Source organism: Ostrinia nubilalis, chromosome 1 (genome assembly GCF_963855985.1).
Source record: "Ostrinia nubilalis chromosome 1, ilOstNubi1.1, whole genome shotgun sequence".
Classification (NCBI taxonomy): domain Eukaryota; kingdom Metazoa; phylum Arthropoda; class Insecta; order Lepidoptera; family Crambidae; genus Ostrinia; species Ostrinia nubilalis.
The window spans coordinates 7365917-7509773 of record NC_087088.1 but is presented as its reverse complement, the minus strand read 5'-3'; the positions used below and the strand labels follow the sequence as shown (position 1 = coordinate 7509773).

At 36.4% G+C, this 143857-nt stretch overlaps 13 protein-coding genes and 3 long non-coding RNA genes across 17 annotated transcripts; 10 read left to right on the top strand and 6 right to left on the bottom strand.

Annotated features, from left to right (window-relative positions):
* The first annotated feature begins 872 nt into the window (after positions 1-872).
* LOC135075415 (uncharacterized) lies at positions 873-2200 on the top strand. The gene is made up of 3 exons (XR_010258023.1): positions 873-1392; positions 1500-1729; positions 1911-2200. It is a non-coding gene; the product is annotated as an uncharacterized LOC135075415 (long non-coding RNA).
* Positions 2201-3991: 1791 nt separating this feature from the next.
* On the top strand, positions 3992-8325 carry LOC135075408 (ras-related GTP-binding protein C). Its single transcript, XM_063969854.1, has 8 exons — positions 3992-4166; positions 4252-4394; positions 4480-4708; positions 5155-5250; positions 7082-7300; positions 7385-7527; positions 7613-7761; positions 8016-8325. Exons 1-8 carry the CDS (start codon positions 4164-4166, stop codon positions 8198-8200), a joined length of 1167 nt encoding a protein of 388 aa, XP_063825924.1. The 5' UTR covers positions 3992-4163; the 3' UTR covers positions 8201-8325.
* Positions 8326-8958: 633 nt separating this feature from the next.
* LOC135077263 (uncharacterized) lies at positions 8959-12788 on the top strand. The gene is made up of 2 exons (XM_063971800.1): positions 8959-12345; positions 12549-12788. Exons 1-2 carry the CDS (start codon positions 8959-8961, stop codon positions 12786-12788), a joined length of 3627 nt encoding a protein of 1208 aa, XP_063827870.1.
* Positions 12789-13684: 896 nt separating this feature from the next.
* LOC135077255 (uncharacterized) lies at positions 13685-15613 on the top strand. Its single transcript, XM_063971794.1, has one exon. The coding sequence runs from the start codon at positions 13685-13687 to the stop codon at positions 15611-15613; it is 1929 nt and encodes a 642-aa protein (XP_063827864.1).
* A 21889-nt stretch (positions 15614-37502) lies between these two features.
* Positions 37503-38514, top strand: LOC135075403 (uncharacterized). Its single transcript, XR_010258022.1, has 3 exons — positions 37503-37742; positions 37850-38079; positions 38262-38514. It is a non-coding gene; the product is annotated as an uncharacterized LOC135075403 (long non-coding RNA).
* A 1207-nt stretch (positions 38515-39721) lies between these two features.
* Positions 39722-47704, bottom strand: LOC135077245 (titin-like). The gene is made up of 8 exons (XM_063971786.1): positions 47218-47704; positions 47022-47133; positions 44505-44619; positions 41820-44413; positions 41195-41299; positions 40888-41065; positions 40587-40725; positions 39722-40457 (listed from the first exon to the last, which is right to left on the bottom strand). The coding sequence occupies exons 1-8, from the start codon at positions 47232-47234 to the stop codon at positions 39722-39724; spliced, it is 3996 nt and encodes a 1331-aa protein (XP_063827856.1). The 5' UTR covers positions 47235-47704.
* A 197-nt stretch (positions 47705-47901) lies between these two features.
* On the bottom strand, positions 47902-50320 carry LOC135088302 (GPI transamidase component PIG-T). Its single transcript, XM_063983169.1, has 3 exons — positions 50039-50320; positions 48655-49947; positions 47902-48571 (listed from the first exon to the last, which is right to left on the bottom strand). Exons 1-3 carry the CDS (start codon positions 50193-50195, stop codon positions 48351-48353), a joined length of 1671 nt encoding a protein of 556 aa, XP_063839239.1. The 5' UTR covers positions 50196-50320; the 3' UTR covers positions 47902-48350.
* Positions 50321-64501: 14181 nt separating this feature from the next.
* Positions 64502-70064, top strand: LOC135088290 (major facilitator superfamily domain-containing protein 12-like). Its single transcript, XM_063983161.1, has 8 exons — positions 64502-65045; positions 65128-65335; positions 65413-65497; positions 66792-66983; positions 67073-67370; positions 67528-67678; positions 69165-69292; positions 69818-70064. Exons 1-8 carry the CDS (start codon positions 64766-64768, stop codon positions 69871-69873), a joined length of 1398 nt encoding a protein of 465 aa, XP_063839231.1. The 5' UTR covers positions 64502-64765; the 3' UTR covers positions 69874-70064.
* A 1190-nt stretch (positions 70065-71254) lies between these two features.
* LOC135075393 (ubiquitin carboxyl-terminal hydrolase isozyme L3) lies at positions 71255-72330 on the bottom strand. The gene is made up of 2 exons (XM_063969841.1): positions 72226-72330; positions 71255-72145 (listed from the first exon to the last, which is right to left on the bottom strand). The coding sequence occupies exon 2, from the start codon at positions 72134-72136 to the stop codon at positions 71444-71446; it is 693 nt and encodes a 230-aa protein (XP_063825911.1). The 5' UTR covers positions 72137-72145; positions 72226-72330; the 3' UTR covers positions 71255-71443.
* A 434-nt stretch (positions 72331-72764) lies between these two features.
* On the top strand, positions 72765-77224 carry LOC135088271 (uncharacterized). Of its 2 annotated transcripts, XM_063983151.1 has the most exons (5): positions 72765-72985; positions 73065-73202; positions 74570-74650; positions 74957-75209; positions 75295-77224. In XM_063983151.1, exons 1-5 carry the CDS (start codon positions 72932-72934, stop codon positions 76011-76013), a joined length of 1245 nt encoding a protein of 414 aa, XP_063839221.1. In that variant the 5' UTR covers positions 72765-72931; the 3' UTR covers positions 76014-77224. The 2 variants fall into 2 exon arrangements, with proteins under 2 accessions (XP_063839221.1, XP_063839225.1); XM_063983155.1 differs by lacking the exons at positions 72765-72985; positions 73065-73202 and adding an exon at positions 73917-74448.
* An 83-nt stretch (positions 77225-77307) lies between these two features.
* LOC135088253 (aspartyl/asparaginyl beta-hydroxylase) lies at positions 77308-90751 on the bottom strand. Its single transcript, XM_063983133.1, has 18 exons — positions 90659-90751; positions 90425-90532; positions 90161-90349; positions 89952-90061; positions 86762-87148; positions 86463-86687; positions 85885-86035; positions 85453-85595; positions 84972-85080; positions 82448-82525; positions 82182-82274; positions 81941-82089; positions 81531-81867; positions 80750-80847; positions 79580-79814; positions 79275-79380; positions 78480-79190; positions 77308-78242 (listed from the first exon to the last, which is right to left on the bottom strand). The coding sequence occupies exons 2-18, from the start codon at positions 90474-90476 to the stop codon at positions 78092-78094; spliced, it is 3324 nt and encodes a 1107-aa protein (XP_063839203.1). The 5' UTR covers positions 90477-90532; positions 90659-90751; the 3' UTR covers positions 77308-78091.
* Positions 87367-88881, top strand: LOC135088265 (uncharacterized). The gene is made up of 4 exons (XR_010260985.1): positions 87367-87724; positions 87860-87933; positions 88221-88435; positions 88556-88881. It is a non-coding gene; the product is annotated as an uncharacterized LOC135088265 (long non-coding RNA).
* A 457-nt stretch (positions 90752-91208) lies between the features above and the next one.
* Positions 91209-95689, top strand: LOC135088231 (metallo-beta-lactamase domain-containing protein 1). The gene is made up of 5 exons (XM_063983113.1): positions 91209-91443; positions 91532-91696; positions 91763-91876; positions 91955-92167; positions 95519-95689. The coding sequence occupies exons 1-5, from the start codon at positions 91293-91295 to the stop codon at positions 95521-95523; spliced, it is 648 nt and encodes a 215-aa protein (XP_063839183.1). The 5' UTR covers positions 91209-91292; the 3' UTR covers positions 95524-95689.
* LOC135088241 (sodium/hydrogen exchanger 6) lies at positions 93330-107732 on the bottom strand. Its single transcript, XM_063983125.1, has 17 exons — positions 107290-107732; positions 106735-106893; positions 106489-106649; positions 104620-104835; positions 103792-103865; positions 103399-103540; positions 102825-102930; positions 100361-100563; positions 99632-99743; positions 99049-99208; positions 98342-98393; positions 97386-97415; positions 96650-96718; positions 95963-96037; positions 95010-95201; positions 94634-94717; positions 93330-94215 (listed from the first exon to the last, which is right to left on the bottom strand). Exons 1-17 carry the CDS (start codon positions 107513-107515, stop codon positions 94150-94152), a joined length of 2127 nt encoding a protein of 708 aa, XP_063839195.1. The 5' UTR covers positions 107516-107732; the 3' UTR covers positions 93330-94149.
* Positions 107733-113631: 5899 nt separating this feature from the next.
* LOC135088207 (myrosinase 1-like) lies at positions 113632-126528 on the top strand. The gene is made up of 7 exons (XM_063983096.1): positions 113632-113894; positions 122108-122223; positions 122397-122972; positions 123090-123184; positions 123535-123840; positions 124225-124466; positions 126251-126528. The coding sequence occupies exons 1-7, from the start codon at positions 113845-113847 to the stop codon at positions 126456-126458; spliced, it is 1593 nt and encodes a 530-aa protein (XP_063839166.1). The 5' UTR covers positions 113632-113844; the 3' UTR covers positions 126459-126528.
* Positions 126529-126598: 70 nt separating this feature from the next.
* LOC135088220 (facilitated trehalose transporter Tret1-like) lies at positions 126599-143467 on the bottom strand. Its single transcript, XM_063983105.1, has 4 exons — positions 143010-143467; positions 129850-130247; positions 127133-127945; positions 126599-126796 (listed from the first exon to the last, which is right to left on the bottom strand). Exons 1-4 carry the CDS (start codon positions 143059-143061, stop codon positions 126608-126610), a joined length of 1452 nt encoding a protein of 483 aa, XP_063839175.1. The 5' UTR covers positions 143062-143467; the 3' UTR covers positions 126599-126607.
* Positions 143468-143857: the final 390 nt, after the last annotated feature.

Sequence of the window (143857 nt, the reverse complement as noted above, 5' to 3'; positions counted from 1 at the left end):
TTTGTATTTACAAAAAAAAATATTTAAGTATGTTTATATCCGTTTTCTAGTGAGCGGACCACAGATATGGATTAGAGTAGATACAGCAAGTTGATCGTCAAAGCGTGCCATTCCGATATGTCCAAATGGACATACATGTTCGAGTGATGTTCATGTAATCCGATTACAACAATCGGTTACGATGATTTTACGAGGACAGTAGTACGAACACGGTAGAAAGAAGAAATTATTTACGGATTGAGAATTGTAATTAACAGCACAAGTAACAGATAATTAATTAGAATAAAGTAGCAGTAGAAGAAGTATAAAGTAGCATTGTTTTTAATACATATCCTGCGATGTACTCTTAAGAGTTAAAACCATGGTCCCTGTATGTGATGCACTCATACCGATCCCAAGGAACCGTACTTACTCATAACAATAAGACACACACTGATGCATGTATTCATGCACTTGACAAAGGACAATGTTCATTTCTGGCCTGGCGTGGACAAGCTGCTAATGAAAATATGAATTTGCCAAAATTTTTTAATTAATTTTTAAAGTATTCACTTAATGTAACTTTGTATCAATTTGCCTTTATAAAAATCCAATTTAAATATTACTTTATGTGATAATTACAACTTCCTGTCTTTAACACTCAATTCAGTGTTGGCAAAATGAATCTTATCGGTAAGAATCGATTCATATCGATTGTTTTTCGACTATGACAATTAGTATTTTTTTTAAATACGTATTCATTAAAATGACATTTATAAAACCTTTTTAATATTCCAATAACACTACCAAAAATATTTAAATAACTAAATGAAACCTTATTTCACACACACCTTATTATACACCTTATTTCGAGTCATGAAAAAATACAATCGATTTTTATATCGATTATTTTTATTCATCACCACATTATTAGCATGGCAACACTGAAAATATTGTCACAGCTGTAATCTGTCATTCGCTTTGTTTTGTATTTTTCATCGTGTGTTGTTTAGTTCTCAAAACCAAGTCTTTGCCAAAATAAAAGCAGAAGAGTGTTGTAATAAGTTTCCCTTTTGACGACTTTAGTTTTTTGACCATGGTCCTCGATGCTTCCCTTCCCGATGACCCTGGCATACTCTCGAACTACGAATCTCACTCAACCAATGACCAATGGCTCACTTTCGGACATCGAACCTTGCCTAAACGCCAACCACGGCTTACGTATGGACTCCGACCCGAGCCCCAATGTTAACCCCAGCCCGATTTTGGATAATGCAACCAGCAATTCCTCTATCTCATGAGGAACCTATGTTATGTATCAATTGTATAGCTGACATGATGCAGGGGAGGCGACATAGCCTAGAGCTTATTAAGTTCAGTTGGTTATAATGTCAGTGGATGACTCCTCAGCTGGTAAGTTATTGAATGAGTGTGTGGACTTGTTGAATACCTTTTACAATGTATTTGATCAACTACCTTTACCGTAGATTACCATAATCCTAATAAAACTTTTTTTTTAGATTGATAACAGCAGTGTATGTTGTCACTCATGTTGGACCTTGGCCACGGTGTGGCTCTGCACCAATCAAGGACAAATTATATTTCAAATGAAGAAGCAACCACTAGCACTGGTCACAGTTAACGTGGATTATCTTTGTTACAAATACGTTCCATAGACTGCATATTAACATGGAAAGAGAATCACATATTCGAAAATAATGTAATAATGGAACAGATTTCACCTCGTCAAGTAAGTTTTTTATAATTATTTTCATTATATTTTATTAGAGACATTGGCTTGATATATTTGAACAAAGTGTATATTTTTTTCTATACAAATACTTCTAACTGATAGATAAAAATTGACATCACATCTCAATATCTTAAAGAATGAATTTTGAATGATACCATAATTAATTTCTTTGTTTCAGCTGCGGGGATCTGACCAAATATGTCATCCCTGATGGCAGTGAGCTGATCGAGCTGCTACATATGCTGTGGAGCCCCAACAAACACATGATGGGACGAGGATTCATTTGCCCTTATATTGGCCGAATAACAGTAGGTCGCTGTGCTCATGTTATGACAATTTAGTGGTTTTTGAGCTGGGCAAGGTATCAGGAACATGTATTTCCACCTGCCTAGTTCCTAGACAATATTTTATTGACCCATGAGTCAGATTAAAATAATAATAATAAAAAAAATGGTGTTTTATTTTGCTTCTAACATTTCTAGTCTTAGCCAAAAAAAATTTTTTTAAGGACTTGGATACAAAATGATATTTATATTCTGTTTCTTACTGGTATAGACTATTTAATAAATAACAAATTACATGCTGTAATGTCTGTCCACCTCAGGCCAAAGGTCCCATACTAAGTGGGCATAACCCTTTATGTCTTGAAACGCTGGTAGGGTAAAAAAAATAACGAGATTTGATGATTTGTAAGAATTAATTTATTTTAAAAAGGTAAATAAAGATGTTTATGGTTTTGTATTTAACAAATTATCAGTTTTATCGGAATTAATTAATTTTCGAATCGAGTCGCACGATATCATTCGATGACTTTGCAAATGCAATACGATGATACGATTACTTTTAAGTTGCGGCAATCACTAAAATTCGCTAAAATGACACTAATGACGTTTAAAAAGTGGCACGCTCGGCTTCATATAGATGACCCACGCTGAACCATGAAGCTACAGATAAAAATGGAGGGCAGAGTTTGGAACAAAACTTGAGTCAAATACCTACTTATATCTATCTCGCTCTCTGCGGCCCTACCTCTCTTTTTAGTGTGAACTGTAGTATTGCTATCTTCTGATTTAAATCTCCTTGTAAATTCTTCGAAATAGCCAATACACTAACCAAATCAGAAGTTAAACAAATAAATAATTAATATTTGAAACTAAGATTACCTAGTTAAATAAAAAATCACAAAATTGTCGGCCATTTAGGCTTAATGTGTTGGCGAATCAGGGAATTACAATCCCAATTCCTGGGTAATCGGTACCATGTGGCAACATCGGCCCAATCCAGCCCATCATGGCGGTTGTTTACTATTTGGTTTATTAAGCAGTTAATTTCGTTTGAGATTGTTTACAGGAAATAATCATTGTTTTATCACAAGAATTGGTGCAAAATTTTGTAGTGCGTGGTTGCGGTAGTACGTGCTGTCCTGGAAGTGACATAAGATTCCACGCGTAAGTGTTTATTTCGTGATTTCCGACATTGGATCATTGTAAACATTTTTCACATTTTTTACAGTAATTTCTTCCTAAAACGTTTTACCAGTAACTACACTTATCATTTTTAATGATACCTATGTCAAGAAATAAAGATTTTACATTGGTGTCATTGAATTTGAGCAATTTTATATTTTTTGTTTATTTAGAAAGAGCAAGTCTGCCCACAGAGAGCGAGATACTGATACTTAGTTTGTGCTTCAAGTAGGTATTGGGAGTCTGGCCTCCATTTTTATCTGTAGCTTCATGCGCTGAACTGTCCCACCAAACTCAATGACAGGGGGGCGCTACCATCGTTCAACTATATGGTTTCCAACATGACAAAAATCAGAACCAGCGATCCGGTATTGACGGTGGCGCCCCACTGTCAATGTCATGGATAGGACAGTTCAGTATTTTGGAACTATACAATTTTTGACACATGCTGCATCTATCCATATCTGTGGAGCGGACGCTGTGAATGTACGTCACACGGGGTCACGTGACCGTCGGCGGGACTCAATATTTAAGCGAACTTTGAATGCCTATAAAATCATAACTACTGGGTATTTTAGAATGAAATAAAAACTAATGTATTTGTAAATGTAAAAGCTTAACTGTAACATAGGTTTCAAGTGATTTTGCATACCTAGTAACATTCTCAATTACGTGAGTGCTAGCACTGCTAGCCAAGTTCCTACTCTTACTACTTCTTATAAACTCTCTGAACAAATGACATTTTTATCTGACAGCTAATTTGACATTTTTAAAATGTTTATTAATTTCACTCATTCTTCATTCATTAATTATTTTTCATTGTCCCTTCTCCGTTGTGTTGTCGTGATAAAATAATAAGTTTTAACTTGGAAACAAATGTTCATTTTTATTTTTGTAACTCCCTAGCTCATTATTTTGCTACCTTTGTTTCAGATAATGTGAATTTGTAACTTATAAATTAAAAAATGGTAAGCTACAATATTTAATTTTCATAGTGCTATCTATCAACATGATGTGACCTAATGAATTGGTACTTATTTTAATATGATTCAGAGTTATCAGGACGAGGCTAATTGCTACGTGGGATCATTCCCTAAGGACTTCAGCTATGGACCTTTGGAACAGAATGGTGATGGCGATAACACGTCATTGCAGGAGGATCGTAAACCTCGGATACTTTTGATGGGGCTACGAAGGTAGCAAATTTAGATATTAAATTATTACGTTATTATTAAATATATTTTGTACTTAATATAAATGTATTCTTCGTAAATTTTTCAGGTCGGGAAAATCATCCATACAAAAAGTGGTTTTCCATAAGATGTCACCCAATGAGACCCTATTTTTGGAATCTACTAATAAAATAGTGAAAGATGACATTAACAACAGCAGCTTCGTACAGTTTCAAATTTGGGACTTTCCAGGACAAATAGACTTTTTCGACCCATCATTTGAATCTGAATCTATATTTGGTGGATGTGGAGCATTAGTATTTGTCATTGATGCTCAGGTAATTAATTTTATTGCACAAATTAATTATGCAAGCACATAATTGATAGGCCCCAGTATATAATAGTAGTCTTTGATAGGCCCTGTTTACCACTTCAGATGTAGGTAATGGAAAGTTACTATTTGAAAGTTTTCAACACATATTTACTGATTATGATTATCTGACCAAACAGTCTGGCTCATAATGTCATTCATTAGTGTAGTGTTGATATTATACAGCAAATTATAGTTGTAAATATGTATAGTCTTTAACAATGTTAACTGTTACTAGTCTTATCAAAAGCATTTATACATTATGACATTTACAGCTTCATCCCAGGATGTGTGAAATAGGAAAGAGGATAAATTTACCAGAACTTAATACCTTTTTTGCTTATTAATCAGCACCTAATTAATGTAATGTTAATTTGCACTAATTAAAATTAATTACTCTCATTTCTCTTTTAGGATGATTACCAAGAAGCATTGGATAAATTACAACTTACTGTTACAAAGGCATATCGTGTGAATAATAATATTAAGTTTGAAGTGTTCATTCACAAGGTATGAAACATTATTATTATACAGGGTGTTTCTTGTAAGGTGTCAAGCCAAGGGCAGGTGATAGGTGAGGACTAGACCTATCGATTTCACCCCCATGTATGTTCTACGATTTTTCATAGTTTAGAAGTTATCGTCAATTTTGTGATTTTTTCAAATTGTATGACCCAGTAGGCTTTAAATTTTTTTATCTTTTTTTTGGGTCGACTTTTCTCAGATTTCTTTTTTTTGACAGATTCCCTATTAATTGCAGATTTTTGAAAAAAATAATCAACTTCCTATCTTTGATGCAAGATACAAAATTTTTGCTAGAAACATAAAAAATATGCTATTAGCGGAACATTCTAAAATTTTCAACTTAAAAGTTAAAAAAAAAAGAAGAAATTCCATAGGTCCAAAATAATTTTAAAAACTGCGCAGTTTTCTGAACTTTCATAATAACACAAAAAAACATGTACTTAATAGGCCATTATTTTCTGTAATCGCTCCACTAATGTGGTAAGTCGGAGATTCCGTTACATGTTTTTGACTTTCTTAGGACTAACTAATGATTGCAATTCTCTAAGTTTACGTTACTTAGAACACATTTAAAGACAATAACTGAACAGAACATTTTTTTATCCACAACGAGGAATCTCTTGCCCTTCATCTGACCTGATGAAAACTGATGGATGATCAGCGAGCTTCACTCGGAATCCTAAACCACAGAGGAATTGGCTGTCCTAAATAGGTGGCCTTACCACTAGACCACAGTGGTGGTTGTTACTTTACGATTTAATTCGATATAACTACCTACATATTAGAGTGTGAGAGAAAGGGAAAGAGTTTGTGTGTGTGTGTGTGTGTGTGTGTGTGTGTGTGTGTGTGTGTGTGTGTGTGTGTGTGTGTGTGTGTGTGTGTGAGAGAGAGAGAGAGATAAAGAGAGAGAGAGAGAGAGCAAAAATGGGTGTAATGATTTATTTCAAAGTAAATGTTCATAATGTCCGCCGTTGACCTGAATGCACATTCGACAACGACGCAAAAAAAATCTTCGTAAAACCTTCTTCTTCATTTTAATTTGGTTTTGTGCTTCAGTCAGCTTTGTCCGCAGTTCATCAATATTTTCATATTCCCTATTACAGATGAAGGGCAAGAGCTTCCTCGTTGTGGATAAAACAATGTTCTGTTCAGTTATTGTCTCTAAATGTGTTCTACATAACGTAAACTTAAGGGATTGCAAACATTACTTAGTCCTAAGAAAGTCAAAAACATGTAACGGAATCTCCGACTTACCACTTTAGTGGAGCGATTACAGAAAATAATGGCCTATTAAGTACATGTTTTTTTGTGTTATTATGAAAGTTCAGAAAACTGCGCAGTTTTTAAAATTATTTTGGACCTATGGAATTTTGATTTTTTTTTAAACTTTTAAGTTGAAAATTTTAGAATGTTCCGCTAAAAGCATATTTTTTATGTTTCTAGCAAAAATTTTGTATCTTGCATCAAAGATAGGAAGTTGATTATTTTTTTCAAAAATCTGCAATTAATAGGGAATCTGTCAAAAAAAAGAAATCTGAGAAAAGTCGACCCAAAAAAAAGATAAAAAAATTTAAAGCCTACTAGGTCATACAATTTGAAAAAATCACAAAATTAACGATTACTTCTAAACTATGAAAAATCGTAAAACATACATGGGGGTGAAATCGATAGGTCTAGTCCTCACCTATCACCTGCCTTCGGCTTGACACCTTACAAGAAACACCCTGTATATTTTGATTATGAAAGTGATGAATTTTCTTATTGGAATAAAGTATTATAGTGTTGTAACTAAATAGAAATCTGGACTGTATTACAGGTTGATGGTCTAAATGATGACTACAAGATGGAATCACAAAGGGATATACATCATCGGGCCACTGAGGACCTTGCAGAGGCTGGCTTAGAGCATGTGCATCTGTCGTTCCACTTAACTTCTATATACGATCATTCTATATTTGAAGCATTCAGTAAAGTGGTGCAAAAACTAATACCTCAACTTCCAACACTTGAAAATCTTCTAAATATTCTCATTTCGGTAAGTACAAAAGTATTTTCCTTCTTGTTATGAAAAATATCTTTTTTATGGGTGTTTTATTAATTTGTCTTGTTTTCCTTTCAGAATTCTGGTATAGAAAAAGCATTCCTTTTTGATGTAGTATCAAAAATTTATATAGCAACTGACAGCTCACCAGTGGACATGCAAAGTTATGAGCTCTGCTGTGATATGATTGATGTGGTCATAGATATTTCTTGCATCTATGGGTAAATATTTTAAAGTATAGCCAGTTTGATAAAAATGATTTTTGCTGCTGTAACTATAAATAATTTTGATTTTTTTTATTTACAGTATGGTGGATGAGACTGAGGCAAATACTTTCAACAATCAGAGTTCCAGCCTCATTAAACTTAATAATGGCACTGTTCTTTATTTGCGGGAAGTCAACAAATTCTTGGCCCTAGTCTGTATATTGCGTGAAGAAAACTTTCAGAAACAAGGTAAATATTATTACATTTATTTATGGTATTGGCTTGATCAAAGATAATAAATAACTTTCTTTTTTTAAATTAACTATGATGGGTGACCACTGAATTTATCTGAAATGACAAATTGGTGTGACTACCAGCTAGACATCACTGTATCCCACATCAATCTGTATTGCTTCTTCTTCTTTTCCTCTATGGCTATTGTGTTTCCACGTTCAATCTGTATTGTGTTGATAAATAAATCACAATAATAAATCCTTTTCCAGGTGTAATAGACTACAATTTCCTCTGTTTCCGTGATGCCATCACGCAAGTGTTTGAGCTACGAAACAAATGTCAAAACGCCATCGCTATGTCGAGGGCTACCTCAGGCACTCCCGAGCCTGTCCCCAACGGCGCGGCAGACTCAGTGGAGAGCGCGTCAGACAGATCACAGGTGCAGTTACCATAGCATAAAATATCTTGTAACATACCCATATCTTACGCCTGTAGTTATGTGATTACTTAATAGAAATCATTTATGTACATTTATATTGTTTAAATAATTAATAATAAAGTATATAACTATGTTTTTAATATGTCTATTCTTGTACTTTAACTATATCCTTTAGAGTTGAAACAGCTACAACTACCTCCATTACATAAGGACTAACTTCTATATTTATTATAAAATAAATAAATTTTAATATAACTGTTTATTTGTATTACTTGGAATATTCTCAAACAAAGGTATTTCGTTAGGTATAAGTCCATATTATAACACAACCATTTTTATAACACAAATAAATGCTCGAGTTTGAATACACACAAGGCGACGCATACGCCTCTGTGATCGGAGAGTTTGCGCCGCGCAGCCGCAATACAGTGTGAGTCACGTTAAAGTGTACATATGAAAATAGATGAAACTAGATGTTAGCGACGCGCCTAAAATTTAAACTGATTCGCGCCTAAAATTTAAATTCGTTTGGTTCCGCTACCCGCCGCCCTGCGGCGCCACGCGCGAGGGGGGGCAGGCACGGCGGCGGGGAGGGGAAGGAGCGAACCGATTGTGGAAAATTTTGTTAGTCCTTTTTTGTCTGTCACTCTCAATGTACTTAGTATGTGACTCGTGTGCAATAAAAACAGTGCAGTTTGAAATAAGCAGTTTTCATTTGTCATCGCGTCCCCTGGCCCCTACACAAGCAACAAAGTGGTCCTTCGAGCCGGATCATGCTTCACACGCCGCCAACAACTCGGCGTGCGGCTTTGCAACAGCGAAAAACCGGCACCGCCATGTTGGGACGCGACGGCGAGCACGTGGCCGCCGATTGCGAAAAAGTGCACAGCGTGAAATCTGAACCTGTGCAACAAATTGGCTACGTGAAAAACAAGAAAACTGCTTCCTGTGACACCAAATCGCGCAGCAAGGATTCACACAAGTCGTCGGCCAAGCGAAAACAACTGATTTTAGAGGCCGCCAAGGAAAAGGCAAAGATAAAAATGGAGCTAATAGATAAAGCTCTAGAGGCAAAATTGGCGGCACTCAGCGACGAGGAAGACCTAGAAGTATACAGTCCACACACGTCGCTCATCGATGGAGATGAACTTCCTCGTCACATAGAACAGTGGGTGGAACATCAGAGCACACATATTGAACCTGAAGAGCAGCATGGCGTCACCACGTGCGAGCGGTGCCCCCCTGGCCCGGCGTCGCACGCCACATGTCCGCCGGCGCACGTCGCCGCCGCCGTCGTCGCCGCCGCCGCCACCGCTATCCCGGCGTCGCACGACACGTGCCCGCCGGCGCACGCCGTCGCCGCCGCCGCCGCTGTCCCGGCGCACCCTGCGCTCGACAGCACCCTCGCGACGCTCAATAGTACGGTTCACCTTTTGGCGAGTGCTCTCCAGCAACTTTCCACCACTGCCAGTGCCAATACTGTGCCCAATGCCAGTTTGCTCAGCCGCATCAGTACCCCTAAAGACCTACCTGAATTCTCGGGTGACCTGCTGGAGTGGCTGCAATTCAAGCAGGCCTACGAAGAGTCGTCAGCTGTTTGTAATTTCACTGAAAAAGAAAATCTGTGGAGGCTACGAAAGTGTTTACGGGGCGCCGCCAAGGAAGCTGTCTCCGCCCTGTTCATCAGCGCCACAACACCGGATAAAGTGATGGCCACCTTAGAGCTACGGTTTGGAAACCCAGAGGCCATTATTTCTCGCATCCTACAAGACCTGAATAAGCTGCAGCCGCTACAAATGGATTATCATAAAGACATAGTCGCATTCGCCGTCAAGGTCCAGAGCTTCGTGGAGGCGGTCAGAGCGGTGGGCCGAGAGGAATACCTGCGAGGCTTCAGTATCGTCAACACAATCCTGAACAAGTTACCTACCGTGCTGATCGCCAAATGGGCAGATTATAGTTACAACATCATCACGGACGGACAGGAACCGAGATTGGTAATTCTATCTGAGTTCTTACACAAAGAAGCCGTAAAGATATCCGCAACCTGTCAAACGTCAATACGACCTGATCATCAAAAACCTACACGTTCACACACTGTGTTAGTTCAAGCCGAAGAAAGCGAATCTATGTGTCAGTTCTGCAAAAAGTCTACGCATAAATTGACTGACTGCAAGCAATTCAAAAAGGCCCTACGCAAAACACGATGGCAATACATAAAAAGAAATGGCTTGTGCTTCAAATGTTTACTAAGTAAACACGAACGTGATACGTGCAAGGCGCCTGTGTGCGACAGAGACGGCTGCGGGCAAGCGCACCACTGGTTGTTGCATTACAACAACAACAACAACAACGCATCCAACACCGAGCGCCGGCCTACAACAGCTGAGCAGTCGCCGGCCGCGGCATCGAGTACGCGCGCACCGACTAGTGCGACGACGAACGTTCAAGACCAACGGAGTTCGGCAATTACGTCTGTGCCACCTGAGACTCTAACGTTCATTAACGCGAGTGATCGAGTGCTGTTAAAAGTAGTGTCAGTGCGCGTTTCCGGGCCTAACGGTGCTGTGGACAGTACGGCGTTGTTGGACGATGGCTCGTCGGTGTCGCTCATGAGCGCCTCCCTGGCGGCCCGCGTCGGCCTCCGAGGCCGCAGGTGCGCGATGCGTGTGCGGGGCGCATTCGGCGATAGTGAACTGCAATGTGACTCGACGGTTGTGAATGTGGACCTTACGGGTATGGACAATAAGGTACATAATATAAGGATGCGCTGTGTTGACGAGTTAAATTTACCTTTACAAACCTTGTCTATTTTGAATTGTGTAAATTATTCTCACTTGAAAGATATAAAAGATAAACTGTGTAAGTCTGACTTGAAACCTGAATTATTAATAGGACAGGACAATCATCATTTGTTGTTACCTTCTCAAATTAAGTTAGGTAAATTAAACGAGCCGTCCGCTACTCTTACCCCCCTGGGCTGGTGTGTACATGGTAGAATGTGTTTGACCCGGGCCCCCGGCCACCGTCGTCGTCCCGCCGCCGCCGACGCCGAGACTAACCTATTTATTTCAGAGAGCGATGAGGCGAGCGTCCTGCGGGAGCTGCACGAGGAGGTCCGGCGGTCTTTTATTTTAGATTCTGTAGGAGTGTCGTGCAGGCCGCGCCAGAACGCCGAGGAGGTCCGCGCCGTCGCGCTGCTGGAGGAGTCCGCGTCGCTGCGGGCCGGCCGCTGGCGCGTGCGCCTGCCGTGCCTGCCCGACGCCTACCCCGCCGCGCTCACCAGGATGAAGGGTATCGAGAGGAAGATGTGTAAGGACCCAGGGTTCGCTAAAAGGTATGAGGAACGAGTGAATCATTTATTAGAGAACGACTACGCCAGTGAGCTGATGGACCCCGCGACCACCACTGATAGGACGTGGTACTTACCTCACTTCGGGGTCGACAACCCCAACAAAGGGAAACTCCGCCTGGTCTTCGACGCCGCCTGCAAAGTAAACGGTAACTCGCTTAATGACTACTTACTTACCGGGCCGGACCTGCTATCATCGCTGCTGGGTATTATACTGCGCTTTAGAGAGAACTCCATCGCAGTAACAGGTGATATCAGGGACATGTTTTTGAGGATTAAAATTCACGCCGAGGATCAGGATGCTCTCAGGTTCTTGTGGAGGGACAGTCCCACAGAACCTATGAAAACGTATGTAATGACGTCACTCATTTTTGGCGCCAACTGTTCGCCATTTATAGCTCAGTTTATAAAAAACAAAAACGCGCTGCGGCTCGCTTCGCAGTACCCGGCCGCTGCTATCGATGCAATTTGTAAGTCACACTACATGGATGACTATATTGATAGCATAGACGACGAGGCGTCAGCGGTCGAAATGGTAAAAAATGTATCTGACATCCACAGGGCCGGCGGCTTTGAAATAAGAAACTGGACGAGCAACAGCGTCGCCGTCTTGAATAGCGTGCCAAAAGAGACCCTAGGCTCAGCTGCAGTTAAGTTCAAAGTCGGCCAGCAACACGAGAGTGAACGAACTTTAGGTATGATGTGGTATCCCGCGGACGACACGTTAGGTTTTGATTTGTCACTAAAGCGGATCCCGGAATGTATTATTGAAGGAACCGAACGCCCGACGAAGCGTTTAATGCTAAAGGTAATTATGTCAATATTTGATGTCATAGGCTTTTTAGCTCCTTTCACCATCCAGGGCCGCATAATGCTACAAGATACTTGGCGACTACATACTACGTGGGACGAACATATTCCCGACAGCATTTACGAGAAATGGCGTAAGTGGCTTGATTTATTAAAATCGGTTCATGCAATACGCATACCTAGATGCTATAAACAGTGTAGCAAAACATCGGTGACGGCGGCGAGCGACGGAGAAGCGGCATCGATACCTGCGAGTGCGAGCGAGATGGAGGACGCGCCGATCGACTCCACTGCTACGACACAGGCTACGGTAATACCTGTCCCGGTGACGTCATCGCTCCCCGCGCCCGCGCCACATACTGCTACGAGCGCCAAAGGCTTCGTAGCAGAGACTACGAGCCGCGGCCGCGCTACGACAGCAGCCGCATCCGATTATACTAAAGCGCGCTCTACACTCGCGGCGCGAAAGGCCGCGAAAGCCGCGAAACGCGTGTGTAGATGGTTTCGCGGACTTTCGCGCGTTCACGTTCACGCTTCGCGCCGTTCCCCGTTCGCTGTCGGTTTTTTGTCCCGCGACAAAGGTTCGCGCTTGGTTCACGGCGCGCGATCGCGAACGCAACCACACTCGCAGTTTTTCGCAGTAGCTGAGAAGACGCCGTCGCAAGTGGTTGTGCATTATTGCGTACTTACTAACGTTCTTTTTTTTTAAAAATGAGTACTACATGGAATAATGAACTTGAGTTGAAATTTATCGAGTGTTTTCAATCCGAACCAATACTTTGGCAGTCTAAACACAAGGACCATAAAGATAAAAATAAGACCCACTATGCCTGGACGCGGATAAGTGACATTTTGAATATTCCTGAATTGAAAAAAAAAGGACTCACTTATTTATGTCCAGTTATAGAACCTATAGAAAGTTAAGGATTCCACTCATAGTGGGGCAAGCTCAAATGAAATAATAAACCCATTAAACATTTTTTATTTGTGTCTTATTTTTAATACATAGGTAATTGTAATACAATATAGCACAGAGCGTCACCGCAGCAGCGACAATCACGTCGTCATCCATTGAGGCCGCGAACGAGACTGCGAGGCTTCGCGAGTGTGGAGAGACACATATAAACGCGAAGTGCACGGCGCGAATCGCGGCGTGAATTCACAGCAAGAATCGCGAGCGAGTGTAGAGCGCGCTTAACGTACAGCTACACATGTTTTGCGATGCTAGTACTAAAGCGATGTGTACTGTTGCGTATTGGCGGTGGGAATTGAATGGTGTCATTCACGTTGCATTCATCGCAAGTAAGTGCAAAGTTATGCCTGTAAAACCTTTGACGATGCCCCGGGCCGAACTGCAAGCCGCCTTGTTAGCCGCTAGGTTGTCTAACACTATTGGAAAGGAACATAGAATAGCGCCCGCGCGTAGGTATTTTTGGTGCGACTCGACTACGGTTCTCCATTGGATTCGTAACAACGCGCGCACGTACAAAGCGTTCGAAGCGAACCGCCTAGGTGAGATTGACGAGTTGACGCGTGCGGAGGACTGGAGGTATGTACCTACAAAATTAAACGTTGCCGATTTAGCCACTCGGGAGAACTTCGATATGGCATTGCAGGAGGAATGGTTTGCAGGGCCGAAATTTTTATACTGTGACGAGTCTGGGTGGCCTAATGATGTGATTCGGCCGAGCACAGTTGAACCGACGGTGACGTCAGAGTGCGTTGCAGTCTTGAAACACGTCTCGGTTGACCTGCCCGTACCAGACCCGGAACGATTTTCTTCCTGGCTTCGTTTGGTGCGGACTACGGCTACCGTGTTAAAATTTATAAATATCTGCAGAGGACGGTCCGGGCAGATCGACCGGGACCTAATGGAGTGTGCTGAGCGGTTGTTGATAAAACAATCGCAAAGCGATAGCTTTCCGGATGACTTGGCTGCGATCACGAATGAGAGGTCATTGCACCGCAGCAGTAGGTTACTTTCCCTGTCTCCCTATCTAGACGAACATGGCGTGCTCAGAGTCGGCGGTCGCATCGACGCCGCGGCGAACGTGAGCATGGAGGTGAAGAGACCGGTAATTCTAGATGGTCGACATCCCGTAGCCAGACTTATCGTACGTCACTACCACACGAGGGCGGCTCATGGTAATCAGGAGACTGTTGTGAACGAGTTAAGACAGCGTTACTGGCTGTTGCGGCTGAGACCTACCGTCAAGGCCGTAGTATCCAGGTGTATGCTGTGCAGGATTCGCAAGAGCAGGCCGCAGGCGCCACGGATGGGTGAGTTACCCAAAGCCCGAGTTGCCCATCACCAGCGACCTTTTTCACACTGTGGGCTGGACCTGTTTGGGCCGATGGAGGTTTCCATTGGCCGGCGACGGGAAAGGCGCTATGGTGTCCTATTTACCTGCCTCACGGTACGCGCAGTCCATATTGAACTGGTTTCCTCCCTCACGTCGGACTCGCTGATCATGGCGCTGCGTCGGATGGCGGCCAGGCGTGGCTGGCCTCTTCATCTCTACTCTGATAACGGTACTAACCTGAGGGGCGCTGACACGGAGTTGAAGCGATCGATGCTGCCTTTGGACACTGAAAAGTTAAGTAACGAGGGTATTAACAACGGAATGGAGTGGACTTTTATCCCTCCCGCCAGTCCCCATTGGGGTGGGGCGTGGGAGAGGCTCGTACGTAGCGTGAAGACATCGCTGAAAGTCATATTATCTGAGCGTGCACCACGGGAAGAAGTGTTGAGCACTCTGATGGCTGAGGTGGAAAATATTGTCAACAGCCGCCCCCTGATGCACGTGTCTGTCGAACCAGGGGACGTTGAGTCGCTTACCCCCAACCATTTTCTTCTCGGTACGTCTTCCAACTTACCTGTCATAGGAAAGTACGAGAACTCAGATCTGCACTTGCGCAAGCTTTGGCGTACGGCGCAACGACTGACTGACATGTACTGGCAGAGGTGGGTGAAGGAAATCCTGCCTGATCTCATTCCCCGGAAGAAATGGCGGGATGAAACGACATCAGTAAAGGTCGGGGACCTTGTTTTTCTGGCAGACCCCCAGTCTACGCGCAACACCTGGCCGAAGGGGGTGGTTACACATGTCTTCCCGGGCAAGGACGGGGTCATCAGGCTGGTCGAAGTGCGTACTGCGACCGGGAGGTTACGGCGGTCGGTGGCCAACGTAGCACCTATCATCCTGAGTGATGAGTGCTGTGACAGCACTAGGGTGGGGGATGTTAGCGACGCGCCTAAAATTTAAACTGATTCGCGCCTAAAATTTAAATTCGTTTGGTTCCGCTACCCGCCGCCCTGCGGCGCCACGCGCGAGGGGGGGCAGGCACGGCGGCGGGGAGGGGAAGGAGCGAACCGATTGTGGAAAATTTTGTTAGTCCTTTTTTGTCTGTCACTCTCAATGTACTTAGTATGTGACTCGTGTGCAATAAAAACAGTGCAGTTTGAAATAAGCAGTTTTCATTTGTCATCGCGTCCCCTGGCCCCTACACAAGCAACACTAGACCTATTTTTATCGACAAAAAAGAGGTCAAAACATTTTTGATATTTAAAAAAAAAATAGAATTTTTTTTCTTCCAATTACTTATTGTAAAGAAAACGTAATAACTTTTAAACTAAGCGGTATATCCTGATAAAATAAAAACAGTAAAATGCTAAATAACAGGCGATACTAAAAAAATACATAAAATACACAAAAAAGGCCAACAAATAATAAAAAATGATACTTTTTAAAAAAAATGTGCTTTTAAATTCGTGTCTTTTTGGTTATTTGATAAATTTCTCCAAAAAATGCCCCTATAACCGGTAGTTTTTACTACTTTGTATTATTCTCTATCGTATTACCTTCGTAAAACCAAAAATCACATGTCTCTATCCCTATCACAACATTTGCAATGATCGTTTGAACTAAGCCTCTCGGGGCGCGCTATTCAACGCTTCGTTAACAACGAAACTGAAAATGGCTCTAGATTTGTAATTTTGATAAAGACAAGTTAAATTTCAAATAAAAACAAAAGATTTCGAAGTAAAATAAGCATTTTAGTTAAAATTAAAATTTTCTCTACCTGTAGCGGAGAATAATGTTGTGGCAGGCCTTTGTTCAAACGCTCATAGCAAATGTTGTGATAGGGATAGAGACATGCGATTTTTGGTTTTACAAAGATAATACGATAGAGAATAATACAAAGTAATAAAAACCACCTATTATAGGGGCATTTTTTGGATAAATTTATCAAATAACCAAAAAAACACGAATTTATAAGCAGACTTTTTGCAAAAAGTATCATTTTTTATTATTTGTTGGCCTTTTTTGTGTATTTTTTTAGTATCGCCTATTATTTAGCATTATTACTGTTTTTATTTTATCAGGATATAGCGCTTAGTTTAAAAGTTATTACGTTTTCTTTACAATATTAAGTAATTGGAAGAAAAAAAAATATTTTTTTTTTAAATCTCAAAAAAATTTTGACCTCTTTTTTGTCGATAAAAATAGGTCTAGTTTCATCTATTTTCATATGTACACTTTAACGTGACTCACACTGTATAATCAAATTATTATGGTTGTCGCAATCATGATACCGCTCAATATAGGTCGCGCAGCGAGAGATGAGGCGATCAATTATACAATAATATAAACAAAAATATTTTGTTTATTATTTATTTTCTAGACCCAACAGGTAAAAATTAATCGGCGTTTACCCGTGGTCCCCCCAACATGTCCCCCTGGTGGGTCCACGGGTAATTTTTTTTACCCGTTGTCCCACCGTTCTGAACAGTTTTTGCCAGTGGGTCTACGGGTAATTTATTTTAACCATAGTCCCACCACACAGTGGTAAACGTTGCATGTCACCTAGGTATAATTATAAAAAAATCTATAATTATTAATTAACCATAGATTTATAAGACTTATTCTTAAGTCCATACATATTTATTTCGGGCTTGTAGTGATCAAACTTTAAGGGCATAATCTATGGACAATTTTATCGATGAAAATATACTTTTATACTTCTTTTTATAGCCTGACCAGGAACATAAAAACCCTCGCCATGTTGCGGAAAACTAATGGTACTAATTTCTTTTAATGGCAACAGTAACTGAAAACTTCATTGACATGTCACCTTGCATGTCAGTCTATTGCTGTCAAAGTGTAAACAAACTTTATTTTAAATGTGCGCAATTGGTTTTATGAATTAAATTGCTAAAATATTTTTATAGTCGTGAAAGAAAAGTGGTTCACAATGTGTAAGTATTTGTCGAAGAGAAATACTAAGGGTTCGGACAATATTTTCATTGAATAATGTTTCCGACAAAGGTTGTCAAATTGACTGACATGTTTATCGTATAGTACAGTCCACTATGAAAATTAGCTGTGGTTTGTTTCAACTACCTATTTTAATTTTTTTTGTCACTTTCTAAGTGTTGAATTTTATGGGATTGGGAAAGAAGTACCGAGTTTGAAGCGCATTGCAGATGAGCAGACATTGCAGTTGAATATTCAAGTTCTGAATTTGATTATTGATGAATAATAAAATAAATTCTACTAGCTCGATTGATGGTTTCATTTAATTTATTTAAATCAGGTTACCTATAATAATATTTTTTCGTTAATTTATGAAAATATCAAATTAGCCCGTAATCATATAGTTATACATAAAGTTAGCCTATTAATTTAACACAGGTACGACTGTACTCAGTGTTGCACTATCAAATGCAATTGACGCGCCTCTATGCCAGGGTTTTTATGTTCCTGGTCAGGCTATAAGTTATTTTCCAACACAAGAAAAACCAGGTCGTTAAGGTATGTTTTATTTGGTTACTATGGAAACCGCTGGGAAGGGGTATCTTTGTTCAACAATGGACAACACGCATAAGTTATAATATTAAGTTAAATTATGACTTAATTTAAAGTTTAGATCACACACATTACACTAGTTTTTATTTCACCTCAATCCGTCCAGTATTACCGAAGATAGAGCCTCGAGAAGTTTACGGACCTTTTAAAATTTTCAAAAATTTCCAATATTCGCGCGTGACGTCACAACATGATTTTGCAGCCCCCGCACGTTAACCCATTTACCACTTTTTGTCTTTTTCCAACTAAAATAAAATTTTACCTAACTGACAACTGATGTTAGTTGTCATCGTTCAATCACATTTCAAACTAGGCGCTAAAAAAGTAACCATTATTATGCCATATTTATGCACCTAAAAGAAATATATCTAAATTTTTTGGAAAAATAACCAAGTTTGTGTCTCTGCTCAATAACAAGTAAATAGTCCAGTTATTTGTTAATTTTACTTGGAAAGTCTTCCGGAATTTTCGAAAATTGCTGAATAAATAGATTTCGCTATGTTCTTTCCGAATTTTGTGACCTCGTTAATAGCCGCGCGTACGCCCGCCTTATTGAAAAAAATCCGCCTTAAAAAAGGTTTTTGACAACTACTTTTTTCATTTTATAATTTTTGGGACATAGACAAGCTTAGAAGCTTTGATTGTGATTTTGTTGAAACTGTACAATATTATTGTTTGTAACCCAGATTAACATATAGGCTATAATTTATGCCGATCTGTGACACTAAATCTCACGCGGGTGAAGCCGCAGGCAAAAGCTAGTCGTGAAATAAATAGGAAACTACTACTATGGGCCTCATAAGAAGGCTCAAGGTCACCCAAAGGGTGATGGAGCGGGCTATGCTCGGGGTTTCCCTGCGTGATCGAATCAGAAATGAAGAGATCCGCAGGAGAACCAAAGTGACCGACATAGCACGCAGAATTGCTAAAATCAAGTGGCAGTAGGCGGGACACATAGCTCGTAGAGACGATGGCCATTGGGGCAGAAAATTTCTTGAGTGGCGATCACGGGCTGGAAGACGTAGCGTGGGCAGGCTTCCTACTAGGTGGACCGACGATCTGGTAAAGGTCGCGGGAAGAACCTGAATGCGGGCAGCGCAGGACTATTCATTATGAAAAACCTATGGAAAACCCAAAGGCCTCTTGCCTTTGTCCAGCAGTGAACGTAATTTGGCTGTAACGACGAAATAGGAAAGAATGTAACTATCAAAAATCTTCTCTAAGGCAGTATTTTTCCAATTTCGCAACGAGCGCGGCAATCACACTTTTCTAACAGACTAACAGAGAGCATAGCGAAATCTATTTTAATCACCAATTTTCAAAACTCTCGGAACACTTTCCAGGTAACCACGTTAATTTGTATCAAACGACTGGACTATAATTTAATTGATATAAAAATTTGGGTACATCTTCTCAAAAACAAAAGAACTGGTGCTAAAAGGGTTAAGTGACGTTTTGACATTTGTAGAGGGCCTTGTAGAAGGGGAGGCTATGGTGCTGAATGTGGATTAACTCGAGTGTCATAGTAACTTATTAGACTGCTAAGCTTGATGATAAAAAGAAAAATATTTTATTCAATGTACATAGTCTGGTCATAAGTTCTGTCATATGATAATAACTTTTGAATTTTGAATGAAGGTTTCAAAAACATTTTTTACTGAATTAGAATTAAAAAGAAAAAATGTGCGATAGTTCGAATTTTATTGTATGTGTAGGTGTAGTGGACGCATAAAGAATAGAGGTTTGCACCGGAGCAGTGAGTACCGGAGAATAACCGGTGATTTACCGGTAAAAGTAATCGATTGAAATAATCGGTATTTAACCGATTGATCTCCGGTGATCGTCGCATCTATTTTTTTATATAATAAAGTAACACAAATAAAAGACACATTCAACAATATTTTGTTTTATACAATTATTTAACATGCCACTTATTTACAACCTTGTTTCTTTCTAATTATATTATTTTTTCAGTCATTAATTCAAAACGGTCTTGTCCGTTTATGTGATTCATTTCACTAGCAACTAACTGGCCAAATAATTTGTTGCAATGTTCGTGATTATTTTTGTAATTTTCTGTTTGCATTCCTTTTTCATTGCTCATTACTATGGGTTGCTTTTTTGGTATATTTCTAGCACAATCACCTTCTGGTTCTTCGTCAGAAAATGTCATCCTTTGCGCATATTCTTCAAATAAATCTAAATAGAATAAAAAATAGGTAAATAAAATAAATTAAATAAATAAATAATAAAATAAAATAAGTAAAATAAAAATAAATAAATACTAAACGATAGAAGAAACATGTTACGCTATGATGCTGTTGACATGTTGTGTTTCTTAAATCAAAATCAGCATTTGCTAACAATATAAAACGTTTTCTTTTCTTAATAAATGATTATATAAAGTATATCAATCGCTTATTCTTATTTCATCAATTTGAATGTATAATTAAAAAATAGAAACAAAATTTCTTTATTCTCCGGTGATCTCCGGTTTTTCACCGGAGATTGCCCGATCACCGGTGAATTCAATCGGTTGTTAAAATCTCGCTCCGGTGCAAACCTCTAATAAAGAAGTCCGAACTGCAGTTGTCACGTTGCATTGCTACGCGCCAAAGCTGATTTTCGTTGTGCTGAAAAAATTTAGTTTATCTTTTCATTAAATGATAGGTATATAGGTGTACCAGAATCTCATGGCAAACAAAAATATTGGAAAAGTGTCTTTCATATGGCAAATGTCTATGGATTTATTGTCACCTGTCAAAGTAAATCAAGTGAACTGTCAGTCGCTGCAGAAATTTTGTAATCTCTTCATGCCTATTTGTTATTTTTGTGAAAAAGTCGAAAAAGCTCAAGCAAGTCATATTGTTTTCAATGTGTATTGTAAAATAAGGTATAATTCAAAGTCAATCTTTGATTTTAAAGCGCGTCGTTGAGTTTACAGTAAGTTGGAGTGAAATTGGATACATTTAGTTTATTACCTAACTGCGTCAGAAGGGTTTTTTCAACCGACTTCAAAAAAAGGAGGAGGTTCTCAATTCCACCCGTATATTTTTTTTTAATATTATTCTTATGATAGCTGCTTTATTTTGTTTTTGGGGGTTTCAGGTGTACCTCACAAATTGGTGCAGAGGAATGGTGAAAATGTTATTATGACCATGTAAATAAAATTGAAAAAGATTTCATCAAGTAAGATGTAAGATAGAATAATTGAAATGGTGGAAGAGCAATTTATAATAAATACCTCTTTATCTTGATCATCTATTGAAGAAAAGTGGAATCCTTGGAATCGTTTTCTAGTTCTGAATGAAGTGTTTAGTTATAAGTATGATACATAATAAAATTAGTTACATAAAGTAATATAAGGTGTTATTTTTTGTACTGATCATACTTTACCAACGCATCTAATAAAATCATACAAATACAACCCAAGTGTTTTTAAAAAAAAATTCAGGCTAGTTTTTGTTTTTACTTTTCCTAACAAAAAAAAGATATTATTTTTACAACCATCCTGTCTTCACTCACTGCCTCTCTCTCTTTCTTTACTCATTTCATTCATACGAGTACGAACAATGGCCGCGCGCATTCATTCAACGTTCACACACATAAAGGTTAGATTACACTAAACCTACGTTACCAAAAATTATCACTCGTGAGTATGTACGATGTTACGTCATGTTAATAGGTACTACGCGCTGGGAGAAACAAAATCTAACTACATAAGTAGGTAAATAAGTGTATTTTCATTAGTGTAATAGCGGGGGACTTTTCCAACGAACCGAGGCGAATCATCCGCGTTAAACTAGAAATTTAAAAAAGGATAGAAATTGGAATTCAATATCTACGGTTTCGTAATGCCTACGCAATTTATTTAGAGACGTAATAAAAAATTGATAGGTACATACCTATTACTACTTCGCTTCGCTTCAGTGGAAATGCACCCTAATATTGAATATGAATAGGTGTTGTAAATAAAACTTACTGATCAATTTTCCTGGTTTTAATTCCTAAATTATGATTTGCCATCACACTTTAGATTCATTGATTTTACTTATTCACACATTTACCTATTTTGAATGTTGTTATTTAAAGTTCCTAGGTTATTATTACACTAATCACAATACATTTTGAACGTCAAGCCTTTGTTGAATGTTCACGTAAACACTGTCTTGCACTGTCTAATCTAGCCACGATCGAATTGAGATAATGCTTTCGGGCTGCACACTTGCTTGCTGTTCACTAGACACCACGACGGATGTTGTATTCACAATTCGCGCACTAACTTTTTTACGGAAAAAGTCCCTTTCGCGTAAACAAGCACTCATCTGTCCAAATCACACTGTAGGTATGTACCTAGGTAGACTTCCGCAATAACCATCGATAGAACTAGGTCGCGGTCGTGGCCCTCTGGCAACAACTCCTTGATAAGGCATTCCGTATTTTTACGCAAAAGCCGCCGTCTGCGGCGCTCGCATCTGGGTACCGCCAGCACTGTGCCGGTGATTGAAATTGAAATCCAGAACTTCGTCCTCGAGGCGCACGGAATCTCGTCAAGTCAAGATACGGCTGCGCTCCCTGAAGCGCTGCGCGGCTCCAAACAAGCAAGGTATGAAGGTTTTCGACTCGTCAATGTTTCTCGTCGGCCAGTTAGTGTGCCCGAAACATAATTTCACCTGCGTTTTGTTATTGATCAAGCGCGGCATTGTAATAAACCACACATACACTGCAATACGTTTGGGCGCATTGGACGGACTGGGACGATTATTTATGTTGTTGCGCTCCCGCATGCCGATCGGCGGCTCGGCGCGGGCTGTGGGCGCGGAGCGACTGGCAGCGATATCAATATGGCCGACTCACGCGGCGCGGCACGTGGCAGTGGTCGTTGCCCTCGGCCGGCTACTACGATAGTGCGTACAAACGAATACTCACCGCGCTCAAAGGATGATTTATTTTTTATTTTTTTCGAAACATTCTTTGTCGTTTTACTCGAAAACTAGCCTGATTTTTTTTTTAAAAACACTTGGGTTGTATTTGTATGATTTTATTAGATGCGTTGGTAAAGTATGATCAATACAAAAAATAACACCTTATATACGATTTACATATTTTTCAAGACTATTATTATTACTGACGGGATTGCTACCATGTACCTTAGTTTTGAGTTTCCAATATTTCGGCACTGTTACAAGCGCCATGGTCACGGAGTAACTGAAGAAATTAAAACCAGACATCGTTCAGATGATAAGGTATGGTAAATGATAAGTCTTTATCAATGAAGAAGCAGAAGTTCAATTTCATGTATCCTCCATCTAGGCTAGTTTCCATCGTCACTCAAAGTTTGAATGCGGTCTCAAATTTGGGCTTAATTGAGGTATTTTTTGGGTGAGAGGCATAAGAACTAATGCCGTTTTATATCAAAAATTCATACTTAGAGGTACTCAACCAGGTACAAAGTATTTCCTTGTATGTTGGTCTGCCACTCTTTAGTATCTCCCGATATCCCCGCTTCGGCTCCCCTACTAACCATTCTAACCATTGTACAGATAATATCTTACATGCAGCTTTTCATGTTACTACGTCACATTTTCAAAATCCGCGCGGAAAATCGCTCCTAGCGGAAGAGCGCACTTTGAGCTTGAATATTTCAGTCATTTTTAAAGATATCAAAAAAGTAAAAATACAGTATTCATTCTAATTTTTTGTAGTTTTTTTTGGCATCTTCAACAAAAATTGTGCGCCATGTCCATTACGTCGAAACTAATAAACGTAGACTAATAAAGGACAGTGCCAGTGACATGCAACGTTTACCACTGTGCGGTGGGACTATGGTTAAAATAAATTACCCGTAGACCCACTGGCAAAAACTGTTCAGAACGGTGGGACAACGGGTAAAAAAAATTACCCGTGGACCCACCAGGGGGACATGTTGGGGGGACCACGGGTAAACGCCGAAATTACGGCTAATGATGTAGCCAGGATAACGTTATCCTGGCAGAATCCGTTTTTCTTGAATACCGCTGGAACAGCTGCCTTCTTTTGCTGAGGGCTCAAATTTAAAATTTGGGGCACATTTACACCAGATAGGGCACTAATTATGTGCGTTCCCTTCGAGAGGCCACTGTGGAAAACGAAGGTTTCGTATACATAAAAATTTAGCAGAACCTCTAAAACAAATGTAGCCAGAATGATAAATTTGTAGGTGTTGTAAGTTGGACGCTACAACCCGCCGAATGTGGTCCCTCAGATGAACTATGTCAAATACCAAATTACTGAATCTGACCAAATAAGATGATTTTCATGAATGGTAATATTTAGGAAGTAAATCGTAGGGCTACATACGAAAATAAGAGCTCTGGATAGTTACTGCAAATAAAGAAAATCCAATCAGACGATGGGCCCTCAGTTCACCAGTGCACAAAATTTACTTTAATGCTACAAATTGGAACTTGAGACTAAGTTTCTTTGGTAAGGTTTTAATTTTAGCAGAAGTAGCCACAATGCTACCCTGAGAGTACAGGGTTTATATATTCTACTAGTACAGAATAAAAGCTCTAGTAAAGTGAGCCCTCGGAACACACGCTAAAAACCAATTCCATGATAAATATCTCGCCCAACTCATTGTTTGATAAAAATAGTTTACACCATTTTATGTACAAAATTTGCAGTTTAAAATTGTATTCAAATATTATTGCTGTATAAAGTATTTAAAGAAATATCTTGCTTCTTAAATTCTCCGTAATGATTTTGTGTATGTTAACCACATTGTCGATTTTTTTAGGAAACTCAAAACTAAAGTATAAGTAGGTATTGTGTACTATTGCCTAAGAGGTATTTTGAGATAAATCCGAGTCTATTGATTTTATTTTAATTAAATAGGTAAGTACGACGTAAAAATAATTTTATTTAAAGTACCTACGCATTGTGAGATACGGAATAGATTTAGAGCTGTGATACAACAAAATCGATTAATGCCGCGGTTCATTAATCAATAGCAGTGAATCGTTCGTTCGTTTCAGCCAAAAAGCGGATTTGTGAGTAAACCAGTACTCTTACAATCGAATAAAAAGATGTAGCATGTACCCTTGGTACACCTTTATAACCACAGTAAATATAAATGATGTGGCTTTGCGCAAAAGAGAGATTTCAAGAAATTTTATTTATTTTAACAGTCTTACTTTCGTGGCCGAATACGCAATTCCCTTATAACAAGGGAACATGGCATACAATGGACAAATTAAAATGTTCCTTGAATAAGCTATCCTGTTAATTTCAGCTTTATATTACGGCTTATAAGAAAGTTATCGGACTGCAAAAAAATATCAGGAATTCTTCTATAAGCCGACCAAATTATAAAGGTCACAAAAAAGCGACCGTTCCATACATAAGGCTTGCCATCTTAAATCAACGGTATGATATTGGTATGGATATGGTTTCGTCAGTACAGTTGCGAACAAAGGTGTTGTGTTGAGTTAAGAGGTCAGATTATTGAAATAATAAAACGAACATTTTATTTCTTAAATACATTTTAAAAATAATTTACATTACAGATAACAATGAGAGGATGACATTGCAAGGTGGTGCCAGTCCAGTCTTAAATCCGTTGACATCTGCTGCATCTGCCATCTTTTTGGTTAGAAGACTCTTCCATCTTGCAGCGTAGACCTTTAGCTACAGACCCTAGACAGTATTTTTGTGAAAATTCTTACGCATGGTGGAGGAAGGGACGCTCTAGACACTCAAGTCTACAAAGAGTCACATGAACTCCAGTTTTAAATCCGTTGACATCTGCTGCATCTGCCATCTTTTTGGTTAGAAGATTCTTCCATCTTGCAGCGTAGACCATTAGCTACAGACCCTAGACAGTATTTTTGTGAAAATTCTTACGCATGGTGGAGGAAGGGACGCTCTAGACACTCAAGTCTACAAGGAGTCACATGAACTCCAGTTTTAAATCCGTCGTTGACATCTGCTGCATCTGCCATCTTTTTGGTTAGAAGATTCTTCCATCTTGCAGCGTAGACCTTTAGCTACAGACCCTAGACAGTATTTTTGTGAAAATTCTTACGCATGGTGGAGGAAGGGACGCTCTAGACACTCAAGTCTACAAGGAGTCACATGAACTCCAGTTTTAAATCCGTTGACATCTGCTGCATCTGCCATCTTTTTGGTTAGAAGACTCTTCCATCTTGCAGCGTAGACCTTTAGCTACAGACCCTAGACAGTATTTTTGTGAAAATTCTTACGCATGGTGGAGGAAGGGACGCTCTAGACACTCAAGTCTACAAAGAGTCACATGAACTCCAGTTTTAAATCCGTTGACATCTGCTGCATCTGCCATCTTTTTGGTTAGAAGATTCTTCCATCTTGCAGCGTAGACCTTTAGCTACAGACCCTAGACAGTATTTTTGTGAAAATTCTTACGCATGGTGGAGGAAGGGACGCTCTAGACACTCAAGTCTACAAGAAGTCACATGAACTCCAGTTTTAAATCCGTCGTTGACATCTGCTGCATCTGCCATCTTTTTGGCTAGAAGATTCTTCCATCTTGCAGCGTAGACCTTTAGCTACAGATCTTAGACAGTATTTTTGTGAAAATTCTTACGCATGGTGGAGGAAGGGACGCTCTAGACACTTAAGTCTACAAGGAGTCACATGAACTCCAGTGGGTCTAGACAAAGTGCAAATTATAATCGCAAACCAGTCGAAAAGTGGTCGAAAAGCCCCTTTTTTGTATGGAGTTTTGACGGATTCGATTTTCGATTCGATCAAAAAGTGCGTTTTGTCTAGGGGGGCAGTTTTAAATCCGTTGACATCTGCTATCTTTTTGGTTAGAAGATTCTTCCATCTTGCAGCGTAGACCTTTAGCTACAGACTTTAGACATTATTTTTGAAAAAAAAAAACGCATGGTGGAAGGACGATGGAAACTGATTAGAAATTTAATATTTAAAAATCGTTTGCACGAATTACAATATTCCACATAACTGTACAAAACATTGACAGCTAAGCTACTAATTTGCAAAGTATACCTGTATGTATGGAGTGATCGCTTTTCTGTAACCTTTATAATTTGGTTGGCTTATAGAAGAATTCCTGATATTTTTTGCAGTTCAATAACTTTCTTTTAAGTCGTAATATAAAGCTGAAATTAACAGGTTAGCTTATTCAAGGAACATTTTAATTTGTCCATTGTATGCCATGTTCCCTTGTTATAAGGGAATTGCGTATTCGGCCACGAAAGTAAGACTGTTAAAATAAATTAAATTTCTTGAAATCTCTCTTTTGCGCAAAGCCACATCATTTATATTTACTGTGGTTATAAAGGTGTACCAAAGGTACATGCTACACCTTTTTATTCGATTGTAAGAGTACTGGTTTACTCACAAATCCGTTTTATCTGATTTTCGAAATCATTTAATTACACTGGTGTTTATCATTCAAATCAATGACTAATGCTTGAACTAATTTGGACATATCAAGGTCTATCATTGGTATTTTTTTCAAACTTCTGCGTTGAGCCATTTACGAGATCTGGGACATCACAAAACATTACCCCAGCAAAATTCTGAATAACTTGAAAACCGGAACACGAACAAAGGACATCATCCACGTTTCATATATTTTTGGTCCAAATACAAAAGTGCCGGCCAACAAAAAAAAGTGCTGTATTCTGACAGAATACGTCTGCCTTAGCATTTGTTACTATGGCACCAAAGCCGTAGCTCCACTGTGCGTCGAGTATTTGAGATCTAAAAGTCATCGATTATTCATACATTTTTTGTTCAAAATCAAAAGTGTCGGCCAATAAAAAAAAAAGTGCTGTGTTCTGACAGAATACGTCCGCCTTAGCATTTGTTACTATGGCACCAAAGCTGTAGCACCACTATGCGTCGAGTATTTGAGATCTAAAATTCATCGACAATTCATACATTTTTTGTTCAAAATCAAAAGTGTCGGCCAATAACAAAAAGTGCTGTCTTCTGACAGAATACGTCCGCCTTAGCATTTGTTACTATGGCACCAAAGCTGTAGCACCACTGTGCGTCGAGTATTTGAGATCTAAAATTCATCGACGATTCATACATTTTTTGTTCAAAATCAAAAATGTCGGCCAATAAAATAAAAAGTGCTGTATTCTGACAGAATACGTCCGCCTTAGTATTTGTTACTATGACACCAAAGATGTAGCACCACTGTGCATCGTAGTATTTGAGATCAAAGTCAGTCGTTTCATATATTTTTAGAGCTCAAATACTACGATGCACAGTGGTGCTACAGCTTTGGTGCCATAGTAATAAATGCTAAGGCGGACGTATTCTATCAGAATACAGCACTTTTATTTTTTGGCCGGCACTTTTGATTTTGGACCAAAATGGATGATGTCCTTTTGCTATTCGTGGACAAATTACTACGCAACAAAAGCTATCTATCCATGTATTAGGTTCCGGGATAGAACGACTTTAAAAAAAAAATTTTGCCAGGGTAATGTTTCAAACATTACCCCAGCAAAATCTGTTTTTTCCTAATAACTTTAAAACTATAATTTGAACGAATTTTGCTATTAGTGGACAAATTTCTGCTCACGATGGACTAATTATCTGCTATACTCTCGACTCTCTAAAGCACAACATTTATAAAAATTTTGCTGCGGTAATGCACTCGTTGAATTCGACGATTGAGTAAAAATCGCCCTGTATACATGGTGATTTTGTTATCAGTATACTTTTTTTTATTATGCTCTATCTACAGAAATGTTTAACAGTACAACTTTATCTTGAATTTTTTAAATCATGGTATAGGTTGTGTAGAGACACTTTTTCTAGTTATCCATTAATTTTCTGATGTGTGGTTACCCTAATACGAATATTCTGTTCACACATAAATGAGTCCGTTTTATTTCAAGAAAGGAAATATTTACACACCACACAGATACTCAAGTTTGTACTACGAAATGACTACGTTTTTATATTATTATGTGTAAATTAATACACCTTCCACCTTGTCTCTAAATATGATAACTATTTTCTGAAACGTGTGGCCCGAGGGCTCACTTTACTAGAGCTTTTAATTTATTCTGTACTAGTAGAATATATTAAACCCTGTACTTTCAGGGTAGCATTGTGGCTACTTCTGCTAAAATTAAAACCTTACCAAAGAAACTTAGTCTCAAGTTCCAATTTGTAGCATTAAAGTAAAGGACAATGTTCATTTCTGGCCTGGCGTGGACAAGCTGCTAATGAAAATATGAATTTGCCAAAATTTTTTAATTATTTTTTAAAGTATTGACTTAGTGTAACTTTGTATCAATTTGCCTTTATAAAAATCCAATTTAAATAGTACTTTATGTGATAATTACAACTTCCTGTCTTTAACACTCAATTCAGTGTTGCCAAAATGAATCTTATCGGTAAGAATCGATTCATATCGATTGTTTTTCGACTATGACAATTAGTATTTTTTTAAATACGTATTCATTAAAATGACATTTATAAAACCTTTTTAATATTCTAATAACACTACCAAGAATATTTAAATAACTAAATGAAACCTTATTTCACACACACCTTATTATACACCTTATTTTGAGTCATCAAAAAATACAATTGATTTTTATATCGATTATTTTTATTCATTACCACATTATTAGCATGGCAACACTGAAAATATTGTCACAGCTGTTTATCTGTCAAATAATTCGCTTTGTTTTGTACAGGGTACGGAAACTTCCATACTACGATCAAACTTGCTTCCAAACAGCGACTTCAGTCGATAAATTCCAATACTTTTTTTTTTTTTTTTCTTCTTTATGGCTCTCGCGGATTGCGTTTAGCCACGACGGGGTTCTTGATTTTTGCGTTCAGTTTTGCCATAAGTTTTGCGGACATTGCGTTTAGACAGGGTGGGATTGGGTTAAAGTTAAAAGGTAGGGAAACGAATCAATTACGGAAGGAAACGGAACAAAGGATGGTTTTCATAGGATCAATTTAGGTGTGATATAAGTACAAAATAATAAAAATAAAATAATATTTACATAAGTACAATATACATTACTATTTACAATTTTATATTATTATGGGTAATAAATTCGGCTAGGATATTATAAACATCAATGTTATTGGTATATAATAGGCAAGTGATGGATGTAGGAAAAGGAATTTTAATGGCTAAAAGAGAACTAATAAAAGAGGAACGATCATATAGGCAACAGTAAAAAAATATGTGATTTAAGTCTCCGACTCCAGAACCACAAGTGCACGAATCATAATCAAGTACATGAATTTTAGCCAAGTGTGCTGGAGTGCACACGTGACCAAGTCGCATTCTAGTTAAAATGGTAGTAACTGTTTTGGAAAGATTAATTTTAACAAACCATGGTTTACAAAGGATGGATGGTTGAATGAGCTTGTAATGTTTCCCCTTAGATTGGCTAGTGAACTCCCAATTCTCATCCCAGGCAGATTTGAGATAAGCTTTGGGAAGGGCTGCCGTTAAGTCATGGCAATAATTTGTGTACGAATGTATATCTCCACACTCAACCGCTTCATTGGCCAGCTTATCAGCTTTATCATTTCCTGGAATATTGGTATGACTAGGAATCCACGCAAAATTAATTAAATGACTGTTAAGACTACATTTGTGAAGTAATTTCCTGCATTCTGTAATAATAGGATAATTAGTATTGTTCTTAAATGGAAATTTATGTAATGCCTGCAAAGCACTTTTAGAGTCACAAAATATTACAGTTGTGTTTAATTTCATAAGGAGAGCATACTCTAAAGCCTTAAACAGTCCAAAACATTCTCCTGTAAAGACTGATGATTCTGGACGGAGTTTTATTTTCTGGACAATATGATATTGTTTATGGTATGCGCCAACGCCAACATGACCCGTTGGAGAGTGCTTAGATGCATCGCAATAGATATGATGCCAATCGCCCCAGTGTTCGTCTACGATCTGATTGAACTTAATGTTAGCATTGTAGTCATCCTTATGTATGTCTAGGTTGAAATGAATTGTCGGAGTAAGAATAAGGGATTCAAAATTTACAGAAAATATCGGAAGAAAGGAGGTTCTGTGGACTGGGGCTTGGATTGATATAAATTTACGAAAACTAATAATCACACAAGGAGGAGATTTACGTGACCAATAAGAGGAAGTATCAATTAAATCATTAAGTCTGTTGAGTTTGCTATATATAGGATGGTCAGCAAATTGAAGTACACGGAAAAGATACTTGTCACATAAATATTGGCGGCGTAATTTCAATGGGGGCTCAACACATTCAGCTTGCAAGGCATTGATTGGACTCGATTTCATAGCACCAGCTATAATCCTTAGCGCTTTAGATTGAATCGCATCCAATTTACTTAAACCAACTAAATTACAAGGCTCTAGATAGAAACTGCCATAGTCAAGTACACTTCTTATAATAGCATTGTATAAAAGTCTTAATGACGCTGGGTGAGCACCCCACCAGACTCCAGAAACACATCTTAAAATATTTAAAAGCTTTTCAGATTTTGCAGCAATGCTATAACAATGAGGAAGCAATACTTTTTAACTACCCTAAAACGCTTTAGATGTCGCTGCTCCTGTTTCCTTCATATTTTCATTTTTTTCTTAATTAAAATATATTTCAGAATATTGTTAATTACAATGTGAAAACTTTTTTTAAAATGAAATTAATTTGTTTTAATTTAAAACTGAACGGTGACATTTTTTGTTATAATTTACATAATAGAGTAGTAGAAATTACTATTTAACATATGGCAACTTTGTTTTTCCTCCAAAATGGCCGGTGTTGTTTTTGTTAGGTTGAATGCATTCTTGTTTTCTTAGCCATCGTTTATGAGTTCTGTGGCCCTATTAAAGTATTGAAGAGTCGAGTCAAACTCAAGTTCATTCCTTCGTACCTGCTGCTGTTCTGGTTCATCGGAGTTTTGTTCGTTCCTTCGTGAATCGCGAAGAAACTTTCTGTTATGTTCACAAGTGATCTGAGTTTTCTCAAAGTGCAAATGCTTTTTTAGTGTTGTTGAAAACTTTGCGAAAAGACGCTTTTGGTGTATAATACTTATTATGTGTGTTCATAAATAAAGTAAAATTATTAAATTGAAAAGTTTTTGTTTATTTGCATTTCCATGTGCAATGTAGAATTTTTCCAAATCCATTGTTTTGAAAATAATACAATACGTACACCATAAAGATAAATACTTTCAAAATAATGGATTTGAAAAAATTCTACATTGTACATCAAAAAAACAATAATTCTTTGAAGGTTATGAGGGCCTATGTGTGCGTGAACTGTGTGTATGTGTGCGTGAACTGTGTGTATGTGTGCGTGGACTTTATGTATGTATGTGTGCGTGGACTATGTATGTATGTGAGCGTTACGTACGTAGGTTAAGTACAGGGAATTTAACACCAGGCTGTCAATTAGTAGGTTCAAAAATTTGACAGAGAGGGTTCTCTATTTCCTATGTATTACTTTTCTCTATGGTTTTGTATTTTTCATCGTGAGTGTTGTTTAGTTCTCAAAACTAAGTCTTTGCCAAAATAAAAGCAGAAGAGTGTTGTATAAGTTTCCCTTTTGACGACTTTATTTTTTTGACCATGGTCCTCTATGCTTCCCTTCCCGATGACCCTGGCATACTCTCGAACTACGAATCTCGCTCAACCAATGACCAATGGCTACCTGAATGTCTCCAACTTCCTCATTGGCCCTAGAGCAATTCCAAGTATACCATCAATAAAAGCCTAATTAGAGTCATCAAACCTCTCAGTCATTCAATTAGAGCCATTAGAACTTCATAACTATGAGTTGTTTTCTGTGTGTAAGCTGAGGACACGTGTCCCCAGCTGACACATCTGTATCTTCGTAAATATTTATGCTACGATAATGTATTATACCTCAAAAATTACAGTCGAATCCAAATAGTAGGCTTTCCACTTTTCAAGACTTTAGCTCAAATACTGTTAAAACCACGATCAAAAAACTATGTGCGAGCTGGAGTACCGTGTCTCCAGCTTACACATCTGTATCTTTGTAAATATTTAAGCTACATCAATGTTTTATATCTCATAAATTAAAGTCGAATAAAAAAACCCGACTTCAAATCTTTCAAAGCTTTATCTCGAACCGTTTTCGAACTACGAACCGATATGTATGTGTAAGCTGGTGACACGTAACACACGGTGGATTATTAAAACCGTATAAGTTAGAGTTGCGTTTTAAAGATCAAATAATTCGTTATAATTAAAGTACACACGAGACATAATTTCAAATCTCTAGGCCTCTTAGTTTCAGAATTAAAAGCCAAAAACTATTTTCCCGCCAAATAATTCAAATAATGTGGGTCGACTGCGACGTTGCCGTTCCGTGCGTCCACTAGAGCAGTCGAATTTGAACCTAAAAACTAGTAGCGTTTGAATCATTTTTATTTGTAGTTTAAATCATTTAATTTCGATTATAAGAATTTTAGACTAGGAGCCGGCTGATTTGTGTATTGAGTACCTAATAACCTTAAAGGCACTGGGTCTCTATCAGAAGGAACTCTAGGGGTGGAATCTCCATAGGCGTGGGTTAACGGGCAAGGAGATAATATCTTGGATGGTTGACAATCACTTTTCCTACAATTTAACGTTCCACCAAACTCAACACGCTTTTCAAAGATAACCTCGCAGCCGCCTGCTCACACTTGACATGACACAACTCATTGACAGTTATCTTTTTCTGCGCATCAGTCGGGTGTTACGTTTAGGAATCACAAACCTTCTGCTCTACAGATTTCTACAGATAACATAATATTAAGATTGGTACTATTAATCATCAATAATAATTTGCAGCATCTGTGTCCGGCGCCGACACGGCCAGCCTGACTATCGCACGGCCTCGTGCGCTTAGTCCAGGGTTTGTCCATCTGTAAACATTCAATTTCTTATTATCACAGCTCGTCCATTCCTGACTACAGAGCGTGCGAATATCAGATCGTAGAATCACAATAAATATAGCTGATCAGGGCGTGATGACCCTGGATCAGGAAACCAAACCATTACAGCTGGCCCGGGCGCGAAGCCCGACCAGGAAACCAAAACATTACAGCTGGCCCGGGCGTGAGGCCCCTTCGACCAGGAAACCAAAACATTACAGCTGGCCCGGGCGTGAGGCCCCTTCGACCAGGAAACCAGGGTTTAGGTAACATGGCCCGACGCGCAAGGCTTAAGCCAAGGCTCCTTCAACCATTTACCTCAAACCGCACCACTACTACTGCTGATCCAGGCATGCAGCCATGCGACCAGGAAACCAGGGTTTAGGTAACATGGCCCGACGCGCAAGGCATAAGCCAAGGCTCCTTCAACCATTTACCTCAAACCGCACCACTACTACTGCTGATCCAGGCATGCAGCCGTGCGATCAGGAAACCAACATTACACCAGCGTGGCCCGGGCGTAAACAGCCCCTTCAACCACGGCAACAGGGCGGCCCGGGCGCCCTTGGCCCGGCCCCCTCAACTCACTCACTCACAAAGGCCCTTCCAGTTTACGTCAATCACAATAATTTCCGTCAACCTGCACCAACTCTCAATGTCTGAGCCAGCATCCTCCATGTAAAACTTGATGAGTTGCGTAGCGTAGGTGTGCATGCTGAAAGATTTATCTCCTTTGAATAGTGCCCTTCGAATCCCACTTCTGATAAAGGCACTGGGTCTCTATCAGAAGGAACTCTAGGGGTGGAATCTCCATAGGCGTGGGTTAACGGGCAAGGAGATAATATCTTGGATGGTTGACAATCACTTTTCCTACAATTTAACGTTCCACCAAACTCAACACGCTTTTCAAAGATAACCTCGCAGCCGCCTGCTCACACTTGACATGACACAACTCATTGACAGTTATCTTTTTCTGCGCATCAGTCGGGTGTTACGTTTAGGAATCACAAACCTTCTGCTCTACAGATTTCTACAGATAACATAATATTAAGATTGGTACTATTAATCATCAATAATAATTTGCAGCATCTGTGTCCGGCGCCGACAACCTATATTTTATAAATAAATAATAATAAATAATGGTTGTCCCGGGAAAGGACGTAGGATAGATTTTATCCCGGTTTTTGAAATATGATAAAGATTTTCATCATCATCATAAATCATCTGAAAATTATAAATAACTTGAAAAAATCGAGTATTCGGGTAGCCCTAGTGATACTCTACCTCTGGGCTTCGGCTTGACAGTACTTTTTGGGAAACCTTGTATAGCCCGACCAGGAACATAAAAACCCTCGCCATGTTGCGGAAAACTAATGGTACTAATTTCTTTTAATGGCAACAGTAACTGAAAACTTCATTGATATGTCACCTTGCATGTCAGTCTATTGCTGTCAAAGTGTAAACAAACTTTATTTTAAATTTGCGCAATTGATTTTGTGTATTAAATTGCTAAAATCTTTTTATAGTCGTGAAAGAAAAGTGGTTCACAATGTGTTAAAGTATTGTCGAAGAGAAATACTAAGGTTTCGGCAATATTTTCATTGAATAATGTTTCCGACAAAGGTTGTCAAATTGACTGACATGTTTATCGTATAGTACAGTCCACTATGAAAATTAGCTGTGGTTTGTTTCAACTACCTATTTCAAAGTTTTTTGTCACTTTGTAAGTGTTGAATTTTATGGAATTGGGAAAGAAGTACCGAGTTTGTAGCGTTCATGAGCAGACATTGCAGTTGAATATTTAAGTTCAGAATTTGATTATTGATGAATAATAAAATAAATCCTACTAGTTCGATTGATGGTTTTATTTAATTTATTTAAACCAGGTTACCTATAGTATAATCTTTTTCGTTAACTTATGAAAATATCAAATTAGCCCGTAATCCTGAATCCTGATACATAAAGTTAGCCTATTAATTTAACACAGGTACGACTGTACTCAGTGTTGCACTATCAAATGCAATTGACGCGCCTCTATGCCAGGGTTTTTATGTTCCTGGTCAGGCTATATATGTCGTTATGTTCGCTTATTCTTGTAGTTAATTTTTTTTTATTTGATTCTTCAACAGAAGAAGAAGAATTCAATGAGGGTTTTCGCGATTGGAAAATCCGCCAGATGGCAATACGTAGACGCGAGGTCCAAATGCTGCATGATTGGTTATTTTTGACATGACATTGACAGATATGTCAAAATCCACCAATAACGCAGCATTTGGACCTCGCGTCTACTTATTGCCATCTGGCGGATTTTTCAATCGCGAAAACCCTCATTGTCAACTGTGTTTGTCATAGAGCAAAATCTGTTTGTAACCATAGAGCAAAATATAGTTGTTGCCCATTTTTGCCACTTGACGTAGCAGAATCGTGGGACTTCACGGTATTTAAATAAAAATTAAAGTGGTTGCGTTTAGAAACGCCACAAATATAATTTTGTTTTACCTAGCTTTTTCTTATTAATAAAATATAGGTTTTAGGTACTCAATACACAAATCAGCCGGCTCCTAGTCTAAAATTCTTATAATCGAAATTAAATGATTTAAACTACAAATAAAAATGATTCAAACGCTACTAGTTTTTAGGTTCAAATTCGACTGCTCTAGTGGACGCACGGAACGGCAACGTCGCAGTCGACCCACATTATTTGAATTATTTGGCGGGAAAATAGTTTTTGGCTTTTAATTCTGAAACTAAGAGGCCTAGAGATTTGAAATTATGTCTCGTGTGTACTTTAATTATAACGAATTATTTGATCTTTAAAACGCAACTCTAACTTATACGGTTTTAATAATCCACCGTGTGTTACGTGTCACCAGCTTACACATACATATCGGTTCGTAGTTCGAAAACGGTTCGAGATAAAGCTTTGAAAGATTTGAAGTCGGGTTTTTTTATTCGACTTTAATTTATGAGATATAAAACATTGATGTAGCTTAAATATTTACAAAGATACAGATGTGTAAGCTGGAGACACGGTACTCCAGCTCGCACATAGTTTTTTGATCATGGTTTTAACAGTATTTGAGCTAAAGTCTTGAAAAGTGGAAAGCCTACTATTTGGATTCGACTGTAATTTTTGAGGTATAATACATTATCGTAGCATAAATATTTACGAAGATACAGATGTGTCAGCTGGGGACACGTGTCCTCAGCTTACACACAGAAAACAACTCATAGTTATGAAGTTCTAATGGCTCTAATTGAATGACTGAGAGGTTTGATGACTCTAATTAGGCTTTTATTGATGGTATACTTGGAATTGCTCTAGGGCCAATGAGGAAGTTGGAGACATTCAGGTCAATGGCTCACTTTCGGACATCGAACCTTGCCCAAACGCCGACCACGGCTTACGTATGGACTCCGACCCGAGCCCCAATGTTGACCCCAGCCCGATTTTGGATAATGCAACCAGCAATTCCTCAATCTCATGAGGAACCTATGATATGTATCAATTGTGTAGCTGACATGATGCAGAGGAGGCGACATAGCCTAGAGCTTATTCAAGTTCAGTTGGTTATAATGTCAGTGGATGACTCCTCAGCTGGTAAGTTATTGAATGAGCGTGTGGATTTGTTGAATACCTTTTACAATGTATTTGATCAACTACCGTTACCGTAGATTACCATAATCCTAATAAAACTTTTTTTTTAGATTGATAACAGCAGTGTATGTTGTCACTCATGTTGGACCGTGGCCACGGTGAGGCTCTGCACCAATCAAGGACAAATAATATTTCAAATGAAGAAGCAACCACTAGCACTGGTCACAGTTAACGTGGATTATCTTTGTTACAAATACGTTCCATAGACTGCATATTAACACGGAAAGAGAATCACGTATTCGAAAATAATGTAATAATGGAACAGATTTCACCTCGTCAAGTAAGTTTTTTTATAATTATTTTCATTATATTTTATTAAAGACATTAGCTTGATATATTTTAACAAAGTGTTTATTTTTTTCTATACAAATACTTCTTACTGATAAATAAAAATTGACATCACATCTCAATATCTTAAAGAATGAATTTTGAATGATACCATAATTAATTTCTTTGTTTCAGCTGCGGGGATCTGACCAAATATGTCATCCCTGATGGCAGTGAGCTGATCGAGCTGCTACACATGCTGTGGAGCCCCAACAAACATGATGGGACGAGGATTCATTTGCCCTTATATTGGCCGAATAACAGTAGGTTGCTGTGCTCATGTTATGACAATTTTGTGGTTTTTGAGCTGGGCAAGGTATCAGGAACATGTATTTCCACCTGCCTAGTTCCTAGACAATATTTTATTGACCCATGAGTCAGATAAAAAAAAAAATAAAAAAAAAGGTGTTTTATTTTGCTTCTAACCTTTCTAGTCTTAAGCAAAAAAAAATTTTTTTATGGACTTGGATACAAAATGATATTTATATTCTGTTTCTTACTGGTATAAACTACAGTAGAATCCCGATTATCCGGATCAATTAAAACCAGGGGTGTTCCGGATAATCGAAAATCCGGATAATCGATTTCAAAGTAAAATAAAACAATAATTAACTTTTTACAATAGAAAGGGTTTTCAATACATCATTTTATAGTCTAAAAATCGAAATTTTAGACCACTGGTCATCCATTTCTTTTAACAATGAACTAAAAAGACGTCCGTACCATGTTACGGTGGCGGCGCCTTCGGTTTTTATGGGTCAAGATCCTGAATCGGTAATTAGAAACCGTGAAGAATGAGTCCGGATAATCGGATATCCGGATAATCGAAGTCCGGATAATCGAGATTCTACTGTATTTAATAAATAACAAATTACATGCTGTAATGTCTGTCCACCTCAGGCCAAAGGTCCCATACTAAGTGGGCATAACCCTTTTGTGCACTGGTGAACTGAGGGCCCATCGTCTGATTGGATTTTCTTTATTTGCAGTAACTATCCAGAGCTCTTATTTTCGTATGTAGCCCTACGATTTACCTCCTAAATATTACCATTCATGAAAATCATCTTATTTGGTCAGATTCAGTAATTTGGTATTTGACATAGTTCATCTGAGGGACCACATTCGGCGGGTTGTAGCGTCCAACTTACAACACCTACAAATTTATCATTCTGGCTACATTTGTTTTAGAGGTTCTGCTAAATCTTTATGTATACGAAACCTTCGTTTTCCACAGTGGCCTCTCGAAGGGAACGCACATCACTAATTAACTGCATCATTAGATTTTTGAAAGGAGACAATATTTTGCCAGGATAACGCACACGTGGACGTCGTCGTCATTGCATAGCATAGTCTGGAACGGACCTGGACTGATGTGTTTTCTGTCTCGCTTGCACACATTTAGTAAGAGCGTGTATTATATAGTGTAGGTATTCTTTATTTGAACTAAAATGTGCAATATGATTGTTTACTATCATACGTGTTCCCCTCAACTTTCGCTGCGCGACTCAGTACAATATGATTCGCCATTGGAAAAAAATACATGAATGAATTTATATAATAACTTTAATACGAGTATTAAAATATAAATCTACAAATCATATAAGACGAGTATCGTAATACAAATTACTAGAAGACGGTTTTCTACATTTACAAGCATAATCGCTAGCCATGACCGACGTGGCCGACGCGGAGGGCGCGGTGCGGAAGGGGGGGCGGAGGGGCTTGGAGGCGGCGGCCACGAGGCGGTCCGCGCTGCCGCACGGCTCGGCCGGCCGCAGCCGCCGCGCGCGCTCCACACGCGCCCGCTCCACGCGCTGCGCGTGCGCCACGCTCGCCTGCAGACCCGCGATGCTCTCCGTCCGCGCCGGCAACCGCTCCAAGCTGTTCGACACCTCCCCCACCTCGGCCGTGTCCGTGTCCACGATCTCCTTGTGGTCCAATATCATCCCGATGTTCAACTTCAGATTCGCCGACCCGTCCCTGAATATCAAGTACACGGTCGCTTGGTCCAACACCTTCAGCGAGAAGCTCTCGTTTATCTTGAGAGCCTTCATTTTGATCTGGAACGGCTTGAACTTTTGGGTTAATTTCTTGCTTTTTTCCTTTATGAAATTGTCGAACTCGATCGCCAGCATCTCCTCGTTGTCGGGGCGGGCCTTGTTGTCTCCCGGCCCGCCGAGCTTGACTATGTCGGGGTCCTTGTGCGACATTTGCGTGTCGATCATGACTTGCTGCAGGACCGGTGGATCGTTTAACGTGTGCCATTTCCAGTGCGAAACGGGACCTATCGCTCGATCTAACACCACTCCTTCTGTTTGGTTATATTTCAACCTAGAACAATAAGAAATCTGGTAAAGTCAAAGAACTAAGATTCTTGAGGAATATAAATCCAAGAAGGGTCATAATGATCTTGTGAGAATTTATCGTTTGCTATTTGTTAGTGTAAAATTACATACGTACCTAATTTTCCCACTATGATCGAAGACTACGCCATTGCCGAGGTAGTCGAAGGTGGCAAGGATGGTGATAGGTCGGGAACGGCCGCGCTCGTCGGGCTCTCCACTGCTATACACCACATATCTTTGCTGTGCGTTTGTTTCTGTAAAAAAGGTCTTGCTATTAGTCAACTTTCTATTAATTTTAATTGTTATTTTATGCGTGCAATAAATAAATCAGCTTTGGGTATTTTCCGCGCCTGCCTTTTCGTGGTAGATTTATGTCACTAAAACGTATCTTTGTAATGTGGCACATAAAAAAATACCTTCAGCGTCATAATAGTCCAGTGCCAGTCTACCGTTTTTGTAATACCAGCGCCCGCGTCCGTTATCATCAAACTCTGCTAGTTTCTCGCCAGTGTCATAAAACATTAATCGCTTATTTTTGTTATGTTCAAACCAGTCGAACTCTGGTTGTGCAGGCCGCATGCGATACACGTTCATCTGAAAATTTTATAAATCTCGCGTTACGCTCCAACTAAAGATAATGCGAACTACCTGAAAGAGTCCACTATCCAACATAGAATAAATAATACCAAACAAAGTACAGTAATAAGCTCCATGACCCATTACCTTGCGCACCACTTTCTCTGTGGGAAGCATTGTCCAGCCTTTATCTATAAATGACCGATCAGATAAAGCGTAGCGAATAATACCTTTAGGAACCTCTTGCTCAACCTGTAATATGTAAAAAAATTAAGCTATTGTTACTGCTGCTATAAGCTGTATGCTTCTCATAGCGCATTCTTATCCTTTCTGGAGTGTTTCACGACCTCTACATCTACGTTTTCGTCCGTTCAGTCTTTAACTTTTTACACTTACAGCTTCACTTTTTTTGCTCCTAGACATTCCGGTATAGCAAGAAAAGGCAATAAAACAAAATACCGTATTAACAATACAAAAAACTAACAAAATAAATGGCTCCGAAATAAACAATCAAAATCTATTCAATTTTATCGAAATCTTGACATTGTCATGTAAGCCGGACAATAAATTAGAATCTTCAAATTCAAAACAGATGTCAAGTCACAGCTTTTAAAAAAATAAAGTTAAATAAGTATTTACTCTCTGCAAAGAAGTCAATCTTTGAATCAAAAAATTAGAGTGAAGTAATCGGCTACTACAAAAGTGTGTAGTAAGGTAAGCCTATTTTGGATCAATTTCCAAAAGTAATAGAAATACAATCTTATTTACTTACCCCTTTACTCCCCTTTGTAGGTGCTACAGGCTTCTTTGGGATGGGTACTTCAATTTCATCGGGTACCACTTTAACCGGTTCTGGCTCGGCTTTTTCAGGTACACTCGCAATTTCTTCTTTAACACTTGTTTTAAATAATAAGGGCGCCACTTCTTCTTCCAGATGTTTTTCAGTCAAAGGAGGCTTGTATTTAAATATTTTCTGTCCTATAATAATATCTGCCATTTTGTCGTCATCTTGCCGTTTATTGGCTATGCTCTCGAGATCTAATTCAATATCAGAGTCTCTACATACTAAGCAATTTTTATCTTTAGCTTTATTATGACCCTTGTGACGATAAAGCAAACGAGTAACATCTAACTCTTTCTTAAGAAGTCTTTGTCTTTCGCCTTGGGTATTCTGTTTTAATTTGACCAACTGTAAAATTAAGTCGTCCCCCGATTTATTTCTGACCTTTATTTGTTTTATATTTAATTCCTTAGTTGTGGGTTTTTCTTGCCTTTTCTCAGGTTTAGCAGGCTCTGGTTCTGATTGTTGTTTCTTTTGGGCTTTTAATTTTGCCGCCGCGGCATTTTCTTTCATTTGGGCGTTTTCTTGTGCTATCTTTGCTGCTGCTTCTTTAGCTCTTCTCTCTTCTTCTTCTTTTTGCTGCTTCCTTTGTTTCTGCAATTCTTCTCTTTCTTTAGCCTGTTCCGCTAGTAATTTCCTAAAATCATCAACTGGAGCAGCTTCAGCTTTAGGTTTTGCCGGTTCTTTAGGTTCTTTGACTTCTTCCTTAACTTCTGGCTTTTTAGGCTCTTTTTTATTTTTATCTTCCGTTTTATCTTTTTCTTTAATTTCTTTTTCCTTTTTAGGTTCTTTTTCTTTAACTATTGGCTCTGGTTTCTCTTTCTTAGGTTTTTCTACTTCTTCTTTCACTTTAGGTGGTTTTTCTTCTTTCGGTGGTTTTTCTTTTGGTTTCTCAGGCGAAGGTTCTTTTATTGGTTTTGGTTTTTCTTCGTCTTTTTTTTTAGTTTCTATCGGTGTAGTCTTTTTCTCTGGTGGAATTTCTTTAGCTTTACTCGCAGTTTCTGAAACTGGTTTCTTTTGTACTGAATCGGGCTTTTCTTTGGGTTTTTCAGGAATTTTTTTGTGTTCGTCTTTACCCGATTTTTTTTGTTCGTCTTTCGCCGACTTCTTATGTTCTTGTTTCGTTGACTTGTCACGTTCTTCTTTAGCACGTTTTTTTGCTTCTTCTTCTGCAAGCTTTTTGGCTTTCTCTTCTTCTAGCCAATTTTTTTCTTCTTCAGCTAACCTAATTTTTTCTTCTTCATCTAATCTCTTTTTTTCTTCTGCAAGTCTTTTCGCTTCCTCTTCAGCCAGTCTCTTTTCTTCTGCTTCGCGCGAGAGTCTTGCTGTTTCAGCTTGGATCCGCTTTTCTTCGCGGGCCTTTCTTCTTCTCTCTTGTTCCTCCTGCTTTTTTCGACGTTCTTCTTCCTGTTTCATTTGCTCTTCTTCAGCTCGAGCTTGCAACATGTCTTGGGTATTTTTTATTAACTCTGAGGAACTAATACGTTTCTTAGGAGGTCGTATATCTTCAGCTTTCTCTTTAAGAAATAAATAACCAAAGCCCTCCTTTACATAGTCATCATCTGCAAAACCCGGTATGGACCGCAGAAGAGCATTATCAGATTTGTATTTTCCAGGCGAAATACCAGTAAGTTCTTTTGAAGACAGGTCAGTTGAAGATTTAAGAACATCTTCGGATTTATATCTTGCAGACTTCTTTTCCAATATTTTATAAGGTTTTTTCAAAGAACTATCTGACATTGATTGGAAAGGGTCATCTAATTTATATTTGCCAGTTGGTGTCATAGACAGTTTCTTTAAAGACTGATCTGTTATCGATTTTCTGGTAGCAAAGCCTTCGCGAGCAGTTTTTAAGCCTTCGCGAGCAGTTTTAAAGTCTTCACGAGCAGTTTTAAAGCCTTCACGAGCAGTATCAAAGTCTTCACGAAGAGTTTCCAGAAAAGATACGCTCTCATCCGGTATGTACGTGAGGTCCTGATGAGACCTTGAAATATAATAATGTCTTTTTTTATCGGGACCAAAATAGTCTTGTTCTGAGAATTCAGCGAATGTTGCATGTTTCTTTACTTTAGGATAATTTGGATGTGAATGATACGAGCGATCTGACAGAGTTCTCGTGGATCCTGTTCTTAAAGTTTCTGAATAAAACAGATCACCAACTTCTGGTTCTCGTAAAGATATTGGGGAATTGTGATGTAAATTTTGAATGTCGATGTCCGAATATGTTCGGCCTTTTTTAAAGACTGCAGACTTTTCGGTAATAACTACATCTTTCAACAGGCGATGAATTTTAGAAAGCCACTTTGTAATATGGCTCTTAGCTTTTTTTTTTGTATCATCCCTGCCAGTTACGAACTTCTTTACTACTTCATCACATTCCTGACACGGACTGCGAGTGGCTTTCCTTCGACAGTGGTCACATATTCCCATTATATCATTTCTGTTTATGATAGGTATACTTTTCAATAGTCTTTTGGCATTCTCAATAATATGCCTGCAGCGTGGACAGCTTATTTTGTTTTCATCTGAAATAAAACATTATTTTGGACTGAAGAATCTCAACTAAAATTCAATTAATTACACGTAGTTAATCTAAAGATGAAAGTGAATGTATACCGAAAGTTGGCATTATATCTGCCGAAAGTATTTCAGCGTCTTTTGTGTTATGAAGTATAAATATGTCTTCAGAAGTGCTTGTTGCAGATTGAGCGATATTTTGTCTCGGATTGACCTGGTTTAAGGAAAACAAATATTTGGAATTAATATTGACAACATATTGTGGAAAACCTTGGAGGAGGCCTTTGTCCAGCAGTGGACGTCATTTGGCTGAAACGAACGAACGAACGATTGACAACAGCATTATAAACAGTATTTCGTATAGGGCAGGTGACCCGGTTTTGGCCATTTTAAGAATTTTTTAGACTTTGAGGCTATATCATTTTACAGTTTTTGTTATCACGGACTTATTTCTTGTAAAAAATGATTAAATATATTTAGATCTAGCCTAAGGATACATTTTTTTTCATAATGATTCAATGGAAAAATAATCCTGTAGAAAAGAAAAAGAAATGGGAATTTGTGCCATTTTTGGCCAGCTTTACCCCATTTCTGGCCACAGTCATGTGCCAGTTCTGGCCATCAAAATTCATAAAAAAAAAACAAAAACTACTCGACGGATTTTAACGAAACTTGGTACAATTATTTTTCATACTCCTGGGCAGGTTATAGTATACTTAGGAATTCCCACGGGAACAGGAATTAGCGGGAAAATCCTTTTGTATGAAAAATCTAAACTGCTTAAGTTAGACACTTGAAATTTGGTATGTAGGTACCTTAGTAAACTTAAAGCTTAGTTACAACAAGGAATTCCCGAAATTCCCACGGGAAGGGGAATTCCCGGGAAAATCCTTTTGTATGAAAAATCTAAACTGCTTAAGTTAGACGCTTGAAATTTGGTATGTAGGTACCTTAGTAAACTTAGAGCTTAGTTACAGGGAATTCCCGAAATTCCCACGGGAACGGGAATTAGCGGGAAAATCCTTTTGTATGAAAAATCTAAACCGCTTAAGTTAGACGCTTGAAATTTTGCATGCAGGTACCTTAGTAAACTTAAAGCTTAGTTACAACAGGATATTGCAAAATTCCCACGGGAACGGGAGTTAGCGGGAAAAAACATTTGTACGAAAAAATCTAAATCTCGTAAGATAGATGAAAGGGGTAAAACGGGATCCACGCGTACGAAGTCGTGGGCGGCCGCTAGTATGAAATATAATATCTCAGCTTGAATTGAAATCAACATTAACCTATAGTATAAGTTTATGCGGTTAGTACTGGAACAATTTTCTTTTCACAACACCGATTTTTTTAGTATTTGGTTTCGATGGAGGCATTATAATGGTAACTCTGAAAATGAATCGATTACTTATATCAAAATAGCTAAGTAATTAATAAATAAATAAATAAATAATAATAAATATCATTAGACATTTTACACTGCGCTTCTAGTCCCAAACTAAGCAAAGCTTGTACTATGGGTACTAGACAACGGATATAAACATACTTAAATACTTTTTTTTTTTGTAAATACATACTTATTATACATAGAAAACACCCAGTCCAATACAAACAAATATGTTCATGCACACAAATGTTTGTACTGTGCGGGAATCGAACCCGCTACCTCCGGAATAGTAGTCCGTTTCGAACCACTACACCAAACGGCCGACTCAATTAAATTGAATTAAATTGAAAAATCACGATAAAAGCTAAATGGCCAAAAGTGGGGTTCTTCGTGCACCACTTTTGGCCATTCATGTGGCCAAAGATGGGAAAATTCATTCATTCTGGCTCCATTAGTGGCCACCTCTCATAAACCCCTTAATAAACAAATAGCGATAAAATATCATTAGTACCACTTAGACAGTGTATTCTTTATTAAGGATTAACATAAACATTTTAAAAAATAAGAAGGATTTATAAAATAATGATTGTTTACTCACCCGCTCGCCTTAGCCTTTTTGCTAAGACTTAAAACAATTAACGCTTCTCAAAAAATAATGACTTGTTGGATTGAAGTGAAGCTTGACACATCAAAGCTGTTAACGCTATCAGTGTTGCTAATATTAGATATTTTTATTCCCGTAAACCATAGAGTAATATATTAGTCTTTGCCTTAGTTATAACGATTTGAAGTTCTAAATGGCCACAAAGGGGTCGGTGGCCACAACCGGGTCACTTGCCCTAATACTCATACTCCCTAAGGCCCAGAATAGACGGTGAAACGCAACTGCAACGAAACTGCAACTTTGTGATGATTCTGATGAATGAAACTGAAAGTTTCAAACTGGTCGCGTCATGTGTGGTCTCTCAACGGACGCTATGGCAGAAACTTAGATGCAACTCAAAAGCAACTAGCAGTTGCAGTTTCGTTGCAGTTGCGTTTCACCGTCTGTTCTGGGCCTAAGACAATCTTGACTGTTTGTCTAACGCTTGAGGCGTTGTTATTCCGGTACGCAAACCACCAAACGTCCGTCGAGTTTTGGGTGTCTGTCATACTTGGTAGGTACTCATAAAAAGCTAAAAAGCCGATCTTTAAAATCATATTGAGTGATACGTAAATTTAAATTAACTCACATCTTCTGTTCGAGACGTTTGTCGATAAATGATTAAGCCTGCATCACTCAGGTCCACGACTTTTTGATAATCCATGTGTTCTTCGAAACACGGGCATCGAAAAACATGTTCCCTGTAGTGGTTATAACATATTAAATGGTCAGTTAAATATTCACAAAACACTTTAAGTAGGTATACATGACACTGGCATACTTACCCACCTTGTGTCCCCATAATTCCTTCTCAAAAAATAATATATCCAGTAAAATAAAATGCTTACATACAAAAACACAACATCATACAAAATATTCCGTATGTCAAACTGACATGATACATCATAGATGACAAAATAGCTGATTTATTTGTTTTTCTATCTGTAGATAGATACTGTAATAGCTTACTTCTAGGTCTGCACACATTTTTTTTGTCTACGATCAACGGCGTGCCCAGTTTCTGGCCCAGAGTGACCCCTATGATCTAAGGGGGAGCAATTCAGATTGTTAAGATAGGGTCCTCAACTCTTTAATAATTCCAAGAGGCCTGCTGCCCTTCCCTGCTTGTTTACACACCCGAACCCATCAATAACGAAAATGACTATGTAGTATTGGTGACTCTACAACTCCAAATGGGTTAGCTTAGAGTTCACAGATTTGTATCAGATTATTTGCGTAAAAGAATCAATTCGAAAATAATTAAAATACTAAGTATACTTACAACCCGGTCGAGTTCTCCCTCTCACTCACCCGCACATCTACCCGCGTTCGTGCTTGAGCGTCGATGTGACGTCACGGCCGCCAGGTGCGCAGTTACCTCGACCGGGTTGTACACAGTCTGATGACAATGTAATGAAATGAAATGGTTTTAATTTAAAAATATAATTAATTATAATAAAATTACGGAATTATTTAAGTAATACTTTTTATTTAGATTGTTTTTGTAATTTGATAATAACAAAAAGTTTTATTCAAGATCGAAACAAAAATAAGTTACTTATTTATGTAAAATATGCAGACACACATGTAAAATGTAATGTAGTAAAGAGATGTGAGAACCCTATGGTTGTGTGATTGGTCTAAGACCTATAGGTTTTTAAATTGTGTTATACTTATTGATAATGTTAAATATTCCTTTCCTTCTACATTAGGGTTTACATAAAGGCTTTGGCACCCCCTTCAATATCAAAATATGCCTCTTCTTATCTATTTTGCACACCACATATCTATTTAAACCTTTGTTTTAATTATGACTAGTAAATGCCAACTCTGTATCTTTCAATTTTCAACCAGTCAGCCACACTGGTAATTATGCTGTCATTATTATTATCACATTACTTCAGCTGCACTTTGCCCCTTAATCTCGTTTTCTTTTAAACAAATTCAGTAGTTTTTGTGTTAATGACACAGGAGTTCCAACTGGTTTTAGTACCAATTCTTTTGTGCATATGTTGTGTAGTGGGCCAAATGCCAAAGCAACTACAGTGCAAGCTAGACAGATTACATTGTATGGCATACTAAAGTCAGGAGTAGGCAAAGATACCATGGCACCATTGGTCCTGAAGACTGCTGGATACCCTGAAAGAAATATTAAATCTCTAATGAAAAGAAATAATTGTATTTTACAATATTTGGACATGTTTAATCTAAGTTATACTTACAAGGGCTGGAGGCATTGATCACTGAATCAAAAGTAATTCCCTCTATTGGCAGACTTGTGTAACTTTTGGCTATAGGCAGATTGGCAGAGATAAGGGCTGACCCTATATAAAAGCCATGATTGGCATCAGGTGGGTACTCTTGCCATTTCAAAAAGACAAACTCAAAGTCTATGGTGATAGTTGTTGTTGATCTTGCTGGTAATGACATCATAATTTCAAGATGGTATGGTCTTTGTCTGCTGCGTCCAGGAGAGAAGAACATTGATTTTATTAATTTGCTGTCTGCTTCACCATTTACCCTCAGAGTGCTTGTTTGTATGGGGAGCCACCATGGAGCATTTTCTAGTAAAACTACATCTATAGGAGTCCAGTGATTGTTAGTTATTTCTGTGACAATTCCACCAAATTCTTTTCCATAACCCAATACATATCGGTTGAAGTATATGGGTGGAGGTATAGGCATGTGCAACTTTTCTGTAGGATTTTGCTTAGCTCCAATGTTTACCATTTGACCATCAGCTTTTATATTGTATACTGCAAGGTGTGTGTCACTGCCTCCTCTTTGCGAAAGAACAACTTTATCTGGCGGAGGTGTCAGTGTAAATGATTGAGTGTCATTTGATGACACATCAACATAGATAGTGCTAGCAGAGGACAGAGGACAGGCTCCTGGCAATCCTTGGCCAAATAGTTTTCTGAAGGACCAGTCATTGCTGTTGATAATTTTATAATCATATACAAGGGAAACTGTTTGTTTTATCTCCACAAGTGTCTCCTTGCATTCTTTAGAGGCACATACATTCCTAACATGTACAGCGATTGAATGATAGTTTGTATTGTGTATCATCCTTGAATTTAGTAATGCAGAAAATCCTCGACTCGATTCACAGGGCAGAAGTTTTTTCCAAGGTGTTAAATTTTCAGTACAAACTATTTCCCTGGGTAAAGATGCATATCTCAAAAGTAAATTACTTGGCGTAGAGCTCTTTTTTAATAAGCCAGTGGGATATAGAGCATCTTGTGGTGTGATAGTGTTAAAATTGTCTATGAAATTTAAGGATGCACAAAATAACCCAGAGAGGGTCGCACTTAGTTTCCGCCATTGCTCATCTATGTCGGTAACCTCTGGTGAGAACCATGCATATAGTTCAGCTCCAGGTGCCGCGTCTATGACTGGATAACCCCATTGTCTGTGTCTCCATTGGCCTTCTGTTAATGTAAGGTGTAGTTCATCAACTTGGAATCGGGAAATAATTTCACCTAAGGACCTCGGCGATAGATGTGTATGTGAAACTGAAAATAAAAACAGACAATGAGTAGAGGCTTAAAAAGACAATGAAGTTTAAGATTTAAGTTGAAAGTATGGTTAGAGGGTAAAGCTTACATGAATTTTCTGAATTCACTAGAGTTGTAAACTGGAAGTAGGAATACAAGTGAGATTGAGGCAGTGGTTTGATAAATATTTCTTCTTTGAAATCGTCACCGTAAACAGTGGAAACAACGGTCAAGAAGACCATAAACGTTAAAAACGAACTAATCATTATTATTTCTATCAAGTTTCACTGCTCAATTTATTTAAAAACGTTTAGTTTTAATGAAATCTTAATTTTTATTTGTATCAGTAATTTTTATCATTCGGAGCAAATGTCAAATTTGTCAAACTTTTTTTTTTTTTTTTTTTTTATATGGCTCGCGCGGTTTGCGCATTTGCCAATGTCAAGGTAGGGAAACGGATGTCAATAAAAAAGCGGAATTTCGGAATTTAGGGCTAGGATCAGTATAGGTAGGAACTGGTAGGAAGTGTTAATAGGAAATTAGGAAAACTAAACCTTTAAATTATTATTAGATAAATAAATAGAGATACATTTATATATAGAGAGGTCGTTCGTATATAAAAGAGAATTAATGCAAGTAGGAAAAGGGACACGGAGGGTCAGTAAGGAAGATATAAAAGAGGAGCGGTCATATTTAGGGCATGAAAATAGACAATGGTTTAGGTCACCCACTTCATTTGCGTCTCCACAGTCGCATTTGTCGCTGTTTACAATCTTTAATCTAGCCAAATGAAAGGGGAGGCAAACATGACCCAGTCGCATACGAATGAGGCTACTAGTCCCTGCCTTATCCAGCTTCAGTTTGAAAAACCACGGTTTGAGAGGAACATGTGGTTGAATATTCCTGTAGTGTTTCGCTTTAGTTTGACTGCTGTCAGTCCATTGACTTTCCCAAGATTCCCTAAGGGAGAGTTTGGGAAGTGAAAGTAAGTCATGACTGTAATTTTTATATGGAAACAGGTCACCACAGGAAATTGCATCATTAGCTAAGCGATCGGCCCTTTCATTCCCGGGAATATTACTGTGACCAGGAATCCAACCAAATACAACTTTCAAATCTTTTAAGAAGCAATTGTATAGTAGCCGCCTGCAATCCATGATTACAGGGTAGAAAGTATTTGACTTAAAAGGGAATTTAACAAGAGCTTGAAGAGCACTTTTTGAATCAGTGAAAATAATAGTTTGTTGCAATTTCATAATTAAGATGTATTCAAGAGATTTGAAAAGGCCGAAACATTCAGCTGTAAATACAGATGTTTCTGGGGGAAATTTGATTTTTTGAACTATTTTTAATTGCTCATGATAGACTCCAACGCCTACTTGGCTATTGGTAGAATGCTTTGATGCATCACAATACATGTGTTGCCAGTTAGACCAATCCCTGTCAATCATAAAATTAAAGTTTGTGAGGGCATTTCGATCATCTTTGTAAACACCCAAATCAAAATAAATCTCTGGGGAGAACATTAACTCTTCATATTTACTACAAAAAATTGGCAGATAAGAGGAACTATGGGTAGGAGCTTGCAGAGATATGTATTTACGATAACTGATTACTAGACACGGAGGAGATTTGTGATACCAGTATGAGGAAGATTCTACATATTCTAAAAGAGCTGTAAGTTTTGAATGGAGGGGGTGATTCGAAAACTGTAATGCTCGGAATAAAAATCTATCACTTAAGTATTGACGACGTAGCTTAAGAGGTGGATCGACACACTCGACTTGAAGAGCAATAATAGGGCTCGACTTCATGGCACCAGTTACTAATCGAAGAGCTTTATTTTGGATCAAATCCAATTTACGAAGCCCCACTATACTGCAGGGTTCAAGAAAGAAAGTTCCGTAATCGAGGATACTCCTGATAAGGGCATTATATAAAAGCTTTAAACAGAACGGATGAGCGCCCCACCAGACACCAGTTAGACATCTAAGAATATTTAATAGTCGCTCACATTTAGAACTGATGTAATAGAAATGCGGAAGACCTGTCATTTTGGAATCTAAAATGATTCCTAGAAATTTGGCTTCATTTTTAACCGGGATTGGTTGATTATCAAAATAAACACTAATTGGGGGTGGGAAACGGATTCTAGAAAACAAAACTATTGAGCTTTTAGGAGGGGAAAGGCTAAGGCCATTTTTGTCTAACCATGATTTTAATAGGGAGAGAGAATATGTAAGAGACTCACACATTAACTGTATATTATTACCACTAACATAGAGGAGCAGATCATCAGCATATTGTAAAATATGTGCACTGTTATTCATAGAAGGTTCTAAATCATAGCTATAGATGTTAAATAATAAAGGACTCAAGACGGAACCTTGAGGAAGGCCCTTACTTAATAACCTGGATGAGATTTTGTTATCATGAATAACATTTATAGTTCGCATAGATAAGATATTTAGGATGAAATTTACGAGCAAACCGGGAACTTGTAGTTGTAAAAGTTTACTTCTAAGAACAGTTAACAACACATTATCATATGCTGCTGTTATATCAAGAAAAGCCGAAAGAACTGAAGCGCCACATGAAAACGCCAATCTAATATCAGTGCAAAAAATGCCAATACTATCTGCACAACTCTTCCCTTTTCTGAAACCGTATTGACTGTTGCTGAGCAAGCCTTTACTCTCCATAAACCATTCCAACCGGTTTTTAATTAAGTGCTCAGCTACTTTCATAAGAATGGATGAGAGTGCAATTGGTCTGTAAGAGTTGGAGTCTTCTCGTGGCTTATGGGGTTTCAAAATTGGAATTACTTCCTGAGATTTCCATGAAGGTGGAACGCAACCAGAATTGAAAATAGAATTTACAAGAGTTAGATAATATAACAAGCTAGAATTACTAAGGTTACACAGAAATGAGTAGGGGATCCCATCGCCACCCGGCGCAGAGTCTTTAACATAAGTTAAAATTCCTTTAAGCTCAGAAAGTGAAAAAGGGTCGCTAAGAACTGTATGTTCAATGTTTGTAAATAAAAAAGCATCATTGGGTATAGAAAGATTCTCAGCAACAGAAGGTGGAGCAAGTTTATCTAAAAATTCTTCAATTAAAGTATCATTAAGAGACGGCGGCTGGGATTCTTTAAAAGCAGATCTAAATTTTCTTATGTTAGTCCAAACAAAAGAAGGGGAAACATCTGGCGAGATGGATAAGCAAAAGTTTCTCCAGCCTTCCCACTTTTTGCGTTTTAATATTTTTTTGGTATTTGACATTATTTCAACTAATAAGTTAAAATTAGCTTCTGTTGAAATAGCACAGTAATTCTTTTCCGCTTCCTTTCTTTTCCTAACAGCATCTGAGCACTCGCTATCCCACCAAGGTGGTGAGGGGATTTTATTAGTATGACGACCGTTTTTAATAGGAAATACCTGATTAGCAGATTCGATTAATAAAGAGGCTAAAGCTTCAGCACATGCTGATTGATTGTTTTCACTAACAACCGGTAGAGATGAAAGACCTTGTTCCACCTTGTCCTTAAATAGGCTCCAATCAGCTCGGTCCAGTCTGTATTTCATTCGAGGTTCGCGATTATTCACATTCCTATTAATATCTGGGAATTCAATGACAACTGGGAAATGGTCGCTGCCATACGATGAAGGTAATGTTGACCATGATAATGACGAGGCTAAATTAGTAGAACAAAGAGATAAGTCAGGAGCGCTCACTCCTTCATGAGGCGCAGTCCTGCGGGTTGCAACGCCAGAGTTTAAGATACATAAATGATTGTTATCTAAAATTTCTAAAATCCTATTACCGTAATAATTAGAACTACTACTTCCCCAAGTTTCATGTTGAGCGTTAAAATCACCCATAATAATAATAGGATAAGGAAGGTTGCCAATAATGTTATCTATTTCATCATAAATGTGGGAAGTAGGATGAGGAATATAAATTGAGACAAAAGTTATATGATTTACTGAAACTGCAATAATAGAAAAATCACTACTGTGCTGAGGAATTGGGACATGGGAAAACGGAGTAGAGTGACTAATAAGAATAGCCACGCCTCCATACCCATCACTACGATCTTCTCTAACACAGGAAAACTTAGGCACTTTAAAAATGGAAACATGCTTAAGCCATGTTTCCTGTAGAGCAATAATAAATGGATTTTCTTTATTTATTAAATATAAAAGGTCACTTTTTTTAGTTAAAATGCTGCGGCAATTCCATTGAATTGCTGAAGCTTTGTTCGTTATGTGAAATTTTGTCTAATAATCTATCTTTGATTGAGGCAGCGTTGGACGGTAGGGATGACAAATTAGTTTGCAGAGAATTAATCAGGGCTACAATTAATTCTTTTAATGATAAATTACTTAAAGAGTTTGAGTATTTCTCATCGCTGTTAATTAAAATACTTTTACCTGGAGAGATTTCAGAGTTATATCCTTGAATGATTTCATCATGAGCAGATTTATCATAACCTTTAGAAAACCTAGGAGGAGATCTAGGCTTTAAGAAAACAGTTTTTTTGTATGAGGTCTTATTAGAGTAATTTGATGACACATGATTGTATGAATTCTGAGGTGTAGGAGATACTAAAACATCTGCATAAGATTTAGAACAAGGAGGGTGTAATTTAAGTGCCTCAGCATATGTAATGCAGTCTTTTGCCATAGATTCCTTTATGTTCTTTTGCCTATTATATTCAGGACATACTTTGCTAGTAGCCATATGAAGACCTGAACATAAACAACACCTCATTTCATCTTCCTCCACTGAACAGGTATGTCCTGAGTGGCCTAGACCACACTTAAAGCATCTAGGAGTTGAACGGCATTGACTTTTCACGTGGCCATACCGACAGCAGCTAAAACATTGAATGGTAGGATAGATATACAGGTCAACGGGCAGTGAGTTAAAACATAAAAACACTCTCTTAGGGAGGACCTGACCGTCAAAAGTTAACACCACTGTTTCTATAGGTACAAACTGAACCTCACCATTAACTATATTTTTCCTTTTAAGGCGCCTAGCTTTCAGAATTTTCCCACAACCTATTGGTACTGAAATATTGCTCACAATCTCTTCTTCAGTCCAGTCTGTCGGCACACCTCTCACCACACCCATACGTGTCACATTAAAAGAAGGTATGAACGCTTTATATTTATTGAACTTCAAACTCCCGTTATCTAGAAATGAGTTAGCATCTTCAAATTTGGAGAAAGATATTGATAATCGGTTCCTTCCAATTCTCTTTAAACTACCATCAATGATGTTTCTAATCCCATTCTTTTTTAAGAAAAAGCCAAATGATATAGGATGAATGGTGCAGTTTTCATTAGGGTCAGATGGAACTCTTTGTATGTGAACAACATATGGTGCCAAATCTGAAGCTACATAAGAAGGTCTAGCAACTGGGGCACTTGGGGAGTTGGTTAAGTTTTCATTGGCCGACAAATTCGCAGTGGATGGAGATGGATCTAATGAAGAAACTATGGGCGCATCCTGTAATTCATTAGTACTGCTACTAAGAATACACTGACATTCAAAAACGTTTGTTGAATCGAACACATTAGATTTATTATGACGGCTCCTCCTTTTTTTGTTACAATGTTTGCAAACTTTTCTAGATAAAGTTCGTTTGCGTTTTGCATGCGAAACATTTGACTCACAGTTATTATTATCAGTTACCGATCCTTCAGTGTCCAGACATGAACTATTACGTGAAATAGTAACGTAATTAGATACCGGGGGGGCTGTCCCACCCGGGTCATGAGGATCGTCGTCCATTGGACGAAATGGAAAGTTAAAAAGTTAAAACTTACCCAATATGTGATGAGATATGATACACTAATATGATATATAAATAAAAATTAAGTTAACAAACTACACTGCACTACTTATCTGATCCTATAAATAGAAAATTAATGAAAAAATAATTTCTCCAAAAAAAGACGTCCACCGAAACCGACGTTTCCCGCGCTTTTTCGTCAAACTTTTTATTTTCCCGTGCGACTGCGACAACAACAACGAAAATGACTTTTTTTTTTTTTTATTTCGCCCTTCTTCTTTCTTTATGTTGGCAATACAAGTCGAGGCCGACTTGTTCCATTTTCAAGTTTCAATGAGAAGAGTTACTACACAGTATTTATATGAGCTAAAGCAGTACGGAAACTTAGCCCTTTCGGCGAGTTAAATACCTACACTTCAACTGAGTGTTAGGGTTGGCACTCTTAATCTTTATAAAATTAATAAGGTTCTTACTTAAGTACTTATTTATTAAAACGTTTATTTAGGTTTTTTAATTATCAAATACCTAATGGAATAAATTAATTGACTAAGTAGTTAACAAAAAAATAAAACGTTAATTAGGTTCTATAATGATCGAATACATAATCGAATAAATTGATTACTATTAGAGGCCGGTAGAAGATCTATTCTCATAAATAAAATACCGGATACTTACTTTCACATACCTATTGCCTCATTTTAAATACAGTTCATCACTTAACAAAAGCGCGCGGAGCAAATTACTTTATCAAATATAACACATAAATTGTTAAAAAGCGTAATTACGTAATTTAAAAAGAACTATTACAAAATCAGATGTAAACACTTTATTTAAAAAGTAATATTTAATCATTTTTACAATTCAGAATTATTACGAAGTTTAAAAAATGAAAGTTCTGGTTTTGAAGATGCCGAGTTCAAGCAGCCGTATACTACGCAATACACTTGTGGCATGTTTTTAAAAATACAGCGGACAGCGCATGCAATAAAATTATTATTAAAAACACAACGCGCGCGTCACTCGCGACGGATGGACTGCGAGGTTCGCTTAGAGCTCGTGTAAAGCGTGCGTCTGTGTGCGTGAGTCTGATTTCGAGCGTTTGTATGAAGCTTCCGTACTGTTTGATTTATCTACTGTGGTTACTATTTATAAATGGGACCAAGTGGGATGGGACTTAGTAGGCCTAAGACTTAGGCTTCTTTTTTTTTCAGCCAAATGACGTCCACTGCTGGACAAAGGCCTCCCCCAAGGTTTTCCACAATGAACGGTCCTGCGCTGCCCGCATCCAGGCTCTTCTCGCGACCTTTACCAGATCGTCGGTCCACCTAGTAGGAGGCCTGCCCACGCTACGTCTTCCAGCCCGTGGTCGCCACTCGAGAACTTTCCTGCCCCAACGGCCATCGTCTCTACGAGCTATGTGCCCCGCCCACTGCCACTTGATTTTAGCAATTCTGCGAGCTATGTCGGTTACTTTGGTTCTTAGGCTGCGGATCTCCTCATTTCTGATTCGATCACGCAGGGAAACTCCGAGCATAGCCCGCTCCATCGCCCTTTGGGTGACCTTGAGCCTTCTTATGAGGCCAATAGTAAGCGACCACGTCTCAGATCCGTATACCATCACTGGCAACACACATTGGTCAAATACTTTCGACTTGAGACACTGCGGTATTTCGGACGTGAGTATATGGCGAAGCTTCCCGAACGCTGCCAAGACTTAGGCTAAATAAATGATATAATGAAGGATGATAGATGATGATAACCCTTCTTCTCACCCTTTGAGTCTCAGTAAAGTTTTGTTGCTTTACTGAGACTTCATAAGGACTACTTGAGAGAATCCGAAGAATCACGCTACACTGTTGTTTCATTTGCCCACACGCATGCACGTTCACGAACACTTATTGGTTAATAATCCACCATTATTACACATTAATAGTCGTCTAAACACGAATTTAGAAAATAAAACAAAACTGCTATCATTTCATGACTATTCACATTCCCGCCAAGAAGTCGTTTCTTCCTTTTTTTGCATTGAGAAAATTAACGTTTTGGTCGATGGGGACGGACGAGCGACCAGTGGGTTATGTAGCCACAAAGCATTGTACATATCATGTGATAGTCTCCTTGATTTGATTTCAAATCCTCTTGCAAGACCTGAATGTCTCCAACTTCCTCATTGGCCCTAGAGCAATTCCAAGTATACCATCAATAAAAGCCTAATTAGAGTCATCAAACCTCTCAGTCATTCAATTAGAGCCATTAGAACTTCATAACTATGAGTTGTTTTCTGTGTGTAAGCTGAGGACACGTGTCCCCAGCTGACACATCTGTATCTTCGTAAATATTTATGCTACGATAATGTATTATACCTCAAAAATTACAGTTAAATCCAAATAGTAGGCTTTCCAATTTTCAAGACTTTAGCTCAAATACTGTTAAAACCACGATCAAAAAACTATGTGCGAGCTGGAGTACCGTGTCTCCAGCTTACACATCTGTATCTTTGTAAATATTTAAGCTACATCAATGTTTTATATCTCATAAATTAAAGTCGAATAAAAAAACCCGACTTCAAATCTTTCAAAGCTTTATCTCGAACCGTTTTCGAACTACGAACCGATATGTATGTGTAAGCTGGTGACACGTAACACACGGTGGATTATTAAAACCGTATAAGTTAGAGTTGCGTTTTAAAGATCAAATAATTCGTTATAATTAAAGTACACACGAGACATAATTTCAAATCTCTAGGCCTCTTAGTTTCAGAATTAAAAGCCAAAAACTATTTTCCCGCCAAATAATTCAAATAATGTGGGTCGACTGCGACGTTGCCGTTCCGTGCGTCCACTAGAGCAGTCGAATTTGAACCTAAAAACTAGTAGCGTTTGAATCATTTTTATTTGTAGTTTAAATCATTTAATTTCGATTATAAGAATTTTAGACTAGGAGCCGGCTGATTTGTGTATTGAGTACCTAATAACCTATATTTTATTAATAAGAAAAAGCTAGGTAAAACAAAATTATATTTTAATATACAAGTAACGAACTTGTTTCCAAAGGCTCAAATCCGTACCGCGCGGGAATAACTTGACATGTCATTTTTGCGTACTTTTCAGGGGAGCGATTTTAAGTTTAGAGGTCCCTGGTAAATCGGAATTAATGATAATTGATATTTTTATGATTGAAATAAGCTAATTTAATGCATATCTTTCGATTGGCGTAAGAATTTGATTAAATTATCTTCTTAATCTATTAAAAAAAAGACTTGTCAAGTCGTGTACCGACGACTTGTCAAGTTATTCACCAAAGAATAACAAATATTTAAGGTGTAAAAATTGGATTTAAGCTAATTATTTTGAATGAAGTTTAAGTAAAAAACAAAACATAAAAATAGAACATATTTTTATCACTTTTGCAATGAAATAGTAGCAAATTTATCAGAAAAATCAAATATAATCGCAGATTATGATCGCTTTTGATCAGGTAATTGTACGTTTACTTAAAATTTAAAAAAAGACAAATAAAAGAACAAAAGCCATGCTTCATAACAAGCACAATTAATTTTAATTATTTTAAGCTTACCGTTAAGCTTAAAATAATTAAAATTAGATGGATATATTTTTGCGTAAGGTCGACACGCCCTTACGCGTCCACCGTCCAGTTCACGTCCAAATGACGGATCACTCTAGAACGAAAGCTATTGCTATGATTCCCTGAATGTATGACACGTAAACCCACATTAAAAAAATCTTATAGCATGCTACCGTTTTTGCCAAAAATAAATCCCACATGAGCAGGTGCGCGTTTCAAGGTAAGTGATCGCGGTCTGGTCTAACTGGGTCTAAGATATTAAAATATACAAAACAATGCATGTTTTATATCATGTAAAACGTTATTTACATGAAGTATCGAACACAAAGACTTTTTTCAGTACTTAGGCCTTTTCCTGGACGCTAATACACGCTTTTAATGTAGCTTACCCTTGTGATAGCCAATTTGCGTCCAAATTATCACGACTATTTTCTAAATACAGACGTTGTTAATAATATTAAAAAGCAAACTGTGCCTAGAGAGGATACCATATTGCAAATTGAGCCATACTATTGAAATTTCAAAAAATGAAATAAACTGAAATATAATATGTCTGTTTATAATTATTAAGTGTGATACCTAAATATTTTTAATACCAATTAGTAAGATTTTATTTATATTTTTTTATTTCCATGCTGTTATTAATTATTAGTGATTTTGAATGCATTTTTTCTATATTTTATTAATATTACAAAGATAATATTAAAACTTCTAATGGTTTAGAGCAAGTTTAATACTATACTTATAAAGACTAAAGGGAGCATAATGACAACAATTTTTCGTTCAAAATGATTACGAAAAATTGTATATTATTTTTATTCCTCAAATCTACCAACTCACTAAATGGACGAGATCTGGCGTATCGACCCTACTTACTTTTACCTCATCATTATTCCTAAATAATGTCATTGAAGTCAAATAGACTATAAAAATAAAATAATCCGGAAATTAAAATTGACCTAAAAGTTTATTATTAGATTTTTACTTAAATTCTGTTGTCAAACGAAATATTAGTCTGTTATGAAAAAACATTAGTAGATAGTACCTACCTATTGACTAAACTTATCCTTCTTCTTTCAACTTGCTATTTAAACGTTAATTTAGTTTTAAACTATTGAAAATAGTAATAAAAGTAATAATTAACGCTTAAATATATTAAAAATATATTTTCAGGGGTTGGTAAGTAAAAAATATTTAAAGACGCTCGAAATCCTGACAATGTTATATTTTAACAACTGCTAATGACACATAATAAAAATATGATTATACGAAGGATTACAGCTATTAAGCTGGATAACTCCAAATATCCAAACTCTTGACTGCGTGCATAACAAGACAACTGCACATATTATCATGGATGTGTTTAGTACTCAGAGGGGATCATAACTTGATAACTGTTTTTGTCAAATTAAAAACGAAAATCCATAAATGTATAAGTCGAGATATTAATAAATACATGTTCTGACATACATTGATAAATCGAAATATAAATGTTTGTAAGAATAATATTAATTGGATATATCGTTATGTCAAATATTTATTGCCTAAATTAGAGATATTTACTTATGAACAAGAGCTGTATTTCAAGTATTTTTGGGTATTTCGAGTTGAGTTTTTTATATCAGTAGGGTATAAGGTAGAGGAAGCGCTTAAGCTAATAAAAAAAAAAGTGCAGGTCGAGATGTCAAGTTATTCCCGCGCGGTACGGAAATATTTGTGGCGTTTCTAAACGCAACCACTTTAATTTTTATTTAAATACCGTGAAGTCCCACGATTCTGCTACGTCAAGTGGCAAAAATGGGCAACAACTATATTTTTCTCTATGGTCACAAACAAATTTTCCAATCGCGAAAACCCTCATTGAATTCTTGTTCTTTTGTTGAAGAATCAAATAAAAAAAAAAATAACTACAAGAATAAGCGAACATAACGACATACAACGTGTCCCAAAATTCAAGGATAAGCCGGCGCCGCAGGATGGACATAGTCATGACTACTTTAGGAAAAATAAGAAAAAAAATCTATCCCAATTATTTTTTAAGTTACACAATAAATTATGAAATTCGTCGAAAATTGACACCCCTTATGATATTTTACATTACCACGACTACAATTTTTCAAATAGGTACTTCTGTTTTTTTGTTTGTATCGGAAACTTAAGTAGTGCTGCTGTCCACCCCAATTCTTAAAACCCTCAGAATCCTTGCAGTTTTTACACAAAAGTTAATCAAAATATGACATTTCCTTAAAATTTTGAACGATTTTTACTTTCACTCCACTTTGACTCGTCGTTTTGTAAAAAACAGTATGAACACTACTGCGGCAAGTTTATTATAAAGTTGACGCAACTATCCAAGATTCCAAAATGGTATAATACTCTAAGAAAACTAGTCGAAAAAAAGATATGCGTACCATTTTTACAAGCACTTCGCTTGTTAGTTAGAATGGGATAAATCTTGCAATTAAATTTAAAACCAGTTCTCCTCAACCAATTGAGCTGAAATTTGGTATACTTATGTAAGTGCAATGACATTGCAATATTATGGTATCATTGAGCTGGATGGAGTCTGGAGGTGGCCATAGGAACTTCTAAACGAAACGGCGGAATCGCATCTGGTTTGGGTTAGTTGGATATCTTTTCGAGCACTTTAGTGCTAGATGATGTCCAGGGTCCTGATGATGAAGTCAAGAGGTGGCCAGGAGCTGGCCAAAGGAACTCCTAATCGAAATAGCGGAAGATTATCGAGTTTGGGTTCGTTGGATTTGACTTCCCGAGCACTTGGACCATGAGATTGAGAAACAACTAAAAAGTGTAAAATAAAGTTACAATAAAAAAAAAACTTTTTTAAAAACAAGCGTTAATGCGAAATTTTACGAAAGAATTTAACGATAAAAATAATTGTATGCAAGGTTCAAATAATTTCGAAAGTTTGTAGCGCAAACAGAAAAAAAGAGGAATAAATTCCATGCGCGATTATAACTTTATTTTAAACTTTTTAGTTGTTTCTCAATCTCATGGCCCAAGTGCCCAAGAAGACAAATCCAACGAACCTAAACTCGATAAGCTTCCACTATTTCGTTTAGGAGTTCCTATGGCCAGCTCCTGGCCACCTCTTGACTTCATCATCAGGATCCTGGACATCATCTAGAACCAAAGTGCTTGAAAAGACAAATCTAACGAACCTAAACTAGATGCAATTTCGCCGTTTCATTTAGAAGTTCCTATGGCCACCTCCAGACTCCATCCAGCTCAATGATACCATAATATTGCATTGTCATCGTACTTACGTAAGTATACTAAATTTCAGCTCAATTGTTTGAGGAGAACTGGTTTTAAATTTAGTTGCAAGATTTATCCCATACTACTAACGAGCGAAGTGGTTGTAAAAACGGTACGCATATCTTTTTTGCAACTAGTTTTCTTAGAGTATTATACCATTTTGGAATCTTGGATAGTTGCGTCAACTTTATAATAAACTTGCCGCAGTAGTGTTCATACTGTTTTTTACAAAACGACGAGTCAAAGTGGAGTGAAAGTAAAAATCGTTCAAAATTTTAAGGAAATATCATATTTTGATTAACTTTTGTGTAAAAACTGCAAGGATTCTGAGGGTTTTAATAATTGGGGTGGACAGCAGCACTACTTAAGTTTCCGATACAAACAAAAAAACAGAAGTACCTATTTGAAAAATTGTAGTCGTGGTAATGTAAAATATCATAAGGGGTGTCAATTTTCGACGAATTTCATAATTTATTGTGTAACTTAAAAAATAATTGGGATAGATTTTTTTTCTTATTTTTCCTAAAGTAGTCATGACTATGTCCATCCTGCGGCGCCGGCTTATCCTTGAATTTTGGGACACGTTGTATATAGTTCCAAAATACTGAACTGTCCTATCGATGACATTGACAGTGGGGCGCCACCGTCAATACCAGATCGCTGGTTCCGATTTTTGCCATGTTGGAAACCATATAGTTGAACGATGGTAGCGCCCCCCTGTCATTGAGTTTGGTGGGACAGTTCAGCGTGGGTCATCTATACAAGGTTTCCCAAAAAGTACTGTCAAGCCGAAGCCCAGAGGTAGAGTATCACTAGGGCTACCCGAATACTCGATTTTTTCAAGTTATTTATAATTTTCAGATGATTTATGATGATGATGAAAATCTTTATCATATTTCAAAAACCGGGATAAAATCTATCCTACGTCCTTTCCCGGGACTCAACCATTATTTATTATTATTTATTTATAAAATATAGGTTATTAGGTACTCAATACACAAATCAGCCGGCTCCTAGTCTAAAATTCTTATAATCGAAATTAAATGATTTAAACTACAAATAAAAATGATTCAAACGCTACTAGTTTTTAGGTTCAAATTCGACTGCTCTAGTGGACGCACGGAACGGCAACGTCGCAGTCGACCCACATTATTTGAATTATTTGGCGGGAAAATAGTTTTTGGCTTTTAATTCTGAAACTAAGAGGCCTAGAGATTTGAAATTATGTCTCGTGTGTACTTTAATTATAACGAATTATTTGATCTTTAAAACGCAACTCTAACTTATACGGTTTTAATAATCCACCGTGTGTTACGTGTCACCAGCTTACACATACATATCGGTTCGTAGTTCGAAAACGGTTCGAGATAAAGCTTTGAAAGATTTGAAGTCGGGTTTTTTTATTCGACTTTAATTTATGAGATATAAAACATTGATGTAGCTTAAATATTTACAAAGATACAGATGTGTAAGCTGGAGACACGGTACTCCAGCTCGCACATAGTTTTTTGATCGTGGTTTTAACAGTATTTGAGTTAAAGTCTTGAAAATTGGAAAGCCTACTATTTGGATTCGACTGTAATTTTTGAGGTATAATACATTATCGTAGCATAAATATTTACGAAGATACAGATGTGTCAGCTGGGGACACGTGTCCTCAGCTTACACACAGAAAACAACTCATAGTTATGAAGTTCTAATGGCTCTAATTGAATGACTGAGAGGTTTGATGACTCTAATTAGGCTTTTATTGATGGTATACTTGGAATTTGCTCTAGGGCCAATGAGGAAGTTGGAGACATTCAGGTCTTGCAAGGCGTGCGTACATCACTATGGTTTTGTCATTTGTCAATGTCACCCGTTTCATTCATTCATTCGTGTCAAAAAAACAAAAATCTTGTCAATTCTGTCTGCGATTTGTTCAGATTTGTTGACGAAGAAAAGTGTATTAGTTTGTTTTGATAATTTTTATTCATACAAAGACTATTATTAAATAAAAAAATAAGTACTACGTACAATTATTCATATACAGAATACATAATATAACATTAAGAAATAGTGATAGAAAACGATGAAAGTGAAATGAGTTACATTCTGTAAATACCTACTCGTGTGGTTGCGTTTGTTATTTACTTCCTACAAGTGTGTGAATATAATTAATGTAAAATGGATAACGAATTTATGGACATTTCAACCAGCTTCAGGCTCCAGCTCGGCTATGGAATCGGTCATATACTAAACGATGTTTGTGCTAGTTTGTGGTTCACATACTTTTTGGTATTTTTTCATTTAGTTCTGGAATTTAGTGCTTCCCAAGCTGGGAATTTGATGTTAATTGGGCAAATAGTCGATGCTGTATCCACACCATTTGTAGGTTACCATTCGGATCGCACTGACAATGCTATCAGTGCAAGGTATGGCAAAAGAAAATTATGGCATTTATTTGGTAAGTTTCTGTAATATTTGTTAATATCTGACTGTGTGGGTTTTGTAAGCTTTGTATTGATTATGTTTTGTATTTTTTACAGGGACTGCATGTGTACTAGCATCATTTCCATTCATATTTTCGCAATGTATTGGTTGTTCGATAACTCATAAATGGGCGCAAATGTTTTATTTTGCTGCATTCATTCTAATATTCCAAATCGGCTGGGCAGCTGTTCAAATATCTCATTTAAGTTTGATACCAGAACTAGCTCATGATGACCATACACGGAGTCACCTGACGGCTGTAAGGTATAATTTCATACATTTTAAAATTATTTGCATGTAATTTTAATTGCCTCTTATTTATAAAATATTTCTGATTTTAGGTATGGATTTACTGTGTTTTCTAATCTGTTTGTGTACATAATCACTTGGATAGTATTGCACATAACAGGAGAATGTAATAAACAGGTATGTTATATTTATGTTACATCATACTTTGTATAAATACAAACCATCAAAGGACATCATCCATTTTGGTCCAAAATCAAAAGTGCCGGCCAAAAAATAAAAGTGCTGTATTCTGATAGAATACGTCCGCCTTAGCATTTATTACTATGGCACCAAAGCTGTAGCACCACTGTGCATCGTAGTATTTGAGTTCTAAAAATATATGAAACGACTGACTTTGATCTCAAATACTAAGACGCAAAGTGGTGCTACAGCTTTGGTGTCATAGTAACAAATGCTAAAGCGGACGTATTCTGTCAGAATACAGCACTTTTTTTTTTATTGGCCGACATTTTTGATTTTGTACAAAAAATGTATGAATCGTCGATGAATTTTAGATCTCAAATACTCGACGCACAGTGGTGCTACAGCTTTGGTGCCATAGTAACAAATGCTAAGGAGGACGTATTCTGTCAGAAGACAGCACTTTTTTTTATTGGCCGACACTTTTGATTTTGAACAAAAAATGTATGAATCGTCGATGAATTTTAGATCTCAAATACTCGACGCATAGTGGTGCTACAGCTTTGGTGCCATAGTAACAAATGCTAAGGCGGACGTATTCTGTCACAATACAGAACTTTTTTTTTTATTGGCCGACACTTTTGATTTTGAACAAAAAATGTATGAATAGTCGATGATTTTTAGATCTCAAATACTCGACGCACAGTGGAGCTACGGCTTTGGTGCCATAGTAACAAATGCTAAGGCAGACGTATTCTCTCAGAATACAGCACTTTTTTTTGTTGGCCGGCACTTTTGATTTTGGACCAAAAATATATGAAACGTGGATGATGTCCTTTCAAAATTCCATCAAAAAAGGGTAAAAATTATTTTAAATAAAGCACAAACTAAAAAAGACCTAGTTGGTATTTGAAATAATAATTTTTATGGCAGATAATGCATTACTCAAAGCCACAGGATATAAGATAGTGCATTATCCAATATAATTGCCTAATTATACTGGATAATGTACAAAAATGGCCTTGTTTTGTCTGGGTTTTGGGCAGAAACATTATCAGTACTTCATTCAAGGTCAAAACAACAGACTTGTTATGTACCATACCTATAGGTAACAACTATGTCCAATTTATTATTACGATAAGTTAATGAATATCATAATAAAAGTATCTAGTCATACAGTTAATATTATTTAATAAACATTCTGATAACTATGCAGTTTCAATTCAGATTATGTCAAGAATAATGTCACATATTAAATTACTTATTTATAAAATATTATTTTCGATTCCAGCAAGTCGGACCTGCAGATGCCTGGAAATTCAGACACATTGTGTATGTGGTCATGAGCATTGGAACTCTTGCTTCAATCATTTTTCATTTAAGTGTTAAGGAAAAATATTCCTATAGGAACCAAGATGAATTGATACAGAACAGTGAACGAGGAGCACATTTAGATTTCTTACATAAACCATTATTATATCAGGTGTGTTGACTGTTTACAATTCAGTTACGCTTAAGCTTGCACATTATTTTTAGTAGGCTCAATGCTAGCGTAAATCATAATTTTTTTAGGTTGCTGGTGTGTACATGAGCACAAGATTGGTAGTAAACGTCGCACAAGTATTTATACCCCTATATTTACATCGAACATTGGGACTGGCAGCACGAGCGCTGGCTGTGGTGCCTCTGGCGATGTATCTAGGAAGCCTGGCCGCAGCTGGAGCGCAAAGACTGGCCCCTAGATCATTTACAAGGAAATTAAATTACTTTATAGGTTCCATATGCGGTCTAACTGGATTTGTGTGGATATATTTCGAGTATGACTATGATTACAAAGTGTACTTCATTTATTTAGTAGCTGTGTTAATAGGTTAGTAATTATGATAAGGGTTATCACTGGCAATATCACTACTCTAATTAATTTCTATGGATGTATCACTTTAATGAGTTTTACGTGATTTAATATTGTGATGATGATGTTGCCAAGCTAACATTTATTTTCAATTATAACTATTGATTACTTTCAGGTTTTGGTGGAGCAATAATGCTGATGACTAGTCTTTCACTGACTGCTGATTTAGTTGGCGCGAGAACCGAGGCATCGGCCTTCGTTTATGGCCTAATGAGTTTCACGGACAAGCTGGCCTGCGGAATCGCTATCGCTGTAATTCAAATGTAGTAAGTACACAGATAACATAATGTATTATAATCAATCCGTGCCTTTCCTGTATGTTGGTTTCCAAATGGTCTAGCAAATGTGCTGATGATGATGATGTCTTTAAAAATACTTTCCTTAACAAAGATAGAATGCTTTCTACTGCTGGACAAAAGCCTACACCACGGATTTCCACAAGGTAGGTGCCTCCTTTAGGTAGGTCATCCGGCGACATTTGCTAAATCGCCGGTCCAGTGAATGTGTCGCTGGAAGACCAAGTTGAGGCCTGCCTTCACTTATGTTTTCCGATTCGTGGTCGCCACTCGAGAAGTTTTCTGCCTGAACGACCATCAGTTCTACGAGCTATGTCTTGAGAGTTGAGACACTGTAGTAAAGGCAAGATGTCGCGAGGCTTCAAAATGTTGAAAGTTAAAAAGGAACGAATTTCAAAGTGGCGTTCGCGCTAAGTTTGACGGTCCGTGGAATGCACGTCCCCTCCCTCAACCGCGATTACTTAATGTGTCTTATTTAACGCAAATACACAATTTTTATCAATAATAATAAATAAAAAATATTTTAAATATGTTTGATAAAGTTATAAGACTCTTCCCTTCGAGTGATGTCATATCTCCAGCGGCAAACTTATAGCGAACGGATAGTAAAACTCTTAAAACATTTTCCTGTTTAATGTAGGTAGGTAGATTCGTACTAAGTAGTCCGTCACATTCGCGTGAATATAACCTTAATGGCATTTAAAATCGTAAGCATGATGTCAGTCTTATTCTATTTTCCTTATTTATTGCAATTTAGCATCTGTACCAACATTGCCATTCTGTTGATAAACGGAAATAAAGTTACTAACAGTGCAGTAAGAAGGTTCAGGATAGAATCTTCTACTACTTATAAGAGAACGTATCTACATCTTAAAGGCCGGCAACGCACCTGTAACGCCCCTGGAACTACGGGTGTCTATGGGCAACGGTAATCACACCATCAGGTGATCCGTCTGCTCGTTTGCCTCCTGTCACATAAAAAACAAATAAAGAGTTCCTTGTAAGGACTACGGAATCCTAAAAATTTAATTTATGCTTGTGAAAAGTTTGTTATACTCTAAACTGTTTGAATTGTATTTCACACCATGCAAAACTTTCATTACATAATATCTTAGATTTTATTAATATCTAACCATATAAAGCCATAATATCTAACTTTATAAGAAAAACAGAAATGACACAATTTAGGCGGTCTTATCGCTTAGATTTTATTCTAAGCTATCTTTATATGAGGAAAAACATGCACATGAGCGAAGCCACAAGCTAAATCTAGTACTTAATGTAGTTAAACTATTGTTATTGGCGTTATTGCTGAATCAAAACAGTGGGTTACTTAATACGTTGAGTCACTCAAACACGACCATGCAGCTGTATTGTCTGTATTGAGTCATTTGATATTTATGTAATCAGTAGTCGATCATGATTCATCCTAACATTTGGCAAATTTATTTTCCAGCGCCGACGAAGCAGAATCAACATATTACCAGAACGTGTTATCATGGGTGTGCGGCGGTGCTACGATATTGGGGCTCACATTTACGTTACTCCTCCCCAAATTCACGCCAGAAGTTATGATAATCAATGGTAAATATAAAGTTACATTTTATAGCCTATGTTCAGCAGATTATTTTTGGATTCTAATGGTGAAAGAATTTTCAAATCGGTCCAGTAGTTTCGGAGCCTATCCTTCCAAACTATCAAACAAACAATCAAATCTTTCCTCGAAGCCTAGCCGTAGACTACAGACTTTGTGGGCCGATAGTTGGATCAGGCTGTTAATTTTTTTATTTATGAAACCAAGTGCGCACATTACACCGATTTGGTATCGGCCGATTCTTCATACAAATTAGAATCGGGCCCAACTATCGGCCAACTAAAAAGTCGGCTTATATTATTAGTATAGATAAATTATAACGATATTCCACTTAAACACATTCACTTATCACATTAAAATAGTGAGATTGATCATTTTAAATTAATTAATTAATTACAAAATATCTATTTGTATGGGCAACCTCGGGCTAGTAGATACCCGCAACCGCACGCAGATTTGTTGTAACTCAAAACCTAGAATCACCAAAAGATTTTTATTTTGCTTTTTTTTTTCAGATTCTGCATCAGTAAACAACTCGGATGAACCGTCAGCTATGCCTGAAAATATATGAGCTGTGAAATCGTATTAGCAAAATTTTACTTAATTTCTTAGGTATTTTTATGAACTAATGACCAGTGATATTATTCCATTAGCGTGTATTATTATATTGACGTAAGTGTACGTAAATGAACTGTAAAAAAACTTAATTTATGTAAGTAAGTAATTTATAAAGATTTCAAAATAAAACTGATTTTTACAGTATTTTTTATTTTTATTTTACTAGTCATTGTTTACGCGGCAACCGTAACAGTAAGTAAGTACTTACCTACCAAAATAAAAATCATTATTATGAAGGCAGAGGCAGACCCTGAGGCCCTGAGGGCAGAGGAATTTTTTCTGCTAAGTCCAAAGGTTAACTGTTAGTAGGTAGGTACTAGGTACCTACTAATGATGGTGGAGGTTGGTGGCAGACTAAATAAATAGAAGAGTACTTACGAACATCATCTTCTTATATCTATAAGCGAAAGGTCACTGATTGAGTGATTGACTGACTCACTCATTACGACATCTCAGAAATTACAAGTGCTAGGACTTTCAAATTTTGCATGGGGGTTCCTTTTAGAACGTAGGTGGTCACTAAGAACGGATATTACGAAACTCCACCACTAAGGGGGTAAAATAAAATAATCCCCATTACGTTAAAAATAAAATCTTAATATAACGGGGATTAATGAACTTTTTAGATCGGGCGCGGGCAGCCCCTAGTTACATATAGACATATTAATAATAGCTTTGCGAGCATGAAATTGTTTGTTTAAAAAGACAGATATATTATGTACTGTTATAGTTTGGCCAAATATTAACTCACTCGTATCGTTGTTTATGGCTTATTTTATTTATCGTTGTTATGTTTAAAAAATATAAACATTCATAAATAGTACATTTATTTATTTAAGAAATAAAAGAGAAAAAAAAGTACCTAAAAAATATTAAGAAGCGTGGGTAGGGTGCGTAAGGTTAAAGAGTCACAGACGACAACTGACTCCTTCCACCCTCCCACGGGTGAATCGATCGACAGTAAAATTCCCGCCCTTGGATATAGAGCACTAAAACCAAAGTAATAAAGCTACAATTCTCCTTGGAGACTGAGACTTGAGAGCTAAAGGGCAGTACCAAGGTCAGACTGTGTAACCCAGACAGTTATATTGATTTTATATTAAGTTTGGGGTAGCAACAGATTTTCTTCATGTACCTTGGCTACCCACTAATTGGCTTTAAAATGTAACTCCTATTCTAATTTAATTACTTATCAACTGGAGGGTAGTCGTCGTTTCAGCCAAATGACGTCCACTGCTGGACAAAGGCCTCCCCCAAGGTTTTCCACACCTTCTTCCAAGCGCAGGACCGTTCATTGTGGAGGGTAGTAAAGATGAAAAATAACATTGTACACATTTCAAAGTATCAAATGCCTTTATTAATATCACAAAAGCTTGCTCTGCATAGCTTATTACAAGTATCAAATATAAATTAGGTTTAAATTAAATAATAATGAAGCTTGAATATCCAAAGCATTAAAAGCACATTGAATATAATATGTTGCTGCACCAGGATAGACTTGCTGTATCAGTCACATTTTATGTTTAGTCGGATGCAGCCAATGCAATGACGGTGAAGCGCACTTCTTCAGGATCACGAGCCATAAATTCCTTGCAGATTTTAGCAGCACTTTCCAACAGTGTATCTGCAGTAGTAGGTCCGTGATTGATTGGAAAAGCTTTACGGCCATCCAATTCATACAAGACTCCATCCTTATGTATGAATGTAATGAAATGATGGTTTACTGGATCTTCTGCACTCGGAGTGTTAGTTTGACCCTCTTGAGCTAACTCCTTGTGAGCGTTAATGATCCCTTCAGACTTCTCAAGCAAAGTGCCGCGGGCAGCGGCATCCAAATTCTTAGCTTCATCGAGAAATTTCTTCATATATCCATCTGCCAGTTCAATTTTATCAGTATTGTTAGCAACACTGTGTACGAGAGCTACTGTGCCACAAGCATTGCTGATATTCTGCTTCATGTAAAATATATCACTAGCTACTTCTTGGCCCTTTGACAGAATTTCATTTTCTTCTTTTTGCTTATATTCTTCATAAGCTTTAGAGACAGGGAAAAGAAGCATCACCGAGAGAACAGGACGCGGCACCCAGGAAAGCATTTCAGGGTCTAATCCCATCACATCAACAACACTCCAACTGCTGGGGACTCCTAATTTCTGGAGAAATTTGTTCATCACTTCTGGATTAGATTCCAGGGGAACTAATGTTTCAGTCGCCATTGTAGAAGTCTAAAATGAGAAAGAAAAATTAGAGGTTACCGGTATTAAATTGACATCGAAAACAAGTAAGAGGGTGTTTAGGTACGTACGATTTAAACTACTGGTAATATAATTGCGATGAAAAATACAAATTGATTAGACAAGGCAACTGAAAAACACACTGTGAAGCAGTGATGAACGGAGAAAATTGTATTGATTTGCAATTTTTTCCCCAAGTCAAAAACGAAATATCATGCCCACTATTTGAACGTTCGTTACAATATTCAATGACTTGTTGATATAAAGGTACGCGCGCATTGGCTTTTTTAACTTTGCTTTGTATCTTACGATTTCGCACACCGATTATAGAGAGAGAGTATGTTTTTCAAAGCGCTGTGAACACTATCCGCGTCGCCTGTGCGCTGAAAGCCGGCGCGGCGCCGCGCGCGGCCCGGCCGGCATCATAACAAATCACAATAAAATTTCAAAGCTCATTGTAAACACACTCATATAAATACTGTGTTGTAAATAGCTCAAAGACATCACTATAATTCATTTCATTCTATTTTCTATTCATTCAATTGAAAAGTACCTTTCTGTCAATGTCAATCACACACGTCATTCATTTCATTCATTCATTCATGTGATGCTGAAAAACCGTCTTGTTGTGTGACTGTAAATCGTAAAACTTTACACGATTTTGAGATGGAATTTAAAAGATAACTCAAGAACTTTGAATGAAAAATGGTGTTTTGTAGCCTAATGTCTAGAGACGTATGCAAATATTCCGGTTCGTAGGTTCTAATTTCTTTAAAAATGGCTGTGTGTGGTCTTAGGACAGTGTTGTTGATCGTTTGTGTTCTCGAGTTGGTAGGTACATTTTATTAATTATTGGAAAAGATAATGCAAGGGTGTGCTATTGCATATGTTGATTTTTTGTTTGTTTCAGATTGTTACCATTCAAAGACAAGTGTTTGATTTTTTGGGTTACATGTGGCTGCCCATAATTGCAAATTTTGTTAACATAATCCTGATAATTTTTGGTTCTTTCGGAGCAGTACAATATGTCACGAACTATTTGTTAGCTGTAAGTAGAAATTTTGTTTTAGAAAATAGGAAATTTTATTATGTTAGCTAGCTATGATCCTGTTTTCAATACTTGGTCCCGTTGACATGATATTTACCGAAATTCTGTACCTATGGTTTTATTGGGAAATCATCATTAAATCGTTTTAACATCAATAATACAGACATAACTTTATTTGAGAATGAGAATGTTGCTAATAAGAAATAATAGACCATGACCTCAATAAGCTTTGATTGAAGTATTGATTGTTTTCCTTCAATGATAATTAACTGTTATTATGAATATGCTTGGTTTTGTATCTCTAACAAATTATTTATGTTTTGTTTTGTTAAGAATTAAGTTTAAAGACTGAATGTAGGTTGCACTATAGTCCGATTTTTAATTCGACGGAATTCTGACAGCTGTCATTTTTTGACAATTCAGATGTAATAAGCCTTTTTTGCTTTGAATAAACTTTATTAAACAATAACAAACTAAATTTGTACAGGTAATTTACAAACTTAAAAACTATACTATATACAAAAAAAATGAATTATTAATAAATAATATGAAATGAAATTTCATCAAGTACAACTTACAAGAATGAACTATTGTTTGTTGTGTCAATTCAATGTACACTAATTATTGTGTACATTTTAGAGTTTAAATAGAAAAAAACGCGTTTTTAACACAGTAAAACAACATATTATCATTTACGAAAATATGTACTGATCATCAATCATCATTATCGTCGTCATAATCAACTTGGATTATAAAATTGGCATCTTGTTAAATTGGTTATTTTATGAACCTAAGATTTTATTAACAAAAGGATTTTCATAAAAAAGGTTTGTAACCCATGGATTATTGGCCAGGGAGTCCAGTAATAGAAAAATAATTTCCCAATTTTTTTTGTAACTTCAAAAATATGATAATAAAAATTCAAATAACCATTTTGAAATGATCAGTACATTTTTAAGCCTTAGTTTTTCAAGTGAAACCTTAAATTTAAGAAAGGGTTATTTTTTAATTTGTGAAAATGCTCTCCATTCATAATGGGAATGTTTCAATGTTGACAACACTTCTGAAATGTCAAAATTCCGTCGAATTAAAAATCAGAGTTTAGATAGGTGTACAACCACTTGTACCTTACAAATGTGTCGCTATATGAAATGAGTACAAATAATATTGGTTTGCACCACCAATGCATACAGGAATAATGCTAGAAAACAATTTTGATTTAGAAAGTAAATTAAATGTACCGAAAGTAAAATTTCATTTATTTAATAAAAATTAAAAGATCCTTTAAAAAAGCTAAAGTTTGATTTTTTAAGTTATGAATTTTTAATAATTTATGTAAGTATTCATAACAAACTATCTTTTCACAGTATGCAATATGGAGTTTCATGTGGCTAACCTGGAATGTTTTTTTAATTTGCTATTATCTAAATCTGGGTTCTCTGAACAGGGTAAGTCATTATTTATTTATTTATTTCTTTCTAAGCTTAAGCCTATTATTTTATGTTTCCTTAAGTGTTATAACTATAACTAGCTTCCAAGTCAATGAGTCAACTTGTGACTCATCAAAACATAATGCACACCAACTACACCAAGTGAACACCTCATTATTGAAGAAAGAAAAAAAGGACTGTAAGATTCATACATAACCTATTACTTCCCAGGTGTTTTTAAAGATTTTTTTTTAAGAAAAAATTATGCTAATAATAATACTTTGAAAATAATGGTATTCCTGTAACATTTTGTATTTTGAACAGGAAAGCGGTTTACTATCTTTGGGGACTGATAGCGTCAGTTGGTGGGAATGGAATGGCTGGGGATGTCAGCCAGTATGGGGTGAAGCAGACAAACCTAGCACCTGGAGGCCAACGCGAGTAGACGGCTGTTTTGTTCAGTGGCACGACATTGAACTTGCTCAATCAGCTGTGGCGGCGGCATTCACTGTCATCGCTCTGCCCCTAGCCATACTCGTAGCTGTTCAGTCCTATAAGAAGCGAAAACCTATGTCTGGTAAGAACAGTTCTAATCAGATTAATTATTTTGGTACTCTCTCATTGATTACAACTAAATTCTCACCATTACATTGTTTTTGCAGATAAAGGAACATTGTCCCGCCGACCGGTGTACACCATTGAATTGAGCCCCACTGAAACGACAGTAAGTGAAAGTTCTTTGAAGCCAATGACGCCGCGTCGCGTGAAGAGGCGCTCGGGCTCGCGCGGAGCCGGCTCGTCGGTGCGTCGCTCCCGGCGCTCGTACAGAAACAATGGGTACTTAGCTTCCACGGCTTCATTGCCGCGAGAATCTAAACCGTCTCGTCCGACGTCGGCGCACTCCTCATATTCCAATTTCCACGCCGCCCGTCCGGCTTCCTACCACGCCACCGAGAGAGAAGCCATATCAAGGTCGCAGGACGTATACGATCCTCCGCCGCCCACGGAGTCCGTCCCCATCATAACGAACAGGTACGACACGATTCGCCGCATAAACAAGAACGCAGGATACGACGTCGCCGGCCCGTACAACGAGCCCAGCAGGGGATACGATACGTCCAGAAACTACGAAGCGAACAACGTTTCGCCGTACGAAAATACGAATCGGGGATACGAGACCGTGCCTAATTATGAGGGTAGGGTGGATTCTGTGCCGCCTTGCGAATCTCCGTATGGGGCTGGAGGTTATGGTGTTGTGAGCGGGTACGAGGGCGGCTGGGAGGCGCCGCCGCCGCCCGCGCCGCCCTACAGCGCGCGCGCCACGCCGCAGGCGCCCGGCCCGCCCGCCTACCAGCCGGCTAATGACGGATACATGTCTTAGTAAAGATACTTAACTCAATGTGCCTTTTCCAGTGATGTTACTTCAATTTGATAGACATAGTTATTTATACAAACACCTTTAGTACCAGTATGCTAAAGGTACTTTTACATGTAGATGTTTTCATTAAGATGTATGTGATATGCATGAGACCATGGAAATGTACATTCCAAATCTAGCAAAAGTTTGAGAATTCTAAACTTATAACGACTTGGTACATTCCTTGCTTTTATATTTTTGTACTAATACCTAGTTAGTTCTGAAAAAATATAGCATTATGTTATACACTTTGTATCTTTTTTTACTTTGTTACTGAGCATTTCTTGCTTGCTCTTTTGTTGTATGTTAATTGGTACTAAAATAACACTTATGAATTTTATATTTAAGTAAGTGTACACCTATATTATCACATTTGTACTAAAGAATTACTAAAGTCATTTTATTGCATACTGTATGAAATACAATACTTTTATATGTAAGTTAATAGCTTTAAATTTTGTATTTTTTTACTCTAAATAGTTTGTAAGTTTCTATATTTTTTTTATAATGAAGTCGGTTAAAAAGATCATTTGATTATAATTTACGCCAGTTTGCTGGGTGGAGTCTTTGAACAGTTAAGAAATGATGATTTAGTTTTTAGTCTTGAAAAAATGCGTAACGGTTTGACCGTTTACATTAATGTCTTTAGATTTTAAGCTATAAATATCTAAAAATGATAATTCATTTTTCATAATCATAATCATAATGTCAATCAATTTCTTAACTCAGCACAATTACTGAATGATTAAATTTTCTATCGAGTGCCTTATGCAGTACTTAACTGCAATCTATAACTGAAATAATTATTATGATTTTCAGTACTCAATCAATGTGTTTTATAAAAAAACAATATTATTTGTTGTACCACATGGCTAAGTTGATAATGATTAAGTTTTCTTGCCATGTAAAACCTCACTGAGACTATTTTTAAGTATAGTTTAGACTTTAGATAATCTCAATTGTTAACTTTTCCGTCCACGATGGTCACGACTATGGTAATATTAGGACTATGAATCTCACTATGTGTGCGCAGTTTCACTTATTAAATCCACGGACCAACATTGTATTAGCAATTAGAACATGCATAGCTTTACTAGACTCGTATTAAGTTTACGTATGTACAGGTTATATTTGAGTTAAATGTTGTTTATGCCAAATATACACCTATTGACTTATTTTGAATTTTATTTCAACTATATCCTACCTTTTACATCAAATCAGGGAAATATCAGGTGAACTATAAAATTATAAAAGTCAATTTTGGTTCGAGCATTGGAATTATATTTATATAATAAATAAATGTAACATGAAATTGGACACTTATAAACAATAATATTAACAATGATAGTAAAAAATATATCACAAATACCTATTGCTTAAAAATACTGACATCACATTCATAACATGACAAAATGCAATCTTATGTAACTGGTTGAAACAACGCAGATTAATTGATCCTCCAAGAGGCAATTTTTCAATCATATAAATTTATTAATATTTTACAGCCATACGCTCATATAATGTTTTTTGAAGTCGACAGTTTTCATTTCATAAAAAGCTGCAATCGGCTTTTGACTTAACGCAATAGAATACAGTTTAAAAAGAGCTGACACGACTGAATGTAACAACACAACTATCTTATAAGTTCATCAGACAACATGCATTAATTTGGTATCTGTGACAATAGATTGTGAAAATGTGCGCACGCGCACATGTATCGCAGGAGGAAGTTACGAGTGCCAATATGTCTGGATAATACATGAGACATCCAGACAGATAACACAGAAATAGTTCATGCCCGTCACTTAAATCATCGTTAGTTGGCGGCAGAGAGAGCTACTTGTGCCAATGTGTTTGAATCCGAATTGCATATAGTCCGAGCCTTATCGAATTCCACGCGCTTATTATCCGAGGCTTATCGAATTCCGCACGCTTGTAGTCCTCGCCTTACCGAATTGCGCTTCTAGACCGAGCTTCATCGAATATTTCACGTTTGTAGTCCTCGCCTTATCAAACTTTTCGCGCGTGTAGTCCCCGCCTAACTAGATGGCGGGCAGCTGCCGCCTCTCCTTGGCCGTGAGCTGAGGGTGCCACACGTCGACGATGAGCACGAGGCGCGCGCGCGTGCCGTTGTGCCATACCTCGTGCTCGAAGCTATCGTCGAACAGCAGAACGCGGCCCACGCTCCATTGCCTGTTGAAGATAATAAGACTATTTAAATACAAAGACAAATAAAAATACAAGGTGGGGTTGGCAAAATCTTGACTACAAACTCTGAACATTTTTTTAATTTTTCTGTTTATGTATAAGGTTGTTTATGCACCAGAGCCAAGTACGGTGCTTTTCTCAGAACATTTTTTGAAGAGACATTTTGGGGAGAGACCAATTTCTCTATTACATAAAGTACATTAATAATTATTATAGTTTTACCTGAATTCCTTATCCACTCTTAAATAAGTATCTTTGGTATTGCTCAGCCCCAAATGCATCCTGAGCCGGCAGTTGGTGGGGCCGACGTGCGCTCTGACGTGAGTTCCAGGGGCCATTAGGCTAAACTTGACCTGCCCTCTGCGGCACCCTGCAGCAGCCGGCTCGCTCTTGATTATAGCACAAGTAATCGGCGCGCGCTTACACCTATCCGGGATCTCTTGACCCCGGACAAACAAATCCAACTGCGACCATTCTCCCTTCTCCTTCAAACCCTCTTTCTCTTGTTCGTACAACGCTTTCGCCGCTTCTCCTTCTTTTAAGATCTCTTTCCATGATTTCTCCAAAGCCTTTGCTAGCCGCAAGTAAGGCGTGTCTTCTACGTTCCACCACGGCGAGCCTTTTAACCTAGGCACGTTGTATAAAGATCGCTGAGAGGCCGATAGGAAGTGTCCTAGTTTCGCCCCGCGTTCGTGCACTTTGTGCGCTTCTTCTGGTCGACCTAGCAACAGCAAGGAATCGCCGTAATGGTAGTAAAACCTTGGTTCGTTGGCGGCACCTGTGTCGCCTTCAAGCGCTTTCTGGAAAAGTTCTACAGCCTTCTCGTAATTATTATGTTGCGTCTTCAACACGAAAGCGTAATGCGCTAAGGCTATGCGGTCGTCGGGCCAGCGTTTTAGTGTTTCTTTTAAAACTTCTTCTGCCAAGTCAGCTCTGCAAGAAATAATAATATTTTTATTTATACACTGTAACGTCTGTAAGTTAATCAATTCAGGGTTTGATGATTAACTAAAGTACCTGTTAGCCATGAGAAAAGAGATCGTAAGGTTGTTTCGATACGAAGGGTCATTCGGAAATCGACGTATCAGCAACCTATAAACCGGTTCAGCGCTTAAATAATTTCCTGTAACAAAAGAAAACGTACTTCAATTTAAATACCTATACCATTCCCGAAATCTTGTTTTATTCTAGAATGAAATGTTTTGTTGGTTTTCACAAATCCTTTTTTCATGAATTTCACACTATAGGAGCGCTAAATCGCTGCTCAAAATACTATCAGCTAACTATTACTATACCATGAGTTAAAATATTATAAAAATTACCTCTAAACTGTATTCTGTCGAGCGTTCTGCCTGTGACTTCGAGCAGTTTCTTGTCGGAGAGGCGTTCGTTCATCTTCAGCAGGTCGAGGTAGGCCGCTATAGCGCGCGTCAGCAGTCTGTTGTCGCGCTGCGCTTCAGCCGCGGCGTCGAGCGCGCGCGCGAACACGTAACGCGCACGCGCGCTCGCTCGCAACTCCGGCGCTGCCGCACGCTCGCCGGCAGAACTCCACGCGCCCTCGTTAGTACACAACACACTCACGCAAACGCTAACACACGTGCACGTACGGAATCACGCTTGGACCATTCGGGAATGGAATAAGAGCGACTCCACGGATATCCATCTGGATTTCCTCGTACGGTTCCTATATTATACTACGGGATGAAATCGTCCGAGACTCGTCGCGGGGGGATCACGCGGGGTGCGGGCGTGGTCCCTGACGCGGCGATGTCGCGGACGAGTTATGTAAAAATGGCACAACGAGCTAAATATGGGATGGTTGGTGAGTTAGATGTAAAGTAAAACGAATTAGTCCAGCCAGTCCTGGAATGAACAAGCCAAATTATTAAGACGAGAATTATTTTTTTGGCGGACAACGGCACATCAAGTTGAATATAAGTTCTTAGGTTGCTGATAAGTTCTACTTTGCAAAAAAAAAATTTGGCCTGATGTGCTGTTTACTGTACGTAATGTCGGTGTATTCTTAGTTCCAATATTATTTTTGTAATACAATCAACATTCTCAATGTGGTATGGCAAGTCATTCTGCGCATGCGAATGCTTAAGCATTACAAAGTTATTTTGCACACAAAACGTATTTATAGCATGCATGTTATTTTCAAACAATGCACAACAGAATACACCGACATTTATAATTACCTACGGGTATAGAATTATCATACATTTCCAGTCTGAGAAGTGGAAATTGAATACTGAAATGTGATATTGAAATAACTACTTTCTTAGAAAGTCTTAGGATATTCTTTAAACAAGATTTTTTACCAATAAAGGTATAGTTTAATATTTATTTATATTTTTCTTGTAATTATGTACTTTCATGTGCACTAACACCCATGAGATGGGCGTTGTTTTACAAAACCACACACTGTATAAAGAATGAATGAAAAAATAATAACGATATTTTACCGCTATTAACAAACGTTTAAAACTTACCTGGCGGAGCTCTCGTTCCGCCGAGTCCAGCTGTTGGCGCCAATACGCGTCACTGGGCTCGCCCGGCCACGCGTCATCTACGCTGTTGCCTCCGTCCTCTAGAAAGAAAATAAATAAAATTATAAAGTTGCGTTCTTTCGGTTGTCTATTGTGCTTGATTTGAATTGATTCGAAATCGAGTAAAGAGACAGGCCACATCTCATTTACGCTGTTGGCTCCATCTTCTAGAAAGACAAACGCATTATGCTCGTACGTTATTATGAAATTCAATAGTTACGTTACTTGGGTTTTCTATTATTATGCCTAATGATAGCCAAAGAATTCCGTTTGATTCTAAATCAAGTAAAAGATAAAATTAAACGGCTATGTTCTACATATTAAAGTTTTGATATCATCGATAACACTCCAATGATGCTGCAATATACCATTTTTTAGCTCACGCATCATCCAGGTCATTTGTCTGCACTGCAGGAGGAAGACTGACCCTCTCCAAGATTCAAAGGCAAATGGAGTTTTTGGCCTACACTACATTTACCTGACGGGTTGGGAAGGTCTGATATTCGCATATTTAGTAGACGGGGTAGTCTTATTCTACTCTGCCGGAACCAAACAGCTATCTAATCTAGCCACTACATCACAATTAATTTAAAAAATATGTACAAATTAAGAAATACAATACCACTCACATGTTAGTCAAGCCAACGGATTATGTTAATAGGTTAATTCGGAGCATGCAGCGTGGCTAGTAAGCAAACGCACACACGGGGCCAGTCGTGTTTACTGTGTTTTTGTCCGGGTCTCTCTGGCTCAGGAAGCCTCCCGTATTTGGCTTCCAGGCGGCTTAAGAGTTCAGCATCATCTACATCTGATATTTCTTCTTCATCATCTTCTTCCTCCATTTCATCTTCCAATTGCTCGTCGCCAATAATTTCCACGTCATCTGGGTCGATTTCTTCTTCCGATTCCGGCTCGGGTTTCTTCTCAGCTACTGGCGCGCTTTGTTTGGGGATTTCTTTCTTCGGTACAACGATTTCTTCTTCCTCTTCTTCTAATTCTTCGGCGGGCTCATCCTCGTCGCTGTATAGTTCTTTGTCTTTCGTTGGTTCATCAATTACTTCCTAAAAAAGCGTAATGGATGAGATACAATACGTTTTTGTTACAATAACTATGTAAATAAAAATCGCGACTTACTTCGTCTTCTGACTGTTGCTTTTCTTCGTCATCTTCCTCTTCTTCTTCGCTTTCTTCCTTTCTAATTGGAACTGATTTAACAACAGGAGTCATTTTTTCAACTACCTTTTCTATAACCGGCTGCGAAACTTCCTCAATGATTTTTCTCACTGAAATTAAGGAGAATCTTAGCCACTTGTCGTTTTGACAAATATTTCAAAATCAAAAGTACCTATATCATATAAAAATCTGATATCCGTACCGGGGGCAGAATGTTGTTCTGGCAACAAAGTCATACGGCGGTCTATAACGGGTGTCTCTTCTCTACTAGGTTGTTCCTCGCTTTCTGGTGTATCTGTTGTGTAAGTATAATAAAAAATACGTAAACACCTATTCATAAAGCCAGCCATAAAATATTATCTAGAGTTTCACTAATTGAATGTCTCAAAAAAGTTACTGTATTGTATTTTAACGTTATTTTAGCAATTTTTTGAGGGTTATATTCAATTTTAGTATGCGTATACGCACCGCGCGGGCGCGTGGCGCGTCGCATGACGGCGTGGGTTGCCACCAACAGCGCTCCGCCCACAGTCAGCTTCAGCCACACTGCAACACACGCGCTTTGCTTAGCACAACCCTAATACTCTACACATGAGTGGGGCTTGCGAAAATTAACCCTAATACAATATCTTTGGAACTAATTTTGAATGAAGTAGGTAATAGGGTTTTAAGATTACAGTATCAATTTGATGTTGATGACACGCTTAATATTAATTTTGAAATATTATACGTTAGATAGAGCCAATCTTACGTCATCCACGCTTTTCTGATTAATAGAAACCGCCAACTTACTTAAATAAGTACTCCCGCGATCACGAGTATGAACAACTTAACGTAAAATCGACCTTCAATCTCACGCTGAATTCAAGAACTTCATTATTTATGGGTTAATCGCGGCAAACAACTCCTGAAGATTTTTGTATGATGCTGATAATTTATGAGTCAGTGTTCATAATATAACCAGTGTTTGACGACATTAGAGCAGGTTTCACAAAAGCAAGTGAAAAAATACTGAAGCGGTTTTAAACAGAGACTACACACCATGGCGTGCAGAAGCTGACGTTCATACTCGTGTCTGTTAGCAACAATAAAATTATTAAAGGTTGTACTCGTAATTCATATAAAAAAACTTTTCTCTATTGTAGAGGTGTACTTTTGAAATATCGAATAATAATGTAATTAATTCTTACAAGTAGGGTCAGTGTTTAAATACAACTAGACAAGTAAGTTCCTCCCGAAGTGTTTGTCAAATAAGTTCTAAGAGCCGAAGTTAGCGAAGACACCCTATATGAATAAACCAGAAAACTACAGTACAATCATTATTCAACAGATTGTTTACTTACCCTTTATTATCCATTACGAAGAAAATAAAAAGCAGACTGGGCGAAATAAAAGATATTAACGTATAAAAGAACATTTATTCTTACAGATTACTGATGAGATCATTAGATAAGTAAAGTTATTTTTTAGTATCAGAGCCATACCGTGTGGGTTTTACAGCAAAGAGCAAAGCTAAGTTAGTTTTAGAATGTGCATAATATTATTAGTATTTTTTTCTATTTGCCATAAATTAATGATAAAAATAAAAATATATTATAGTAATTATTGTAATTTCCCAATAAATAAATAATATGAATAATAATACCGGAATAGATAAAGCCCTTTAATAGGTATAAATATTGAAATTCAACTCAATTTTAGTGCAGGTTTTTCTATGTTTTCGGGCTAAATGACGCTCAGAAGTCAGAATTAAAATCCAACTCAAGAATATTTGCAAGCCTGTGATTGGCACAAATTATTGAAATTCAACTAATTAACCTTTAACTATAGTCGTGAAAAAATAATCACACTCCCATGGACGTCGGGTCTCACAGACCCCTATCTAAAATTCTTCATTATTTCATATCTGAACCAATTTGAATTTATCAAAGAGTTGATATATATCTAATAACTATTAATAAAGGATCTAGTAGTAAATTAATTAATTTTTAATCATTATTTAATTATTTTTTGGCAAATTTAAAAAACATAGACGTTTTTCAGTGTTAATTGACTTAGCATCACATATAGGCTCCTTAATTACAGTCGATTAATAATAAATCAAACTAATATTTTTTTCCTTGCTAATTAATAACCGTGTAACATAAAAACATAAACAGAATTTCCGAAAGACATAAAATAAAAATTTTGACAAGGGTTAAACTTACAAAAATTATAAACAGTGGCTTAGAACACTAAAGACAAATTATCTCTACAGGCATGTGTCATCTTTCTTTGAGAGCTTTGATAGGCAAAATATACACCATTCAGAATCGGAATCGGCAGCAATGGTACCTTCTAAGACATCTAAACTCAAAAGAAGGATCGTCTACAAGTAAAACCTTACTGCTGGAATGTTACTTAGATAGTTGGGCTAATAATATAGCTGATGTACTCAGATACTTTCTACCATTATGTATTCTTAAACTAAAACAATTTACAACATATTATAATGATATACTATAAAAAAATTATAGTTGACAAGTCACATCCATACAAGTATGTTTGTATGGAAATTATAGTCATCGGGTCTCCCAGACCCCGATAAAATTTTGGATGGTTATTACTCACGTAATAAGTGCCGGAAGACGCGATTTTATGCCTCCTCGGTCCTAACACAGTTAAAACTGAAGCTACTGAGATGGTCGAGAGCAGCACGTGTCGGGAAGGTATTTAAACCGAGAAATTGAAAAGGGGGGTGGGCCTCTGAGACCCGACGTCCATAGTTAAAGGTTAATATAGAGCTCTCATTGAGTTCAGGCCATTATTTTATGACAGATTTTTTAGATCTTCCGATTTAGATCCAGTTATTAAAGAAATTATCCGAATTCTTTATTAGAACAGACAACACAATAGTAAGTGGACATGTCAAACAAGCACAAAAAAGAAAGATTTATAAAAGCAAGCAGATAAGTATTAAAAGCATGCAGAAAAATTAGGTATTAATACTCACTATGGGAGGATTGCGCTTCCTCCTTGCGGAGTTCCTCCTGCCTCTTCTCGTATTCCTCTTCTTCTGCTAGCGTGTCCGGAGGCTGCTCGGAAGATTCTTCTTCTTCCACCTGTAATTGTATGAATCGTGGCTTAGGGCTGGAATATAATAATTGAAGCAAAAATCAAATCAAATAAAATTTTTGGCATTTTACAAAATTTTGACTACAACCCGGTCGAGTAAACTGCGCACCTGGCTGCCTTGACGTCACGTCGACTTTAAAATTATTAAATTAAATTATAAAAAATGTCAACATAGCCCACTTTAGTAAAATGGGAATTTTCCACTTCACGTTTTTACTGCTGCTCAGGATTGACAGCTTATCTGCCAGTAAAAAACCAACCAGTAGAAGCCATGTTTGTCTGGGACAAACCCTTTGAACCCTTAACGAAATTATTGGAAGAAAATAAAAGGAATAATATTTCTCTAAGTTGTTTTGTACCTCTACTAATGGTTTGCCAGCCGGTGCGGTGATACGTTCAATCGGAGGCTCGTCAGTGTCATCAGCTTCCAGGAATTCCTCATCTTCTTGTTCAACGCTGTTATCTTCATCATCAAGTTGGTCGTTATCAGCGGAATCATCACCTATAAATGCAAATACAAATTTCAAATGATTTTAATACAGTCTTTGACTGTGGGAACCATAATGAGTATGCAGTAATTTATCCTTCTTCTTAAAAATTACCGCTCTTGCTCGACGACAATCTGAATTATTTTTATTAATTTGATCTTGGTACTAAAGTGACGTTTAATGAGTATAACCACCGAAATATCTAACTAAAGGTGAGTAAATCGGCGTCCTGTATTTAAATCCTAAACAAGTAGTTAGTCTCCTGTCACATAAAAAAATAACCAATCATTGTTAATATTTTACCATCATCTCCTTTGTCGTCGTCATCGTCCTCAGGCAAAGCTGGTAGTTCAACGGAGATTGGTTCTTCATCAGGGACTTCTTTTTCCAGTTGCTCCACTTCCACTTCTTCATCAGACTCGTGTTCATCGTGTTCTTCTTCTTCATCATCATCCTATTGGAGAATATTGTGTTAGTGTTCGTATTGTTTACTATTATTATGAAGAGAAGTAACTAAATTACATTTCAAAGAATATTATTGTCAAATAGATAGCATGTATTGTCATATTAATACATTTGATTTAAAGACACTGAAGATTATTAATATAATATTGGCAACAGTATTGCCATATCAAATAAACTAATAGATACAATTAATCCAAGTTCAAAACATAAAAAGCATTTTTCTATTGTAAAGTTTATAGAAATCAATGCCAATCACAACGCAATTAAACAAGTAGTAATATTCTTGCAGTATACTATTAGATAATTAAATCAATAGTATTAATGAATTAGATAAAATAAGCTTTAGATTTGTTAGTGCCAATCAAATACAAAATCTGTAGTTTTTATAAGCGTCACGCCATGTCATTTTTGAGCACCTCATTATTATCTTCTTTGCTATCATCATATTTTTCTGCACTTTGGTTTGTGTCTTCATTTTCATCATTTTCTTGTTCATCATTATAATCTATTTCATTCGGTTCCGTATTTTCATCATCATCATCATCTACTTGTTGTAGGTCGTCATTGTTATCATCACCTTCATCAGCTTGATATTGATTGTCGTCATCTTCAAACGAATCTTGGTGTAGTTCATCTTCATCCTGCTTAATGTATAAGTTAAGTAAAATTTATAGAACAAAAGAAAAAATGTAAGCCATTTAAAAACTAATACCACCTCATTATCCTCGTCATTTTCATGATCATCATTTTCATCAGCATCACCATCTTCGTCATTGTCACTTTGTTGATCTAGTTCATCATCGTCTTGTAAAAGGTGCTCATCATTATAATTTGATTCATCGTCATCTTCATCACCATGATCTTCTTCATCTTCATCACCTTGTTCATCGTCATCATCATCACCATGATCGTCTTCGTCTTCATCGGCATGTTCATCGTCGTCTTCATCACCATTTTCATCGTCGTCGTCATCACCTTCATCACCATGTTCATCATCGTCATCAGCATGTTCATCATCGTGATCATCATCGTCATCTTCATCCGCGTGATCTTCAGCACTGACATGATTGACGTCTTCATCATGGCCATCATCATCATCATCCTATTTTTATTACAATTGACATGTACTTTTAAGTATTTTACAGGTAAGTAGAGCATCCTAAATGTGTATAGTATTAAAAAAAAGTACAACTTACAAGTGTGAACTCATTTCCAATTGTAAAGGAGTTGTCCCAATTTCGGCCCGCAGGTTGTACGCCATATCAAAAATCAAGAAAAATCTACTGATTATGGGAAAAATATAAATAACTCTATCTAGCATATAATTTAGCCGTACAAAATCAAAAACTATTCATGAATTATCATTCTCAAATGGATACACAAGATGGTGGATGGCGTCAAATAAAAAAAAAGATGAACCATAGACTAAACGTCAGTCGCTATCAGATTTCAATCTGTCACTCACTTCCGTCTTGTTTGTTCTGTTTGTTTTTATTGCGTTTACGCGTTTATCTGTCTGTCTCCCGAGTTCTTTTTATCAACATTTCTCTGTGACCTGGCTTTCGTTCTTGGATTGCTATCTGCCTCATCTGATGACCATGGCATGTGTTGTATGGACTTGAGACACATCGTGCGATTTGACTGTTGTTTTGATAAACATCCTCCTAGGATCCGATTGGTATGTAAACAGTTTTTAACTTAACATGTTTCTTAATTAATTTATTAATAACTAATCGTTAATTATTACTTTCTTACTGTATTAAAATCAATGATATTTGTGTTCTTTTCATGTTCTTCTGTTAAATAAATGAAGATTCCCGATACTATCAGTGTAGTGAAATGGGCCCTGAAATCATTTCTATTATTCAAAATGCCATATGCCAAAAGGTGAGCAAAAACTATATTTTTCGTGCTATAGTTTCATATAATCATATTTTTAACTGTATTATTATAACTATTTATTCTTTTATAAGGTCCGGAGACGTACTCATAACCTAACAGACTATGCCAGACAGTTTAATGAAGAAAATATTTCACCACAAGTATATTTAAGTATGCATTATTAGTACTAAATAATGATAATGTATATTTTTTTAATTAATTCAGGTTGTATTAATTGGGTATTATGTAAAACATCTATTTATTGTAATGTTAATTCTGTCATTATCTTTTAGGCACCCGAAGATGGCTTAGTGTGCTATGAGTGTTGAGTAAGAGTTACATGATCTGAGATCTCTTCCGCAGCAAGAAGTTGAAGCTTACAGGAAAGCGAGAACCCTCGACAATTAATACTTGTGTATGGTGCTTAGGCTCTCTTGTTGAGACCAGAAGGCATTCTTTGCCCGAGGGACCGGAACAGGATGAAATAATTGCAAGATTTTTCCTAGAGGTAATGTTCCTTTTAAGTTATTGTTATTTTTATAAGTACCTACATATTAATATTTTTATAAATAAATAATTAAATAAGTATTAAGTTTGTATCCTTAATTATACATTTTACTCTTTTTAGATTCCATGTGGCTGGTGGCCATGTATGTTATGCGTGCTGGGTTTCAGCATGTAAAAATGTGCAAAGAGCCCGGAACTCCTCTCTGAAGGCAAACTCGTGCCATAACTACTGGGCCAGCAAGAATTAGCAACCAGGCCCTGTGTTAGTAAGGGTTGTGTATAAAGCCTCGTCATCATTCTGGAAGAAAAATATGTACTCGTACAATCACCATTGTTTGGTACTTGGGTTGGGCTCGGCTAGTGTCCTGCTATTGCTGCACCGGCCTCATTCTTGGATAATATTTTAATAAGGGAAGATGATGATTGAATAAAAACTAATGAAAATAATATAAAGCTGTTTTATTTACTAATACACCTATACATCTCTATGTGAATAACAGGTTAGTTTGATCATTGTGGGTAAAGTAGCCTGCCAGTAGGTCAGTAATGTTATCCCAAGATTTCATTCTGAATAATTAGCATTAGTTTTTCAACACAAAGAAAACGTAAAACAGATTACTTCTTATCATCCCCTAAATGTTTAAAAAAATGAGATTAACACAAAATCCGGTAATAACCTATTTGACTATAGCACTGTAATAGGTTATCAAAGCAATGGATATTGGTCGACATATTAGTTTTATTGAATTGTTCTTTTGTCGATTGATTATTTTATGGCACTTTGTGGAATACATAATAATTATTCATTAGTTGTTTATTTATTTTTCTTCACATCAAGATACGACTTAATGTCAAAACTGACAGATGTCATCAAAATAACATTCGGCCACCATGATGGTTTTTGTGGTTGAGTATTGCTATTTTCTTAATAATCTTTTGTTTTGGACGAATAAACGAAGCCATTTTAAAGAAATTGAATAATAGGAAACTGTTGTAGATTTAAAAGCCCTTCTTTTTGGTAGGTGTACATGTTGTTGGCCTAGGCTCCATACATTTTGGGACAACTCCTTTGTACACTTAAGTAAACATTGTACAATGTTTTAGAATACAGCCTATTCATTTTATTGTAGCCAACATGACTGATACAGTTATCTATTAAAGTTATTAAACTTTAATTACATCTTCATAATTTGTATCATATTTACTGACGATAGGTACATAATGTATACTCAATAGAAAAAATGGATAGCAAAATAAACAAGAAATCTTTTACCTACATACTCTTTTTTGATACTACTCCAATCAACTCATAACTAAATTCTTATTAGAAATATAAATAAATCAATAAACCCCTATCAAAATCAGTTCATTTGGTCTCCACTGCAGGAGAGCAACCATCTTTTTAATTTCCCAGAGGCAAATGGATGGATTTTGCTTCCAAGCTAAATTAAATTAATTATTGAAACTTCCAAGTCTGATTTTCCATAAATATTAAAATGGACCAATATACTACTTACATGGTGATTTAGTTCTAAAGTGTGTTCATCATGGTGATCATCCTCAGGAGCATCCTCAAGCCAACCCTCTAAGACACCAGAGTACCGGGATTCCACAGAATTAGCTTCCACTGAAAATTCCAGACATTTAGTTCCTTTGTCACAAGGCTGCTTGACGATTTGCTTTCAATAAAATTGTTTAAAAGATATGAAAGCAATAGTATACTCACATTCCGATAGGCCTCTGTTTTCCAATATGATCAATCCAATAAGTGTGACAAGTATGGCTAGCAAAGAGAAGAATATTATTTTAGCGCACCAGTGTCCACCCGTGCCATGGTCGTGATATGAATGCATAAAGACATCTCCTTCGCCGAGCGCCGCCGCCGTTCCACGAGGCTCCTCTAAGCTTAACTCATCTGAAATAAATGAGCCAGATTTATTTCTGCCCAACTTTGATCAAATGATTTTTTCAAGAAACTGGGTATGTTTACCTTTTTTTCTTTTCTTATCTTTGCGCTTCCTTGGCTGTACGTCGCCTGACATTATTCGGCTTGAACTGGCGCTCCAAGCGACAGAGATCCACTTATTGTTTCATAACCCTGTGTAAACAATGAGTTACAATATAATGAACTTGCAAATAGTACGACACGAGACGAACAAGGATCCAAATGCGCAATTTTCATGAATAAAGGACACTGGCACGTTGTAATTTTAAAATAACCTACGTTGGGAAGTCTGTACCGACCGACACAGCTTTTCTTGAATTTATTTTAGATTTTAACCTAAAAATAACCGCCAAAGACAGCTGAGAAGGTAGGTATATAATAGTGATGTGACTTCAGCGACTTACGATTTGACTTGATCGATTGAATGCTACATTCATATCACATTACATTCAATAAATTGATCATTGATTGAAGTCTATTGACAGATTTACTTCTAACACCCGTTTTCATTATTCAATCCCAATCCAAATCTGTCCGGCAATCGAGTAAGAGACAATATGAAAATGTAAAAACATCGAAAACTGAAGACATTTTGACCAAAAAGGGATTGAAATGGATTTTGGATTGGGATTAAGTAATGGAAAGCGGATAGATTAAAGCCAGATTAAATAAATAAAGTAATTGTCGTAAATGATTAATATTGTCTGATTAGCATTTATTAGGCCAGATGAGAGGTTGTTACTTTCAATTGAACATTTAAACATATTTTGTACACCACTATTGACAGCTGACATTGACAGTAGGACATGTCATAGTTGTCATCTGTCAGACAGATTGTTGCTGGGCTGCTGCTGGCTATTTGTTTACTATTGGATTTGTTTAGATTTTTTAAGGTTTTTGATACATCTAAATCATGAGTGAAGTTTTTGTTTTATATGATGGATTCTCTACAATGTGCGCGAAAGATGAAATGGTTGCTAATTGCAGTTGCACCTTAGTAATAGGAGGACACAATCTTATTGTGGATACCATGACTGCTTGGGATTCTGAAAAAATACTGAGAGGTTTCATGTCTTAACTACTTAGTTAGATAATAACACAAAATAAGTAACCTATTTAACATCTTATAGTTGCGAATATTATTATTTTCAGCTTTGCAAAACTATGGCATTGCCCCTAATGCAATAAGTTATGTTGTTTCAACACATGGACATTCTGACCACATTGGAAATAATAATCTCTTTCTACACGCCAAGCACATTGTTGGTTTTAGTGTCTCCTATCAAGACAAATACTATATGCATCCATTTGATAAAGGTGAGAGGAACCGATTATGAGTAATCAAATGAAATGACATCATTACTATCTGCTGTTTTGTTTTAGGCGAGAAGTTCATCGTCAATGATAGTGTGGAAATAATCCCTACTCCAGGACACACATTATCAGATGTAACAGTGCTTGTTAAAACTAAGCATGCAGAGTCTATTGCCATTACTGGTATGAATTAATTTAACTATACTAGATTACTACTATAATGTCAAAATGGAATGTTAGTTTATTAATCTTACATTTTAGGTGATTTGTTTGAAAAGATGGAGGATATAGGAAACCCTAACATTTGGCTGGAAGCTGGAAGTGAAGATCCAGTGCAGCAGATGAAGAATAGAGCCAAAATAGCTGACATTGCAGACTGGATTGTTCCAGGACATGGTCCAAAGTTCAAAGTGACTGAACAAATAAGAAAATCTTTAAGGGAACAGTCTGGGGACACATGTTCAATGAAAAAAGGTAATTAATTTTCTTATTAGATCAAAAATTAAACACTCATTTAGATCAAATTTTATTACATCAACAAAGTCATACGCAAAAGAAGCTTACATCAACAAATTATGTGGTTTAATTCTATAATTTCAATTAAGCACACACAAATAACCCTGTGAAATCTGTTTCCAATCAATAGCTATGAGAGAAATTAACATTGTTTGTACAGCTAATCAGAAAGACACAACACTAATGTGCCTGATATTAATTATGATAATGTAAACATTGTCAAGATCTAAATTATATGTAACTAAGTGAAATTATGTCATAATTACTACTTAGAGTAAAATTAAAATTGTATTATTCAAGTCACCTATTTACCTATTTTTCAATAAATATTCTAAGGATGAATGTGTAACATAATGCTTTTGATAAAATGTAGATTCCTAGGTAACCCAATCAGCTTGATAATAACAAAATACAAGTAATACTAACCTACATTCAAAGTGTTGTAATACAGGAATACAATTCTCATGCAATCAAATTTTTTCCGTATACAAACTCTTTTTACGGTCTCTCTTTTTGCGATGTTTGTCAAAACGTGCTGTAACTTCCGTATAATTAATACACAAAATATAAAGTTTTAAAGGTTCAATTTTAAATATTTCATTACGTGTACCTACATGTCTAATTAGTGCCAATGTCATAGTTGAAAAAAATATAACAAATAATTTAGTTTTCTTCATACGAGTTTAAGGCCTCAGCCTCGAACTTAGCGGGCAGCGGGGCGGCGGCGGCGGCGGCGCGGGAGCGGGGCGGGCAACGCAGACCCGTTCTCGAAACCAGCGGGCAGCTCGCGCGGCGCTTTAGCGGCGAAGTGTTGTGTTCGGGGTTGTGTTGTCGAGATATTTGTTTTTATTCGCAAACGAAATGTCTGAACAACGGCGACAATTTTATTTCGATTCAAATTTATTCCTAACGCTCGATTTATTGTGGGCAAAAGAAGGAGTGCGCTCCCCGCTCGATGCCCGCTCCCTCGCCGCTGCCCGCTCGTTGCCCGCTGCCGCCCCGCTGCCGCGCCGCTGTTTTCGAGAACCGGTCCATTTGATTTTACGCATAAGATCCTGCCGCTCCCGCGCCGCCGCCGCCGCCGCCCCGCTGCCCGCTAAGTTCGAGGCTGAGGCCTTATTGGAGACTATTTTATAACAAATTAATTATCGACTGGTACATAGCACTCGTAGCGTTCGAGTGGTTTTCGATCGAACTTTTTCGATTGTGAACTTCTGAGAATGCACAAACGGTGTAAATAGTCGAAAAAACCTAATAAAACCCTCTGAACGATCTTCGATTGCATGAGAATCGTACCCCAGAGCCCCGATTACGGCAACTTTTAACGTCTACAATCCAGACGCGTTTCTGATTCTGCAATACGATTGGTCAAAACAGATGACGTAAGCTGTTGAACGACCAATCGTATCGCAGAATCGAGAAGCGTGTCTGGATTGTTGACGTTAAAAAATACCGTAATCGGGGCTCAGATCAGATATAAAGGTTTTCAAATACTTCAAATGACCATAAAATAATATAAAGCCCATTTAATGGGTTAATAATTTAAAAAAGCCAAATATTTTAAAGACACTGTCAAAAGCGGAATAGCAAAATACATCAAAGTATATTATAGATAGATGATACAATTTACATCTTCTAAAGTAGACTAGAAAGAACGACATAATCTGCCATGAATTACGATAGTAGAGCACATACAAAGTATTTAATAAATGATTATTTGTTGGTCTTTTCAACATGTCACAAAAATCACATTACATTTACTATAATATCACATTCAGGTAGTAAATACTTGGAGCTCATCTAAAAATGATAAAATGTACATAAAGAGTGCACCAGCACTACATTAAAATATTTTATTTGAATGATATTTAAAAAAAACAATACATAATTATATTTAATGTGGCACTCTGTTATTACATTTTGTTAACTGGCAGGTACGATTAAATATTACTGCCGGTGATACCCTCTACCGATATCCGTGTGTCGACGAGTCCAGGCCAAATTTGCTGCGTGCAATAATCAAGAAATATTGTCCTCCATTAATTTAAACAATTCTCTAACTACCTACTACGTGAACCATTTTATATCACAGCCGTAATTCAAAAATATACTACAAAGCTTTTAAACATGCCCATATCCGTTCCGAACATTAATCGACAGCTGCAACCAAAAATAAATTCAAATGTAATAATTATCAAATTAAATGTATAAAAAATATAAATACATAGTTATGATATTAAGTGTAAATAATAACTGAAAGATATTTGAGTTTTTTGTTTTAAAATGAAATAAAAACAAAATAATTAAGCCATTCCATATAATGGTTGTTGTTTTTTTTATAAAATTTGATATAATTATGTATTTGCATAATAATAATAGAAAATGTAAGACTTATTAATAAAAGGCAATTTGAAAGCTATTTACCTGTGGATCAATGCTTGTAGGAACAGGTTGTGTTTCATCAATGCAGAGATCAGAATCAGAATCAGTTCTTCTAAGGGTATTATCCTGGAAAAAAATGTTAAGTTTATTAAATTCAGTGAAAGTTTTTTATTTAGTACTTAGGGCTTAAGTAGGCGCCAGGGCGCTTATACACGTCGCAATGCTTACTATAAAAAAGCGTATAAAATGTACTGTTATGGACTTTCTCCTTTTTAGACGTTGACGTCGAAACGTTAATTCAAAGGCGATAAGAACGTTTGACACTGACGTCGTACGCCGCGTATAGCGTTTAATAGGAGACCGTAGCCTTACGATCTTGGAAGTAGCTAGTTTAGGACGAAACAATAATAATAGTTACCCCTTGTGTATATTGGTGGGTGGTCGTCAGCACTCGAGCTACGGGTCTCATGAAACCCGGCAGAGTCTCAGTGAGAGGGGGCCGAGCGTGGGTAAGTAGGGGTTTGAGCAGACGCGAGTCCACAGCGCCCCAAAGCCTGGCGAGGCGGGCTTTTTCACCCACAGTGCCGTCGCCTGATCCTCTACCGCCCTCCTGGTGTTCAATGAATATAAAATTACCATAACATTATTACAATGTATTCTTAAAATATTTTTATAAACAAAGTCACACGTAATAAGGTTTGGGGGATCAAATATTGTATCCATAGACAATTTGAAAAGCATTTTAGTTAAAATCTTCGATAAACCTGAAATATACCCTCATGCAAGGCCATGTTTTTGCATGAGCGTATAAATATGACATGTAGTCATCAGTTTGACATTAAAGCACTTAATTAACTAGGGAGAGAAAGACAATGAGTTAAAATAGCCTGTAACACATAAATCAATGTAAACTTTCTTTTGTTTCAGGGTAGTTTAAGCATAAACTACACTACCTTCAGCAGGGGAGCAAGGGTACCAGGTGTATCATGGAATATTTTTGCTAAGGTAGTTTGAAAGACTGTTTCAAAATAGTGAGTGTGATTAGTGACATATAATATTTAATAATCATGTATTAATATAATCTGTATATTGAACTGACCCATTTGTTTTAGTTATAACCCTTCTAACTATTAATTCTAGATTTTGAAATATTGCTAATAATATAATACCTTAGGTACTAGGAAGAAATTAGAAGAATATAAGTTAACACATAAAATAATACAGTTACAACAGAACTGACATAACGCATAAATACATAAAAATAATATCACGTTAGTTGATGGATCATTTCAGTGGGTGCTCATTAGGTATTATTTACATGCCAATCATGCTCAAACATCACACAATATAAAATATAAAAAATGTACATACGTCATACGAGTTAAGTTGCCAAGGCATAACCACTCCCTTTGCGCCATTGCCCCACTTAACTACCATGCTGCCAGTCTAAATTGTGAGAAGAAACCAAACAAACTAAAATAAAATGTCATGCAATTGAGTTCTAAAAGCTGAAGTTGGAAAAGAAATTGTGTGTCAACAAGTGGGAAGCCTTACTGGCTTATTTGTACTTTGAATGGGGATGCTTGCATAGAAAAATGTGTTATTTAATGTGCGTTGTTGATATGCACTTCGAATCTATTATATTTTAACGTTTACATCTATAAAATAGGAACATCACATTGCTTAAAATTCTCAAGAATAAATATTATTATGTTCAGTCGCAAACGTACTTTATTTCGACGTCAAAAAGTATTAACGATCCTAATATGACACACAATTAATATGTTATTTTCCAGTTAATTAGGTATGTTACATGCAGAAAAAGAAATATGTGAATAAAGTTAGATATAAAGTATTCTGGAAATGTTAGATTCTAGTAAATAGTCGCTTAATAACTTGCTTTGTTAATTGAAGTTCATCAATCATACTGCAATTACATTTGGTACCTAGTATTTTATCAATTTATTAAAACACTATTTTTGTAAATTACACGTTATTATCTTGACTTGTTATTTCTCATGCAAAATGTATTGTTTTTCAAAAGCGTGCATGTCTTACTGTAGTTCTGTCGCAAGTGGACTGTTGCGTTGGGTCCATATTTCGAAGGCCGAAACCCATGTCGGTGGACTGGATAACAAACATACGCGGTTTATGCATGTTTTGCAATATTTCAAAGTCATGGCTACGCAACGCCGAGCCGTCGTACATTTCAATAGGTAGAGACGGTAGTCGACCGTTTTTAAACAAACAAAAAATAATGACAATGAATTAGTCGCTTGGATGGTTACACCAAAATCATGTGACAAGTCAGGTTCAACACTATAGGTAAATTGGAATCGAGAGAAAAACATGAGTTAATAATATACCATTGAGACCAGACTTGTGCCATTAGATATAAGGCTTGACAGAAAACGAGTTAAACAAAACTTGTGACTTTTCCTGTGATGCGGATTTTGTCACGCATGCGGATCTAGTTCGCATGAGGACTGCCCGCATTTTATTATTTCAGATAGTTATTCCTATTACGCGGGCTACACGCTCGCGGACGCAATCAGATAAACACGCTTGTCGAATTCCGCATTACAGGAAAAAGGCAAACAGTTGACGAGTTTGTACTTGCAAACATTGGGTCGCAAACTTATTTTGTATGACAATGAGTAGGATGTCACGTGATTTTCGTCCGTAGATTAACATAAAATGTCATGAACGTTAACTGCCAAGCCTTGCGGGTAAGCGGCATGTGACACCTATAAAGCTGCATTAGTGGGTGCTTCTTGGCAACACTAGTACGTACCGGTCCGCCGGAGTCCGTGGCCTGGTAGAGCTGCCAGAATAATATGTTATTAATGACATGCGCGGCACTGCCCTAGCGTGCTTTGTGTTGTGTCAAATGTGGGTACAAACAACCGCACATCAAGCCAAACTGTGGCATCTTATGCAGTCGCAATAAGTACTATATTGCATCAAAGTTATCAGATGTGCTGTCGACTGTACGGGTACGAATGGCAATACATGTGAGCGACTCCCAATTTTGTACAGTGCCAATACAAATTACCTACTTACTGTCTTTTGGTTTAGTGGAGCGGTATAACAAATATAAATAAGCATTTAGTTACTGATGGGGACGGTACATATGAACAATCTGAATGGCAAGGACAGTGTGACAATTACATAAATAATTTTGTAACCATTACCGTGATGTTAAAACGAAAACCTACCCTTTTCAGTAAATTGAATATACAGTCATACATAATTGAGGACATAACATAACTAATACATCTTCAAAATGTTAAACTTGTTGAATGGCGACAAGATTCATCATTTCAAAACTTAAAAATGCTAAAATCTCTACTCTACATAATCTCAAGTCATTTAGTTGTAACACTGTTTTGAAATAAACTAAAGATGAGCCATTTGGCAACAATTTATGCTAATTATTTTTTAACTAAAATGCTATACTAGGTTAATTATTACTGTGAAAGGCGAATTATGTAAATGAATGGGATATAAAAAGTAGGAAGCGCAAAATATTTAACAAGCAAAAAAAAAAAAGAAATCAAGGGAAGATAGCGTAATTTTTCTATGCAAAATCAAAATATTTTTAAATAGTAGGAAAAATCTATTAACTGCTTGTTATGAAAACTCCATAGCACGTCTAAAAATTGTGTCTGTGCGTAAAGCTTGTCAAACGTTACCGCTAAAAATTGGGCACTTTAGTTAGTCACAATAATATTAATTAAAAATACTTACACTTCTAACATCGCGGTAGGGAAGAGCTTCGTTTTCATCATTTTGGTTTTCTCTAGAAGACAAAAATATGATTGGTTAATTAATTAACATAGTAGCCCTTCAGGTCCAGCGAATCGAGTCACAATAGAAATCAATAACGCCGCTTAGGGTTCCACGAGATAATAAATTAAGGGTAATAAAATAGCTAGCAAAACAACTTGTTTTTTTTAGTAGCTCTCGGTCTTTGTGTTATAATTAGAACAACGTGTTCTGAACACGTACCAACTATTAATCTGTGATAATTGCGTTCTAATGTGCTGTACCGCACACCTGAGTCTTTATGAGTGATGTCACGTCTACGAATTTTCATTCTATGATAGAATGGAGTTTTGCTGCTCTTAAAATCCGCGGAACAAGAACTTGCAGAAGTCAACTTAGCACCAATGTGCTTTCACTTCACTAACCCTCGGCGCATACAATAAGGTCACTTTTTGGACGCTTTGACGCTCTGACGTCATGTGTAGTTGCTGCGGATTGTGGGTAAGTACTCCATTTAGGTCTTTTTTGTGTCATTCTCATCATCAGGTCTTTTAGTCTCTACTGCAGAAGCACGACCCTTTCTAATTTACCATAGGCAAGTGGAGTATTGGATCTACGACACTTCCTACGCTGGCCAGACGGATTCGAGACATAAAATTAGTATAAATAAGGCATATTTTGGTACGTACCCGGTGGGAATACGTAGGTAAGCTAGCGCATGCGTCGCGGCCCCGCCTTGAAGAACCACGGTGGCGATAACGATCAGCGAAGTGGTGGTCAGCATAGCTTGCCGCGCTTCGGACACCGTGTTGCGGATGGCTAGCGCGAAAGACATGGCGCCGCGGAGACCTGCATCGAATTGAAATGAGGGTTTATTTAGGCTTTAAACCTTATTTCTTCTGGAAAAAGTCCAAAATATGGTGACAAGAATTCTACCACCACCAGCTAAAGCGCTAAAGGACTTTGCCACTACATCGTGTTATAAGTAACACGAATGAGTCATGCACAAATATGGCATGATAAAAAATATTAGTATAATATTAATTAATGTCCTCTTCATCATCTCAGCCATAGGACGTCTGCTGAACATAGGCCTACCCCAATGCTTTCCATGTTGCCCGGTATGTATGATGTAATGTAATGTCCTCTTAATTAAGAAAAATATTGTTCATATTCCTGCGCTATTTGCGATAGTAAAATTGATACTGGAGTTGTTTACATTCAACTGTCATACAATTTTAGCCAATAATACTATAGAATCTGAAAACTTACCAGAAAAGAAAAGCATGTGTTGGAAGTTCATCGGGATGGGCGGTTTTCTTCCCAAATTCAACAGGAACGACAAAGGATAGATGTTGACGGCTCGGCCAAGGGTTGAAGTAATCTAAAGCCTTTGCTAAGGAAATGTTGCTTAAAATAAGTAGAAAAGAAGCTATGAACGAAAAGATGTGAATCATATGCAATCAGCCCATGAATATATATTCAAAATGTACAAGTAAAGCGCTTTCAAATGATACCAAACACGGCATATTTATCTTAACTTTATTTTTTTACTCTGTATGTTTTGTCCGCTAGAGGGCGCTACATTAGATTTTGTGAAACCCCATATAGCCTATAACCAGCGGACAATTAAGACGCTCCTAATGATATGTCATTTGTCGAATTCTGATAAGTAGTTTAGAAGTTACGAGGGAACAGATGAACATACGTACATACATAGCCTGTCAAAATCATAACCCGCCTTTTGCTTTGCCGTAGTGGGGTAATAAGAAACTACGTAACGCTATAGTACTGTAGCAAACATTGCATCAACTGCACAAGTTATTGTTGTAACAATGTCTCCTTTTTCGGCCACTAGAGGTCTAGACAGTGGGCCCACTAAGCATAGGTATTTGGTTCTCTATTCGTCTATTTCACTCAAGCAGGCATCACAAAGCCAGTAAGAGAGACAGCTCCAATTCGCAATGCAGATTAGACTCTATTTTGTTTTAAAAAGGATACAAATCCAGCAATGATGAACCACGGGTCGAAATGGTGTTTCGGGAAGGTGAACATCGAAACCCCTATGTAGGTGAATATGAAGTTCTCAGCCAAGAAGTTCAGCAGTTCAAATAGTTGTTTGGTCCGGTTACGGGAGTCCGATGACAGGTTGTTGTATGTGTAGTGGGCTTGGCAAATCCCGCAGAATAGTACTGCCACAACGCCTGCAAAAACAATAGATTAGAACACTTCTTAATTTTTTTTAGAACGTTTTATATTTAGGGCGCACAAGCGCTGTTGACAGCCATATTTTGTTAAAGTTTCGTGATCCATTAACGCGCGTTAAGATGAATCAAACCTATTTAAAACATTGTGGGAGACTGGGAGATTGAAAAGGATTTTTTCAGTACCTAGTTGCATTTGTTCCAATTTTGTTAAAAGTTAATACATATAATGCGTAATTAGAGCATAGGAAATAAACATGTAAGAAAAATAAAAACCAGTTATTGTAACACTACTCAGTACATAATATTGAATTGCAATTTTATTTACTGCATTTACATTATATCTATACTAATATTATAAAGCTAAAGAGTTTGTTTGTTTGTTTGGTTGAACGCGCTAATCTCAGGAACTACTGAACCGATTTGAAAAAATCTTTTTGTGTTGGATAGCCCGTTAGTTCCTGAAGGCTTTAGGCTATATATCATCACGCTAAGACCAATAGGAGCGGAGCACCAATGTCAAATGAAGAATGTTTCAAATCAGTGATTTTTTTCCTTTTGAGAGCTGACGCTGCGTAAACGGTTAAAGTTTCGCAAAAATATCCTTATCCAAATAAATAAATTATTCACCACAAGTATTTAATTCTAAACATTCTGCCCTTTACACCATTCGATTTCAATAAATATCTTAGGAGATATCGCAGTTTTAAAATAACATCGCATCAAAATAATGATCAAGTACTGCGCGCGCCACTGATGGATCAATGCACAGCCTAAACCGCTGATCGTAGAGTCCTGAAACTTGGACGGTGTGTTCTTTGAATGACGTAAGCATCTGATAAGAAAGGATTTTCCAAAATTCTACCCCTAAGGAGGTAAAAAGGGGGGGCAAAGTTTGTATGAAATAACAGTTTTGGCGGAAGCCCTTGGTAGTGGGAGTAGTCTTGAGGAAAATCTCCTTCTCCCACGGCCAGTGGCATGCTGGAAGCTTAGCGATTCTAGCACCAGTAGGAATATAAAAAAAAAGTTTACCAATAATACTGCAAGCATTATTGGTAAACTTTTTTTTTATATTGCAAAAATCTGGTAAGCAAAAGCTTTTTGTAAAATAATTAGACTAAATTAAAAGCGCCTACCCAAAGTCATTATTCCACGCGGACGAAGTCGCGGGCACAGCTAGTCTATTATAAGAGTGAATAAATTGTAAATATGATGAATGAGGTGTTATAGAAATAGTGATTTTACATCACCATTTATGTCTTACTAGCTTTCCGCCCGCGGCTTCGTCTGCGTGGAATTTTGTCTGTCACAGAAAAACTTTACCGCGCGCGTCCCTGTTTCAAAAACCGGGATAAAATATGTAGGTACTTTCCCGGGACTCAAACTATCTCTATGCCAAATTTCATCAAAATTGGTTCAGTGGTTTAGGCGTGAAAGCAAGACAGACAGACAGAGTTACTTTCGCATTAGTATAGATATTAGTGTAGATTACATTAAAAGGTCAAGCAGTGTCATTCAAACTAGCGTCCTATGCACTAATTGGTTAAATTGACAATGACTTCTTTTGCATAATGATAACAGAAACTTGTTACAATCTTCCATTTGTACACTGAAAGAAGATACTTGGAGTAATTTGAATAAACGAATTGACCTCATTTTGGCTGGAAAAATACTAGTATGTTTTTAAGCCAAGGCATCATTTTGCGCCGCGTTTTTTTTATCAGTATCAAACATTTTCAACCTGTACCTATAAGGTGAGGGAGCAATCGCAGGGTATGTCTATAAAATGTCTGTAGGTACAAGCCTAACAGTGATCTTCGAATGTGTTTCCATCACGGAAAGAAAAATATTTTTTTTGTGATGCGGATTTCGGCACGCGCATATGAAATAATGAAATGCAGGCAGCCCGTATGCGGAATAGATCTGCATCACAGGAAAAACGCACTAAATTATCTTTCACCTAATTCTATGCGGACTTTTTGCACTAAGTAGATATTCTAATTTCATATTAAACTAGCTTTCCGCCCGCATGAAAAAAGGGCTATTTTAGGGTTTTCTCGGAAATTATTCGAACTTTTCACGTCGTAAAAAAAACCATCCTTGGACTTCAACGAACATTAAAAAAAAAGAATTGGTAAAACTGCTCCAGGCGTTGTTGAGTTATGCGCTTACCAAGTATCACCAACACATTTTGCGATTCATTTTTAAATTATAGATTAATTTTCTTTGGATAAATTAGTAACATGTGACATAACACGTACCTGTAAGTTCGCACACTTCTGCGATGAGGAAAGCGGCGTACGACATGAGAACAAACAGCGCAGACTCCAGAAGCGGCCATTCGCGGACATGCGTGAACTTTGTCATGTGCACAGCGGTTAAGGAAATATTGCATTAATTGAATATATTAATAAAGTCGTAAATTGATTCTTAACTATCAAAACATTGTAAGTAATTGGTAATTCCCCAAATGAAAAGGTGGAGCGTTATGGAAATTTTCTTAGATACGCAGTTTGGCGCGCATCGCAATGCAGACCGGTTTTCTAGTACATTTTTTTATTAAACGATCTAAATCGTCGAATTTACCGATGGCATTTTAAAATTATGGAAATTCCCTAGAACCAGTAAAACCTAGAAACCAGTTTTATGCCGTTCATTATGCTTCATGTCAAGTTTCGAGTGATTTTTATTACTGATTATTTATGAATATTATTATCACCATTTACCATTTGAGATGAAAAAAGATTTTCTAATCTTAGTTTTCCGCATTCAGCGCAATCGAAATCAATGTTAAAATTATTTTCACGAAATGGTATAATCTATTAAAAAGGATATCAATGCAGTCAGACAGCCCATAAAAGCACCGACGAGGAGAGAAAGGCTGAATATCCCGATGAAATCTCCTATTGCACCCAAGAACGCAGTGATTTCGAAGCCACCATCGTTAGAGTACCTCTTTTCATAGTTTTGTATGGCACTGAAAAAAAAAACCCAAGTGTATTATTGATAGAATCTATTTATATTTCTGTTTTCATGGCAATATTTTCCTTTTTGACCAAGTAGGTAATCCTATGATCACCGGAAAATAAAGGCGTATTTATTTCAGTATAGCGTTCCACCATAATGTGGAGGATAATTTTCCTTTTTTGTTCCAGTCCAAATGAGCAGTCACGATGACATCACGGCTTCGTGTCACGTGAGGCGAAGATAATAATGCAAAGTAATTACCCGCTCAATACTAACGCCACAGCATCGTTAAGGACGCTCTCTCCGAATATCATGGCGTACAAGTTGACATCCACCTAGAATAAATATGTAGCCATTTAATATTAATAACTAGCTGACCCGGCGAACTTTGTTCCGCCTTAATGTCAATAAATAAGCAGACTTTTTTTTTATTTCGAACGGGATAAAAAGTATCCTATGTCCTTCTCCTGTCTCTAAACTACCTCCCTGACAATTTTCAGCTAAATCGGTTCAGCCGTTCTTGAGTTATAAGTGGAGTAACTAACACGACTTTCTTTTATATATATATAGATTAACAAGATTTTAACAGGCGCAAAAGATTAATCAAAGTCAAAAACATTAATCAACGTTTACAGCAATAAATATTTTGGATTTATCTTTGTGACTACGAAACTTTTTGTATGCCTCTATGCAGGTATGAGTTTTTATGCGATGAGGTAAACAAGTTTTTAGAACTGAGTCTGTACCTAAGCATAATAAAAACTAATTCATTTGTGATTGGAGTATTAATAACAAAGTCAATAAGGATTTAAATGAATGAGTGTGTAATTCAAGCAAAGCATTTACTCTATTCTGCACTTAAATGATATTTTAATAAATAAGTAGAGTAAATATTTAAAATTCAGTATAACACGTCAAATTAATGAGTGTATTAAGTACAAATTAAATTAATACCAGATGGCCAAAACAATCCCAAGGAGCTTAACCCTTTAACCGCCGGAATATGTGTCACGGACTGAGTACGGAACAGCTGTTAAGGGGTTAATCAAAAAATTCTGTCGAATAAAAAATAAGTAAACCAGAACTTACTTTCAGCTGAGAAAATATAGCCAGGACAGTTAACGGATCGGTGGGTGAGATTAATGCACCAAAGTACAAGGTGTCTAGAAAAGTGAAGCTGGCTGCAAGTGACGCTGGCATGAGCTGCACGCAGCCATACATTAGAGATCCAATCACTAGTGCAGAAAGAGCCGTACCAACCATCGCAAAGGTTAATATTGCCCCTAAGTTACGGAAGAAATATTTCTGAAATAAAATGTGTTAACTTTTAACCTTCCTACATTATAGTGCCTTGAAAAAATGTGTAGTGTCTATTAATTTATTCAATATTAGTTGGTTTACTTAAGGGTCATTCCATCGTTTCGGGTGTTACGTTTGTACACACATATTCAACAATTTCTTGTATTTTCAAATAGTATTTTAATAATGTTAGTGCCTTAATCTGTCCGTTTTTAGTTGTTTATGCAAATAATAAAGTTTGTACAGCTTAGAATGTAGGATAACGAAAATATGAGTCGAAAAGTGTGCGTTTCGGGCGTTACGAGATTTTGCCTCTATGTTCTGACTGTTGCTGCATTTACTCGAAATTTAGCGAATTTTCTTAAGGAATCATACCTAAAACTTACAGGACTTCTAAAGTATGAAATTTACAAACCATGTAACATACAATCACTGTTATATAAAACGTTTTACTATTTTTTTATAAAATTTTTCTTTGTTTCGGGTGTTACAATGGTTTTGTTTCGGGTGTTACGAGTACGAAAATTCAACGCGTTTTATCGATAAAATCGGTGTTTTATTAGTCTCTAGGTACTACAAAATAAGGAGTACAACAAATAAACACAAATAGAGCGAATTCTGTTTTGAAATTACGAAGCAGCTTTTTTAAAAAAATATACAAAGTTCAAGTTTAATTTTTCCTCAGCATACAGCTTTTTCTATTGTTTTTGACTTGAAATAGCAATACTTTAATTTCTAATTACGATATTTATTGGAAATGTCGAACATCGAGGCTTTTTAACAATACCTTAATTTTAGTGTTAAGTCGACATTTCAAAAAAGTCTTAAATAGAAAAATATGACTCCTTTTTCGATGCCAGCGCTAGTGGGACTAGGGGAGGTCGAAGGAGCCTCACAGTAATACTTTTTGACTTCTCCAAGCAAATATACGCATTATCGCCACATAAATGAAAATGTGATACCCGAAACGTTTCGGGTGTTACAGTTTTTAATCAAGAAAAAAACATACTAAATTAGTATCAAGCTCAGATATTAGTTAGTATTTGAAATCATTACTACCAGGACCTTACTTTTACCAAATATTGTTACCCTAATCCATGTGTAAGGTACAATAATAAAACAAATACCTGTTTTTTTGTTTCGGGTGTTACATCGTCGAAGTAACAAGAAAACACACTTAAAACTTGATGATTATCAATTTTTTTGGGACTCTGACGCTATCTACCAATACTATGATAAATACCCTCAAATCATATAGTGGCAAAACAGTTCATTTATTGATAGTTTTTTTTTAAATCGTATTACCAATAATAAAAGAGAAAATGATCATTCAAACAGTTGACTTAAGTATAGACTTTGAAGACTAATAACGTAAAAATTACTTGTTTCTTCCAGATTTTTTTTGTTGCACATTGTAATTTGGAATGTTTACTTTCAAAATTCATCAGATTTAATGCGAAAAGAACATATTTAGTTTTTCACCCTCAGTAACATTTGTCATGGAATGACCCTTAACTAATAATTTAACATAAATTTTCTTGAAATATTATAAGATCATTCGTCATCATTATACTTTTATCAATCTCTATATTATTATTATGAAGTAGTTATGTTAAGTAACAACTTAAGGGAATAATATACATTTTATTTAAAACTTACCCGTTTAAGACAGTATCCAGCATGGAAAATAATTGGAGGCAGGATGATGTTAAAAAATATTTCAGGATCAAACGTTGCTTTCAGATCTATTTCATTTTGCTCTATATTCACTATTTCACCTCTAAAGCTATAAGCATAGGTTTTATTTGGGACTGGGATATCTGTAAGCAAAGTAATGTGTTATTTCATTGAATGAAAATAATAACAATATAAACTTTATGCTGCTTGAATTAAAGTAAGTTTTACCTCCAGCATGTGATACTTGCAACTTGTCGGGGAAGTGAAATCGTAGGACATCAGGCGGCACGGACAAGTTGTACTTGGTGTCTGGTGCTGGGTGCACATCAATGTGCGTGATCTGGTTAGTGCTGCCAGCATATCGTATGATAGCTCCAACGATGAGGCCTGCATGAAAATATTAATTTAGAGACAAGTAAATAATGTTCCTTTGTCACAAAAACTGTCCCTATTTTAGTAGATATTTAATGTGGTTAATTTTAAAATAAACATTAATATTCCTAGTGTATTTAGGCCTAGATTCACTCAACCAAAGAAGCATTTAGAATAATAATAAGGATGAGGTAACAACCAGTAGAGTTGATTTTGCAATGGAAAGTAAATTACTAAGTGAAGCTATTCTTTATTATAGGAAGGCACAACTTGTTGTTACATAAATCGCAGTATCGCAGTAAAAAACCAAGGTCTGCTGATCACATGTTTACCTTTAACAATTAGGACTAATAGGTATCTAAATACCTACTTGCTCCTCTTCTCTACAGTAGGTTCTAGAAGTCTACTCACCATAAATTACTGCCAATCCTGTTTCATGGAGCCAGCTCACTCGACGATGCTTGAATACCCATATAGTAAGAACAGTTAGGGTAAGAAGGCAGGTATAAATCAGAAGATTCAAGCTATCAATGCGATGTAGCAACGTCGCTTTTGCATCTAATGCGATATCCGTGCCCGATCCACAGCAAAATAATACAGCATGTAATAAGACACCAAGGAAAATTATAGTATGCATGTTTATCGTTTTCTGGTGTAATCTATACTTTTAATTTAAAGTAAATAAAAAAACACTTCACATCTCAATGTATTGACGCAATCAGAAGAACCCCACACAAAACACTTTTAATCTAGTTAAAGATTCAGATTGTGAAAAACATTTAATAAAATTATGTGGACAGCATCAAGAACTTTTACAATTTCAGTGATCCGACGAAATTTTTCGTGAAAATCCAAACTATAGTTCCAAAATACTGGACTGTCCTGTCGATGACATTGACAGTGGGGCGCCACCGTCAATACCGGATCGCTGTTTCAGATTTTTGCCATGTTGGAAACCATATAGTTGAACGATGGTAGCGCCCCCCTGTCATTGAGTTTGGCGGGACAGTTCAGCGTGGGTCATCTATATTCGATACGGTACGACGAAGTGTATAATCATGTAAAAATAGAAGTAATATTATGAGTTCTCTTTGCATCCCTTACTAATGCATAGTTGGGACGCGTAAAAAAGAGATAGAAGTATAACTGTGTCGCATAACTTCAAACTCGGATAAATCCACTCTACCCTGTTCGGAGATATTTAATAAAAAGTGTTTATAGTCTTATTTTAATGAATTAAAAGGCAAGTCTTTTTTTTATTATGGCACTACTATTGAAGAAAATGATCCTGTTTATTCATTTCAGTATTTAAATCACGCATTCTCTCAAAAATTTAATATTTAGTTTGGATTTACCTTCATTTGATATAATGGAATGCAATTTATCCAACTTTGAAAAAACGCAATGAGGATTTATAGAGTTTTGATTTAATAGATTCGGATTTATCTAGTTATGAAAAAACACGATTAGAGCTAGGGATGTGGTAGTGACGAAATCGCGGTATACCATCGACAGTCAAATTTGTAGCAGCAAACTGAATAGAACAATAAAACAAAATAAGAAAATATAGTTATTATTTTATAAAAAAAGAAAGTACCCAATTTAATTATTTTAAACAAAATTCAATATTTCTTCAGTCATCTTCTTCAATTTCTTCTTCGTGAATTGGTCGCCCTATCACATTTTCAATATTAAGCATTTTTTATAATACATATTTCAATTCCACCAACAATGACCATTATGCCCAATTGGCTAAAGTGCGTTTCCAGCCCCTAACTTAAAGGAAAAAAAATGTTAGTTTATTATAAATCATTTAAATAGATCAATATATTATTTCACATAATTACATTTACAAATTTATTATATTTAGCAAAAAACTGCAAAACATATCCAGACGACCCAACTCCACAACGCATGTCTTATATTCTAAAACTTACATGAACATACCTACACAAATTTGATCGGAGAAAGAAATGTACTCAATATTAGGTATATCATAAACATACTTATATCCAAAATATTCTGTAACAATAGAAGGACAAAATAATAATCGAAAATGGTTAACACAACACTAGTGCCAACTCTAAATTCCAAACGACGCACAGGGATAGGTATTTCAAATTTACCGAGTTTTCGCTTTTTCCTCTTTCCTAAGGCGAACTTTTATATTAAGCCGCTTGCGGGCTTTAGTTGGTGACACAATTTTAATATAATTATCCATGGGAACTGTCTGAATATCGCAAATAAACAATAAAAAGCGGGAGCGCATGGTGCCACTGGTTGCTGAGTTTTCGTCAACTGGCGGCCATGTTGAAGAAACGCAATTACCTGATTGGCTCTCATGGACTTAGCTACGTTTGAAAAAAAATGTCTCATGGATCTATCTCTCTTAGATAAAATATTACGACTTTAACGGCTTATTTCTCAAGAACCACGCTGATTTATACACGACTGATAAAAATGTTTAAAACATATTTTTTTTCTCTTTGATTTGACACCAAAATCTCAAAAAATCTTAGAATTGGATTTATCCGAGTTTGAAGTTAAGCGACACAACTGTCAGTAGATCTCCTAAATTTAGTCGGATTATACGCATCAAATGTCATTTGACTTTCCACACTGTCACATGCAAAGGCATAAAATATTATTCAGTATGATTGGAATTTTATCCTCGTTTCTTCGTTCGTCAGTATTCTTGTTATTTTTTACATAGAGATTTTTACGAATGTTTTTAAATAATTTAGGCATTTTAATAAAATATTATTAATTTTTGAATCGCGGTTGGCACTTAGAAAGTTCACTCTTTTTTGCAAAAGATTTTTACACCCAGTATTTTAAATGCTAATCTTTTATTTCATTACTTAAACCTACTTAGGTGTTTGAAACTAAAATAACTCTATGTTGGGATCATAGTTGGGGCACAATGAGAGGCGGTCATATTGAACCAGAAAAATATTGACAGAGTAAGACGGAGAGGACGACTAAATTGCATGATTCTACCTATGATCGTGATCAAATACAGAGATGGGTTTGGTTTCTTTCATTTCCAGATTTCAGGAAAGATTACTTCGCACGCAAGAGGCTCTAATCTACTATTCTTTTTCTTGCAGTGTTGATATGGGATTGAGTAGGTAGGTACGATGATATCTCTTAAACTCTGGCTGGAAAAGTCTTTTATGACCACACATTACGATCACGAAAAGAGCTGTACATGAAAATAAAGATTTAGGTTTGCATTTGTTACAAATGAATCAAGATACATAAATATAAAGATTTAGGTTTGCATTTGTTACAAATGAATCAAAGGCATCCATCCTACTTACAATTTTGGAAGGAATATTTTGTAAATAAATAAATTAGAAGTAGGTTGTACCTACATAAACTAACTAATTTTGTTAAAAAGTAAATTAAATAGGTTCAGCATTTTAAAATAGTAGTTAGGTAGGTACTTGATAGGAATCCTGCTTAAAGTTTTTCTCATTTTTCCCCCAAGTCGATGAGTTTACTAAAAATAATAGTGTTTTGATCGGTTTTATTTCCCACAGTTGTTGAATAAAACTGGTTGGTCAAGGCATTATTATTAATACAAGTCAAGGTTTGTAGGTTGCAGGACTACTCAAATCGTGCAATTTTTCGTAGTTTCAATGTCATTGGTTGTATTATGAAAGTTTATGTTATTATCATTACATTTTCTTTACCTACAACTTAGATATAGGCCAGTAGAATTAGATTTTAAATCGGAAATAATTCCTACAAAAGATTTTATTGCTTTAATGGCTTCATTGGTTGCACATTAAGACTCTTCTAGGTTTTCGACTTCGACGGAGTTGTGCTTACTTAAGTGGTGGGGGCCCCCGAAAGGGGCGCTTTTTAGGTTTTCCGGTTGTACCGCGTAAAAGACTTACCCTATCGTAAAGTGGTCTTCCTGACGGTTGAAGGGCATTTAATCCTGCATTAAATAAGACCAAATTCATATGTTTTGGACAAACCGTATTTCTCGTGCAAATGTTCGGCAAAGTAGAAAATATGTGTATAATTAATGACCCTATCACCTTATCAAACACACTGAACCACAATAATGTATGTATATTATTTTCTTAAGTGTAACTTCAGAAGTACCGTGTATAAGTAATTCTATTTCATCTCGTTATTATGTAGAGTTTAGCCCAGCACTAGGCGCAAAAACGTAGCATAGAAACAAAAATAGACTTTCGCAAACTCTACCATCTACATCTTTACGTCCATGCGTAACCTACCGTCAAAAACTTATAAAATATTTCTAAACAAGACATTATTATGTAAAACGGAACTTACTCAGTAGGTAAATATGAAAATTATAGGTTCTCACTTCTCTCAGGTAAAAGTCGTAAGCCAAGTGAGATTTCCTTTAAGGAAAACTGCGGTACTTTTTGTTACCGTTCCAACCTTACTGACGCAATTTAAATTACTAGCCATGGTAGAATGTAACCCACTTGATATCATTTCGTGAAACTACACTACATTACTCTGTGATTAGTGACACATCGCCTGCAGTTGAATTGTATAGGGATATTTCCAATGACGTTTTATGGAAACCGAGTAATATTTCTATCAAAACTGAACCGATGCTAATTATAGTTCTTGCAACTCACAAAGGCGAGTGAGATTTACTTGTGTGTGTAGATACGTGTACATGCACATAACGATAGTAATGTCTATCAAAACTTTTGAAAAACAATCAGTAGTGAGCCACCACACATGTAAAGCTCACTCGCCTTCGTACCTAGCTATTTACCTTATAATGAATAGGTACTTATTTCTAATCTAAGTGTAACTCATTTAGTTTGTTAATATCGTAGACATAAGGTACCGGAAAATTAATGGAGAGTCCAGATGTCGTAAATCACCATGCTTAATCTAATACCATTCTTCTTCCTTCATCGGTTAATCCCTGTCGGCTCGTATCCATATTCCTGATAATAATTCCCTGTTCTTTTTGTTTTTGCATTTAAAACACTGAAAACCATGTTAAATATTTTACTTTAATAATATTAGGTAAGTAGGCACTTATCTATTTGATAATCTTTTTAAAGGAGAACAATTAAAGTATTTGTACCATGTTACTTCTTTTGTTCTCCGGCCATTCAACTTTAAACATGTTAAATGTTTTATCATGTGTGCTTTCTTAATTACCTGTTACTGTGACGTACATGTTTCTATTCGTATGGAATTGTTTAAAAACAAAAGACTCTACATTAATAAAACGAAGGGATATTCTATAACATAGACAAAATCTTTCAAAATATAGATAAGCAAACATCAATATTCGGATTATTAATTAAATAGTTTAAATAAATTCCTTTGAAATTCATGGTACCTAATACCGTATTTGTCAAGATCATATTTGAAAAAAATAGGTTAGTGACTTTGAAGCTTGTATCTTGGAAGTGATAATGATCCCATGTTCGCGTGATGATTGCAGTCAACGAGATAATGACGCTGTGGGCTATTGAGAACTAAATTATCCAACTGCGGTGCTTATTGCTGATCCAATAAAGTACTTTACGAGTTGCAACTTTGTAAATGAGACATATTTGAAATACTTGGATAATGGAGGACTTGACAGAATTTTGAATAATAACTCGATGAAGAAGGGTGGTAGGTTGGGAAATCAGACCTCTGGAAGGCTAAATGCAAAGTACACAATACATAAATACAGTAAAAATGTTGTCTGATTTAAGCCCAGTCTAAACAATGAGGTCTGTAGATGCAAATGAGATATATTGCAGTTATGTAAGAATTATTTCATGCTTGTTAACATTGACATCTGGCTGCAACTGCAACCGTGATGTTTTGTTTCATTTCCATATTTAACTCATGTTATTGACTAGTTATCAATAGTTTAGCAAACCGAGTAAGGCCTGATTTGACCAAACTTTTATGCGAGAATAACTCCTGGTATAACTGGCATATTGACAGTTTCAGTATGGGAAATACATATGTCAAAATTGACGATTTATTCTGAGATTTAATATTTACTCTTGTTTGGTCGAATCCACTCTAAGTGGGCAAGTAAAAAAATCATATAAGCAACCATCTCCGGATTAATTTTTGATTCTGTGGTAATAATAGTACCCACCTAGTTTGGTAGGGAATTTTGGGATTTCTCTACAACGAACCTACTTACTCGTACCTATATCCGGGGAAAGCTGTCGTAAAACCTTCTACTCATAATAGGTTCAACGAAAGTATGCAAGTTCAAATCAGATGCGGACTGACGCAATCATTTCAATCATTCGACACAAACGATTAAATTATTATTGCATTTCTAAGATGATTGAGAGCATGATTTAGTTCAGGGTGACGGCTAAAAATGCGGTCTAGTCTACTCGAGTTAAAGTTTAGGTTCAATAACAAAAAAATTGAGATTTGAGACCTTACAATAGATCGATACGGTAATAGTAAGGTTTTTCGTTTCGTATAATATTTTATTCTAAATCGAGCCTGTGCAAGGCAATCCCGAGATCAATACAAATTGCTTGGTAATGTAGAGACGTAGGTAGATAGCATTTAAAACTCGTTATTTTAAAGCGCTACATTATACCATGCCCATTTTAGAAAGGACGCCGAATTCTTAAGGATAACAAATGAATAATGATAATGTACCTATTCCGAGTTTGAATGTTTCAGTGTCACTCTTATCAATTAATGCTACCTGTTGTCGTCAATGGGTTTTGAAATTGCAACGCTAACAGCTGTAACCTGCAGTATAGGCTTATAGTCGCAGGCGCAGTGCGCGGCGGAGATCCGTGCACGACACACGTACCCGCGACAATCGACCTTCCAAACAACAATCACTCCGCTCAATGACCATTTCCTGAGCCCTGGCCCATTGTAGAGCCATGTGCAGAACTTAAAGTTGTAAATTAAAACCTAAGTGATAATAAAAGTGATATTCTTTGTAAGATATTTTAGTGAATTTAAATAATGAAAATGTATAAATTAATATTTTTGATTGCTGTCTCTATTTGTGAAGGGTAAGTTTTAGTATTGAAATTAATGTTTTACCAACAACTTCGTCTAAGTCTAATAAGTCGAGGTTATATTAAATTTTAAGGAGCCTATTCAGAGGTTTCTTAAAATTTGATACAAGTTACTTAACTAATACATAACATATGGTGTTCGTAAAGTACTATTAACCAACTTCATTTTAACAAAACAATTAGATTTAGAAGTTATAAAATGACAATAAATTCAAGTTAAGTCTAATAGAGAGATAGGACGATCTCTTATATAGTCATGAAATCTCTGTAAGAATTGATTGGGCACCTGTAGGTATGAAAATACTTTTTTTTTGTAATGATTCAAACAAAGTAAAGCTATGTGACTATGGCGATTAGATAAACATTAATCAATACAGCCATGTAAGCATATTTTTGTACATTTAATCTTGGGTTAACTTCAGGTCGTGCTCATCATACCTACTAACATTTTGCTTATGGTGGCGATCCGACTGTAACAACTGCTGCAACACCATGTTTTCCGTCTAAACAACTGAACAAAACTGGTTTAATAGATACATGCTCTTTAAACTAGCGCAAAAAATTAGTTATCATATCAATTAATAATAAATTGTTATTATTAATGCATGGTTATTAATGTATACTTCACGTTTTGTTTAGGGTTCCGCTACAAAACGAAAAAAGGGTTCGTAAGTTTAAGATTTTCGCTGTCGCTCTGTAGAGAGATACCCTTTAACGACAGATTTTAACTTTTACTCAAGAATACATGAGTTATTAAATTAAAATTAATATCAAATACTATGTACTTACTAAACTCTTGCTTGAAGCTACAGGACTTTTCCCACCTCTCGTTCCCACCGCTGCACCTCCGTTTGTTTGAAGCTGTGAAAATAAATTAATATTCTAACTAAACGAATAAATGATGAAATAAATGACCTGTGTAACTCAACTCAATAAAATATAAATAATAATTTCCATTAATTGCTTTCTATTAATGTGTTTGTTTTGATATGATTACTTTTAACTGCAAAGTTATGTTTGATTTACTACTGACTTCAATAGAGAGTGCGAGTAATATGACGAACTCTATATAACGAACGAAACCCATAGCGCGCAAACCTTGCACACTTGACTGTTTTTTTAAATTTTGCTAGCTATTAACAACTTGTTTGTTTTTTATTTTATTACTGATTCCTATTAGATTATCAAAATTCATGGACATTTAAAATATAAACACGTACTTAAGCTTTAAGAGTAATTGATTTATATACTCAGTGGTTTAATAACGGTTTGCGGTCGGAAATAAATATAACCAACGTACAAAAAATATTTACGTGTTGACGTTTGTATTCATACATTAAAATCTACCTTCTGAGATAATGCGAGAAAAAGTGTCCACTAAGTAGAAATGTAGGTAGCATTTGCGACTAGGGGCCATCCATAAAGTACGTCACACGAATTTCATGATTTTTTGACCCCCCCTCCGTCCTTGTCACAGGTGGTCACATTTCTGAGACCCCCCCCCCTCCCTAGTGTGACGTCACATGTTTTGCAATTTCACATCGAGAAATTATTAAATTAACAGCAGTTCCGAAATTAGTTTTATTTTAATTTAAATTAAGTACTTTTTTTTAATGAAATCAACATTATATCAAATATTTGAAACAATTGAAATGTGATGTCACGAAACTTAGGACCCCTCCCACCCCTTGTCACACCATGTCACACTTTGTCAACCCCCTCCCCCCCTATTTACGTGTGACGTACTTTATGGATGACCCCCTACTTTGTGATATATTTTCTTATAGCGCTAAAGGCAATAAAGCATTCATTCATATTGTAAATGATAACTTGGTAATTATGTAAGTACCTTCATAATCCCAAGCTAGACGTACAGACAACCGCATCAAACCACCAAGTGCTATCTTAAAGTAGTGGAAATAGGTGTTATTTTTCAATAAAAAGTAGAGTCTGTGTGATGACTGTACTAAACCACCACCATATTTAATTAGGTATTACCTAGTGTTATCACATTATCTGGGCGTTTACAAGACAATAGGCAATTTTGTAGAATGAGGTCAATTGGGACAATTTCAAATGAATAGGTAGGTAGGATTAGGATACCTTCTTCACATAACTATATTTATTTATCTTTTTTGAGGTGCATTTCCGCGGAAGATTTTAAGCATAATCTAATCGTTTCTACATTACCTACACATTTCAAAACGTCTACAGTTACAGATAATTCTAAGAAACATTAATCTCTCAATAATGCTCTAGACATATCAATCTTACCAGACTTATGATACAGTATGATGAAGCCATTCTATGGTAAAACTATTTATCTCTTGGTAGGCAAGAGCTAATAAATACCTTATAATATTTAGAAGTTTCAATAAGTAACTCTATAGCAACAAGTTTTGATAAATAAGCTGTGGTGTAAGGCTTATTAACTAATAGTAACTATGTTTTAGCAATAAAGTAACTATTAGCAATAAGTTTGGATAAATACTCGTAACTAAAATTACACGCTCTACTCTATCCAAAATCGACCCTGAAAGACGCGTTATTTTTTAGAGCTGAAATATATATTACGCGAGTTTAATTGACTCAAAGGCTTACGAGTTTATTAACGAGTATAAGTAACACTCATTCAATGAACTTGTCTAATCGTTCACAAGTTGTTATTGATTTACCTTATGAAGTATATTTGTCAGGGCATTCCCTAACCGTAACCGCGTAACGAATTAATATTTGTTGACGTCAACAAGCCTATACTTTCCGTCCCCGTCGGTCTTCGTTATTCACCTGTTACGTTATGTTATTATTAAGGCAAATACATTTTTATGATGGATGGCATAAATAACCCCTCGTGTGAATTATTTTGTGTTCTTTTTTATACACTTTTCCTTATTTTGTTAGCAGGGTTGTAACGAGTTGTGTATTCGCTTATGATGTATTGTTCTCCTTACACATTATCTAATGGAGCATTGTCACTTATCGTATTAGAAATGGTATGTCTCTGAGTTTGATATAAGAACTTTTCGCTATTAGTATTTTTTCCGTCACAGGTATAGGTTATACATTTTTTATTAACTTTACTGATGCCATACAAACTCTACTTCAATGCTCATGTATGTGAAACATAGATTCCGGAAATATTTGATGGAATTTGAGAAATAACTCCGAAAATTTCATTACACAATGTTTCAGTTGCTAATTTTTCAGTCTTTTCTGTAGTTTTAAAAGAAATGAAAAATTTACTCGCACTAAAAGACTCTTAGTTTCTAGACAATGTTACTCATGGTAGAGTCGTTTAGGATGAAAGGAAGAACAGTTATGCGATCATAAATGAGGTTTCGTTTATTGTTACTCATGTACGTACAGGCATAATTCTGCATTATTCTACGATTCACATCCCAATGAATACCTACATGCTGTTATACTCCTTTTTACGTACACAAAGAGGGTTCATCGTAGCAAAAATGACACGGTCGATCACAAGATCCGGGAGCAAGATTATCATCTAGAAATAAAAAATATGCAAATAAGGCAATTTCTTAAATGTCCCGTATTATCTCGGATTGTTGTCCAATATAAATCGGCACTCTTGTAATGTCTGTTTCAAAAACTTGCAAGATGAGTCGATTATGTGGTAGCCTTACAAAAAAGAAGAACGAAATGATCCCAAAAAGGAAACAAAATTATTATAATTGATATTTTTGTTCATCTTTGAAGAATAAAAACTAGCTTACCTAACTCTACACAGCAGTAGGCTGCGTTCTTTAGTGGGTTATGTCTGTAGGTTGGTTTTATATTTATCTTTAGTTAGTAATTAGGACGAGTTTTTTTTTCGGTTTTAGGTCTGAAATTATCAACTTAGGTAGATAAGTACTGATAATGATTGGTATTTGGTAACCTAACATTGTATACCTATGTATAAAGAACTATGGGAGCGACAACACATAAATAAATAGGTACGCTGATTATTTACCGTTTGTATCGATCACATAGTGGTTTATAAACTACTGGTGGTTAATACTTTAATAGCGGTATTGTTTATTATGTGCTTAGAAAAACTCGAGGAAAAAATATTGATCCGGTTTCTTACTTTAAACTAATTGTTTTTACTTTTGTTACAACGGCTATTTAAGCTCATACTCTGGCATCTGTTTGTTTTGTTTTGCAACTAAAAAGGATAGTCGGATAAAACGAAGATAAGATTTATTATTTAATTATGTATAATCCTCTTAATTGATGGCAAAGAATAAACAATACATACGTTGACGGCATGTCTTAACGCTTTATGGCAAATGGTTTAAAATTAGACAGGCTTAAATATTTGTTAACCTACCTGTAATAATGGGAGATTTCCAGTGTTTATTAAATAAAGTCTGTTATGATTCCTATAAAAGTCTACTGAAAACTAAAATCATGAAACGTAACGTAACGTGTGACGTAATTTGTGGAAGGCCCCTTATTAGTAGTGGGTAATTTGCCTGCTTGTCTCTACATAGCTCACATGTGCCTGCGATATTTCTCATTTATGAATCTCTTTCATAGCGTATCAATATGAAAGTTTTCCTGAAAACTGAAATAAAAGTATTTCTTTCTCAACTTTTATGTGCATGTTATTTAACATTAGTTCATTCCTATTTTGCTATGTACTTAACAATAATGGCAAGAGATGAAGATACGTCATTATTTACCTTAACAGGCAAAAGTTCATCTGTGACTGATTTATGTTTGGTAGAGACATTGAGTTAGAGGTCAAATGGTAGGACTGTGGATATTGGTTATAAATCCGCCATTTTGTAATTTATTATTTTTGTTTTACTAATAAATATCCCTTTAACGCGAATACTTGTTTTAATATTGTAATTTATTAGGTTAGTAATTCCATCTATTCGAAGTGATAAAGCTCATAATTGCCTGAAGCAAATTGGTTGCTGCATAGCGACAAGCTGCTATGTGTTTAGTGTTCGACACTTATTACAGGCTGAATTTGATTACAGTCATACACTAATTAAGAAGTTTTATTAGTGATTATTGCAATTGCGCAATTTAGACCTTTGTCGGTCAACATCGGGTCATTACATTCGTGGCCTTGCGATATTTTATAGTTGAATGTAAAGTTAGTAAGACAAGTTCAATTAGTATAATTAATTTGTCCGAGATAGATTGTGACTGGTTTTTTTCATATCTTAAGTATTTCCCGCGAAACTTAATACGGTCATGTCGAAGGTTTTCCTGGCGGAAACTGTTACTCGCTACCTTTGAACGACAATGACCCACTTAGTTCTTTATATCCGATAGTAGGTATTGATAATGCCCTACATTTCTTCACACTTGAAGGTGAACGTACGGTCCTGAAGGCATCTGATAAAAAAGGCTTCGAATAGTAGGTACCTAATCTGCTAATGATTACCTATTATAAATCAATATCTATAATACTTATTTCTCAGATATTCTAGCTTATGATATTATTTTGCGATGAAATCTAGTTTCTATTTTCTCCCAAATACTTAATAATCCTTATTTCTTTCTACTAATTCATAAAAAATTAGTTCAACTATTCAGACTTAATTAAGAATTTAACAACATAGTACCTACCTACACGTTTCGCATTTACAAAAATAAAGTATTTAATTTTTGTTACTTCGTAATGTGTAAGACACACATTTTATTGCTTAGTAACCAAAATTATACTTACCTGTTCCTAAGCTGTAGATATTCAATATTTCTGGTAGCGAAATGTAGTCTAAAACCGGTTTATCTAATTCGAGAGCTATTCTGTCTGTCTAGCAATATTTGGATAGCTATCTAAGAAGGTATTTGCACTAATGATAAAATATGTAAAATGATTGTGGGCGAATGTTTGCCAGAGATAAATCTTTGGAACTACATAATGGTCGAATGGAAAGTTACGTAGACGAAATCTAAGAGTAGTAGGTATACAGGGTGTTAGGTAAATGGGTATATGAGCCGACACTAGCCCATGTTAACATGGGCATATAAATGGTATGGTGAAGTCAGAAAATTGATATCTTCATTTTAATTATTTTAATTTTCATACAAATCGGATTTAATAAAATTTAGTTTGTATGAAAATTAAAAAAAATTAAAATGATAATATCAAATTTCTGACTTCACCACACCATTTATATGACCATGTTGACATGGGCTAGTGTCGGCTCATATACCCATTTACCTAACACCCTGTATAGAGTCGCGAAAAAGATTTTTATTATTTAGGTAACTGAGAAAAGTCTTGGCTATGGATAACTTAATGATGATTTCTATAAACACCACTGAGCTAAAGATTCATTAGTTACTTTGTCCCTTTATAAAACGAGGGTGGTCGGCGCAGTGTCCCGGTAAGCGAAAGGTCGTGGGATTAAATCCCCAGGAAAATCTTCTTTGTTATAACATTGAAAATTTGTATATCTGGAATTTCGTGTCGGGATTTTGTTATTGTGCAAATATGGTTTATAGTTTTCTTCAACTTGCTAACAGATTAAATCAATTATTAAGTATAGAGTTTCAGAGGAATCCGTGTAAATATTTCCCTTTAAATTTCATATTTGGTGGCTGATATTGCTTGTTGTGTGGATAATATTCCCAGTAATATGGATATTCCTAGAAATCCCTACACGAGTTTAGTAATTTCATTTTATATTATTTTTAACTTTTTGTCTCTACCCTGTGATCCCTCGTTTAGTTTCTTTTCGTGTAAGTATGTCGTTCGTGGGATGTTTATTTTTTGTTTTTCCTCTTCTTTTAATTGTTTTGTCTCTAGGTCAAAGCCGGGCTATTCCTATTTTGTATGATCGTTAATAAGTCTCCTTATTAACTTCATGAGAGGATCTTTTTTAAAGTAGATTATTTACATTGAACTACAAAGTTTGCTTTAACTCGTGACCCAGGTTTTTTTGGCAATCGATCCTTTCAGAGATTCATTGCACTCTTCCGGCACCATTTTTATTCGTCATGTACTGGGTAGAATTTGCACTTTGTTTTGTTTGTACTTTCAGCAAAGTTCTTTGTACGCTTCTTTGATGCGGGTTTGTCGGTTATTTGAAAGGGTAAAGAGAGACAGAGTTTGTTCACCGGATGTTCATAATATCGCTGATAGAGCAAGTTTCATAGTTAGATAATCACATAATCTTCGGAATATCCAAACTAGGTATTCGACATTAATTTGCCAACATGCAATTTATTAGCTTTAACGTCCTTGACTTTATTTGTGTCACCTGATTGCAAACCATTAATTTCATCATTATGTTAACACGTAACGGTATCTAATGATTTATTTGTTGTAGGTAAGAATTAATTAAGCATTTTACGTTAATTGTACCTTAAGTTTTATTTATCAGTGGACGTGTAGGTACCCAATACGATATTTTAATTAGCAATTTAAAACCAAGAAGATTTTTGAATTATTATCAGAGATCTTGATTAAAAAGTCGTAAAAATTACAAGGACATTGTAGAATATATTTTATAACATGCATGCGAATTATACTTGCGTCTCTACAATTAACTTTTTGTTGTTGTTTTTATAATAATATCCTTTAGTCTTTAGCCTAACATGCACACACGAAGGTCAAAATGGATACAACACCCAAAAGGATAATGTAGAAAGAAACTATAAAATATTAGCTGTAGTTACATAAGCTACTATAATACCTAAGTATAAAACGATTGACTATAAAATACCTCGTGTCTTAGCTTAAAATACCTACCGAGCTTTAACAATCTCCGGTGTTTGTGTTTTGCAAGCAATTATGAAATAAATTATTGCAATATCAATCACGTTTTGTATTGATTTGTTTTGCAAATAAAAATGTGGTCGTTCGATTGTAATTGTTGAGATTATTCTTGTAAAGCATGGGAATTGAGGGCCGACTGATCGTTATATGTGTTAGTCAAGGATTTATATGCCTTAAGGCTATGTGTTTTACTATGATCTTTGGCATGTTATAGGTACCTGCAAGTCCTGCCACCAGCTAGCTCTAGATAAGTTATTATTTAGTTGGTAACGGCTTTGTGTAAAGTTAGATAGATATACCTACGTCTCGTTTTCAGGCTCTATCTACCTGTGATAATGTATTTAATTACCTCTGGTATCTTTAAGTAGGCAGTCGTTAAAATAGTACATTAACTCTTTAAGTATGTGACATTACTTTGTATTTAGATGATAACACATTCTATTCTCTTTGTTCACAGTGAGGCGTCATTAGATTTGGCTGGAGGCCCCAAAAACAATTATACATTTCCGAAAGACTTCGTATTCGGCGTGTCCACGGCAGCTGTGCAAATCGAAGGCGCCTGGAATACAGACGGTATGTCAGCTTGCCAGTTGTTACCCTATTAATTAGCTGGCAATCTAGAGATATTATAATAATGTTTCGTTTCCTTCATCACATTTGGTTGTCTAATTAATAAGCTCTTCCAGAGCCTATGACGAATAATTTCCTATGTTTGATGTTCACCACATTTTTTCTGCAATCCTCAGGAAAATCTGAAAGCATATGGGACCATTTAGTGCACACTAACAAGTCCTTCGTAAAAGATGGCAGCAACGCAGACGTCGCAGCAGACTCATACCACCTCTACAAAAGGGACGCCGAAATGGTCCACGAGCTAGGAGTTGATATCTACCGCTTCTCTATATCCTGGCCACGAATTTTGCCCACGGGTTTGACGAACGAAATCAACCCTCTCGGTCTTCAGTATTACAGTAATCTCATAGACGAGCTGCTCAAGTATAAAATTACACCCATGGTTACTATTTACCACTGGGATCTGCCTCAGAAATTGCAGGATATTGGAGGATGGACTAATGCACACATTGTTGACTATTACACCGACTACGCCAATATTTTGTTCAAGAATTTCGGCAGTAGGGTAAAATACTGGGTCACGTTTAATGAGCCAATGCAAACTTGCTTGGAGGGTTACGGAGGCACCTACAGGGCTCCAGCTCTGAATCGTCATGGGATAGCGGAGTACTTGTGCACTCACAACCTGTTGAAGGCCCACGCAAGCGTCTTCCATCTTTTCAACGACACTTATCGTCCGCAATTTGGAGGTGACTAATTAAATAATTAAAACTGAAAGACGATTAGCATATGAATTGATGTGACCAAATAATGCTGTTAATAGTAGCTATTGAATTTGTATTGAAATGTTTTAATCCTCATTTCAGGTGAAATTGGAATGTCTCTAGATTCAAATTGGGCTGAACCAAAAACCGATTCTCCTAGAGATAAAGAAGCTGCTGAATTGTATTTAAAAACCCATGTGAGTATAAGATATTAAAATAATCAAATAATAGGTACCTAGTTTGAATAATAATATTAGAACTACTTACCTAGTTTAGTATGTCAGAGTTAGGTTTAACTACGAGTACCTATTTCAGTTTTCTTTTCAGTACATTATCAGGAAAATACTTTATCTTTATTGTCTGCTAGACAGACATTGCTTTTCAGAATAGCATTGTTTTATGATACCGAAACAAACAATATACTCGTATTATTATCCTTTATATCTACGATTAAGACTTTTATCAAACAAATGTTTATACTATCTTTGAGTTTCTTGAGATTCAGTTTGTGAAAAAGATAAAAAACTATTTTTATAATATTTTCCAGATGGGTTGGTACGCGCACCCTGTATATTCTGCCGAAGGCAACTACCCTCCTGAACTTATCAAGCTAGTCGATGAAAAAAGTCGCCAACAAAATTACACAAGGTCACGTCTACCTAAATTTTCTCCAGCAGAAGTGGAATATATCCGTGGAACAGCAGACTTCTTTGGATTAAACCACTACACCACTTATTTACTCAGCATGGCTGACAAAGAAGTAGGTGCGGTGCCGTCACATGAAAATGACGTTGGCATCGTAAGAATTCAAGACCCAAATTGGCCTTCGATGTCTTCTTCAGCTTGGTTGAAGGTACATAATTTGACAATGAGTAGTTAGTTAGTACATGAGTCTAACCCATAGTCTAACCATATAATATAGTAGCCCTTAGACAGAAAAGTATTTCCGGACCGGAAGTCGTAGTGTAGGCAGATCGACACTATGTCTCGGTGGACGGATGATCTGTTGAAGGCCTCAGGAATTTCTTGGATGTCGCCAGGATCGGTCGTTGTGAAAATCCTTGGAGTTTATCCAGCAGTGAACGTCTTTAGGTTGAAAACAATGGACATACTCTACTCGACTTTTCTATCGAAACGATTAGGAAAATAAAGATTTCCATTTGTTTTATTTTATTTAGTACAATAAAGTACTCTACAAAATACGAATATCCTAATGCAGTATATTTTCGCTTTCCAGGTTGTACCATTCGGCTTCCGCCGCCTTCTCAAATACATCACCAAAACTTACAATGGCGTGCCAATTATCGTCACTGAAAATGGCTATGCCGACTTCAGCGGCGTCGAGGACTCTGCCAGGGTGTCATACTACAACCACTACTTGAACGCACTCCTGCACGCCATACACGAAGACCGCAGCAATGTCCGAGGGTACTTTGCTTGGAGCTTGATGGACAACTTCGAGTGGGATGATGGATACGTGTAAGTTATTCATTACTTTTATATTAGATCGAGTTATTATGATTATTAATATGACTATGATGGCTGTTATTTGTGTTCCGTTTTTTTAAATAATTTTAGAATCAGTGTATTATAAATTATTTCAACATTTTTAGGAGAAGTAAAGGTATATTTGCTACGTGCTTTTCTTCACTAAGAGGACAAATGATGCCTGTTTTGCCTGTTTAGTTCTGTGAATGATGCAACAGAATTGCTACTATGTATTTCTAAATATTATAAAGCTAAAGTTTCGATTACACAAAAAACTTTTAGCAACGAAGATATAAATTAAATATATCATTTGTTGCTTCACTAAGTTTCTTAATAGGCTGCCTAAAAAGGCGATACAGACCTTTGTATCTAATTTCACTATCTCAGCCAATTTATGCAAAATGTAAAGTAGAGCAACTTAAATTCTTTGTGTTGATGTTTGTGTGACTTTGAATCGTCTAAATACCTACTTAGCTACTTTGTAGTAGTCAAGAATAATTATTATTTCTTCGTGACAAGAGCGATAAAAATGTACTTGCCTTTATTTTTATTTTAACTACGAGTATAATTGCTGAAAATTACTAAGGCTGGGTTGCACCATCTTACTTTAACATCGACAAACGTACAAATCTGTCAAACTTCATACAAAAAACACCAGTTATCGTCAAAGTTACGGTCAAATAGAGATGAGACGTATTTACTAGAACAGATCCACACACTAGGTATTTTACAGTACTAGGCGGCATCTATTCCAATTTTTTAAATACTTGATCCACCTAGTATTTCATAAATTACACGATTTCCGACCCTACCATCAAAGTAATAGAGGTTATTATTGCGTAATCCGTAGTCGTGTATTACGCGCACCTAGTATTTCTCGCTAAGCTTATGTGCGAACGTAGAGATTCACTCCGTCTCTGTCTGACCAAACAAATTTGAGCGCGACGAAGCAAACACACACAAACGTAGTCAAACCATATTCATGTAAATAAGAAAAAATATGTAAATATCTTTATGAAATTGATATCTTTTAAATACGCCAACTTTTAAGTTGACAGTCCTAAGCCTGTTGAAGTATAAAGGGAGGAATTATTATTCAATTTCAAATTGCATTAATCTTGTATCTTTTCAAAAAAAGAATGTATTTTAAAGTCATATTACGTGGATTAGTCCGCACTAGTCGCGTCAAGTATGCTAAATTACTACGTACTAGGTGGAATAGGTATTTTGATCGAGTATTAATAAATACAAGGAATAGGTGCACCTAGTATCTTTACCTAGTATAACCCATCTCTACGGTTAAAAAGTTATGTGGTGCGGTGCAACTCAGCGTAAAACAAGTTTTTTTTATGATTTTGAAGTCTTGTTAGTTCATATGAAATTAATGGATCAGGCTAACAAAACAATGTCTATAGCAATAACAAAACAGCTGAATACAGTTAATTGTTATGCTCTATTAAAAAATCACAATCAACAACCTTAAAACTGAAAATGTTGCACTTTTGCTTATTACTAAACTTGCTGTGCATTACAGTTTCAGATACTGTCTCTAAAATAAATACTAACACTAAGGCGGGTTGCACCATCTTACTTTAACTTTGACAAACGTCAAAAATCTGTCAAAATCCATACAAAATACACCGGTTATCGTTATAGTTACGGTCAAAGTTAGATGGTGCACCTCAGCCTAAATAACGTGGAAATGTAATAAAAATCGTAGGAGTCAGTCAAACTTTCTATAATTTCACTCGTCATGTTTGTAAATGCATTTGCAGGTCCCGCTTCGGTCTCTACCTGGTTGACTTCAATAGTCCGAACAAGACGAGAACGGCGAAGCACTCAGCGAAGCTTTACTCGAGCGTGGTCTCCACACGCCGGCTGCCCGCGGACTACGACCCTGAGGACTTCACGGCCTTCTCGTCCGCCACTACTCTCACCCCGACCTTGCTTCCCCCTATCCTCCTATACACAATACTTTACTGATGCCCACGTGCACACAATACTTGTATATAAAACTGTACGTCTACTTATCATTAAAATTTAAGTAACAATATCGTAAGTTTTCAACTTGATCCCTTAAATTAAGATTAGCTTAAGACTTAAATAGTGAGAAGGAATTAGCGAACGAAAGGCTAGTACTCGACGGTGGTGAGTTTCTTGGCGTTGTCTCGTGCAACTTCGCGTTTGAGATGGGCCTGTATGCTCGCGAAGGACTTGCCCTTGGTCTCGGGCAGGACGGCCAGCATGAACACCAGCCCGAGCAGTGAGAACGTCGCGAAGCCCCAGAATACTGTGTAAATTTCGTATGCGTCTTTCACCACCTGGAATAGGAAAAGGATATTTGTTAGAGCTTTTAAAATACAGAGTACCCTAGACTTTACTGAAGAATAGAAATAAGAAATTGGGTCGCAACAATTATTATTTTCAAGTTTATAGGACGAAAGCAGTAAACTACACTGTAGTGGGTTTTGAACCACGTTAGATGAAACATAGAAAAGTTAGTATATGCATATTTCTAAATCTTTTACGCAATGTGGTAGCTGATTAAAACTTTGGTCTCATGAATACGTAGTTTCAATATTTTATATTAGCCCTTAAGTTTCTTTAGATACTTGAAATAAGTTTTACTAAATAAAGAAGAATGAATTATATCATACCTGGAAGAGTTTCTGAACAGCAAACATAGAAATTCCAGTGTAGATGTGCGCTATACACGAAGCATACAGCTTGACATTCGTCGGGAACATTTCTCCGATGATGACGTAAGGCACGGTTGATAAGCCGATGGCGTAGCACACGATGTAGACCAGCAAAGCTGCTAGTGGCAGCCAATGCAGGCTCGCGACCGATCCTTTGTTGGTGATGTCGAAGAAGAAATAGGTCCCGATGGTGCCGTTCATGAGGCCGACGCCAAGAGCGGACAGAAGCAAGAGTGGCTTTCTTCCAACGCGATCTACCAGTATAACGGATAGCACACACGTGGCCACCTGGACACAGCCCAATATAATAGACTCTTGGTATGGCTCTATTGACGCTGCTACTGGTTCCGTGGTACCATTTGTCGCTGCAGTCAGAGGATCTTGGCCAGTAGTGCAGTTGAATATAACCTGAGCGTATGCCACTACCGCAGCGCTTCCGCACAGCTGCTGAATTGTGAATATTCCCAAACTTATCCACATGGCTTTTCTATTCGTGGCTTCTGTGATCAGGTCAGACCATGTGCCTTTGTTCTTCATGTCTTCTTGTACGTTTATTTCTATGTTCTTTAGTTCAGTCCTGATATCGCCTGATCGTAAATTTCTTAGGGATCTTTCAGCTCTTTCGCTGCGTTCAAACTTCAGGTAGTAGTAAGGCGACTCAGGTAAGAAGATGAAGGTGATGAGAAAAGAGATAGGCAGGGTCAAGTTGATGGCTGCTAAGGTGCGCATCGACACGAACGGTCCGATGCAGTATTGGGCAAGAATACCGACCTGGAAAAGAAGAAAAAAATTGTTTTAGAAAAAAACATAACAAACTTGATTTATAAGATGGAAATTAAAATTTATAAAATAGTTGAAACATAAATAAGATGCCCAGAAGAGGCAATGCTTATTAGTATTTATGAATAATCATTAGAAACATTTTAGCACGTGGAGATAACATTATATTCGACGCAAGATAATAATATGATAGAGAGGTCCTCTATCCACGTGCACGAGTAGGTATTCATCACGCGTTTATTTATAAGCCATTTCTGAAAGGTACGTGTTCATGTGGCAGATTAATTAAATTATGCGATAGTTACGAGCTATCATCAATACACAATAATCTTAGTCGTAAATTCATTTGTGTTTTACAGTCCAACTTATCAATGTTCTTGATGCAAGTTAATTATTGTTGATAGAAAGCACTCATTAAATCAAAGAAGCAAACAGTGTTATTAGATGTTTGGTACATAAACAACTCCATTTGTGGAGCACGTTAGGTACTATTAAATTTCGTTTGGTACCTATTTCCTAATATCCTGAGTTGCTTAACTCTTTCTACATTTCAATGTGAGATTGAAGGTAAGTTTGAAATTGTACGCAGTAATAATTAGGGCAATGAGTCACGTAGAACGTCGCTGGCAAATGAATCCGACCAATTAAACACGCAAGCGTAAAACAAACAATTATTTTGTTTAGTAAACAATTTTATCCCAAAAATGGGCCACCTAATCGTTCTAGAAATAATGTTGTCTTGTCGACGGAATTCTAATGAAATCAACTGTGTGTGACATTGGCAATGTTATTTAAAAATACTTGTTTAAAAGAAGACTTAAATAGTTGTTTTGCTTAATTTAGGCTCACATAATGTTGTTGCAGAAATAATGTTTATTATGCATTTATGTAAATAATCTCCATCCGTTAGATAGTGTTTTTTATAGCAATTAGAATGTTCTACAAATTCACTACATTACAATTCCCGCATCTTATTTAATTTTTAACTCATAAAATAAAGAGGTTAATTTTTATGTAAATATATTTGTAATGGATAATCTCTGGAATTTCTGGTACGAATCCAAAAAATATTTCAAGGAGCTATGCTATTCTAATGTTTTGGCTACTTTTTACTCCCATAATATATTTCGTATTTTATGCTGAACTAGCATGAAACAAGACTACACCCGACTCTATGTTTATTTTACAAATAAGCTACCTACTAACTAATATAATCGTCTCATGGAGAGTAAACATACATAAATCTGGCTTAAACTTGCGAGGGATTAGTTAGACTCGTTATCTTAACCGGCGAGAAAGGGACAAAAGATGTTAATTAACCTGTGAACTGAGATTACAGTTGAATGGCGTTGATAATGTGGGTCTACAGGGTACATAGGTACTTAGCATAGTATCTATAGCTTCAGTGCACAGACTGTATAATGGTATATATTTTACGATAGGTGTTCATATGATCGTTACTAACGCATTACCTATGTTCTAATATTAGAAATCAATTAGGTGTACAAGAGTATTCAATTTAATGTTTTATAGTTAATGCAATATCAAAACGTAGAGATTCTACATTCGCACGATGAGGCGGATTTACCTTACATGTCTTGTTTAGAATTCCTGGTAACCAATAATGTTTTGATAAAAACGGTTTACGTTAATCTGTTCTTCCATTAGACAATAATAAACGGAGTCAGTGTCATAGGGGTTTACGTAACAGAGATAACATTTAAATTAGACGTTTTTTTAGACTTGATTCTGTAAGCAGACTGGACTACTTTGCTTAATGTATAATTAACTTTAGCTTCTTTAGTCAAAGCGAAAATTTAATATTCCAAGCGAGAGTTCTTTACAGTTTTACGGAATCTTTTGAAGCGGGGCAAAAGTTTCATCGAGATACTCACTTTATTCATTAAGGTGATGAGAGTGGAAAGAGCTCCTCGCACTTCGTTCGTGGCGATTTCTCCTGTGTACATAGGGGCGACGGTGTACACGATGCCGTAGCCAAGGCCTGAGAACATCCTCGCGACGTAGAGGACGGCGACAGACTTGGCCACGATGACTAGTATCCAGCCGAGGATGAAAGGGATTGCGCCGAGGAGTAGCGTCGTTTTTCTTCCGAATCTGTCGGCGAAGTAGGCGGCTGGGACTGGCGTGAGCGCCGAGCAGAGGATCATGATGGAGACTATCCATGATCCCTCGTCGGCAGACGTGGGTATCGAGCTCTCGGTGGATTGGAGGTACGGTAGCGTGGGCGACGGCCAACCGTAGCAGGTACCCGCTGTCGCAGTGATGAGTGTTGCTGAAATGGAGAAATATTCTAATTGAGATTGTGTTTGTTACATTTTAGAAAGAAGATGCAACTATTAAGAAGGAGGGGTCAGAAATTTTGATGAGTAGGTAAGTACATAATAGAATTCTTAGACTGAGTTGCTCTACCTAACTTTGACCGTAACTATAACGTTAACCGGTGTATTTTGTAGTGTGTAGTGTAGTCAAAGTAAGATGGTGCAACTCAGCCTTAATTAGTCAAATTAATCTAGAGACGTGATGTTTTTCGAAAGTCTAGTGACGTGCGTACGTATACGTGAACTTGGAAATGATTTGCAAAAGTGATTGATCGAGGTAAATGCCCAGCTAACAGCTAATAATAAAATAATGAATTACCTAGCTTGTTCTATGATTATGTCCGCTAGATATATGATAGGTGCATCGTTCTTTACCTTGTTTGATTAGCTTTATCTTAGTTAACTTGCGTACGAGGGGTAAACGCGAACTGTTTACTTACACCAGAGATAAAACGGATGACGCATTTGACTTCAATTGGCTAATCCTGTTCGTAATTGTGTTCTTAACTTGTTCAATTGGGGTATAAGTATAGATGATTAGCCTGTTATCAACGTATTACTGATCATAAACTTTCTTAATGGTTAAAAATCCCGTTCGCCTTTCGACTATGACTAACTTATTTCGAGTGCTATGTGCATGACACTAAGTTATTTTTTGATATGTATAAAAGTGACATAATTTACAAATTTACCTCTAGATATTCGTCTTAACATGGGGATGCTTTTAGGAACATGTATTTTCAAGGATTCAAATGGATTTAGGCTTGTTGATTTGTGATGAATTTTACACTTAGCACTAGATCATATGATATTAATAAATAAAAATTAATCTCTATCAACGCAACATGGAAAAATCCTATTAAATTGTTTATGAAATTTTATCTATATTTAAAAAGGGATTTCAGTAGGCGTGCACTGAAAATACGATTGGATAATTATTTATCGATGCGTTCGATCCATATTATTTGTGAAGGGATTACTAGCGATATTTGTTTACAGTACAAAAGCGTCCTATCAATGGTACGCTAGAGGAACAAACAAGTTTGGGAGGGGCGGTATCGCTCGCCTTATCTACACTTATGGAAACTTCTGACCGCTCAAGATGTCTTCCAGAGACTTATACGTTCAATATTTTCATAATTATTATCAACAAAACTTCAAAAATCATAAATGTTTATTATGACGTGTATTTAACACGTCTCAGATATTAGTTTTTTTTTTCGCTTGGAAAATTCAATACACCCTCCCCATTTTAGCAACATAGGGATCCGTTTAGGAGTCCAGTACTATGTTAGCTTATCTTTTGTCTAGGTCTAATCCAGTTGCATTTTCTTTATGAAAAAGCCAAAATAATTGTATGTTTATTTTAATTCTGCCATCAGAACGGCAGAATGTTCTAAAAGTTTCGCATATTTTAACAATGACGTCCGCTAGACTTGCCTTTATCAACAGAATGTTATTTAAAGCTGTTTATTTTAAATCCAATGTATTTATTTCTTTCTTATTTATAACTTGTTTCTATTTGTTACTAGCTCTTATCTAATTATTTAAAACAACATGTAATTGGTCTGTTTAAATGTGAGTATCATGACCATTACATGATTAATCCGACCTATCTAATCAAATATCTAATCTATCTACCTAATGTAATAAATGTTTTAAAATTTTAGGTAAAATATTTCATTAATTGAGCTGCTAATTGGCACATTAATTTTGAGTAGCTTTATTATTTTTGACGAATTTATCTGTATTGAACTTGATCTTTTAAAAATTATAATTATTATCAGAAAGATAGTAGCAAATGTAGCAACAAATTAATTTGGGTCTAAAATTATCATGAATGGTTTCAATTTTAAGTTATTTACAGTTGGCTTTCAGGTCCAATTAGGTATTACTTGATTTTATTATATGTCAATTAAAATTATAAATCATATAACATGCGGACTAATCAGTAAGTAACAAGTAAATATATTCAGTTAATATTTTGGGACATTCTGTTTAATATAATTTGTGTAAAGTGTACATATTTGATATTTTCCAAGTGCTATTTGAAATATAAATATTTAATCATTCGTTTTCCTACAAGTATTGATTAAACAAATTTTGCCAAAGAACACTCTTGAATCCCTTTACCTTATCCTTAGGTAGCCCTACTCTGCCGTCTAAACAAAGAAACTGCATCTTTCGTTAGGACAGCAGTACTTAGGAAGCTTTAGGAATAGAGTTATGATCACTGCTTAATAAGGACCATTTCATTAGCTGATTATGACCACAATTTACTACATCGTATGATGTTTACTTACACACTAGACATGACTGACAAATTTTTGATTAACTTTATCTTTATTGCACCATACGAAGGTGCAGAGAAGGTGGATTTTATACTATGCGGCACTCAGATGACAGATGCTTGCTAGTTATCTACCTTCTACTGATAGAGCTTTAAACAATTGCATTCATATTATGTGTTAATTACACGTGCTTCCCATGCCTTGATTAAGAGTATAGTGACTCAGAGACTAAGGAAAAGAATACACTTCTTCAATTCACTTATTGGGAAACACAAGGAAGTGTGTTTGTCAAGATTATTCAATGGATAACTTGGCTTATTTCTACCAACATTAAGTATTTGATTCGCGCAGCATTCCGTATTTAGTTTAACATCATTTTGTTGCGTTTTGCGTCGTTACCAAAAACGTGACTCGAGTAAAACGTACAATTTAATATGGACATCGGAGCAGGTTTGCGATCGCACCGCCTGCCAGTTGGCACATTGTGTGCTCCGAGATTTATAGTTATAGACTATTATACTACTATTAGGAGACGCATTCGGTGAACTCGACTAATACCTCTTATGCAGGGACACAGAAAACTGACTGGTATTAACATTCGCTTTTGGTAATGTTAAGATAATGCTATAATTTGCTGCGGAAAATACTCCTTGTCGTATAAAACTCAAATGGTTTTAATATTCGTCGTGATCATCACTTTCCATCAGATGAAAATAAAACGTCTTTTTTGAGTGCTTCGTATAATCTATCCTGAGCTATTTTTATTCAAGTAATGGATATTCAACTTCCGGTCACCTTTAAAACGTAAAAAAAAAAAAACTTTTCGACGTATTTTTACACTGTCAATGTACAGACATACGATATTGTTGGCAAGTAGGTACCTAACCCGCAAAAGTTTTGCACGGCCATCTTGAATAAGAGGCTGTATACTAATAAAATTGATCGATGATCGTACATAAAATTATAATAAATCTGTAGAGAGGTCAATTCTGTACATGAAATATATTTTCAAAATAACTATCAGGGGGTGATTAGTGATCAATACTGATGCCAAAAATGCAATCAGTAAAATTTTTGTCTGTCTGTCTGTCTGTCTGTCTGTATGTTCCTTATAGAAACAAAAACTACTTGACGGATTTTAACGAAACTTGGTACAATTATTCTTCGTACTCCTGGGCAGGTTATAGGATACTTAGGAATTCCCACGGGCACGGGAATTAGCGGGAAAATCCTTTTGTATGAAAAATCTAAACTGCTTAAGTTAGACGCTTGAAATTTGGCATGCAGGTACCTTAGTAAACTGAAAGCTTAGTTACAACAGAATATTGCAAAATTCCCACGGGAACGGGAGTTAGCGGGAAAAAACATTTTTATGAAAAAATCTAAACCGCGTAAGATAGATGAAGGGGGTAAAACGGGATCCACGCGTACGAAGTCGCGGGCGGCCGCTAGTCGTACATAAAATGAATCACCCATCGACACGAACCCGAAACTCGATACCGGCGAATCGGACGATTGTAAAGAGATGGCGCCGCATAACTTGTAATTTGTTATATTTTACACAATGTGCAATGTACGTAGGCTGTGTCTGACCTTTACAGTCGCTGTTCCGTATCCATTTAAGTATGAAAAAACCTATGATTGTTATACAGTAACTAGAGCTAATTTACATCCTGGTCAAAGTACTTATGAGTAACTGAATACTTGGTATTGAGTTCATAAGTCATGTTTTTTTCATGTAAATACGGTAATTTCGATGGGATTTCGATTTTTACATTAGTTACATTTCTTATCATTTTTATGATCAGCCTTCCATAGAATAAGACGTTCAAGATTGTATATGGGGGCGCATGATTGGGAAAGCCGACCCCGTGTAACGGCGGATGAAGAAGAAGATCTGCGTCCAAGAAGCCTCGTAATTTAAAGTTCATTCAACCTAAGCAAAACCTAGCAAATGCCTGAACTGTAAAAATTTCGAAAAATTTAATTTTCATAAAGACTACAAGAAATTGAAGCTTATAGATACACAAGGTAAGCATATATCCAGAAACGACGGATGATAGAGTGGAGGATGAGACTTGAAAAAGCTTTGAAGATGGTAGTACATATAGCTGGTCTAATGCATACAATTTTGTAGGATTATTAACTAGCATTAAGAAACATGGGCGCAGGCATTACCAAACGGGCAACATAGAAAGCATTGGGGGAAGCCTATGTTCAGCAGTGGACGTCCTATGGCAGAGAAGATGAAGATGATTTAAGAAACACCTCAACATCTACCTCTTACTAATTTGTATCCAGTATAACACACCTATCTACCTATATATCTGTGCCTTCAAGTATTAATAGTGCTGACAGTCAAATAATTACGAATCTGTCATTAGATTTTGCAAGAATTTATGAGACAGTCATCTCGAGCCATTGAAGATAGAGATAACAATTGCGGTCACGGTATTTGATAAGTTTCCAAAACATAGAGGACTTGACCAAACACGATTTGGTAAGTCCTTATTCAGACTTATATGTTCAAAAAATTTTTACTCAGCTTCTGGGAATCTTCCTGTGAAGATTCTTCTTCTTCTCAAATTAATGAAAACCAAAAGGTAAGTAGAAGTTCGCCCTCTATCAAGACCTACCAAAGTTAGACTTGACATTCACTTCTACGTCAACGAATAAAGTATTAGTTTGAGAAATTAGGAATTCATGCATTATGCTAAACAGTGTAAAAACCCGATCACTTTCAACTGAATTATTTAAGTTAATTAACGAATTAAGTAAACACGAAAAAAATTAATAGAGGTAGAGTAACAAAACACGAAAGTGATTTTGAAGGTATAAGGTAACCTAACCTAACAATGTTTCGTTTGTGTTGGCTGTAGCAACCAAAAAACAATTAATTATCATTTTTGGATAAACGTGTGGCTAATGTTCGTTTTTTTCATAATCTGGCGCCACGTGATCACGCTACGGCATTATTTATATACGTGTTAGATGTGGTGGTGTGGGTGTGTTGCGATGCGTGTGTTGGTGACCCATCCACGAGGTCGGCGTCGGCAGAGCCGGCCGGCTGGTGACGCAAGCCGCCACCGCCTTGTGTGCTAAAGCTATGTCCACAATAACGAATTATTCGTTTACTTTATTCAATGAGGGTAGGCCTCCAATACAACACTCACTGAATCCACCCTTGGCTTGCCTTGGAAGTTATCAGAAGATGATACTCATGGTTCTAGGACATGACCTCTCCTTGTTATCAAAGTCAAGTTTTAATAAGGTTTACGCGATGTACATAAAACTATAGATGAACTTTTTTAATGAGCTTAAGAAAGTTTCTTATTGTGGAATAGTTACTTAGCATCTTATGTTCGTTTTAACATTTTCTCTCATCTCTGTTCATGTTATATGCATACGCACTTTCAAGTGCTTGTCGCGGGAGGTGCGATTTATTTGATGTCGAGTGTATTATGTTGCATTTTTACTATAAAATTATCACTTCACGGGATTTATTGCAACAATATCTATTTTAACGTAAATCCCGTGAAGTGATAATTTTATTCTGCAGAAGTCCTTTGGAAAGGAGAGTTAAACAAGTGAAGTTGGCGTTATCTTTTATTTACTTAACACTAATTTAAGGGGGTCAATTATTGAGTGCTTGACTGTATTTTTACATTAAATATTTATCATTATGTTAGGACATTTAAAGGACATTTTTGATTTAATATTCTAGTTGCTCGTAAAACATTTCAATTTGTTCATATAAAGTGTTTAAATGTTAGGTAAAACATGATATTTACATTTTTAATCTTAATTGCCGAACTGCATGCGCATTTAAAACTTTTTTTTTTTAATTCCTTTAAAAAGATGAATTGTGGACGCACTATTATCAAATCTGACAATGGTCGTAATTATTTCGATTGTTTTATTCTTGCTCTGCGACATGTTTGAACTAATATGCGGCGTAGAAACTGGAACATGCCGCGCTATTTTAAAGTTCTTCGGAATCAATTGAACGGACAATTGCGACAATCAATGCAAATATATTTAATTTTAAATTGTATCAGCTGCAGAACGACGCCAGTTGTCTCCAAATTAAGTTCAATTTTAGCTTACAATAGCCAATATTAAAAATTTGTCGCAAACGAAAAGCAGCTGCGCCGATTGTCTAGGCGCAGACCACCGACAATTTATGCAACTTTGATATGTGTTTTTACCCGACTGCGCCAGAAGGAGGGTTATTGTGAAAGGGTTTAACTGTAGGATCTTCCAAAAAACCTTTCCATACAACATTTTACAGCGATCGGTCAAATTTTGGGAAAGTTTGAATTTATTGTCGCATCAAGTAAGGTATTTAGATTTAACTAGTACTTCTAGGTAACTAGAACCCGTAACATGTAGATTAAATGTACTAATTACCTATTATATTTGCAGTAATTATTTCGGATGAATTCGCAGTCTCAACTGCTGTTATCGCAGAGCTACGCGCGCATATTTTCAATAACAAGACAGGATTCATGGAATCCACGTCATTAAAATAATTATTGAGGTAAGTCATATTTGTTGCAAAATAGAACAAATTACCTCTACATAAGATACTACAGTGTTTAGGTTGATATGCTGTCGTCTGCTTTGAGCATTTGAAGTTCTCTTTTAGTTGAACAATGACGTTGCTCAACCTACGGACCTAGGCAATTAATTACTATAGTTAAGCGAACAAGCACGTGCAATTTAAATGCAATAGGTTTACATTAACAGCTGTACTGAAGTACTGAATGATGCCTAAAACTACGTAAATGTGTAAAATTAAAAACAAAACATTTAAAAGGTAGGTGAAAAGTCTGTTCTCTTTTTTCTCTCAAACAAAAAGTTAAGATTTATTTAAAATTAAACTATTTTAAATTAAAAAGGTAACTAAGTCTTTAAGTTCCTGTATATTATGTAATTTACACCGTTACAAATTGTCACTTAGTAAGCAATAAATACATATTTTGATTTTGATTTTTGAAAAAACTTATTAAAGCAATTTAAATGCAATAGGTGTTTACATTAACATTATTAATTAAATATTATATTCTTTTTTAGAAGACTACAAAATAATACACAATATTGCGTGTTGTAAGGCAGTTATTGATTAACGTGATGTCATTTTTTTGGTATTATGTTGACGACTTTTTTATAGGTTTATCAAATGATTTTAATTTATAACTTATTACGCGCTAAATAGATAAAAATAATCTGATAAAAATGTCGCCAGTCTCATCGGTGTATCCACCCATTTTATATTAATAAACTAGAAATTCATTGGAGAAAAAAGACCATAAACCCTCGTTAATTTAAGGTTTAAGATTGATTTAGATAAATTAATTCTCTTATCTAATATGTAAATCATAGACAAATCTATACACAATCTGAATGACTGGAAAACATGCGATTTGAAAGTGATAGCCTGATGAGAGATAATGTTTTACGATAATAAGCGTAATATTACAGATAAGTTCTAGATTATCGTGTATTCGCGAAATCACTACCAGGTAGAACACGTTTTCAACTGGATATTAAATTCTAAAGGGCGCTTTCAAATTAAGAAGCTACAGCGCTTATAGTGGCGCTACAATGGTACCACAGTCGCCTATATTTAATCAATCTTTGCAAATTAAATTGTTATTATATTTTCTTCGATAGAAACCATTGTTATAAAACGAATCAGGCGAAACATCACTAAAAATATTATAGCTCTACATTCTCGTGTCACGTCTTGTTTCTTTAGAAGATAATTAAATGCATTAAAAGTTTTAAAAATATATTGCCTCATAAACAAAAGTGGAATTCTGTGTATTGAAATATCAATAAAAGGTAATTCCCATTTTCTTGGATGATAAAATATGACCATATTTCAAGAAAAGATATGCGACTGTGTAACAATAGAGCATGACTTGAAAGATTGTGAAATAAAATTGAAATTGAAGTCCAACTGCCATGGAAAACTTTCTGAGCAATCGTAGGCTTAGTTTGTCCACTATTAAGGCGTGATAGCAAACAGTCACCGGTATCAGTAAGTATTTGTCGTCTTGCGTGAACTAGTTAGTCACTTTTTGTTTATGTTGTCACTCCGTCCGAGAAAATATTAGTTTATTTATAATGCACACGATGTTACTATGCATTTACGAGCATAAAAAGGCAATGATATATGTATTTTATTTATAATCAAGCGTTGAATGTGACGGCCTTTTCAATTAACTTTGTCTCTTTAAATATCCGACCTATCTGAATCGTTTTCATATTATATCAAACTGAACGGGAATTGATTTGACCTTCCATTCAAATATTTTATAACGTACTTTTCATAAATTAATCAACAACCAAATATGAGGAAAAATGGCAATCAAAATGTAGAGTCGGCATGGTACAAATATTCGCAACTTTGTTTGGCAGTGACTTGTTAAGTGAACGATCATCTGATTGAACATTTAGCTTAGCATATTAGTCATAATTTCGGAATGTTGTTTTTACCAATATATGAGATTTCTCGTTTCCTGCGCAATAGACATACTGCATATCGGATACGGGTTTATAGCCTTGCTCCTTTCCACGAACGGACTCTTGAAGTGGAACGATTGCAGAGCTATTGTTTATAAACAGCGGCCGTCAGTACGCGGACAGGGACCAATCTTGGGATCATTAGATATTTTTTATTGATGTAACAAACGCGGAGATTTCGGGACTAACGGAAGTAGAGTGGAAACGACATAGTGAAATATTGATATGACGCATTAGATTAGTAGTGGCATACGAGTATATCTATGTTCAATACGGTATCAAAAACGCCGCGCCGATTAATAATGTTACCTTTTAGGAGTGATTTGCAATAAGTAATTCTATTGCGCAAGTACTGGTAGAGATAGCAGATAAGAAATTTAGAAAATACTTATCTGAATGTTCTATTAAGATTTCTAAAAATAGCTCTATAAACTCTATTTTTGCAACATTAAGTTTAGATGAATCAAAGTGATATCTTTTCTCTCGATAAATTCTCGAGTGGTTCGCGTATTGCGAGAACTCTCTCTCGCTACAGCGGCCGAGTCGCAGAAATCGCGACACAATTCTACTGTAAACTGCGATGTCATTGACATTTGCGTACTAGCTTATACTCGATAATACAGTAGACGGCACATTAGACTACACATTTTTGATTCAAAATAACATCTATTACAAACTACATAAGATGTGTGTACTTTGATGTGCCGTCGTCTGTACATTTACGAGTACCTAGAATCGGTAAGAAACAGAAAAAGATAACCTAGATTTTTTACGGTATTGACACGATTCCTGAAAAAAGTAAAAATAATGTGGATTTCAGAGCCTTTTATAAGCTTTTATTTAACTTTGAGTTTATGTCATGTCTCTAAGTTTGTTCGGGCCCACCCGAATTCAGCTTGCGAGATCCCAATCTCGCAAGATGAATTAAACCCATTTTCTGACACTTTTTATCTGACTGAACTAATATGATTGAATTTACACGCTTATAATAAAAATTTTGTTATGTAACTGCAAATACCAGTAATATAGGAAATTGTAAAAGAAGTTATTGCTGCCATATATTTAAATTTCTTATTAATGGTGCCAATAAATGCATGTATATTACACATTCACATTACCAATAAAATAAATATGAAGTGACGTATACAAAGTAATTGTTTTATTATTGAGATAATCACGCAATGTCCCCGTGCGTTGTTATCTTTCGAGTACAAAAAAAGTTTGACAGATTTTTTTATTTGCATCGTTAACATTATAATGGCTATATTTACATATATTGTTGTTTCCTAGCTGACTGATTGAACCTATCATGTATTATTGTTTAATTGTTTTATCTTAGTTATTCATAAGATTTTTCTAGTAAACTTTGTTGACCACAACATGGACTTTAAACGTTATTGTTAGGTATGCGTTTTAGAATGCCGCCATTCTGACTCTGAACTGTTCAATGGTATGCAGTAGTTTTTTGTCTTTATACCTGGACGGATTCCTCGTACAATTTGAGGTCCCATTGTTGGAAGATTTTTTGTCTAATCCCATGACGTAATACCATTGTAACGGTTTCCTATTAAAAGTATTCAGTAAGGAGTTATTGTTCGGTATTAAGTAGGCACTATTATTTGGGAGAGTTGAACGTCTTATTTGATTTAATTAATTGGGGTTTCGTTTAAAAATAATAAGTAGGTACATAGTATTAATATTACACACTGTTTTCGGAAATGTATAAATAAATATCAATAACGATGTAAACTAACCATGTTACTAACAAACAATGAAAGTAATTAGTCCAATTAATCATGATAGGTACATATTACCGAAGGTTATTGTAGTGATTATATTTTTGATGATTTGTAACAGCAATTAACAAAACAATACTTACTCGTGCACACACTTCATTAGAATATAAACAAATTAAACTCTTTCCTTATGAAATGATTTATGTATATTACTACATATATTTATATAGATTGTCCTTGCGATAAGAGATCCTCGGGGAAATTTGACGAATGGTTTAATCTATACTTATAATAAATCTGTAGAGAGGTCAATTCTGTACATGAAATATATTTTCAAAATAACTATCAGGGGGTGATTAGTGATCGATACTGATGCCAAAAATGCAATCAGTAAAATTTTTGTCTGTCTGTCTGTCTGTCTGTTTGTCTGTCTGTCTGTCTGTCTGTATGTTCCTTATAGAAACAAAAACTACTCGACGGATTTTAACGAAACTTGGTACAATTATTCTTCATACTCCTGGGCAGGTTATAGTATACTCCACGGGAACGGGAATTAGCGGGAAAATCCTTTTGTATGAAAAAATCTAAACCGCGTAAGATAGATGAAGGGGGTAAAACGGGATCCACGCGTACGAAGTCGCGGGCGGCCGCTAGTTATGAATAAAACGTGCTATCGGCAATTAGTAAGAATTATGTAATACTATTTCCATGTGTAGGTATGTGTAGTTTTCTGGGTGTATGTTAATGTCACATCGAATACTTATTAGGTACTTTGTAGAGTTTGGTGAAGTATACGTAAAAATAAATTCACTCATTTAGGCCAATTCACTTAAGCGTAAAATAACTAAACATTTTTAAAATGTCATTGTATTTCTGCCGTCTTTCTCTTTTAAATTTTATTTACCTTTAATTTTATTTAAGAATGTTTTTGAAAGTGGCATTTTTAAGTAGCTCTATGTTTTTGAAGAATCTTACACAACAATGTATTTTCATTTTTCATTATTATTATTGGTGCGGTCCAGAGTAGACGATAAAATCTCAAGTAGGCAATAGATATTTTTCACATTTAACTTTAGATTTAAAGAACCTATTACATACAGGTATGTATATGAAAGTCTCAGAAGCCAAATAAATAACCCGGCTTCACACGTTGGTCAAACCAACTGACTTGTTTGACAACACTTTCACGTATTTACGTGGAATACCGAATAGATAATGAATTAAAGATGTTAAATGTGTCACATTGAGTTAACATCACAGTTAACATGCATGTTAGTTCGAAGGAAACGTGCGTGTTATCTCATTACTATAAAAGTTTGAAGTTAATATCAAAGTTTACTGGTTTTTGAATGTTACAATAAACAAGAATGATAACCTATTTCAACCTTCCTTCTTGAATAGGTGTGGAATTTACGCACTAACGGACTCTTTTATTTCCTCTACACACATACAACTACTTCCCGCGTAATTCTGTGCTAATAGAGTCAGAAATTAAAAACGTGACTTTAAACGGAAATGCTTCATGAATTAATTTTCCATACCAATTAAAAACTTTGAACCGTAATATAATAATCACGTCGTATCATTGTAAGCATCAAGAATGCGTACCGCAACAAAATACGCGGGAAAACTGTAGCGATCAAAACGATAGAGCACTGACAGGAAATATGGCGCAATTTGTAGTTTTGGTTTACGGTAAACAAATATGAAAGTTGACTTTTGAAACGCATGTTTTGGCAAGCGTCGCTGAGCATGGCCAATTAGGAGTTTGAACCTTTAAAAATATAAAAGTCACCGCAACACTAATATATATCATTAAATGTCGTTGTTCCACTAGCACCTCACTCAAAAACAAAAATTTACATTTTAACAACACTTTTTGTGGCATAGGTATATGTAATAGGTATAGGATTTTCACGCTATATGGGTATGCATAATAGAACAGGTAGATGGAGTGAATAATGTGCCATGAAAAAGCGTAACACATACTACCGTACTTGAATAGGAATGGCATGCAATATATTTTGGATAATATCAAGCAAGATAATGAAAAACATTGCAAAAAATATATGGGAAATAATACGATAATAATGACTTAATGACACGTCGACACATGGTCGGCAACATGCAGTACAGATAGGTTAGGATATTAACTTACCACATAGTGCGGTTCCATATTCCTTCCAATGTGAACGAGTTTTGGCAGTCATTTCAATTGTATTTTTAATTTTTGGACTAACTTGCGATTACTGGGAGTTTTGGAATGAGATTATCTTGAGCACTGATTTGTTATTGAAAAAAAAAACTAAATAAAATTTAAACCCATCTTAAATGGTTATAAATAATAACGATATATACTATAACTAGCTAAATATCACAATATACTGTATTCGATCTAAATAATAAATTGGTTTTTTAAACGAAACGTTATAACCGATTAGGCTTCATTTTGGAAGGTTTATGTGTTGTTGGCTTGCTGGTTCATAGCGAGAAGTACTCGTGCAGTGTCGTGGTAGCGCGACGGCGACGGGTGAGCAACTGAACGACGCGACCGAACCGAGGCGAACGAACTAACCGCAGCGCTCCAAGTGGGACGGAATGAGGCAAATCGGCGCGGGCGCACGCTTTTGCTGGTCGTTTATCGGGCGGCGGGTAGCTCTTGTTGAGATAAGGAGAAGGTCGATAACGCGGGAACGAGCGGCTCCGCGCCCGCCTCGCCCGCGCCCGCCTCGCCCGCGCCTCTCCCTCGCGCTGCACCAGCCCTGACTCTATCTCCCGAGACAATTATTTTTAGACCGAATACTCCAAAAATACTACTGACAATCGTTACAACTGACACATCACGAGACTAACGTAGCACGAATGCCGTGTTGATGTTGGATTTGTGCCTCATGTCCTAGTACATAAAGCCGCAAATTAACGGACTCGTTTCGCTTTGCACATGCATGATACGTGCGGAAACTGAGTTCTCACCTTTGATTGGAGTTTGTCCTTTTTATAAGTTGT

Excerpts from the sequence above, each read along its gene's own strand:
- LOC135077263 (XM_063971800.1), top strand. The coding sequence starts at position 8,959 with ATGCTTCACACGCCGCCAACAACTCGGCGTGCGGCTTTGCAACAGCGA. Across the intron at positions 12,346-12,548 it reads CGAAGCGTTTAATGCTAAAG|CAAAACATCGGTGACGGCGG; the intron begins GTAATTATGTCA and ends TAAACAGTGTAG.
- LOC135088220 (XM_063983105.1), bottom strand. The coding sequence starts at position 143,061 with ATGACTGCCAAAACTCGTTCACATTGGAAGGAATATGGAACCGCACTA. Across the intron at positions 130,248-143,009 it reads ATATGGAACCGCACTATGTG|CAACACTCATCACTGCGACA; the intron begins GTAAGTTAATAT and ends TCTCCATTTCAG. Across the intron at positions 126,797-127,132 it reads CTGTTCAGAAACTCTTCCAG|GTGGTGAAAGACGCATACGA; the intron begins GTATGATATAAT and ends TTCCTATTCCAG.
- LOC135088241 (XM_063983125.1), bottom strand. The coding sequence starts at position 107,515 with ATGCATACTATAATTTTCCTTGGTGTCTTATTACATGCTGTATTATTT. Across the intron at positions 95,202-95,962 it reads GGCAACTTAACTCGTATGAC|GAGGGCGGTAGAGGATCAGG; the intron begins GTATGTACATTT and ends ATTGAACACCAG. Across the intron at positions 94,216-94,633 it reads CTACAAGCATTGATCCACAG|CAAATTTGGCCTGGACTCGT; the intron begins GTAAATAGCTTT and ends TATTGCACGCAG.
- LOC135088207 (XM_063983096.1), top strand. The coding sequence starts at position 113,845 with ATGAAAATGTATAAATTAATATTTTTGATTGCTGTCTCTATTTGTGAA. Across the intron at positions 122,224-122,396 it reads AGGCGCCTGGAATACAGACG|GAAAATCTGAAAGCATATGG; the intron begins GTATGTCAGCTT and ends TGCAATCCTCAG. Across the intron at positions 122,973-123,089 it reads TTATCGTCCGCAATTTGGAG|GTGAAATTGGAATGTCTCTA; the intron begins GTGACTAATTAA and ends TCCTCATTTCAG.
- LOC135088302 (XM_063983169.1), bottom strand. The coding sequence starts at position 50,195 with ATGATTAGTTCGTTTTTAACGTTTATGGTCTTCTTGACCGTTGTTTCC. Across the intron at positions 49,948-50,038 it reads AGTGAATTCAGAAAATTCAT|TTTCACATACACATCTATCG; the intron begins GTAAGCTTTACC and ends TTTTATTTTCAG. Across the intron at positions 48,572-48,654 it reads GATCAATGCCTCCAGCCCTT|GGTATCCAGCAGTCTTCAGG; the intron begins GTAAGTATAACT and ends TATTTCTTTCAG.
- LOC135088271 (XM_063983151.1), top strand. The coding sequence starts at position 72,932 with ATGGCTGTGTGTGGTCTTAGGACAGTGTTGTTGATCGTTTGTGTTCTC. Across the intron at positions 72,986-73,064 it reads TCGTTTGTGTTCTCGAGTTG|ATTGTTACCATTCAAAGACA; the intron begins GTAGGTACATTT and ends TGTTTGTTTCAG. Across the intron at positions 75,210-75,294 it reads GAAGCGAAAACCTATGTCTG|ATAAAGGAACATTGTCCCGC; the intron begins GTAAGAACAGTT and ends TTGTTTTTGCAG.
- LOC135088231 (XM_063983113.1), top strand. The coding sequence starts at position 91,293 with ATGAGTGAAGTTTTTGTTTTATATGATGGATTCTCTACAATGTGCGCG. Across the intron at positions 91,444-91,531 it reads TTCTGAAAAAATACTGAGAG|CTTTGCAAAACTATGGCATT; the intron begins GTTTCATGTCTT and ends TATTATTTTCAG. Across the intron at positions 91,697-91,762 it reads TATGCATCCATTTGATAAAG|GCGAGAAGTTCATCGTCAAT; the intron begins GTGAGAGGAACC and ends GTTTTGTTTTAG.
- LOC135075393 (XM_063969841.1), bottom strand. The coding sequence starts at position 72,136 with ATGGCGACTGAAACATTAGTTCCCCTGGAATCTAATCCAGAAGTGATG.
- LOC135077245 (XM_063971786.1), bottom strand. Across the intron at positions 44,414-44,504 it reads AGATATAATGCCAACTTTCG|ATGAAAACAAAATAAGCTGT; the intron begins GTATACATTCAC and ends GTTTTATTTCAG. Across the intron at positions 40,726-40,887 it reads GGACTATTATGACGCTGAAG|AAACAAACGCACAGCAAAGA; the intron begins GTATTTTTTTAT and ends CCTTTTTTACAG.
- LOC135075408 (XM_063969854.1), top strand. Across the intron at positions 7,528-7,612 it reads GATATTTCTTGCATCTATGG|TATGGTGGATGAGACTGAGG; the intron begins GTAAATATTTTA and ends TTTTATTTACAG. Across the intron at positions 7,762-8,015 it reads AGAAAACTTTCAGAAACAAG|GTGTAATAGACTACAATTTC; the intron begins GTAAATATTATT and ends ATCCTTTTCCAG.
- LOC135088253 (XM_063983133.1), bottom strand. The coding sequence starts at position 90,476 with ATGTCAGGCGACGTACAGCCAAGGAAGCGCAAAGATAAGAAAAGAAAA. Across the intron at positions 82,090-82,181 it reads AGAACAACATTCTGCCCCCG|TGAGAAAAATCATTGAGGAA; the intron begins GTACGGATATCA and ends CCTTAATTTCAG. Across the intron at positions 79,191-79,274 it reads TCTTTTCTCATGGCTAACAG|AGCTGACTTGGCAGAAGAAG; the intron begins GTACTTTAGTTA and ends TATTTCTTGCAG.
- LOC135077255 (XM_063971794.1), top strand. The coding sequence starts at position 13,685 with ATGCCCCGGGCCGAACTGCAAGCCGCCTTGTTAGCCGCTAGGTTGTCT.
- LOC135088290 (XM_063983161.1), top strand. The coding sequence starts at position 64,766 with ATGGATAACGAATTTATGGACATTTCAACCAGCTTCAGGCTCCAGCTC. Across the intron at positions 65,046-65,127 it reads AAAATTATGGCATTTATTTG|GGACTGCATGTGTACTAGCA; the intron begins GTAAGTTTCTGT and ends TATTTTTTACAG. Across the intron at positions 67,371-67,527 it reads TTTAGTAGCTGTGTTAATAG|GTTTTGGTGGAGCAATAATG; the intron begins GTTAGTAATTAT and ends GATTACTTTCAG.